General features: G+C 46.0%; 1 protein-coding gene across 1 annotated transcript; it reads left to right on the forward strand.

The window, feature by feature from the left end:
- Nucleotides 1-32,745: 32,745 nt before the first annotated feature.
- On the forward strand, nt 32,746-118,494 carry PRICKLE2 (prickle planar cell polarity protein 2). Its single transcript, XM_008703115.2, has 7 exons — nt 32,746-32,924; nt 63,215-63,328; nt 66,205-66,342; nt 69,000-69,203; nt 72,297-72,483; nt 77,886-78,761; nt 113,155-118,494. The coding sequence occupies exons 1-7, from the start codon at nt 32,781-32,783 to the stop codon at nt 114,027-114,029; spliced, it is 2,538 nt and encodes an 845-aa protein (XP_008701337.2). The 5' UTR covers nt 32,746-32,780; the 3' UTR covers nt 114,030-118,494.
- Nucleotides 118,495-144,179: the final 25,685 nt, after the last annotated feature.

Here is a 144,179-nt window from a genome sequence, read left to right on the forward strand (position 1 = left end):
AGATGCTTGGAACAGAACAGCATGCCAAAAAAGACACAGTCCCTGCCCTCAGAGAGCATGCGGTCCCTTTAGAGAGAGAGGTTTATCAGGTGATTCATTAACATTAGCCAAGGGTGGATCGTGGTCACTCAGCATGGGTGCCGATCTATGAAACACAACAAGAGTTCTAAAGAAAAGGAGTTACCTAAGAAAGCAATACTATGAGTTTTCTACAAAAGAATTGATCTAGGGGCACCTGGGTGGCTCAGTCAGTTGAGGAGGAGGAGGAGGGGAGGAGGGGAGGGAGGAGGGGAGGGGGGAGGGGGAAGCGGGAGGAAAATAATTAGAATTGATCTAATCTGGAGGGCCAGGGAACCTTCCATACTTTTGTTTTTAGTAATAAATGATTTCCAACATATCACATCCTGATTGAGACACACCTGGTTTTTGAGAGGATGTTTGAGAACCTCTGAACTCGAGGAAGAAATACAGGCTTTGTCCTCAAACCCAGGACCCAATCTCAGCTGTGGGTCCTGGTGCCATTCTTGATCCTCTTTGAAACTCACTGTCCTCATGTGTACAGTAGTAGATAGTAACAGCTACAGTTTGAGATGATGGGGAGGACTAAACAAGATAAAGCATATGAAACACCTGGCATGTAAGTCCTTCCCATTCCTTGAGAAAAACAATATGTCATTTCGTACATCTGTGACATTTTATCTTCCAAGATAATTTTCCCAAGACAGGTCTTTGCAGCAAGTTGGATGTTTTCTGAGGCAGAGAGTTTTTCAGCTTTTTTTCTGGGGTATCTTCCATTTTGCTGGCGTTCTCTCCCAAGAGAAGCGTGTGGAGCTCTAGTGCCCGCATTTAGGAAATGCTGGAAAACGGAAGCATCCCTGTGCATCTCTTGCTCATTCTTCTCGTCCTTTATACAGAGAAAATTCAGGTTTCTACTCAGCTGTTTAATGAAAATGACTACTTCCAAAAAGCTGCTGTAATAAAGTACAGCCTTCTTTCCCTAAAACAAAAGCGGTGTTCTCTGGCACATCATGTCAGTTTAACAATATTTTTGTGGAAATGTGCAGCGGTAAGCACGCTTAAGTCTTTGATGCAGTTTCTAGTCTTTTTTGGGGGAGGGAGGAAAATCTGTAACAGTCTTTCATTTTGATTTGCCCATGCTAGCCTGTCCACATTTCTCCTTTTAATTAATGTAATTAAAAAAGGATAAGAGGCTGTGGTAGAATTTTGTGCATTAGATTAACGGGATCAAGAATAATTAAAATGTCTGAGATGAGGCACATTCCTAAAATGGCGGAAAAGAGAAAGGAAGGCCTTTTTTGTTTGGATTTAAAGTGTGCCAGATTATCTTTCATAAGATTTAGGAATGTGTCCATGGTCTGAGAAACATTTATGATATGGAGTCTTAAAGAGGCAAGAAAGAAGGGGTGCTCGGGATGGGTCACTCCTTATGTCTGTCATGAACAATTTTATAACTTATGTTCGCACCTCTCATTCTTGCTCCCTTGTCTGCAAACCAAGTCGGGAGTAATATTCACACTAACTCTATGGTAGGCGCTCTTCAAAGTACTTTATATACTTCAGCTCAGCTCATCGTATTGGCACTCCTGGCAGATAGATGTCTCTCTCCATTTTATAGACGCGGAAACTGAGGCTTAGAAAAGATGAGTGGCTGTTCTTGCCAAGTCACGTAGGTAGGAGGTTAGAGAGCCAAACTGGAATTCAGGTCTTTCTGTTGCAGGAGACAGATGTTTTATCGTAAGTCCTAATTGGAAAAGTGGTTAGAAACTGTTGAGGGGAATCTCCTTGGAGCGTTTCTTTTTCATGAAGGCAGCCCCACTTTTGTGGGTGCCTTATTTGTCTTCACCTGCACTTGGCGAGCCCCACACGTATCTTACCTGCACTACAGAAGCCTCACAAGTTTGGTTATGTGGGTTGGCTGCTGTCGCTTGAGAGTTACTACAAATCTAGATTGTAGATTTGTTTGGTGTCGTTTTTCTTTTTGGAGCAAGGCAGATACACCCTTGATCTCTAGCATTCTTTTAGAACGGTCATCATTTTTGATGTTCGACATCCCTCTGTTGTGAGACATTATGGTTTGAGCATATTGTGCTAACGGATTTACATGGCAAAGTAAAAATTGACAGCTGTGGTAAGTATCAGGTTCCCCAGGACCTCTTCTTTCCTCTTCCTCCTGGGCTTGTACTTCCCAGCCCCCTTGCAGTTGGGTGAGGTCATGTGACAAGTTGGATCACTAGAAGTGACGTCATTGGCCCCCAGGCTAAAGCACCTAGGACAGCCTCTGGAGATTAGGTGTTGAGACCGCAGAAGCACAAGAAGGAAGCTGACTGGATCCTGAGTCACTGCCTGCAGAGCCTCTGCACCTCCAGCCAACTTTGCGTGAGCGGGAAATCGACACTTGTTGTTAAACCACTGAGATTACAATTGTTTGTTACTGCATCGGAGTCCAGCCGATCCCAGCTAGTAAAACAGTTCTTTATCAGCCTCCTCTGCCCCATTTTAAAAAATTTACTGCATTTTGAAATTTGAGGATCATTCAAAACTATATAAAACTATGCACATATATATGTGCACACACACATATATATATACACATATACATATATACACATACATATATATAAAGTTTTGAAGAATATTCTTTGAAATTATATAATACATATATAGTGTATGTAGACTATACATTATCCATACTATATATGTAATGATAAATTATAATTAAATTATAAACTATAAGTACGTATATAATATGTATATTCTATATACACGTACTTCTTTTTTAATAAAATAAACTTAAATGAACTTTCAACCTTTGTTAGATACATGCTTTGAAACTTTGGTAATATCCCTTATAGTAATTAGGATTTCACAGTGTCAGGGCCAGGGGGTACTAATCTAAATTAGCTAGGACTGGTGCTTTCTCTCTCTCTCTCTCTTTTTTTTTTTTTTTAGAGATAGAGTGGGCAGAGGGGCAGAGGGAGAGAGAGAATCCCAAGCAGGCTCCATGCCCAGCACGGAGCCTGACACGGGGCTCAATCTCCCAACCCCGAGATCATGACCTGAGCCAAAATCAACAGTCAGATGCGTAACCCTCCTGCACCACCAGGTGCCCCGTCTTTCTCTTTTTAAAGTGTTCCTGAGACCAAGTCCCAGCCGTTGCTCTGAATGACCAGTGCCAGTTCTTACCATCTCAGGATGCAAAAGTCTGCCTTGAGTCGGAGTGAAATCCCTCTTTAGTTCATCTCAAATCCATTCTGTCTTATTTTACACCTCCGGAAATGGAGATAAAAAGCTGTTCTTTAGGACTGTCCTCCACAGAGCCCTTCCTCTTGGGGGCCACAGTTCCCCTGTCATTTTCCCTGTCTCTTCTGTGAGCCAACCAGCAGTGATTCCCTGACCCTTCCCAGTGCTCCTCTAACAGGATTTTGACGGATGCCGGCTAGAATGTAAAGCTGGTTTGATTTTCCATAGTGTCAGGAGCACCCTCTTTGTCAGCCCCCCGCCCCGCCAGTGTCCCGTCAGTGTTGCTCCACTGCCTTGTGCCCTTGAAGACGAGTCTTTAATTCTGCAGGGCTGCTAACACTTTTCCTCCTGCCGGCAACACCTTCTCTAGCAGCTCACGTTTGACCTTGGCAATCATAGCAGACTTTTCATTTATGGCTTCTGGATATCGTGTCACGCTGGGTAAGGCCTTCCCCCCCTATAAAATTGTTTTCTCATTCCCCACCCCCAAAAAGATGATTTTTGACCTTCTCAAATCACACTTTTCCTGATTTCTGATCACCTCGGCCACGATGAGTCTAGTCTTCTGCCTCTCTCTTCCTGTACGTTGTATATAGTTCTGGCCACTTATGCGACTATCTTATTTTTTGTCTAAATAGTAAGTTCTGAAGGTCAGCAGTTGTGTCCTTGTCTCAGTGAGAGTGTCCTGAATTTCACAGATCCCCAATAAATACTTGATTGTCTCATATGTATTCCCTGTTCTCCCTGCCACCCCCTGCCAAGAAGTTTGCTGTCATAACTGTGGAATTTCACTCTGTTTTTGCAAAAAAAACAGCGTGAGGTTTGTCCCCATTTACCAGGTCTCTGAAATTTCCAAGCAGTTGGGGTCTCACCTTGTCTAATACCTAACAGTATATTTTTGAAAAATCCTGAGTAGGATGGTGTGCAGGATGAAAATACTTGTCATGAGGCATTACTGATCTGTGGGCTTTATTATTTCAATAATCTGTACAAGGATGATGCATAGATCTCCAGAGTCCCCATCACTAAGCTGTGCTCACGGAGCACATGCTGTCACAAGGACCTCAGCAACGTGCTTTTGCACCATCCCCCTCCTGACTGCAGTTAGACCTTCGAGAACCCTGCACGCGCCCTATCCTGACATGCATCACACTCGCTCTAATTGCTTGCTTAATTGTCTTCCCCTCTCATTTCTAAGCTCTTTTTAAGGCAGGACTTGTGTCTGTCTTGGTCACCATGATGTCCCTAAGGCCTAACAGAGTGCAAATAGTAGGAGCTCATTTAATGAGTGAAGGGATACATGAATGAATGAAGTGTCCATGCTTTCCAGAAATCTGGATGTCTTGCCCTCTTGTGCCGCTTCAGAGAGAGAGGCCCCTGGTGCCTCTTGGTCATTTTTACTGCTTTCTTCCCTAGTTTCGTAGCCCTTGCAGATATCCATTTCATGTGAAGGGCATGTCAGCAGCTTGCCCGTTTTAGGTGGAATTTTGAGTTATACCCTGGAAGTGGGGATGATTTTGCCATCTCCATTGACCCACCTCCTCCCGTCTTTTGAACTTTGTCTAGTCAGTTAACTAATCAGTGCCAAAGTGAACGGTGAAGTCATCATTACGTCCACTACCAAGAGCTCACATGTACTGAACATTTGCTGTGTGCTAGGCTCAGCGCTCAATGCTTCACGCTGAGGATCATTCGATTCTCTAAATAGCCCTGCAAAGGTAGGCATTGTTTTGGTCCCTCCTGTTACAGATGAAAACCTCTGGCCCCATATCAGACAGTTAGCAAATGTCAGGGCCAGGGTCCGTCCCCAGGCCATCCTTTCCAGACCCCGTGTTCTGTTGTTAACTCTCAGGAAGCTGGTAGTCCTGGGCCAGCTTTCCTCTTCGTTGCTGCACTGTTAATCACTTGTGAATGCTTCTGATAATTCTCATATGATCATAAGTCTGTCAGAGAGTAGTGGGCCCATCTTCAGGGGAAGAAACTGGGACAGGGGCATAGAAAGTCGAAGCGACTTCTCCATGGCCACACCAGCGCAGGATGCCTCCTTGCCATTGGTGGCCCCAAATGTTGTATTTGCTCATCTCCTCCTGGAAGGGGGGGGGGGGGCATCCACTTCCCCACATGTTCTGAGCTCTGTGTGATGGACACCTAAAGCGGAGTGTTACTCATTCGTTCGTATTCTGTTTCTGTTAGTGCCAAGTTAGACCAGGTCCCATGATTTTCACCATGAAAGGTCTTCTCTGAACCGAAGAGAAGCATTCTGAAAGAAGTTATAGGGCATTATTAATACAATTACCTATAACAAAAGACATAATTTAACTTCCCACATCTAACAAAGAAATTCATTTGAAGCTTCAGGAACTCCAGCTGGAAGGGCAGAGCTCATCAGAGTGGGTTCTCCAGGCGGGGGGAGTGCAGGCAGGGAGCCGTGCTGGCTGCTTTGTCCTGGGGGACGCCTCTGTGCATGATGGAATACACCTCCTTCCCCGCTTCCCCAGCCCATCCCTCAGCCTTCACCTAAGGAACCCACAGCACTTCCTTATCGCAAGCACAGGGGCGAGAATGTTGGCTTGCGCTGGCCCAGCATACTGCATAGGCGGCATTGAAATTACACTTGATTTTAACCAATAAGAAGAGGTGACCATGAAAATAGAGGATAGAAACAATGACCATCCTAGTGGAAAGCAGGCCTTGGTGATTTTTTTCTGACTTCATCCAAAATGTCAGAAGTCACTGTTATTTATGAGTGTGACAGTGTGTCAGTCCTCACTACAGGTGCATTCAACACTTTTTCTTGATTGCACTAGAGCATGCGCTAGGAGAGAGCAAGCCCCGTATCCACACCCAGTCCTTAGAATAGTGCATGGCACAGAGTAGGTTCTCAGCAGGTGTTTCTTGAATGAAGGGACAGATGAAGAAATTGAAGACCCCAGATATTAAGTTACTAGTCCAGGTCATATCACTTGCAGAAATTAAGGATTTGAACCCAGGACTGCCCAGCTCGGGGGAGTTCCATCTTCGGGATTGCTTGGATAGGCCTGTATTGGAGCAGTGAATGGGATATTAGAGACCCAAAAGTGTTTAACAAAACTGCAGTCTGAGATTCAGGAAATATGGGTTCTAGTCCCAGTGTGAAGTCCCAGTGTGACTGTGGAGGGAAACAAACAAACAAACCCTTCTCTACACAAAGCCTCAGTTTTGTAATCCATAGAATGGAGGAATGGAAGCAGTACTCTCTAAGGGTCTAGGGGCCCTCACATACCCCTGGGCTGATTTATGCTTTGTCATCTCTTATACTCAGGAGGAGCTGGGGTCAGGGCTTGAGGGAGGGAATGACTAATTCATCACCCAAGCACCTGAGGAAAGTCGTCTTGTGTTTTATTTCCGGCGTGCACAAAAATTCAAGGATGACGTAGTCTCCAGCCAGCAAACACGCAGAAATGAAAGTTAAAGAGAGAAAAGAAAGTACAGGCATTTGAAGACTCCACACAGTTTGGGGAGGGGGGTGGGGAGGAAAAAACGAGCTTGGATACCACTCCTGGGTTGATGCAGCATATAATCTAAAACAGGCGCTCAGGTTGATAACTGTGCCCAGATCCGATTCCCGGCACATTAAGAGCACAGCCTTTAAAAAGAAAAAGAAAAAAAAAAGGCGTATATCTTTAAAGCCTGTCTTCTTACGTGTGGTATTTTTGTACTCCTTTGGAGGTTGCAGAGCTAGGGCCTTTGCACCCCGCGAAGGCTTTCTTCCCCCTCTCCCTGGCTTGGGGATTATTGATTTGGAAGGCGAGGCTAATTTACATGTAAATAAATCTCGGTGCTGGGCAGCGGGACGGGACGTCCAGATGCCGCGACTGACTTGCTGACGTCACGGCTTCATTAGCATGCGGAGGATGCGGGCACTGCAACAGCGACTTCTCCGGCACCACCAACCTCTCCAACGACAGTTATTATTATTTTTTTTTTTTTTGGCCGAGCTGCACATTTCCTGGTTCGGTGTCTTGGGCCCTGCGACCAGCTGACTGGTCGTCCAGGGTCTGGCTCGGGATCAGTTGGTGACGCTGAAGCTGGGGTCTGTGACTTCCTGCAGATTGAGAAGCTGGGTTCTCAGGGAGGCTGTCGGATCCAAAGGAAGGGTAGAAGTCACACTTTTTTTTTTTTTTACCTTGCTCGGTGGGTGCCCAGCAGGGTCTCCATCCAGCAGTGCTGTTTTCCATGAGTGCATGCAGGGCAGCTCCGCCTTGAGCCTGCTTCTGGCTTCGGGAAGGGTCTAGATTTTGAGAAGGGTTTCCAGAAGAAGATGCTTTGGCTGCCTGCGGTCCTACTTGCGTTCTTAGAAGCCAGACCTGGGGAGAAAGTGAACTGTGGCAACTGACAAGCTCAGAGAGTCTGGTGGAAGCTTTCCCCCCACCTGAAACTGGGCATTTTATCCTCCCTGGAGGTAGGTAAGAAATTTGTTCTAATTCACATATTAAACAACTGTGTATTTTTCTAGGGAGGGTGAGAAAGCTGGATGTGAATGCTTTGCATGAGAACAGGTTATTACAGCTCCATTATCTCCGTCAAGCGACATTTTTAGTGGTCCTGTGGCACCTTTTACCTTTTCTATGCTGATTAGAAAGCTCGCTTGCCAAGTGACATGTCACAGCTGTAGGGAGTCCTGAAGAAACACTGCCTTCTTCGTGCTTTAGAAGCAGCTGTTCTGTAAAAGAAGTGCAGCTATCTTTAAAAAATAATCATAAAGGGGAGAGGGTTTAAAGACCAAACACCTGGTAGTGTTCATGCACAGTAGTCCTTTCCGCTCGGGATGTCAGAAACCATTAGAGGGTCTGGGGGATGAGGACTTCGCTGAGACTTCCAGGTAAAGAAATGGTGCTCGGATAATTTAGGTTTAATTTTAGCCAGTGCTTTCATATTAGAAATGGTGACAGAGCTCGCGACGACGACTGCCCTCGCGTATGTTCTCTACTTGGGTTTTTGGAGGAGTGCTCCTAGTTAGGGCTCCTCACTCTTGGTGTCCCCAAAACCAATCATAGCATTACTAATTTGCCGTGGAGGTCTTGCGATGAAATCCAGGTCTTTAATCCCATGATTCTTTGTTGTATGGTCTTAGACTATGCCAGGGTCCGACGGGACTTTTATGAACCATAAATAAGCCGGCTGGGCCAAATCACACCAGGGTAAGTGATCTGTACCAGATGCGATGCCATCCGCTGGTCCAAGCACAGCTCTTGTGTAATTTAGGCACATATATTATTTCCCCAGCGAGAGAGAGCTCTGCTTCCAGGCAGTGCGTCCACGACCACAGTCAGGGGAGGGCTCCAGTGTGCCGTGAATGTATCGGCACGGACTGCCGTGTACCAGAGCTGCAGCTTGCAAGGCTGCAATTCGCTTTGAACATCTCTTTCCAGAGACTGCTTTAAACCATCTCGCTGAGACTTACACTAAAGGAAGCAGCCTGGCCTCCTTGCTGGAGGCCGAATTGGCGGCTCTAATCCCGCTCCCCAGAAGGTTTATTGGCTGCTGATGGCTTTCACAGATGGGTCAGGATGAGTATCCCCCTGGGCTCCAGAGTAAGTCACAACTTTGACAGAATTACCATATTTTGGAAATTTGGATTTTAATGGCTCCTTGAGTGCTTGTAAAGGTTTTGCCTTTCCATCAGATGCTCTTTCCCCTCGGAAGTTCTTTTTTCTTTTTTTTAAATTAAAACATGTTGGCTCCACTGGGCATTTCAGCCTATAAATAGTCACGGGGAAGCCAGAAATAATAAAATCGCGTCGTTTGGAATGGCAGGTTTGTAAAGGTTCCCCATGCTACCTAGGGGAATAAATAGAAATGTAGGAAGGAAGATGCATTTATGGAAGCCTAAAGAATGAGAAGGGAACTTAGAGGTGAGGCACTATTTAATGATGTTGACCGAGGGCTCAGACTCCGGATTCGTGACAGCACTGAAGACACTTAGAGCCAGCACTCTCTCTGAGGATTGACCCCTGCGTGTGTAATAGGGAGACCGGTAGGACCTATAGGCAATGCAATAGGTACATGGATTTAATGAGATGGCATGAAAAGCATGGAGCACAGTGCCAGCCATGGGCCGCAAGCTCAGTAAATGCGAGCCGTTGTTACTGCTGTCCTTGTTTCCTTTTTATCACTATGGGTGTAAGCATTGCTGCTAAAAACAAGACGGTCTACTGGAAAGGCAATATGTTTACGTCCATTTGTCTGCAAAGAGGTGTTACTGGTGGCAAAGGTGCCATCTGCAGTGACTGTAATGTCCGCATCCATTCCCACTCAAGGGAACTTTCCACCCTATTGATCGAGTTGACAGAATCAAGTGCTTCATCCAGGGCTACTGTGTTTTGGAGAACTCAGAGTGACCGGATGGTATCACGAAAATCATTTAGCGCTAGCTGCGGCTCATGCCTGCTGAAAGAAGCTCTCCTGTTTTGGCAGCTGACGAGTCACATGCAGAAAGCTGTGGGATCCAAATTGGAATTGACGCATTTCTGGATTTCTGTTCACATTTCTCTTCAGTTCCAACTTTGCATGTGAGAGGCGGTCCTTTTCTTTCTTCTGCTCAGTGCAGACACTTCGCATTTTTTTTTTCTCCATCCGGAGAGGCCTTTGGATGTGGGCTTCAGCTGCTGGTTGGGTCCCCAGAAGTCCCAGGGCTGCATATATGTCGCGGTGTGGGTGACTCCAGTGTGGAGACGCGCTGTGGAGAAAGGAAGAGGCCGTGTTTGGTCTCCACTGACATGATGGGTCTTTTCCAGACTTGTGAGTGCACGGCTCATGCCAGTTGAGTGTACATTAGTCACTCAGTTTAACAGCTCTTTCTCCCTTTCTTCTCGACATCTTTCTTTGAAATTTAGGTGAAGTGGAGCTCCGACGTAGGGGTTTGAAGGACAAATGAAAAGTGACCAGAGGAGTCTTGCAGAAAATTTTTTCTCAGGAGACTCAGAATTGGGAGTTGGTCATTCTTGGTTTCTGTGGGTTTGCAGTAAAGTTGTGTTTTGCATAGACAATTGTATTTCTGCCTTGACAGCAGCCCGCCTCCACTCTCCCTGCTGGTGTATGTGATCTTGAGAGAGTTGCCTAACCTCTCTGAACTTTGGTTTCCTTATGTGAAAATTGGAAATCAGTTCCCCTGGATGCATAGCATGGCTGTGAAATGGTGGCTGTGATGTCCTTGACCGATTCTTGGTACCTCCTGGGTGTGGGACTTTCTTTCTTTCTGGTGCCGATAACGTTCATATTTCCCATTTAGGCCCAACCTATGCACAACAGGAGGTAGGAGTTTAAATACTCATTTGACGGGGGAATGAAGGCCACAGAGGGATAAGCGCTTACCTTAAATGACACGCTGGTGATGAAGCTTGGGACCTAGCAGAATGTCGCTTCTGCTACACAACAGTTCCAAAGGCTCGGAGTTGGAACAGAGCTTTTAACCACCACACCGCACTGCCAGCCTTGAATCAGCAGCAGTGTCTGCCTTCAGAAGCCTCAAGACATGGTCCTCTTTCGTCTCTGTTGTTTTCAGACATATCCCAGTGAAAATGTTCTGTCCCTCAGACAGGACTGTGGCTTTCCTTTGGCCGAGGACTTTTCTTTTGTGTCTGAAGGCCCATGAAAAGCATTCTCTCTTCCCTCTTTCCCTGACTTTGTACTTACAAATCAGGTAATTGCTGGTGACCGTGAACTGTGGCAACCTGAGAAGCTTTGGGGCTAGGCACTGGGAAAATCTGGGTCCCTCACTGATGTTCATGACTGACACTTGCCACTTTGCTCTGGTCCCAACCTGTAAAGATTTTTAATGACATGTTCTTGTTTCTATACCTTGTCCGTGTGTGTGTGTGTGTGTGTGTGTGCGTGCGTGCACACGCATGCATGTTTGGATGTTGCAGGAAAGAAAATGTTGGATAAGATCACACTGAGTTTCCAGCAACCTAAGTCCTCCAAAATCTCACTGGGGGCTTGGCCAGTTGAGTTTGGAGACTAGGTTTTCTTTTTCCTTTGGCCTGTTGTTTGAGCAGCTCTTTTGTTTGGAGTCTGAAGCCCGGAGGCTTGCTCGTTTTGTTATTTCCCTGGGGACAAGGCAGAGGGAGAAAGCAAGGAAAGAGAAAGGGGGGGGGGCTAGATTGAGGAGTTAGGAGGAGGGGAGGAGGGAGCCAGAATGCGGAAGCAGCTGGGAGAATATCAGAGCAATCTCTAATCCACCATGAAAGTGTAAAGCTGAAGGTTCCCTGTGGGTGAAGTTGCAACTCAAAGACAGGAGCCTCTGTTCTCCTTCAGCTAGAAATTCCTCTCCCCATCTGTCCTACAGAATTCATAGTGCAGCCATTTTAAATCCTAAAACCTTACTGGTGGCTAAACACAGTGTGTGTTTTCCACCAGAGCACCATGGACCATTTTGAAAAATGCATTAACTAAAAAGAGCATGTTTTCAAGTATGATATGAACCTGCCTTTCCTTGGTGGGTATAGATGATAAACTTCCAATACATGTTTGGCCATAAAGTCTGGAAAAATCAGGTTGGCTGAACCAAAGACTCAAATTTTCTGAGCACTGACATAGAAGAGGAGATACGACACTAAAAGGGGCACAGAATCCAGAATCATCCCTGGTTGGAAGCGGGGACCTCAAGGAAGTCAGGGCTGGCCTCGAATGGGAAAGTGTTAACCCAAATGGCAGGGCCTCAGAACAGCAGAGTGAACCTGGAGGAGGCAGGAAGAATGTGATTTCCGATATCCCCCTTCTTCCTGGTCCTAGCATTTGAGCTGTCATATAGAAACCATCCTGAGGCTCTGGAGGGGTCACAGGCATCGTTTACTACTTGGAATATGGCACAGAGATGGAGCCCAGGTTGGTACCTTTGACAGTCTGGCACTCTGCGTGCCTCATGATAGATGGCTGACTTGCATTGCCTCCATTCCTCTCACACAGGGAGCACTACTGGCCTCAGAGCCCCCCCTCCCCCGGGCTCCTTAAAATCAAACCTGGCAAATGTTATCCAGCCCCATCCAGGGTTAAAAGTAACTAGGACAGGAATTCTTAGCATTTCAATTCAACTGGGCAGGATGCCATTTTTCCAGCCCTTTTCTTGGCATCCATTCGTCAGTTGTGAGTCCTCAGAGATGCTTGTTCAAGAAAGTTCCAGAACTCAGCTAAGAAAAACCGTACTTTCTGTGGTCACAGGGTCAGATAGGTTTTCAGAGTAGCTGTTAGTGTACGTGTAAGTATGTTGTAGGTGTCTGTGTATCTGTTTATGGTCTTTGTGTTAGTGTTTGTGTGAATGTATAGAAAAAGTCATAACTCTCAGAGATAGAGCACCTACTGTGTGCTAGCTGGCATGTGATGGGCTTTACATACCTTGCCTTATTAATTCTTGCAGCAGGTAAGCAGCTAGGGATTACTAGCTCTATTTCAGAGTCAAGAAACCAAGACTTCTAGAAGTTCAGTGACCTGCCCAAGGTTACACAGACGATAAAGAGTAAAATTGGGATTCAAATCCAGGATAATCATCATCCAAAGCCTCAGTAATGTCTAACATTCTTACCAAAACGTCCACTGTAAACGTTTTTTCTTTACCTCCTAGATCGTTTCTGTGGATCTCTCATTTGAGAAGCATCTCATTATTCAGCCCTCAAAATCCTTTCAGTTAATCTTTTGATAAGATTAGAAGGAACATGGAAGAGAATTTGTCAGGCCTCAAACAGAACACAGTGGCGTCTTCAACTCCGGTTTTGAGTGTGGCTTTTCGAATGGAAGGGAGGTTGGTTGGAAAGTCAGTTAAGACACACTGAGGTGAGGAGTAAAAGCTAAAAGCCAGTGGAAGCAGCCCTTGGGTGGAAGTTCCGCTGTGCTAAAATCGTAGGCGCCCCGGGGCACACCAGTCGGAGTGTAGAGAGGGGCCATGCTTGTGCGTTTTTGACCCCTAGTTCATGTACATCGGGTTCTAACTAGAAGGTCTGTGTTTCCCCTTCTGAGCTTCTGTTTTTTCATCCCTAAAATGAAGGTTCTGAATCAACTCATCTGTAAGTTCTCTCCCAGCGCTGACCTTGATGAGCGTGAACTTTGAGAACGAACTCAGCCTTGTCGGTGGTGTGCGATTTGCACTGTCAGCCGCCGTGGCGCAGAGAGCTGAAAGGTCAGGTTTTCTATCAGGACCCGACCACTCTGGGTTGTGAATATGGCCTGCAAGATGAGAAGCAGTAGCTCTCCAGAGAATGACTTGGAGTTTCCTGGAGAAACATCTGACCTTTGGATGTTTCACACTAGTGAAGAGGGGGTGCCTGCATCTCGCCCTGTGTTGCTGTTGCTCATTCAGTCCCAGAAGCCCTCCGGGGCTCTTACGTATGTAGGCATCCCGCAGAGTGCCGGAGAGGAAGGTTGCCCCGGTTGGATGTGTAGACACGTTGGGGTGTTGCTAAAATTCAGACTCAGCATTTTTAACACGCTCCCTGGTGATGCCAGTGCTGCTCCTTCTTACCCACCTTTCTAATGGGCATCGAGTGCTGCACGGGAAGGAAAATGTAACTAAGTTCAGAAGTCCCCGGTTCTAATCCCAATTATATCACTCCTTGTTTGAGTAAACCTCAAAGAAATCACTTAGCTCTTACAGAGTTTCTCCTACAGAGTTATAAAAATAATTAATAACCAGCATTGAAGGCCAGGCATTGTGCTCACTGTTGTGTGTGGCTGAATCTTATTTCATACTCATGGTAACCTTATGAGGGAGGGTCTCTTATCATCTGTATTCTATAGAAGCTAAGCACAGAGAGGTTATATAACTTGCCCAAGGTCCACAGCTCATAAATCGTCAGGCTGGGATTTGAGTTGATGTCATCGGAGTCTGGAGCCTTCACAATAGATGGGAAAGATCTTGGAACTTTGTGTGTGTGTGTGTGTGTGTGTGTGTGTGTGTTATACACACATACTATAAAAAAATACATTCATTTCTCTGGTATGCTCACCTAAACATTTAGGACACCTAAAATTAGAAGAGGTAGAGGAGGTGTTTTCCAGATGAGGTCGTATTTGTCTTAAGTAAAAAATGTTCCAGTTTATGTAAATTAAAGCCAAATGCTCTGTGAAGTTTTGAAGAGCACAGGTGTTTGCCATGTTGTCTTGGGTAGTTCAGTTAGCCCCCCAAAAAGGTGTTCCCTAAGAGGAATGTTCAGAGGAATGGGAGGTTCTGGTTAACTGAGGTTTTGGTTGTTTGGAATGAAATCCAAGTTAGTTTCCTGTCTTATTTTTGCCAATTTGGAAAATACACCCAATCACTTTTCTGCCTTAATAGGAAGAGCAGGGTTACCCAACTGCGTGTGATTTAGGACATGGCAGCCGTGTAAATTATTATCCTGAACATGAATTCCCAGTGAACTTGTTCTTCGGTGGGAGTCATAAAAGGCTGATTGCAAACATCCTCTGAATTTTTTATCTGTCACCTCACTGGACACCAGGCTGCGATCTGGCAGAGTAAGCAGATGTCTGCTTTCTCCTCTCACTCCTCCCTATTATTCCCCAGAAGCTACTATTTGATTGAGACCGGCAGTCTTCTTCAGGTGGGAAACTTATTCTTATGTGAATGTGTGTGTCCCCATGTATGAACTCCATTCTTAGAAGCATCCCGACTATCGAGTTAGCAGGGTGAGTACCTAGCATCTGCCTCACCAGGCCCCAGTCTCACTGATGAAACCCTACAGTCTGTTCCTCACATCCCAACAAGGTCTCCAAATCGTTCTCAGCCCAGCACGCCATGCAGCCTGTACCCAGCCGTTGCACTTGGCCCAAGAGATTTAACCTGCACGCAATGTTAACCCTTAAAAACTCCCTGAAGGTTGATTCTCTTTTCAGTTTGGTAAATATGTATTAAACACCTAATTGCTTAGACGTGCGAAGAAGAAATTCTGTTTTCCACTTGCTCTACGTTTTCTTTGTCCCTCCCCAAAGTGGACAATGTGCAGGCCTATTGAAAGTCTGAGTTCATTGAATTTTTAGTTAATTAAAGTTTTAATAGTTTTTCTTCTTTCTCTGGGATATGCATCCTGTAGTTGTGATTATATTTGGTGAGTGTGGTTAAGGTTCCTGTCACTTTTCACCACCAGTGAATGTAGAGTCTTTCTCCAGCTTTCCTGCTGCAATGTTCCGGGAGGAATACCCACGTTACAATGACCTGCTCTCTGTAGACATCCCCTGGGCAGTTTAGCCATCAGGTGGGTGACCCTGCATAGGAAATGGCTGCTTTGGGCTCAGCAACTGCACAGTGCTTGGCTAAAGCCCTCCCCCTGACAGCTTAGCCATCAAGAATCAGGAGTCAGTTTAAATGACTGCTTAAATTTACTCCTCGCCTGTGGGTTCATCATGTCAGAAGTCACCTGGAAAGCCTGTCTAGACTAGACGCTTGCCACCAGCTGGAACAGTGAGTCCCCCACCCGTCTCTCATGCTTTCTGTGCAGGTTAGGACACTCTGAAACACCTGCCTCATTAGGAAGCGGGGTGAAAATGCAAAGCAAAGAATTCACATATTCCTCTCCCAACAACGGGAGCTCGGGTTCCTGCTAGAATGGCTTCTGAAAGATGAGTAGGTGGAAAGCAACCTAAGCACTGGACTCGACTGATCAGACTGACTTAAACTGCCTTCCCTTCCCTTTGGTCAGTTCGGCTGCCTGACCTGCTGCCTAAACACCACCATGGTTTTGCCCTAGCCATGCTTAAAAGTTGTTTTTAAATTCTGTACCATTGAATTGCTAAGGTTCGGCTTCCTAAGTGGTAACTATGATATCATTTGCTATTTTGAATTTTTAAAAGAGAGTGAGAACTAGAACATCTGCGCCATGCAAGGCGCTGTCTCTGTCCTGTGGGGAGTGGCAGAGAAGGCCTTTTCCACTCAGCCAGTTCTCAAAACCACAGGTGTTTTAAACTTGGAATCCAGGAGTACCAAAGGCCCAGCAAAGATTGATGACCTTTTTGAAATTAAATGCGAAATTTCTGTGAATGTATATATGTAGGGTTTGGAGGGGGGAGTTGTGTTTTGTTTTTTTTTTAAAGGGAGAGGATCTCAGCCTTCATCAGATCCCGAAAGACATACAGTAACCCGAAAGATAAGAATGGCTAGATCTACTGAACTGCCATCTACTAGAGGGTAGATTGTTGTGAGCTCATCCAGGAAAATCTCTCAAGGTTACTAAGTGCCTGGAAAAAACGCCCCTCCTGCTCTACGGAAGGGGGCACAGCACTTTTCTGCCTGGCTACCCAGGAGCTAACGTTACCCTCTGTGGCACTAGAAGGAGAAGTACCTGGATCTCTTTCCTTTTACAGATGGGCAAATTGAGGTCTGCGGTCTCAGGTGCCAAGGCCATGGCAGTCTTTGTTTCTTCTGTGTTTCAGAGACTTTTTGGTATTCTGTTTAACACTTTCATAATTTTTTGAACATTTGCTTTGGGTTAGGTCAGGAGTTTTCAGTCTCTCAGCATATTCAAGGCGTTCTTTCAAAAACTTGACATTTTGCAACACACTTAACAGAATTAAATTACACTCTAGCTATGGTTCGATTCTCAGTCATTCTCAACAATAAGTACTTTCTTCTGTGCCCTTACCTTACTCTTTGCCTACTTTGATTTAATCCAGGAAAAAGGCAGTCTTTCTTTGGTATGATTTTGATGACATCCTACTGATCATGTATGTAGTAGACTCACACTCTGCATTTCTGGCATCGTTGTAACAATACACATTCTCAGGGGCACCTGGGTGGCACAGCGGTGAAGCGTCTGCCTTCGGCTCAGGGCGTGATCCCGGCGTTATGGGATCGAGCCCCACATCAGACTCCTCCGCTATGAGCCTGCTTCTTCCTCTCCCACTCCCCTATATATATATATATATATATATATACACACATACATACACATTTTCAGTTATTGCAGAAAATAAGTATAAAGAAAAGAGAATTTTACACAGCGATCATGATCTTGTTTGCCTGGCCGTGAAGGGTTCGGAGACTTCTGGTTGAGAACTGCCAAGCTAGATTCTGAACTGGGCATTAAAGATTCCACATTTTAAAGAACTATAACTATTGAATGCTTGTTGTTCTAGATACACGATAAGCTCCTTGAATTTGTAGAGTTTACATTATAGTAGGAAAAGCATAATGGACATATCGACAAGTAAGACAGTTTCTGAGCGTGACAAATGTTAAAAAAAATTGAAGGATAAGAGAAGAGCGAGCAAATGAGAAGGGGAAGTGGGCTACTTTCTGGAGGGTCCTTGGTGGAGGTGACTCTGAATGACATGAATGGTAAAGAGTAGGCCAGCTCGTAAAGAGCACAGGGAAGGATGTTCCAGGCACAGGAAGAGCCACTGTAAAGATCCAAAGAGAAAGATGGCCTTGGCAAGGTCAGAGGACACATTAAAGGTCAGTGTGGCTGAAACACAGTAGACTGTGTGGAGAGTGGGACAAAATAAAGTGGGAGAGAGAGGAAGGGGGCAGATTACATTGGATCTTGTGGCCAGGGCTAAGGAGAGTATACTTCATTCTGACTGCATTGGGAACCAGCAGTTTAAGCAGGAGTCTTGAGTGTTGTCTCCCTTGTTTTAAAAACAAACAGCTTGTGGAAAATAGATTCTAGAAGGGCAAAGATGGAAGCAGGGAATTAGAAAAGTAGGCTGTTACAGTAGCCAAGGCAGGAGGTCGTGGTTAATTGGACTAGGAGAACAAAGGCAGGAGTAGTGAGAAGAGCTAATGAAGCAATGACGAGACTCATCCATGCTCCGAGGAAGTCCATGGTCTGGACCATTGTTCAGTGTGACAACTGTGCCAAAAGTGTGTGGGTGTGGGTGTTTCCAATAGGCTTGGGGGGTGGGGGTACATCCAGGGGCATACATTCTTCAACCATCACCTTGTCAAAATCTGAATACAACAAATTCTTAAGTATTTTCCAACCCTTACTCCTGTAGACCATGTGAATTCAATTCATCAGGGGCTTCTTTCCAATAAAATATGAAACTCGGAAATATTATTTTCTTTCCGTGTACTTCCCCCTGTCCGCTTGCTGCTGCAGAATGAGGAAACTAGTTGTGGCTCAGAACAAAACCACAAAAACCGTTCCATACACCCAGCTTCCATGGAAGGGAAGTCAGCGTCTTGCCTTTTTTGCCTAGCCCCTCGCTGTGGGAAACCCTGAGAAATTTGTTTTGTTTTGTTTTTTTCCCCTGGACTTGACGGAAGCCAGGTCTCTCCTGAAAATAACGTCTTTCCCTATTGTGTCTGACTCAATCTGAATCGAGGGGCTTTACTTCCAGCTTCGGTATTTGGTAAACACCCAATTTCTTGATGTTCTTGTTCCCCAAATCTGCTGGGGTTGTCTTGAGCCTTTGGCCTCATTCACTGAGGAACATGGATTTCTGGGAAGTTTCTGCCTCAAGCCCTTCAGCACGGATATTAAAGGGCCCCTGTCAAGTTTTGAAGGGTGTGACCATTGCCAGAATCCCCACAAGCCAAGCCCCTGAGGGATGCTGTTGCCAGCTGGCCCGTCGCCATACCAGAAATGGCTGGATTTCAGTGGTTCTCTGTGTATGGAGCTGGCTGAGTTCCCCTGGATGAAAGGCAGCCTAATATCAACTGAAAATGTTATTAATAAGCAGCCACTTAAGAATTTCCTATGACTTGCCAGTGATGTGGGGGCCTCTGTGTGAGCAGGGAGAAAAGCACAACTTGTTTTACATGGATTAGGGGACCGGTGCCGTCAGTCTGAAAGGGCATCAGAAAGGCATTCAGGTGTTTGGTGAAGGGCTCTGGAGCCCAACGGGTCTCGGTTTGCATTCGCATTTCATCACCTCCTGACCGTGGGAGCTGGGGTGAATTCCAGACACGCTCTGAGCCTTGGTTTTCCCATCTGTAAAATGAGAAGAATAAGGATAATTTCCATCTCATACTGTGCTTTGAAGATTGAATAAGGAAATGTAGAAAGTGCTTAGCATAGAGCCCAGCATACAATCAGAAAATATTTTCTTAAACAGAAAAGTTGGGGGGCGTCTGGGGGGGCGCAGTCGAGCATCTGACTCTTGATTTCAGCTCAGGTCATGGTCTCAGGGTCATGAGATTGAGCACCCCGTCAGGCTCCAAGTTCAGTGGGGAATCTGCTGGAGATTTTCTCCTTCTCCCTCTGCCCCTCCCCCCACATATGTGTGCTTGCGCTCTCTCGCTCTCTCTCTCTCTCAAATCAATTAACTAAAGAAAAAAAAGAAAAGAAAAGTTGGGGAAATCATACCCTAGAATTGGAACCAAATGGACTTTACTTATACTGCTCAGGGGAAAAAAAAAAGTATTGGGGTTCTAGACACTCCCAAAGATAGGACTTGGTGTCTCTGAGCTTCACTTTATCTCTGTAAGGGTATTATTGCAATAATAGCCTTGCTATTCTTATTAACCTTGTAGAGGCTCAAAAAGATAATTCAAAGGGTTACCTGAAGTGAAAATGCTTCTGAGGTACGTGATTAGTCCCAGGGGTCAATAATTAATATGTAACCTGTTCTACCTTATTGTATTTTGGTAAGAAAAGAAGGTCATTTGTGTGACCTTGAAATATTAAAAGCTTGCTAAAGACAAGTATTTCTTTAGTAAGGATAGTAATCAAGTTACTTGCTCAGTCCAGCACACCTTTAAGTATATAGTAAGTGCTTAATAAAAACTTACAGAAAGGACTTAATTTGCTCCCTATTTTCCATTGATGTATTTTCTATCCTAACTGGAATACATTAGTATGATCTAGATTAACTTCAGAGAACAGGAACCATGACTGCTTTTGCTTGTTTTATTTTCCATCCTTCCACGTAGCACAGGGCATGACATGCTGGCACATAGTCAGGGTTCACTTTCTGAAGCATGCTGTATGTATCCACTGTCTAATCCTAGCAGCAAGTCAATGGGGGTGGTGGAGTTAGGATTTGAACCCAAGTCAGTGTGCCTCCAGAATCAAAGATCTTCATCCATTGCATGATATACTGCCTTTAAGTACTTAGGCAATATTTAATTCCTCAGATCTTGTCTTCCTGAGATTAGCCAACTTCTTCTACTAGGGAGGTAGAGTCTAAACAAGTAATTCAGCAGATGGCATGGAAGAAGGAGGCAAATGAAGAGGTATTTTGTGGAGTCTTCTAGTCCTTGCCATGAAGTTTGGAGGCGAGTGTTAGAATTCAATTTGCAGTTACTTCCTCAGAAACTACTCTCCTAAAGGACTCATCTGGAAAGGAAGTGCTATTGGAACTTACCGTGCTCAGTGACCAACCAAGCAAAACATATGTGTCATAAAATCACAGTTAGCATGTGGACAAAGTGAAGTTGAAGGATTCTTCCAGAAAGAATAACCATTCGTCTACCTTGGTTTATCCTTCGTAGAGCAGTGGGTCTGACAGGGAGCTAAGGAAATCAGCGCTTCTCTAGATACCCATAGCCTTTCCTGGGGATGCAGTGATGCAGGTAGCCGTGTTGCTGTGGAGACACCATCCGTGGCCAAGCTCTTCTCCTCTGAGGGCTCACTGTGTGTACTCATTATGATGCTGAATTTGCTAGCTGTGCGTTTGGTAGGCAGATTCCTCACTGGCCAGGGAACATTTTTACAATGCAGTCGACACTCCTTCACATGGACTGTTATGTGTAATTCTCCACCTGCCTTCTTGCCGCCATCTTTGACTCCTCTCCATATCTTTATGACACCTTGTTCTTTCCCACCTCCATGTCTTTTATTCACCTATTGGGAATATTCCTTTCTTCTCTTTTTGCTTAGTATCCTCCTAGCTGGCAACCTTTAGGTCCAGCTTCCTCAAGGGGGCCCTCCCTGACTCCTTGGTGACCAGGAACTCTCTGTAGCACAGTGCCTGGCACATGGTAGCTTTTCTGTTAATAACTCTCCTCACAGCAAAGTCACAGAAAGTGACTTTCTGTTTGGTTTGTTTTAAAACTTATTATTTTGAAAAACTGCAGTGTTACATAGTTGTTTCCAGAACAGTGCAGTGAACCTCCATACATTCTTCTAGATTTCTCTGTTGTTGACATTCTGCCACATTTGCCACATGTTGTCTCTCTCTCTCCCCACACATTAATAATAATATATATTATTAATATTCTAGCTTAAGCATATGAAAATAAATGACAAACATCATCCTTCACCTGATCATATCTCAGCATGTATCTTTTCGAAACAAGGACATTCTCCTCAGTATCCCCCCCAAGAACTCTTCGCTTTGAAATCTATGTTTCAGTTCTTTGTGACTGTATCTTGGTGTCCAAGTCAGACAGGGACTCTTGTTTTTTGTTGTTGTTGTTTTGTTTTGTTTTAATCCCTCACAATACCTCCTGGGATGTATAATACATAGATGTTCAGTGAATTATTTTTAATAAATGAAGCTGCCTGCAGCAAACATTTTTGGTATTCCCTTTTTCCCCCTTGGCACTCACCAGCCCAGTTTACTGTGACCCGTGGGTCCCACTGTAGTAGGAAGCACAGCCTGCCCGTCTTGCCTGTGGGTAAGCCGAAGGGCCCCATGTACGGTCCTCGCCCAGTTGGTAATTGGTGGATAACCACCTCCGCCTCTTGGACTCTCCAGTGACACATTTCTGAGGCGTGCTTCAAACCATCTTCCATAGCTCCTCAACTGAAATGGGTCACAGTTGTCCAACGCTGCCGCCTGCTCATTACCTCACGTTATGTTGGCATCCTTCCCTTTGCCCAATTCCCTTTTCGATTTCCCTGTCAGGACGTTTTGGGGATAAACCACTATGATTCTTTACACTCAGACACCTCCTGAGGATCTGATTGTGGGGACAGCCAATCCAAGGCGTTGTCCCTTAGTTACTGTGACATCATACTCCTAAATCGAAGTATGGTAAGAGAGGTTCAAGAGAAGTTTTTCTAAGAGAGGTCACGCCGGAGGCTTATTTTTCAAAGGGAATGTTTTCTACTGCTCAGAAATTCCCAGATAAATTTAGAGTAGGGAGCTGTGTATATTTGCTCATGGAAATATGAATTGACATATTATGAGAGGAAACCACTGCCACTGAAAATTACCCTCTACCAACTTTGGCGGCGCCTGGGGGAGAGAAGCTCCTCTCGGTGCAGATGGCCGGAGCCGCTGGAGCCCGGGCAGAGGGCAAGGAGTCGGATGGAGCCAGGCAGCGTGGTCTTGGCTCTCAGCACACACCAGCCTCCTACCCAGCTGGCCCTGTCACGGTCTCGCCCTTTAGCTTCTGTGTTTATTAGGAAACTATTTTTCCTTTCTCACAGAGATAGGAATCTTGCTTCCAGACATGGCGAGTGTCAAGGGTCATGCCTGGGTCCCTCATTCAGACTGAGTGTTTGCCAGAAAAGGGGGGAAACAAAGTATTGTGGCTGGCGGGGAGGGAGTAAAGGAGCCAGTTAGGCTGTAAATAACAGGATATGCTGATATCTGGGTATCAAGACAGAGAGACAGGAATTTCAGGGAGAAGGGCCCAAGGGAGAACAGAGAAACTTGAGGCACACACTTAGATGTTGCTGTCCCCTGAATTTCACATCTGTGCTTGAGCATTGGGACAGGCAGTGGCTGATCCGACGTGGTCACTGTCATGGAGGCCAGCAGTGATGGGGGAGGGGAGGCCACACACCACCTCCTGTGAATGCCTCATGCCACACTCTTCCCCACCTCAGGGCCTTTGTGCTTGCTTTCCTCTGCCTGGAGAACTCTCGCCCTGGGTTCTCTCAGAGTTGCCTCATATTCAGTATTCTGATCACAGCTCAGATGTCACTGGTGCAGGGAGGCCTGTCGTGACCCATCCTCAGTCCCTCTCTTCCTCATCTGCTTGTTTATTTCCATCATGACACTTACCACAATCTACAAATGGCAAGTTTACCTATTTGTTTACCTGCCTTTTGTCTGCCTTCCCCCCTGCAGCCTAAGCTCCATGAGATTAAAGCAGGGGTATGTCTCTGTCACTGCTCTCTGCCCAGCATCTTAGTACTGCACTTTGCATACCGTAAGTGCCTATTCACTGTCGTCTGCTTAGATGGGGGGTAGGTTGCATGGGTGGATGGATATGGAAGAATGGACAGATGGACGGACAGATGGATGGCAGGATGGAAGGATGCATGGAAAAAAAGAAGGAAGGAAGACTTGGCCACTCCGCTTACCACAAGGTGGTAGAAAGATCCCTTGTCTGGGAGTCAGACAACATAGGTTCTCGTCTATACAACTTCAGTGAGGTCACATACGAGTTGACAGCCTTAATTTTTGTATCTGTGCAGTGGATTCGAACGCTAACTCAACAGGACTGCTGATAATGAATAAATGAGATAAACTGTGTAAAGGTCATGCAAATGCTAATCCTCCGTAAATGTGGGAAATTACCCTAGTAGCAGGAACGTAGCCACCGTGTTCAGCCACCGCCACTCAGAAAGCACGTGTGGGAGTGGAGAGGCAGGAGCCCCCCCCCCCGGAGGTCAGAACTGTCATGTTGAGCCCTTGCTCCTTTGGGGACAGTGTCACCAACTGGAACATCCTCACGTCATTTCAGGCCAGCCCCCACCCATGTGTCTCCTGCCTGCCTGCCTGCCATTCTGATGATCCTCCCCGTGTGTTTGGTGAGGGATGCAGAAGGTGCTAGCAGAAGCCCCATGCGCAGGCCATAGAATTATGGGACCTGTGCAGTTTTGGAGGGAAGCAGCTGGTGCTCTGTGTCAGAGCTCCATTTTGAACAGCTTTGCCGCCTTCACGACAGGATCATGTCAGCCGTCTCTTAGGGCCGGCAGACCCCACTTGCAGCCCTTGCCGGCTTACTTGAAACACAGCACAGCAATGCCTTTTTCCAATAACAACAGCCACTGTCTCTTCATTTGTTGACTTTGGGGCAGCCTGCAGCCCCATTAATGCTCTTCTCACCCACACACTTTACCCCCTAGGAACACCCAGGGCAGGTATCCCCACAGGACAGCGAACTCAGAACAACGTTCACCTCATTTTAGGCTGGCGCTTTGCATGCATGTGAAAAGTTGATGCTCTCATTGGAAACTTAAGGAAATTGGGCAACAGAGGAGACTGCGAAAGTCGAGCTCCTGCCCAGCTCCTCCCGAGTCCATCCAGCCCAGGGTGGATCTTCCAGGTGGTTTGAGGTGATGTCAGTTGCCGCAGCATTGAGAGTATGTGACTGATGTACAAAGACCCCATTCACAGCCAAGGCTTAGTGGTTTTAAATTATCCATGCCCCATCTCTCCCCACTTGCACAGAAAATTGAAAGTCGATAGCTGTTGAAATCTGGTTTTCAGATGTGTTTTTATCTGACGGACCTAACTTAACTCTGTGATACCCGTAAATATATATGCAATTCCCACATTGCTGGCATCTTCCTTGCTACGTAAGTAAGTTCTCTAATCCTGTTACAGGGCACTGGATCAGAACAAACTCACTTATCTGGATTGAATAATGCCCTTCTCTTTGCCGAGAGTGTTGTGTGTACGTGTGTGGGTGTTCTGGCTCATGCCTTGTCATTCCAGGCCAGCCTTGTCTCTTGGTACTTGCTGATGGGGAACACATAGAATGAAATCTGGTCTCCAGTTTCTTAACACGAAGGAAAAAAGAGGACCAGCAGCTGTTTCTGTTTAACAGTGATTATCCCTGGGATTGTGAGTGTTTTGAAATATTTCTCTTCTTGCTTATCTGCGATTCCCGATTCTCATGTACATTAACTGTGTGCTCCTTTTTTTTTTTTTTAAGAGTAAGGAAGCAGTAACTTTATAATAAGGAGAAAATGTCTCCCCTTTTCTTCTTATTAAGAATAAAAGAAGTTTTTGTTTTGTTTTGTTTTGTTTTGTTTTTGCCTTCCGTGAGCTGCAGTCACGGAAGAATTCAAATACAGAGGACACATCCGTTACATAGCAAAAAGCTAGGGAAGACTTTGGATTATTTTATCCCTTGCGTTTTAACAAAAGTGTATTTTCCCACTCTGAGCTCAGCAGCCTGAGGTCCTGCCACGTGGCCATGTGTCCTGTGTTGCCCATTCCTCATCAGTCACTTAGTGTGTGTTGTGGCTGGGTTGCCTTTTAAGCAGTCTGCCCTTTGACCCTTTGCATAAAAGTGGCCTGAACCTGATCTGGCCATGAACTTGGGACAGAGAAGCCCACGGCACAGGGGAGGTGGAAGGCAGGAGGCCAGATGGCAGGGCTGGCACTGAGACACCCCTCTGGTGGCGAATGTGATACTGCCTCTCTCCAGCACCTTTTTACACCCGTGCCCTGACGGGTACCCAGCTGAGTGACAGGTGGGCTTCGTGATGTCGGAGTCTAAGACATGACAGTCAGGAGGGATCACCATAGGTTCCCTGGAACAGTCTTAAAATGTATGTTGCCCAGGGTTCCTGAGACCATCAGGTGTGTTGGTAGAACACACACATTTTCATATCATTCCCTGACTCTGCTGTTCCCTTCCAACTGGAAGGCCAGCAACAGAAGAGGGTCCAAGGCTGCGTCGGGGATGCTGGGAGAAATGCACTTCCTGGGCCCTGTCTCAGATCTAATGAATCTGAGTCTCCGGGTTACCCCACTCCTCCCCCAAGCATCTCCATGTAATGTCTTGGCAACCCGATATATCATTTCCCACGACTAGAGTCATTAGTCATATGAAGAGTTTCATGATTAGGAATTGTCTTTTGAAAGGCATTGATAACCCCTTTTGGGGGGGGGGGTCTTTCCATCATCTCTCAGAATATTAAGCATCTAATTCACATGTTGCTAAGCGCTAGGAATGACCTTGAGCTGTCAAGGGAAGTACGCTGGTTTCTGAACTCATGTTCTTGGGATCTTAGGGCCATGAAAATGCCCGAGTTTGGAAAGCAGGTTGAGCTTGAGAGAAGTCGGGCCTCCTTCCTTCACATAAACTTGGGTAGTTCTGTTTTATATATTGAGTGTTCACATAGGAGTTCTTTCACAAAAGATGTTTTCCTCTAATTAAAAGAAGGGAGCAGGAGGGTGAAAGAGAGAAAGCCATATTTTTAAAAAGGACTTAATGGGGGTGCCTGGGTGGCGCAGTCGTTAAGCGTCTGCCTTCGGCTCAGGGCGTGATCCCGGTGTTCTGGGATCGAGCCCCACATCGGGCTCCTCCACTATGAGCCTGCTTCTTCCTCTCCCACTCCCCTGCTGTGTTCCCTCTCTCGCTGGCTCTCTCTCTCTCTCTCTCTCTCTCTCTGTCGAATAAATAAATAAATCTTTAAAAAAATAAAATAAAAAGGACTTACTGATGTTTACAGTGCCGTCCGAATCTAGCATCCTGCAGTTTAGGACACGAGCTTGTCAGAATCGTATTATAAAGGAGGGGGATTCCTTTTTTGCCTTCATCCTGTCACTTCTCACACAAAACAAGACATTGTGGTTCCCAAATCAGTGTTGTAAATGACCTGTCAACATTTGCAAGACGAGACCCCGCCCCCCGCACAGGCACCCCGTCTGTTTATAATGAGCCCTTCCGCAGCACGGTAGGTAAGTTAATGAGCATAAATTAGCAGTTCTCCAAATGGCGTGGCCATGGGCACAGATGACCAGAGTACTCCGAGATGGTTAAAAGGAGAGCCTCCACCTGCCCCCCGGTATTGTGTATCCCATGAAGAGCGGATCATGGCTTCCAGATATGGAAGCAAATACATTCATAGCTGCGACTTTGGGATGGGGGTGCAGGAGCGGTTGCCCGGCAGAGGGAGGAAAGGAAGGGGAATGTGGGATCGTTGCTCTCGGAATCCTGCCTTCTTCCCTGGAAACCTGTCATTCACAAACCCAATTACGTGCAGGTAACATGTCACCTCTGACAGAATGAAACCAATGCACGCTTTATGTGGTTAGTTTTGTGTTTTTTTTTTTAATGAAATCCTGCTATACTAGCAGGTTCTATTTTCATAAATGTCTTTTTTTTTTTAAGCCAAATCATATATTTCCCCACACACTCCTGAAAAGCTTTAATCCGTGTGTCGAAAGAGAGAGCTGTTGGGTGTTGCTGTGTACATGTTGCCAAGAGGGGGAGAGAGACATGAGGATCAAGAGAAATCGTCTTGGCCTATCTCTGACCCTCTGCTCCTTTCTGAGCATTTGGGCCTTGGGTTCCCCATTTGTAAACAGGGGTTATTAAATTAGTCTTTCCAAAGGCTGTCATGGAATCACTCAGAGATTGAAAATTCTTTGCACATAAAAATGCCTTGCCACGGGAGTGCCTGTTAATTATGAATGAGAAGCGGAAGGCAGGCAGCTAGCAGGGAAAACAACACATGAGGTCCTCATGGTTTTGATTTGCCATTTTGTTTTCTTTTTTCTTCGTTTTCTCTTTGATTTTGATTTTTCTGGATGTGTTTGTTGTTCAGGAGCAAAAGGGTATTCTGTGGTTGGGATCAGGTATGCCTTCTGCAGTTAATTGTTGGAGTTCAGGGGTCAGGTAAATCCTACTTTGAGTCTCTGTTCTGCTCACCATGTACGATTTACTCCGAATATGGTGTTTGATCTCTCTGGGCCTTCGTTTTCGTCTCTGGAAAGTGGAGATGATATTTTCTTTCTTGGAGGACTGGTGTGCAAATCTGGGCTCATAGATATAAGGTATATGTAAACCAAATTCTGTGTTCTGCCCCTGTATGCACGCTCCCCTGTTCGGATCACCGTCATCCTGCTTCCCCTTTCTTGTATTCCCAGTGATCAGCATCTTTAATACGCTATTTGATCAAATTATTTGTTAGGGGGGTTGCTCATGTTCCAGGAAGGCAGAGGTCCTTGTTTGTTTGGGTTGCATTTTCTGAGTGCAAGAGCAGTGCCTGGCCCGTGGGAGGTGCTGGATGGGTGTTGGGCGACGAAATCGGCCCTTAGCCCTGTTGCCTTTCTCTATTCTTTTCATAGTTCTACTCAGTGAGATTCTATAATTCTGTATTTTGCTTTTCTCTTGTCTTTTTTCTTCTCCTGGGGCTTCAGTTCATTAGATCATGTCCGTCAAACACTAAAGATTATGTTATTACACTACTTCCCTGCACTGCCGAATACATGAGTTGCACAGATGAATTTCTGGAGACTGAATTTGGTAAAAATTCTTCTACATTTCGTTTGGAAAGTATTGCTTTCTAGTATAAGCCATTAGTCACCAAAGAGCTTCCTAAATTTGCTTAAACACACTGAGGTGTTTTGTTTTTTTTTTCCCTAAGTCATTAACTGGTATAAAAATAACGAGGGAAAAAATCTCTGACCACGTCCTAACACCCTTGACTTCTTTACAGTAGCTGGTTAATTAAAGAGTTACTGTTAAAATGGGCTCTGACTATTTTTAAAAGCAGCAGCCAGGGTTTGGAAGAAACCTCTTTGAGTTTGGAGATGCAAACCAGATCCCAGTGTGCATTCTGTCTGTGTATATTTTCAATCTGATGAAAAGCAGGAAGTGGGAGAATCTGACAAGCCTGAGTTGGCTGAACTAAACTGATTTTGTTTCTTGAGTACATTTTGGTGTCAAAATTTAGGCACAAGACATTAATAGAGTGAGGACAAAAACCAACTGATCATCTTAATAGATGGAAAAAAGCGTTTATATAAACCCAACACCCTTTTGTGATAAAAATAACACTCAACTAACTAGTGTAGAAGGAATCTTCTTCAACTTTATAAAAGGCATCTACAAAAAGCCCACAGCTGAATAATACTTGATGGTCTTAAGATCAAGAACAAGACAAAAATGTCTGCCACCGACACTTCTGTTGACCATTGCGCTAGAGGTTCTAGCCAGGGCAGTAAGGCAAGACGAAGACATAAAAGGTATCAAACTGGAAAAGAAAGAATAAAACTGTCTCTCTTTGCAGATAATATGATCTTGTATATAGGAAATCCTAAGGACTACACACACACACACACACACACACACACACACCCATGCTCTTAAAACTGAAAAGACAAGTTCAACAAGATTGTATGATGTAGGATCAATGTACCTGTACTATTGGTGTTTCTATACAGTAACAATCTGAAAATGAAATTAAGCAAACAATTCGATTTACAAAAGCATCAAAAAGAATAAAATACTTGGGAATAAACTTAACAAAAAATGTGCAAGACTTCTGACGAAAAACACAAAATAGCATTGAAAGAAATTAAAGTAGACCACAATAAATGGAAAGACATCTTTTGTTAATAGATTGGACTGTCTAATGTTAAGATAGCACTATTCTCCAAATTGATCTCTAGATTCAGTGCAATTCCTATCGAAATCCCAGCTAGGTTTTTTGTAGAAAATGGCAGGCTAATCCTAAAATTCGTATTTCATGATGTAAATGCCAGGGACCCAAGAGAGCTAGCACAGTTTTTTGTGAAGGACAAAGTTGGAGGACTCACATTCACAATTTCAAAACCTGCAAAACTACAGTGATCAAGACAGAGTGGTATTGGCATAACATAGATAACTCAATGGAAGAGAACTGCAAATTCGGGAATAAGTGCTTACATTTATGATCAACTGATTTTTGACAAGGATGCCAAGACAATCCAATGGAGAAAGAACAGACTTTTTAACAAATGGTGCTAAGACAGTTGAGTAACTACAGAATTATGAAGTTGGACTCCCACCTTACACCATGGGTGAAAACTAACTCAAAATGGAACATAGACCCAAATATAAGAGCTAAAGCCATAAACATCTTAGATGAAAACATAGGAGTAAATCTTTATGACTTTGAGTTAGACGGTGGTTTCTCAGATAGGATACCAAAAGCACAAGCGACAGCAGAAGAAAAATAAATGAGACTTTGTCAAAATAAGAATCTTTTGTGCTTCAGTAGTCTTCATCAAGAAAGTGAAAACCAGAGGCACCTGAGTGGCTCAGTCAGTTAAGCATCTGACTCTTGATTTCAGCTCAGGTTATGATCCCAGGGTTGTGAGATTAAGCCCTGCATCAGGCTTTGTGTTGGCATGGAGCCTGCTTAAGATTCTCTCTCTTTCTCTCTGCCCATCTCCAATAAAATTAATTAATTAGCTAATTAATTAATTAAAATCCCAAAGTGCTATGTTAAAAACAAAACAAACAAAAAAAAAGAACAGACTTGGAAGTGTTCATACAATTAAAAAAAAAAAAAAACTAGAGACAACCCACAGAATGGGAGAATATTTTTACAAATTCTATTTCTGATAAAGGACTTGTATTCAGAAATATATATAAAGAATGCTTATAATTCAACAATAAAAAGACAAATGACAATCTTAAAAGTGGACTAAGAGTTCGAACAGACATTTCTCCAATGAGGATATATAATCACGTAGAAAGATGCCCAATATCATTAGCTATTAAAGAAGTACAAATCAGGGACGCCTGGGTGGCACAACGGTTAAGCATCTGCCTTCGGCTCAGGGCGTGATCCTGGCGTTATGGGATCGAGCCCCACATCAGGCTCCTCCGCTAGGAGCCTGCTTCTTCCTCTCCCACTCCCCCTGCTTGTGTTACTTCTCTTGCTGGTTGTCTCTCTCTCTGTCAAATAAATAAATAAAATTTAAAAAAAAAAGTACAAATCAAAACCACAATAAGATACCACACCATACCCACTAGGATGGAAACAATGGAAAGATTTATTAAAAAGTTTGGCAAGGATGTAGAGAAAATAAAACACTCATGCATTAATGGTGGGAATGTAAAATGGCGCAGCTATTTCTGAAAAACTGTTTGACAGTTCCTCAAAATGTTAAACATATAGTTACCATGTCACCTAACAATTCTACTCCTGGGTATATAGCCAAGAGAATTGAAAACCTATGTTCACACAAAAATACTTGTATGTAAATATTTAGAGCAATAGTCTTCACAAAAGTAATCGTAGTGGAAACAATCCAAATGTCCACCTGATGAATGGATGGACAAAATGTAACTTATGCATACTCCAGAATATTATAATGCAATAAAAGGGAAGGAAAGTTTGTCACATGCTACAACATGGATTAATCTTGAAAACATCCTACTGTATAAAAGAAGCCAGTTTCAAAAAGCTATGTATTGGGGGCGCCTGGGTAGCGCAGTCGTTAAGCGTCTGCCTTCGGCTCAGGGCGTGATCCCGGCGTTCCGGGATCGAGCCCCACATTGAGCCCCACATCGGGCTCCTCCGCTATGAGCCTGCTTCTTCCTCTCCCACTCCCCCTGCTGTGTTCCCTCTCTCGCTGGCTGTCTCTCTGTCACATAAGTAAATAAAATCTTTAAAAAACAAAAAACAAAAAACTATGTATTGCACGGTTCCATACATATGGAGTTTAGAACAGGCAAAGCCATAGAGACAGAAAATAGATTAGTGGTTGTCAGGGCCTGGGGAGAAGGAGAATGTGGAAAGTCACTGCTGATGTGCCCTGGGTTTCTTTTGGGGTGATTAAAATGTTCTAGCATCAAATAGTGGTGATGGTTTCACAACTGTGTGAATGTACTAGAAGCCAGTGATTTGTACACTCTAAAATGGTGCCCTTTATGGTACGGGAATTCTATCTTAACAAAGCTGTTGTCAAAAAAATTAGGCACATGTGGGGATTAGGATTCTGGGCCCTCTCATTGCCTGGATAAAGTGCTATTGAAACTAATTATAAAGATCTGAGTACCACATAGAACAGCTCATTTGCTAAAAATTTTCCTCCTTGATTTCTTTTTCTTCTCTTTTTTATTGGTAGAAGCTAGAAATGCTTTTGTGCTGCTGACATCAACCTTTTTACTGCTTCATCATTTTTGTAGCCATGGAAAAGCGAACAGATGGTAACCTTAAAAGAGAAATGTTCAACTTTGGGGAGAGATTTTATCTTTGGCTGCTACCTTTTGAAATAATTCACATGCATGATCCTCTTGTACTGTATATTAAAAAAAAAACCAATGTAGGAAAGATTTGGGTTTCTGATTAGAATTTCAAACCTATGGAGACATTTAGTAGAGGTGGAAATGTCTTTCCCATGAGATCTTGGGGCTGGATTTGTTTGGTGAGAAAACATATTCTTGCTCTTTTGCTTAAAGAAAATCTCACCTGCAGTTCTCTTTAAAACCACTTTCATTTCCTAAGCTTCTGGGAAGCTTTTATGAAAATGGTTATGTTGTCAGTGTTTGTTAAATCCATTGGTAATATTTCTGGTCAGCATATGTATTTTGTCTATTTAATTACTATTACAGTCGAGAAAATCGCAGTCATGGTCCATATCCAGTGCTCTATCTAGTAAAAGATCTTTTGACATTGCTGTTGGGATATTCGAACATTCGAACGTTCTCATGTTCGAACGTTCTCATGAGGCTTACCTGGTGGCCTCTGACCTCTCGTGACTTTTCCACACGTGCAGCACCACACCTTCCAAGAAGACAGGCGTGCTGTGGGGTGCCACACTAGGTACTCTTGCCAAAAGGTAGTTGCCAAGGTTTGGAAACCAAGGGCAGATGACTGCAGCCAGTTGAAAAATGGCTTCTTTTGCCTGTCTTCTCACCTTCCGCCTTTGCTGCTTGCAGGAAGATCTGTCTGCACTGCAAGTGCCCTCAGGAGGAGCACATGGTGACAGTGATGCCCTTAGAGATGGAGAAGACTGTCAGCAAACTCATGTTTGACTTCCAGAGGAACTCCACGTCAGACGACGACTCGGGCTGTGCCCTGGAGGAGTACGCCTGGATCCCACCGGGGCTGAAGCCTGAGCAGGTACCATTCTTGATGAGGAGGGCAGCTGTGGTTTGGGTGCTGCCCATCCTTCCTCACTCCAGTTCAGAAGGAAGAGTTCACTTTGCTGATTCAGAGAAGTGGTTGGGGCCCCACGGGTTGACAACGTCTGGGGCACCAGTGGGCGCCGAGGAAGAGCAATGAAACCGCGTCCTGCGTGGGCCATTGCTAATTCATTCTGGACTGCCATTGTTAACTGCCAACAGAAGATTGACTAGAAACTTCTCAGAAACATGGGCTTTGAAACATTGGAGAGGGAAACTTGATTTTTGGAAGGGGGAAGGGAGCTGTACATTGGCCATGAATCTTTAAGATTCTTTGTTAAAGGAGAGCAAGGACATAAGGGTTTGTCTTATTTTTCCCAGTGATATATGCTGTGTTTAAATACTAAGTTTGGCCTTGCTTTACAAAGAAAGACATTGGCATTTCCTGAAATATTTGGCGCTACCTACAGGCTGCAAATATTGTTGGCTCGCTCAGATGAACTCGGTTTCTTTCTGTTTCACTGCATTTTTCTCAGTGATGTACAGCCTCTGCGTTGCATTTCTGTACCTGGAGTTTTCTCCTCCACCAGCCTCATGTTGGTTTAGAAGCCCCTTCTTTAAGCTGGACACTCTCATCATCTCTGAGAGGTACACCCCTAGTTTTGCCTTCTGACACAGAGAATGGCTGTCTCTAGTGATCTTCCCTATGTCAGATGTGTGACATTCCAACAGAATGTTTGGAAGCTTAAAATACCCTGAAATTTTAAAGTCAGGGACTTTTGGTGTGATAATGCTTCCAGAAAAAATTCTTTATGATTAGAGAAGACCCAAGAATTTGCAAACAAGTCAAGAGCAGACCTCTAATAACATCTCTTTGATTAGCCGTTTCTCATTTTCTTCTTCCAATATTTGAGGTTGCAAATTGGCACCTGAAATCAGGCACACAGGTAGGATTTGTTTAGCTAGCAAAGTTATTATTTAAAATTTGAATTAGTGACTAATCCTTAAAAATTAGGAGTTATGTAAAAGTTCGTATTTATGTCTTGAAGAAGACCTTCCTAAGCCCTGCAGGCACTTCATTGTCGTGATCTCTGTTCTCATTCTTATGAGGAAAAAAATGTTTTAGAACAGAAACATTCACAGAAAATAATCTCCATGAGGATTTGAGATAGCAGCAGGAAGAAATAAGAACATTTTCTCTCGGTTTGCAGGTTAAGGTTATATCTTTATTTCCGTCTGTTTCGGTGAAGATTGTATTATTAAAGAGTTAGCTTCAGAAGAATGAGAGTATTTGATTGAGTTTGTCTGAACACTCAGACGAGGTGGTGGGTGACTGAATATCTTTGTTTGACATGACCATTCTCCTGCCAGTGTTTGAGCAGGGAGTTTTCACACCTAGATACATCTGTGAGCTTGTTTCATTTTCTTGCTAATCTCATTTCCAGCAGCTTCTAAGAGACCCATCTTTCTTTTGTTCACCTTGCTTTCTGCTAAATTGGGCCCTGAAATTCTAAAGTTAAGTTATTTGGGGTTCCCTGCTTAGGTAGACTCTTCTCTAAGACCATGAAACACCATCATGATTTTTCAGACGCAGAGAAAATTTTCTGTTGGCCCAAGAGAACAGACAATTGCAGAAGCTGGGGCCTTGGCTCAGGTCACCAATTCCAAAAGTGAGTGCTGTTGATAGTATTTTTGGAGGCCGCTTGACTCATCCAAAATGAACATTTTTGGGAAACATAAAACAATTTTTTTTTAATTTGTTTTGACAGAAAACAATTAATGCTATCAAACAAGTGGTTTGAATTATGTCCAATGAATGGATATTCCCATCTCTTACAATTCTGCTATTCTTTGGATGGTTTTCTCTATTCCCTGAATTTCTTCAAACCTATGTGACACAGATGGTTAGGAAGGGCAGTTCTCCAGAGAGACGCTCTCTTCAAGCTGTTTGAAGGGCTGTATGTTTGCCTAATAAAATGGGAGTCTGTATTTAAAGGTGTTTGAAGGGATCATGCTGCATGAAAGAAATGGAATTCCAATTTTAAAATTAGAAGATCTTTTAAAATCTATTACTTATAGAACTATTTCTATGTTTAAAGGTTTTTTAAAAGCTGTGTAGAATGTTCTAAGATTAGACAAATTTGAGACCCTGAATGCTTTTCACTAAAAATGCTGAGGTTTAATATCATCGAGTTGTGTCCGATCTAAGAAAATTCATTTTTCTATCAAGAGAAATTACAGTGGAAGTTACATGCTTTGTGCTACAGGCGAAATACCAAAGACCAGTTAGGGTTGAGAGTCATGTGCTCTCATTTCTGTTAGAAACCTTTCATTTGACTCCCTGATCATGGGGTTGGTAATATACCTTCAGGTGATACTCTTTATTATTCTATTTCTTCTGAGAAATGCCTTCAATTAAAAATAATGCACACGGAAGTCACCTCCCATTGAGGGAGGTGTTTTTGAATAGGGCATTTAATTTCATAAAAAGCTACTAGCTGCAAAACCCAGCCTTCCTAAAGCAGGGCGAAAAGTGATAAATATAATAGGTGATGCCAGAAAGGAGGAGCATTTATGTCGTGATTTTTAACGACCGGACTGAAAAGTCATCAGTGAGGTTGCTCCGATCCTTCCCCTCTGTTCACCTCAAACAAGGTGTGTCGTGTCATCCAGAGAGCCCTCCGGTCCCTGAGCTGCCGTGACTGACCGTCTGTAGTCTTCTTTCAAGCTCCAGTTTGTCTTCAAATCAGTTAATAATACGTGCCCTGTCTTCTAGAGACGTTCTAGTGATCAATTTACAGTAGATGATACTTCAGGAAGAATTTGGAGGATATTTAACAGGCCTTAAGAAAGGCAAGTGGTGAGCAGGGTTTCTGTACCTGAACACTATTGGAATTCTGAGCTGGATAATTCTTTGCTGTCGGGGCTGTCCTGTGCAGGGTAGGATGATAAGCAGCTTCCTTGGCTTCTGCCCACTGGATCCCAGTAGCACACACCACCCACTCCCCCAGACCTTGGGGTGACCACACCTGTCTCCAGGGAGTGCCCAGTGACCCGGAGGGATGGGTTGGGCACCCCCGTTGAGAACCACTGAATCGACGTGATGTTAAAACCTAAAGGATCTGTCAGCAAAATTCTGGCCCAGTCAAGACATAAAAGGCTGACTCACATCAGCAGAAATTTGTTCAAGTGCCTACCATGTTCTAGGTCCAGTTCCATAGCTGCTCCCTTGTAACAAGGTCAGGTACTTGGCGGAGTGAAAACATGGTGATCCCTCGCTGCTTGAACAGAGGCCAGTGCTCTGCGAACAGACCCCGCTGTGCCTAATGTCAAAGGAGGGATGGGAGGGGTGTGAGGAGCAGGCAGTGGTGGGTGCCTCACCTCTGTTCTCCAAAACAGAAGTCGCTTTCTCCTTTTGTGTAGGGAAAACGGGCTCATTGAAAAAACAGAGAAAGAAAAAAAAATATGAGACACCTAAGGAAGTATGGATCAAAATCACCCATAATTTCACCAATCAAGAAGTATTGTTCTGCAACCTTTATTGTATATGTGCAGCAAGCATCTTTATAATAGGAGAACTTTCCGTTTTGTTTCGGGCAAAGATGCGATGGTGCCGTCCACTTACCCTGATCTTTGTTCCCCTCATGTATTGTGAACAGATTTGGTATCTGTGTTTCTAGATCCAGGTTATCCTTTGGAATGGTTGTCTGGTCCTCATTGGTGGTTGCTTACCTGCAGTTGTCCCACCCACCACTAGGGAGCATTTGGAAATGTATGTTTAGAAGGAGGTAGTTAGTGTCAAAACAGTTCCACAAGCATTAAAATGGGTAGAGGCTTGAGATGCTTAACATCCTGAAGATTACCAGATGATTCTGCACAAAGAAAAAGCCATCCCTCCCGAAGGCCACGAGTAGCTCCATCGAGCACCCCTGGGCTGAAGGGTTATTTTTGACCGTGTGCCTTATTGGCAGCTTTCCTCTGCATTAAATAAGGGGCAGCGGCCATCCGTCTTGTACATTTGCCTGTTCCTCCTTCACAACAATTCTCAGAGGTGGGGTGGTCTCATGTAAACCTTTCTGAGGCTTTTGATTTATTGTGACAAACTGCTGTCCAGAAAGGGTGTAACTGGTGAGTCTTCTGGATGGATCGTCTTCATTGGGTACATATGGATGTGTTTTTTCTATTAATTCTCATTGCTCCGTGCAAACCCGAAGAGACCAACCGATTGCATCTCCTGAGTGAATTCCTTTCCATCAGTGTTTTGGATACGCTGAGTATCTGTAGAGGGTTCTCGAGTATGAATGCCCGAATCCTTGGTCTCCAAACATTAGTAATACTACCTTGTCCTTAACTGTGGTTTTGCGCATAAAGAGTGGCAATTCAGTTACTGGTCTGGAAGTCTCAACTTGCACATCAACCCCTCACAGGAAGGATGAAGAAATCAGGAGCAACCGTCCAGTGTTTGGCTTTCCAGTACTCTCTACAGGAGAGGGGGAATTAGTTGGTTCTGAGCCCTGTGAAAGTCTAGAACGATTTCTCTTGGAGGTACATACAATTCTTGGTTTGGCTTTTAATTCAGTGACGGTTGCTCATCCGTCAGGTATCAGATGAGATGTGTTTCCTCAAGGAGCTTCTGTGACCACCTCCTAGTCCCAGTACAAGATTAGGTCCCCAGGTATATGCTTTGTAGCAATCCCTGCTACTTTCCTTATTAACACTTTTCAAACATAATTAGATACTTACTGGTGTAATTACCTGTTGGATATGTATCTCCTCCACTTTGCTCTAAGATCCAAGAGGGCAGCCATCTTGTCTGCTGTGCTCTTCAGGAATCCCCCAGCCCCTCGCACAGAGCCTGACCCCTGGCAGCCACCCAACTAATGGTTGTTACAAGTCAGGCAGAGGACGTCATGCAGAAGCAGACAGGCTCAGGATTGCACCACACGGAAAGAGAAAAGTCTTCAAAATGTTTTTTCTGCATAAAGGATGATTCAGTATCGATTTTTCCTCCTCCTTGTGCTTCTCTCAAAGGCACGTGTTCGAAGCAGATTCCCCAACCATCTCGAGTGCCTCAGGGCCCCCGACAAGGGGCAGGAGACAAGTGGCATGTCCCGAGGACCGTGCCCTGGCACATGCCTACAGCAGCGCTGCTGGCTCCAAGACTGTGGGCTGGAGCCGGGGGTGGGAGCCAAGGGCCTGGCCGGGAAGCATTTGTGTCCCCATCCAAATGCGCGGAGCCTCTTGGGACCCACGGTGTGAGGAGGAAGCAGCGTGGTCCGGGGGAGGAACCAACCTCGCCTCTGCGGTCAGGCAGGTCTGGCTGCTGCTCTATCCCTTCCTGACCTCAGCAAAGATGTGCAGTTTTCTCATCGTCATGATGATGATGACAGTGGAGAAAATTATTAACACTTGTCACGTGCCCCCCAGCTTTTCACTTTGCTCACAGGATTCCTTTTCCATTCTCAAAGCAACCTTATTTGGAAATTCTTATTCCTGTCTCTGTTTCAGAGGTGAATAAAGCAAGGCTCAGAGAAATTCAAAAAACATGCCCCTGGTCACACAGCTGATCAACAGAGACCATCTCAGCCAAGCTGACCTGGGAGCTGGTCCTCTCAGACCTGTAGGCCACAGACACTGCCCTGGGCCCCAAATGAGGGCATGTGTGCACACGGAAGGTGCTCCGTAAAGTGGTTGTCACCTCCCTGCCCTTCTGTGAAGCTGTAGTGACACTGATGACCACTGTCCCGAGTGGGCAGGAAGAGGGTGAAAGGAACGTAGGGCCGACCAGGACAGAGGAAGGTTAGGTGGGCATGGAGGAGGTGAGTGAAGCATGGGCTGAACGGGAGTCCTGGGTTCCTTCTTGGCCTTCTCAGAGGCTCGCAGTGAAGTCATTTTGAATTCTGCCGGTCCAGAGGCCTTTCTGTTGCCCAGGTTGTCTGCTGTGTGCATTGCAAAGGTGCCACATCTTTCTGACGCACTTCCAGTTCCGCTGAGCCAGAGCAGCTTGGACGGGGGCCCATGCGGAGCCACCTGACTGAATTCTCTCGCAACCCAGTCAGGTTTCTGGGCTGAGCTTGGCCACCCACCTCCCTCAGTGCCTGAGGGCTCCTGCCACTTCACAGCCACCAGGGCTGGGAGGAGTGAGTCCCTGGGGCATTTTCTGTGGGCTGCTCAGAGTGCAAAGAGGGCCTTCCCACAAAGAAGAATATCCCACAAACTGCCCCCCGGGGATCAGCGGGTCAGCGGCAGGTATCACTCCTGGCTCTGGCCTCTCTTGGCCACTTAGAGCCTCTTTAGCACCTGTCTCTAATGGGTGGGCTTCTTGGCAGTGCTCCACGGGATTGCGTTCCCCCTAAAAGTGTACAGAGTGAATCAGAGAGAACGCTGGAGATTTGGGGGAAGAGGGAATAGCAATGGGCTTTTCTTCATGCATTCATTCACTTACTCGGGAGACACGCGTGTGTATCTACTATGCTTCAGGCACTGTTCTAGGCACTGAGGCTAAAACAGTAAACAAGATAAGGTTTCTGCTAGATTGTATTTGTAAGGGGGTGGGTGTTAGAAACATAAATTAGAAAACAAATAGATGTTCAAGATCATTCAAGATGGTGATACATGAAAAAAGAACAATAATGTTAATAACGGTGATGTAAACATTTAGGGAACTCTTCCAGTGTCAGACATGATCCTGGGTGCTTTACAAGTGCTGTCCCATTTAATCCATGCCACAAAGAAAATACAGCAGCTTCTGTGACAATGGAGGTTAGCCAGAGTGTTGGAGGGACCGGCTAATCTAGACCGATTGGTCAGGGACAGCCTCTCTGGGGAGGTGGTATTTGAACTGCTGCTGAAGGACGTACAGAAGGCGGCCATGCAAAGATCTGGCTTGTTGCAGATGTTACAGGACCCATTTGTGTGAAGCTCAGAAGTGAAATAAAATCAGTATCAACTTTGCATTTGCATGAAGAATTTGGGCAGGGGTTGGCGAGTGCTTTGGGGAGAGATGAATGGAGCCCATGCAGTGTCCAGCTCTGGCCAAGGCATCCGTGGATGTGAAGCCTGGAAAACCCCACTGTCTTTTTAGCCCCGGGAAATCGAAGGAGGCTTCACACCCATCACCTCGATGTTTCTGTCTGCAGGTGAGGACAAGGCAACAGAGAGCCCCTCATACGGATACTCCCTGTAGGTTTCTGTCTGTGCGTTTTGTCTGATGCCCTACCTTCTTAAATGTCAGCCTGTCAGAGGGAGTCACATGTTGTCTTGTTCACAGAGTGTGCTTGGTCCCTAAAAGAACGTCTGATACTTATTACCCATCCGATAAACAGATGTTACCTGAATAAACAATAGCTGATTTCATCCTTGTACAAAATCCCTCCCTCTTCCCGTGAATCCCTTGCCACTCAGAGAGGATCAGAAACTCGACCAGGTTGCCACGGATAGGAAGGGGCGGAGTCACGGCTCACCCGGGCTGTCTTCTCCACTCCACTGCCAGTTTGGGCTCTTCCCCCTCCACCCCTCTTTCTTCTGCGGCGATCCACCCAGGATATCACAGCCAAGGACGCCGATGTGGCGTGTGTTGGAAGAGCCGGCGGCATGTGTCACACAAGGCTCTTTCATTCTCAGGGTAGGGAAGGTTCCCCTAATCTCAGGTTGATCCTGGTGACTAAGGGATTCCTCTTTTCTCCACCTCCTGTTTCCCCATCAACGGCAGAAAGCAGGAAACTTCAAAGGCTGATTTTCCCCCATCAACAATCCCTGTTTCTCTCTGGCTCTCCTCACTCTCTCATCCTGGCTGACAGCCCACACAGTGAGAGCCACATGTCCTCTTCCTCCTGCACTGGCCCTCCTGCCTGTGCAGCGTCACGGACCCGGGCACTCAACCCTGATGCTCATTCATTCAGCAGATATTCAGCTCTGTGCCGGGCACTGAGGGACGGGCGTGAGCAAACAAGTCTCCTTGCCCTTCTGGAGCTGACATCGTAGGAGAGGCTACAGACAAATTAGCCGTTTGTCTATACAAGTGAACAAGATATGTGCAAAAAATTATGTCTGTTGGAAAAGCAATAAAAACGGGAGATAAGATTTAGAGCCAGAGCAGACATACTTTTTCTGTGAAGAGCCGTGTAGTAAATATTTTAAGCTTTGGAGGATATATAACCTCTGTCCCAAATACCGATGTTGTAGTGGGAAGGCAGTCATAGACAGTATGTAGACGAATGGGCATGGCCAGGTGACAAGAAAACTTTATTTACAAAAATAGTCAGTGGGCCTGATTTGACCCAAAGGCCGTAGTTTGCTGGTCCCTGATTTAGAGAAGCTACTTTAGATGGGGTGGCCAGGGAAAGCCTCTCCAAGGAGATGACATTCGAGCTGAGTTGTTCTGTAGAATGATGGTTAGATTACCCACATTTTGTCAGCCAAGGCCAGTGGTTTTCAAAGTATGGGTCCCCTACCAGCAGCATGAGGTACTTTGCCACCTGGGAACTTACTGGAAAAGGCAGATTTCCAGGCTCTGTTCCTTTGAAGGTGGGCCCAACATTCTTTTTGGACAGAGACTTCAGGTGTTTCTGATACATGTCCAAGTTTGAAAACTGCTGCTCTAGGGTAACGGAAAAACCAATGTTAGAAATATATGGCTCTCCCAGTTAGTAGCTGTGTGACCTGGGCTGCCCTGAGCTTCACTCATTTCGTCTGTAAATGAAGAGCTCGCGCCCAGGTGTGAAGAAGCTGTGAGGACTAACTGGATTTGTCTCCAAAGAGCCTGGGAGATGCTGACCCCTAGGTGGTCCTCATGAATGGTGGCTGCTGTCATCACCCCAGTCATTATTGGGTCTTCAAGACACTGCAGCAGAGTTGCCTGTGGGTCATCACTGGGGATGAACCCCAGAAGCTGCCCCCTTCCTTCGGCATCCTGCCCCTGGCTGACGTCTCCTGAATATGGCCTGAATAGAAGGTTGTTTGTTAAAGGAGAATTCAGGATGCTTTCGTAGTCCTTTCACTGGTCCTATTCCTCAGCCCTCTCCTTGGCCTGCTCACTCAGAAAATGCTCTGGTCCCTGTTATTGTAGAAGCATGAGTTTTACAGCTGTGACTCACCCCTGGGCTGGGTCCACAGTGCCAGCAACCAGCTTTGCCATTCACTTTCGGGCTATTGACAGTTTGTTCTTTTTAATGTGTGAAGCTGTTTACGCCAAGAGGGACAGAGGCTGCAGATCTGGGGGAAGGGAGAGAAGAATGACAAAATGGTTCATCTCTCTAGGCCTGCTGGGGGTTCTGGTTCTTAAGAAGGGAACGTACAATCAAATCATGCCTCTAAAAACCCCACAAACACCATCATTAGACTCACCAGCCGTTTGCACTACCACCTTCATTTCATTATTCCATCAGTACACGCTGAGCTCAAAATGGAATTTCATGGCTGCAGTGAGACGCATGGCTCCCCAGCTGGATTGGATTACATTTTCTAAGCGGCCTCTCCTGTGTTCACCTTCCCTGTCACTCATCCCAGGGCTGTCGGTGCGGTGTGAGAGGTGAGTGGGGAAGGAAGGTAGAAGGAGGCCCCACAACAATCTCAGGAAATCAGTCACATGAATGATGGATGCCGTGTTGATCTTGGCTCCAGAAATGCTCTGACATCATCACATGGCAATGGGAAATATGCCTGTGTGCACTCTTCAATAAAACTGCCTGTTAATGAACTTATTTTCAACGGAGCTGTCAGAGATGGGACTAGAAGCTGGGTTCAGGCTTCAGGGCCTCTGCTGGATTACATCAGCAGCCCTGTGGCCAGGGTCCCCGAGCAGGGCCTTGTCAAGGCTTGTGTGCAGAGTGTGATGCCTAGAGAAACCAAGATTCATCTGCAAACACAGGAAAGGAGAGCTGCCATGGAGGTTTCTAGCTTTCAAGATGGATGGCCCCCGCCTTTATAGTAGATGCTTTCCGGGATGCTCAGGATGGCGAGCGGGCCTCAGGCCGTGGACATCCTGCCTGAGTGCGTGGCTACCCGCCTTTTCTGTGGACTGAGCGGCCTACGCTGTGAGCTGCTGTGACAGCTGATTTACTCTCAGGTTGATCTCTGCCTTATGACTCATGAGCTATTTTGAGTAATTTCATAGGATGGTTGGATGAGTCTACTATCAAGTCGATTAATAACTAATCTCCACCTATCCATCTGTTTCTCTGTACACTCATTCATTCACTTTGCACTCAGCCATTTATTCATTTGACCGTTATTTATTAAGTCATCGTTACCTGCAGACCCTTAGTCCAGGTGGGATTCCAGTGTAGCTGTTTCCCGAGTCCAGTATCAAACAGGTGCTTCCCAGCCCGTCTGGAGATTTTGCTTTGCGTGACGCGGACTCATTCACAGGCAGATGGAGACAGCCCTCTTTGTGGAAGATCCACTCGCAGACTTGAGGCTCTGTGCTGCTCTCCCATGCCTTCTGTCTTTGAAGTCCCTATTCCTCCCAGCTCACAGTGTTCCAGAGCATGAGCTTGGACCCTCGCTCGCTCTGTGTTCAAATCCTAGCAGTGTTGCTCCCAGACATTGACCAAGTTCATCTGCCTTCATGAGCTTTCTGTTCATCTGAAAAATGGGAACATCATTATCTGACGATAGCATGGTTGTAAGGATTAAATGAGACAACACCTTAAACGTGGGGCTTTCTTTTTAATAGTGGAAAATCGGAAGTAAACCCCATGTCCGTCAATGGATGAGTAGATAACAAAGTGTGTCGTACCTGTAGAGTAGAATATTATTCTGCAATAAAAAGGAATGGACTCTTGAGACGGGCAACAACATGAAGGAATCAAAAAATCATTATTCTGAGTGAAAGAAGCCAGACCAAAAAATTCCATACTGTATGATTCCATTTATATAACACTCTAGAAAATTTAATCTATAGTGACAGGAAGCAGATCAGTGGTTACTTGGGGATAGGAGGGGTGGGGAGAGTGGGAAGGAGGAATGGCAAAAAGGAAGAGAACCCTTTTGAGGGTAATAGCGTTTTTTTTCTCTATCTTGATTATGCTGATGGTTTTATGGTGAGATATATATATGTATATATGGCAAACTTTATCAAGTTATATACTTTGAGTATGTGCAGTTTATTGTATCTCAGTTATTTCAGTCTAGTGACTGAATGAATGAACTTGCTCTTTAGCAGAAAGGAAGGAAAACATCTTCTCATACCAATAGTGGGTTCTGCCTAGGGTTCTGTGGTTGCCTCAGGATTTCATGGGGCCTTTTGGCCAAGTGCTGTCAGAAGGAATTTGTTTAGTATTAATTATGCACAATAAAAAGGAGATTGGGGACAGAACTCATCAACATCCAGATGAAGGGCACTGAAAAATCAGTTCCACAGACTGGCTCATTTCATCATCTCTGCAAATTCTCTAGGACAGTGCTTAATATGTAGTTGACCCTCAATAAATAGTGGTGGCAATTGTTATTGCTCTGGCTGATTAAAACTCAGTGATCAGATCTTGCTAAAAGAAACTAATTACTTAGGCAATTTCTGAACCTGAATTTCCTGCACCAAATGGATAAATTCATAAGCTCTCACTTGAGAGGGGATCAGGGCCACTGCATACAGTTGTACAGTTTGTGCACTGCACAAAGGCTCCCAGCCAAGGGGGTGATTGGGGGCTGATAGTCACCTGTGCTCTGATGATTCCCAAAAGGAGTACCTTTTATTTAGCATAAGGCACCTTGCATCTTACCTTGCTGTGTTTCTTAAGAGATTGGGGGCTTTTTCTAATTTGTAGGTGGGAGGGTATCTGTGTAATTTCCATAAAGGTACCAAAAAGTCTAGCAGCAACATAGAAGGGACTGTAAACATTAACTAGCCTAGCTTATTGATGACTTTATTTCTTATTTCCCTGCAATCCTGAGGTTTTGGGAAATCTATTGTCTGACCCTTGCCAAAGAATATTAGAGAAAGTGGTATTCCAGTCCTCGGTGGCATTGAGTAATTAGTAGTAGAAAGGAGGGAGATTTTTTTTCCTTCCAGTTTTGATGGTCAAGATCATGAATACTTCATGTCCCTTTCTATTTTCTCCTTCCTCTTTCACATTGAACAAATCATTGCAAACATAATAGCCTTGGACAGAGAGGTAGGCAGGGGAAGGTGCTGAAATACCAACCAACCAATTTTGCTAAGCACTTGGCACCTCTTTTCATGTTTGAGGGAGAGGTTCAGATCAGTGTGGATAAATTCGACATTGAGCTTGTGCATGATTTTGAAGTATCCATCTTCTCCTGAACCCCATTGCTATGTGGATAATCAAGTATTCATCTGGATGATGACTATTACATGAGAAACAGCTCTGCTAAAATCAGGTCTGTGGGTAGTCCTTCCCAAGCATAGGGATTAAAAGCCCTAAATGTGGTGTCAGACACACCAGGAACCCGATCCACGTCTGCCACTCTCTGTCTGTATTTATGATTAGAGCAAGTTATTTTACCTTGGTGAAGTCATTTTTCCTCATTTGTGAAATGAGGTTGTAATGGTTCCTAGTGTTAGATAGACTTACCGGTTGGAAAGTCCAATTGGTGTGAAAACACTTTTCTTGGAAAGGCCTATCTGTGATAACAAAACTGAGATCTAAGTCTGAAGTGGTAGTCCAGAGAATGGGGGGAGAGCGTGGGCAGATACAAGAACGACAGAAATGAGACCACAGGAATTATTGAACCTAAACCGTGCATTTGATGCTTAAGAACACAATCTGAGACAAAGCGTACGATTCTCATGTTGTCACATAGGGCCAGAATTTGATCTACTTGACCACTCTTCCCCGTACAACATCAGGGAAAGTACTTAAGGACGGTAGATCAGACAGATAGAAAAAGGGGGCATTCAAGTCCAGAAAAAGTTGTGAATCAGAAAATTCAGTTTCAGACAGTAGTATTTCTAAGTGATCTTGACCAAGTTTCCTAGCACTGTATAGCTTCCATTTCTCGTTTAGAAAATAAGGATATTAAATCTTTCCTCCCAATATAAAGTAAGAATAAAGAAGGTAATGTTTCCAAGTTATTAGAAAAAAACATGATAGCGTTAGTGAGCAATAATTACTATTGATGTAATATCCTCTATTGCCTTCATAATTTTTTGCCTTTTTGATCTTTCGGTGGCTGAGAACGGCATCTAAAAATGCCTCATTGTATTTATGGGTTTGTTTATCCTTGTATTTCTGTTTTTGCTTTATATGTTTTGAGGCTATATTTTGGGTACCTACAAGTTTATAGTTACACTATATTTTTCTAGATGTTTCCTTTTATTATTTTGTAGCACCCCTTTTTAGTGTTTTTTGCATTTGATTTATTTTAAAATGAAAATCATTTTTATAGCTTTTAAAAAGCTTATGAATGCTGCATTAATAATATTTTCCTGAAACATAAAAAGTGAACCAGTGGCTATTACAAAGTGATCAACAAATTGTATCACTACCAATTTTGAAATGACCAAGGATCAGTTAATCGTTACTCAATTGTACCATCCCTTTTCATCACTACTAATTATATTGATTCAAATCCTGGTTTGTATAGTGTTAACATTGCACACTAGCTTCCTTTTGGTGAATAATTGCAAGACTGTGCTTCTTCATTCCTTTACTTCAACCTTTTCTTATGGGTTTGTCTTGAGTAAGTAGCATATGATGGATAATGTGTTTTTCTTTTTAATCCAAACTGATCATCTATCTTTTAATTGATGGATATGATATATTTACATTTGTTATGGTAACTCAGATAATTATTACTACCATTTTTTGTTGTTTTGTGTTTGCCATCTTTCTTCCTCTACTTTTTTCTATTTTCTTGACTTCTATTTTTTAATAGAAGTTTCCTTCATTTTCCTTTATTTTTGGAAAGCTGTGAAATATGTTCCTATTTTTGTAGGGGTGGCTCACCATTTCCCAACATCCAGCCATGCTGGACCCCTTGCCACTCTTCACGTACCCTGAGCTCCCTTCAACCTCAGGGTGTTCACATGTCGTTCATTTTAAACAAGTATCAATGTTTCCATCCTCCTCCTAACTATGACAGGGAACTTCTGTGATGTCCTTTTAGTACCATGTCTTAGATTACTTGTGAAAGAGTTTTCCCTCCCATCTTAAAAAGCCTGCATGTCAGTATGCTTTCCAGCCACCTCACTTGAGTTCATATTTGCTCAAGTGTAAGAAGACAATTTAAAATCAAAATTGTATCAGTACTAATGATTTTGACGATTTTGAGATCATTTCATGTCTTTTTTACATCTTTATTCCCCTTTCTTAACATAGATAAGGACTTGGAAACTCCCCATTTTTATAGGTCTGCTTTCTAAAAAATATATAGTAAAATTAAGGTTTTGCTTTTCTTTTCATCTATTTTCTGCTGATTTCCAAAAAGGTTTTAGAGGAATGTTCAGTACACTAAAACAAGAGTAAAGATTGCTATAGGCAACAAGGGAAAATATTGTAATTATGACAGAAGACCAAGACTACAGGGTACTACTACAACTGGACACTGTTGTTGGCTAAGCACATAACGATATCTACTGTTTTTAGCATGAGATTGTGGTTACAACATGTGGATGACCATTGTTTTACACTAGACCGTCAGGAATGTCAGGATGCTGGAGTGCCTGCCGGAACCACCTATGTGGGTCTGAGCCTAGTTGATATTGAATTCTCTTTTCTCACAATTATTGGCCAACACTTTTGATTCTTCTCATGCCACTTCTAAAATAATAAGGAGACTATCTTGAGTGAGGAAGAGGTGCTGTATAATGGAAATTCTGTGATCTGTGAAATGTTAAGTTATCGCCCTGAGGCTGAAAAGTCAGAAGAAATAACTTGCCCAGTTACCAGTGGTGATTTATCTCTTCGGTCTTCTCTGTGAACGGCTGAGTTTCACATCCTCTCATTTGTTACAGATACTGATGGCTGGGGCCAGTGTCTCCTCTGGAATCTTTAATTGTCTTATTAAAAACAGAAGGAAAGTTGCTTATAAAATGACTTAAACATAAGCCTGGATATATTGTCTGACTCATTTTTCCCCCCACTGATTTTCACCAGATTTCAGAGAAGTGTTAGTGGAGAAGAACATTTGGTCCCAACATGTAATAAAAATTACTCTCAAGTAGTCAAGTTCATAGAGACAGAAAAGAGAATGATGGTTGAGCCGGGGAGGGGAAGCAGGAGTTGGGGAGTTAGTATTTAATAGCTATGGAATTTTAGTTTAGAAAGATGAAAAAGTTCTAGAGATGGATGGTGGTGATGCTTGCCCAACAATGTACTTAATGCCACTTTAAAATGGTTAAAGTGGTAAGTTTTATATTATATGTTTTTTACCACAAAATAAATATATAAAATAATAAACTAATAAAATTTTAAAATGTACTGTTAGGAATTGGAGCAGTCGTTTCAAAGACCACATGGTCTTTTTTGGGGATAAACTCGAGCACATTATCTTCTCTTGCATAGACCTCAAAGAAAAAAGTTCATCAAGCCTGAGTCAGTTCACACGATCCTTACCCCGTAACATTCAAAGCATGCACGTTACCAAATAATTCTGTGGATTTCCACCTTCTTTGGCGTTCCATTTGGTCCATGTGGTTTTCATGATTAAGCAGCCACTCTAGACTGTTCATTATTCAAGGCTTTAGCAGGAATCTCAAGCTTGATGAATGAACTGTGACTGCATTGGCCATTTATTCGTCAAATACTTAGGGCAGAGTGTAATCCTGTGCCTGGTTTATGAAGACAGTGTAGTGAAGTGGAAAGAGAATGAGCTTTGAAGTCAGACCTAAATTGGAATCCTGGGTAAGCCCCTTACTCCTGAGCAGGTCAAATAGATTAGAATCGAGCTGATTCTCATTATTCACAGAGTATTTGCAAATTCGCCTGTTCATCATCAAAATTTGTTTGTGACCCCCAAATCAATACCCATAGGACTTTTGCAGTTATTCCCTGACTTGTGTGGAGGGGTGAAAAAACCGAATCATCCAGCATGCACACAGCCAGTTGTGGTTGGACAAGGCAATGCTTTGCCTTTGTTTCAGCTTGCATAAAATAAAGAAGCATGCTTTTTGTTGTCTGCTTAGTGCTACGTGTTTTGCGTTTGGTGATTTCACTGTTTAAGTTGCCTCTCAAGCTCGGTGCTAGAGGGCTGTCTGATGTTCCTGAGGGCAAGAACCCTGTGAGATCTCTCATGGAGAATATATGTTCAATAGATAATAATAGATCTTTACACAGTATGAGTTATAGTGCTGCCAACCATGAGTTCAATGTCAATGAGTCAACTATATATATGTAGTTAGAACAAGGTCTTGTATTGATCCACTGACAAAAATGTGACCAGAGGTTGGCAGGAACTTAGTCCTGTATTTCCCCTAGGAGCAGCAGTTTCCTTGCCAGTACTTTATAGACTAGAACTACCATGAATAACAAGAAGTAACTGCACTGTCCTTTCCAAAAGGTAGTGTATTGTTCACACACCACGCCATTCTTTCTCTGCTATAGTGGGTATTAGGGCTGTCCGCAAATGATTGACTCCTGCTTCTTCCAGGCACATGCAAATTAGGCAGGACCACGTGACTTGCTTTAACCAATGAAATATATGCAGAAGTTGCAGGCTTCACATCCAGATAAAAGCATTTAATTGCCAGTGTTCAGCTCCAGTCTTTGTTTTTTCTGCTGCCATCATCGTGGAGGCACATAGTAATACTGAGCCTCGACTACCTGGGTCTCTGCCTACTCATATCAGAGATATAGTGTAAGTGAGAAATAAAACTGGTATGGATAAGGCTTTTGTATACAGAATATATAAAGAACTCCTATAACTCAACAACAAAATAAAAAACAATTAAGAAATAGGCAAAGAACTTGAATAGAGACTTTTTTTTTAAAGATTTTATTTTTTTTATTTAAGAGAAAGAGAGAAAGCATGAGCAGGGAGAGGGGCAGAGGGAAAAGCAGACTCCCCGCTGAGCGGGGAGCCGACACAGGGCTCAACCCCAGGGCGCTGGGAGCATGACCTGAGCTGAAGGCAGACACTTAACCAACTGAGCCACCCAGGCACCCAAACAGAGACTTTTCCAAAGATCAACAAATGGCTAATAAGGACTTGAAAAGACGCTCAAGGTCATTATTCATTAGGGAAATGCAAATCAAAACCCCAGAGAGATACCATTTCACACCTACTAGGATGGCTATAATTTTTGAAGTGGGAAATAACCAGTGTGGGTGAGGATGTGAAGAAGTTGGAGGCCTCGTTCATGTGCACTGCCAGCGGAAATGGCAAACACTGCAGGCACTGTGGAAAACAGTTTGAAGTCCTCAAAAAAATTAAACATATGATCTGACAATTCCACTCATAGGTATCTACCCAAACAACTGGAAGCAGAAATTTGAGCAGATATTTGTACACCGTGCCAGTACAGAGTGAAGCGTTGTTCACAGTAGTCAAAAAGGGAAAACAACCCAAGTTTTATCAACAGGTGAATAGATAAACAAAATGTGGTATATTCATCCAATGAAATAGTATTCAGCCGTAAAAAGAAGATGTTCTGATAGACGCTATGACTAGAAAGAACCTTGGGGGAAACTATGCTAAGTAAAATAAGCCAGAAAAGAAAAATATTGTATGATTGCCCTTAGATGAAATACCTACACTGGATAAAGTCATAGAGGCAGAAAGTAGATTAGAGGCTAGGGGAAGGGAAGAAGAAGGAATTCTTGCTTAAGGTAAGATAGAGAGTTTCTGTTTGGTATGATGAAAATGTTTTGGTAAAGGACTGTGGTGGTGGTGATTGTAATTAATGCCACTGAATTGTGCACTTTAAAATAAAATGGGGGCACCTGGGTGGCTCAATCAGTTAAGCATCTGACTCTTGATCTCCACTCAGGTCTTGATCTCAGGGTCATGAATTCAACCCCTGCTTTGGGCTCCACAGTGGGCACGGAGCCTACTTAAAAACAACAAAAAATAAAATAAAATAGAATAAAATAGAATAAATTAAAATATAGAATAAAAAAATAGCAAATCTTATATAGGTTTACCACAATAAGAACATCAGACATTTTTATTTTAATTAAAAAATGACTGTGGTGCAAAGCCAGTGACATTTTGTTGTTTGTGACAGTGGCATAATCTGGCTCATCCTCACCAAACCTTCCTTCTCGTCTGTTTCTCCACAGTAGCACAGTATAGGACATTCAGAGTTTTATGGCCATATCTAACCTTGAACTGCAGGCCAGGGTATTACCTTCCCTGACCTTTTGGCCTCTTAGAGCAGGGAAGACTCCGTTCTTGCCATTGTATCCGTGATACATTCGCAACTTAATGGGGCGGCCATGGAACTCAGGCTGAAGGTAGCCATGGTGGTCAGAAATATTTATTCGGTAATATATACGCAGCCCCTTAGTTCTCATACTTTTTCATGGGTTCACAACCATCATTTAATGGGCAGAAATGAAACTGCCTTAAATGAACTGATTCCAAATAAAGATCACCCCTTATATTTTTTTGAGAGAGAGAAAGTGCATGCATGAACAAGAGCGTGCACGTGTGGTGTGTGTGTAGTGGGGAGGGGACTCACCCTCGCCTTGCAGGGCTCATCCCTGACATCGTGACCTGAGCTGAAATCAAGAGCCCGATGCTCAACTGGGTAAACCACCCAGGCACCCCAACCAACTTGTAATTTAAAACAGATTTCCCACAGCATCCTGTCATCACCAGTCTCCTGTCTATTTAAGGAAGAATTCTTATTAGAATTATAGCTTGTGTCCTTACACATCACTTTGAGTAGTTAAAAAGTTGAATTTGTTCTAGGATTTTTCCTGTTGCTCCTTTCTAAATTTTCTTCAAAATGGTTTTACATGACATTGTATATCTGTTCTTTCTAATAATAGAGGAGGAAAATGGACTAATTATGTGACATGTAGAATCAGAAACAATAACTTAACACAAAGAAAAGATGCCATATAGGAAACTCCTAAGGAATCCACCTAGGGGAGAGGTAACCCAAACTGATGTATTTATTGGGACACAATTGCTACATGTCCATCCCATATAAGTGTCTCCTCCTTTCTCACTAACAAAACCTGATTTTATTCTGAACAGCGATTATTAAACTAAGGGTTACATTTCCTAGCTTCTCTTGGAGCTGGGTCTAGACAAAAGGTTATAAATAGAAGTTGGATAATACTTCTAGGAAATCTCTAAATGTTATTGATCCAACTGGGAGATGGGTAATTTTCCACTTGACCTTCCCTATCTTCCTGCCTGGAATGTGAATATGATGGCTGGAGCTCCAGCAGCCATTTTGTGATTTGGAGCATAGATGCCATTAACAGTTAGGATGGTGGTATAGAAAGATAGAATCTAGATGCTTGATGGTTTTTACAAAATGTGCCATATTGGCCCTAGCCCACTATAGTTAGGTTGTTATTACTAGCTGCCCAATTCTAATGCAATGCAATTCTTACCTCCACTGTTTTTATTTTCAGTAATAATACTCACCTGACAATTATATATGGCCTTATGGTTAACCGTGTATTTTCGTTCTGTCAACACCTTTAATCCTCACAATGCTGAGAGATGAGTACAGTTATCCTAGTCTTAAAAATGAAGACACGGAAGCCCAGAGAATTTAGATAATTTGGTCACAGTTGCAGACTGAGCATCTGTCATAGTCAAGACTCAAACATTAAATATCAAATGCAGCTTCTCTCTTCCACACTGTAGACAAATACTAACATGGTTGATGTTTGAGTGGCTATCCCAGAAGTGGAAAATCTTTTTTCATTTTTTTTTTTTTAAGTAGGAATCAATGACCTAAAATACCGTTGGCCATTCCCAGGATAGCTTAAAAAAAGTAGAGTTTTATTAAGGTTTCAGGTGGGGTTTTTGTTATTTTCTTTTTTGTAGATACCTACAATATGTTTGACTCACATCCTTTTTAACATTAGAAGAGAAAATCAGACACCTGCCAGTACATAAATGACTATTTTAACATGTTCTTCACTTCTGGATTATGCCCAGGGATTTAAGAAGGAAACAAGAAGGGAGCAAAGGAAAAGATGTATAAAGAAAGAGCAAAGTTTTTGGCACACAGATGGAGAGAACATGGAAAGGACTAGCAGAGTGAGACCTGTAAATATTTTGAAGAATGTATCCGTGAAAGTAGATGACTTGACGCAATGTGCTGTTTGCCAGAACCATCAAAGACAGAGCTAGAGCTGGATGGATTGTCTTCATGCCCTTTGAAGTAGTCTTTAGGTATTTACAGACCTCCTACCGTTTTTACCTTTTAAAGAGAGTTTGCCAAAGAAACTGACAATATAAGTTTAAGACAGTGGTATGCTGGAATTGGCTGACCTCACAAGATCCAGTTGGTCAGTTTTCAGGAATTCTGTAAGCCAGTTGTTAAATTCAGCCATTTGGCCGGCGGGGGGGGGAGGGGGGGGCGTTGCAACTTTCTTTTTTTTTTTTTTTAATTCAATTAGCCAACATATAGTACATCATTAGTTTTTGATATAATGTTCAATGATTCATTAGTTTCATATAACACCCAGTGCTCATTCAGCCATTTTTAAAGCTTAATTGTATAAACTTATATTAAAAACAAAGGTGATAGGTACTCAGAACTCATCCCTTCCTAATGACTTTCCTCTGTTGCGCTGCTATCTGTGCTCTTGGGTTTATTTCATCGGTTACCTCCGTGCAGTGACAGTACCATATAATGGATGCAACTTTGCGCCCTTCCCAGTCCCTCATCCAATGACATCACACAGTAGCTAGAAATCATCCACAGTGGGATTGTTTCCACATGGAAATGGGCAAACGTACACATTTAGGGATTTGATTCATTGTTCTTTGAAACTCTGTAGCATTTTTGTCCGCGTCAGCTGGCTCTTGCTGTATTTTAACTTTGCATTACGGCCACTTGCGTGCTTGTCTTATATATTGTACTCAAATAGAACCTCCTTCGTCTGGGGATCATTTCTTATTTGTATGCGTGTCCTTTGCCCGCGAGTCCTGAACTGTTCCTTGCGTATAGGAGACTGTCTTGTCCAGTCTGCTCAGGCTGCCTTAATAGAATTCTGCAGACTGGGTGGCGTCAACAGCAGATTTTATTCCTTCATAGTCCTGGAGGCAAGAAGTCCCAGATCTGGCTCCCAGCAGGGTTGGCCTGCAGACAACTGCCCTCTGCGTGTGTCTTCACATAGCTCTTTCTCTATGCACGCACGCTCCTGGTGTCTCCTCCTCTCCTTACACGGACATCAGTTCTTTCTCATTACAGCCCCACCCTTCTGGCCTCATTTAAATGTAATCCTCTCTTTAAAGGCTCTGTCTCCAAATACAATCACTTTGGGGGTTAGTGCTTCAGCACGTGGACAGGTGAGTACAATTCAGTCCATGACACAGACATGTATGACTTACGCATTCGATGGCTTCAAAACTAAAAAAAAAAAAAAAAAAAAAATAGAACCTTCGCTGTGTGCCTGCCTCTGTCCTGGTGGCACTACACCCTTTGAGCCTCATGGCAATACTTTAAGGTGACTGTTATTGTCCCCATTTTACAGATGAAGATATTGACTTTATAAGAGATATAGAGTAACTTGCCCAACTGTGTACAGATGGTAAGTGTTCAATCCGGTATTCAGACCCAAACAATGTGATTCCAGAGTCCAAACACTTAACCATTAGAGGAAACTACCATCCTGCTCTTTCCATACATATGTATGTGTATGTTTTGTCTAAAGGAAATATTGAAACTGTTACCAAAAAAAGTAAGCAACTGTTGAGGAATTTTTAGCAGGGCATGTATGCAAATGTGTAGACATTCTGCAAGGAGTGTTTTGGTAAAATTGGGGAAGGGGAGTCTTTATGTAATTGTAGTTTGAAGGGGAAGTGTTGAAACTCCAAGTTCTTTGAATTCTGGAACCTCTTCTTTAAGACGGAATACAATAACGGCCAGGTAATGCTCCAGACTAAATGGGAGGTATTTTCTAATGAAACATTGAAGTTTAATATTCTAATATTCTAAATAAAAAATTTTTAAAGCCTAAAGGTTTGGAGAGAGTGCGTATGTGGAGTAGGAGGCGTATAAGAACAATTCACATGATTTGTGATTACAGGAACTACTCAGGACATAATGTGATTATTTTCTGTAGTTTCAACAAAGTCGACTCAAAGAAATTCTCTAGCTTCAAATACAAGTGGGAGTTGCTTTGCCCCTTCCTCTTAAAGAAACAGTTCCTTGTCAGTTATTCCCTTCATCTTTCTAACTGCTCCTCCAACCTCCCCCCCCCGGCCCCGCCCCCCGCACATAGGAATCTTCAGTGACAACACAGGTGCTTTGATGGGATGAAAGGGAAGCTCTGTGAGTTTTACCCTGGTTCCTCCGGAAATCTCACCTGTGTATTCTCTTGCTCCGTGTATCTGTCCAAATCCTTCCATAAACCAGAGAGGCAGAAAGGTGAGATTTGAATACAACATGCATTCACTCAGCAAACACGTGTTGAACACCTGCTAGGTATAAGACACTCATGGTGGGGGGGGGGGCAGTATATAGCCAACGAAATCCCAGGTATTCACACTCTAGAGGAAACAGAGACAGTGAATGAGCAGATTATGCATTGGCACGTGGTAAGTTCGTTGAAGAAAAGCAGGTTAAGTGTTTACCAGTTTCAATATTATTGACATTTTGAGCAGGCTGGTCTTTACTGTGGAAGCTCTCTTATACACGGTAGGAGACCCAGCAGCATCCCTGCCCTCAACCCACTATATGCCAATAGCATGCACGTTTGCACGTACAGACACACTCACCCCAGGTGGGACAACCAAAGATGTCTCCAGACATTCCTAAATAACCCCTGGGGGTCAACAGTAGCCCCGTTTGAGAAGCACCAGTCTCATGAACAAGAGGTGAAGGTGCTGATTGGTTAAGGTCGTCCTCTCTGATAAGGATTGATTAGGGTCGTCCTCTCTGATAAGGATCGATTAAGGTCGTCCTCTCTGATAAGGATCGATTAGGGTCGTCCTCTCTGAGGAGGAAGACCTCTCTGATGAGGTGACCTTTGAGCAAAGACTGGAGGAAGTGAGAATGGGCATCACATAAATATCTGGGGGAAAGGATGTGCCTGGCGAAGAGAATGGCTACTACAAAGGCCCTGAGGTGAGAGGAAGAACGGGGAGAGCACTGGGAGCAGAACTGAGCCACAGGAATATCATAAGTGATAGAATCAGCCAAGTGTTCAGGAGGCATGATCTGTAGTGAAGACTTTGGCTTTGAATCAGAGGGGAGTGGGAAGTCATGAAAGATTTTGAGAAAAACAGTGACCTGACCTGGTTAGTATTCAAGTAGGGTGGTTCTTGCTGCTGAATAGAGAATCACCTGCAGGGGAACAAAGGTGAAAGCCAGGGTCCAGAAGCAGCCGTGGCAGTCATTCCTGTGAGCACTTAGTCGTGGCTAGTTGGTCCTACGGGGTGGAGGGGAGTGACTGGATTCTGGGTATGTTTTGAATCTACGTCTGACGTGGTTTAATGTTGAATCAGACATTGCGTGCGAGAAGAAAAGAAAGAAAGAAAGAAAGAAAGAAAGAGAGAGAGAGGAAGGAAGGAAGGAAGGAAGGAAGGAAGGAAGGAAGAGAGAGAAAGGGAGGGAGGGAGGGAGGGAGGGAAGAAAGGAAGGAAGGAAGGAAGAGAGAAAGGGAGGGAGGGAGGAAGGAAGGAAGGAAGGAAGAAAAAAAGGAGAAAAGCCTTTGAAATACTCTTCTTTAAAAATACCCTGCATATGAGCTTTCATTTCTGATTTTTGATCCTACTCCTGTGGGAGTTGAAGCATGATGGAGGCATTGTTTAGACATTAGGTATTGGACTGTTATTTCCTACATTACTTCCTGAGTAAACCAATTACAATTATAATGTGGGTCTCCAGGAGAAAAGGAAAAGAGCCAAACTTGGTACAATTTTATCTCTTAGATGCCACTTAACACCACTTTTCTCCTCTTGCTTGGGTAATGAAATTCTGGCAAGTGGGGGCACAGTGAACAAATGGGCCCTTAAAAGCAGCCCATCACCACTTGCTTGTAGCTGTAATGCTTCCCGATTGTTCTCCAGGTCTCCATTTCAGAGCTAGTGTGCACTTTTCATAAAAACCACTACATGCCGCAAATTCAGGCAGCATCTTTCCCTTCTCTGTAGCACCTGCCTTCTGAGACCTCAGGCATATTCTAGATAGTGCCTCCCTGAATTGAGGTAGATTAACCGAGGTTCCAAGCTTCTCAAACTGCAGGAGAGGGAGAGTGTGAAATAAAGGTCTAATCTTCTAGTTAGTCTCTGGGTTAAGATGGGCTTTTATAAAGCCTTTCAGATGTGTCAGCCCACATCAGAGATTATACCTCAGGAGTTTTCCCTCACTTTGTCTGGTCCTGTTTGCGTTCCTCTTAAACCAGTGTTTCTCCTGGTGTGGTATGAAGTGTTTATTAAGAATATAGAATTCTGGGAGCACCTGGATGGCTCCGTCAGTTAAGCATCTGCCTTTGGCTCAGGTCATGATCCCAGGGTCCTGGGATAGAGCCCAGCATCAGGCTCCCTGCTTGCGGGGAGCCTGCTTCTCCCTCTCCTCCCCACTCATGGTCTCTCTCATTATCTGTCCCTCACTTGCTCACTCTCAAATAAATAAATAAAATCTTTAGAATAAAAAAATACAGAATTCTGGGCTTTTTTTTTTTTTCAGACCCAGAAGAATGAAAATGGGGATAATGTTTAATGAAGACCTCAAATGATTCTGCAGTATGCTAGCATTTGAGAACCATTGCTATATCATTTGGAATTACAGTCTAGTACCTGAGACTATAAATAAAGAAATCATTTCTTTCTCTCATTGGTAAAAGAAGTTCAGAGATAGGCGATCCAGAGCTGGTTTGGTGTTCCATGGTATAATAAAGAACTTCATGGTACAAGATGGCTACTAGAGCTCCAGCCATTATTTTTACATTCCACACAGGAAACAGTAAGAAAGGGGGATGGGGGGGGGGAGAGGCCTTTGCCAACTGTTCAGCCTCCTTTAAAAGCTCTCAGGAGTCACATGCTACTTGTCATTGGCCAGAATTTAATTGCAGGGCTACTCATAGCTACTAGGGAGGTGTAAAAATATTATTCTAAGAGGGGCATATTGATGCTTTAAGTAAGATTTTGGTATTCTTATTAAGGGGAAAAAGGAAAATGGATGTGGGGGGGCCCCCGTGTCTGCCACAACTCCCTTATACCATCATTCCATGGAGTTGTGGAAAGACAGTTTCATTTGGAGTACCCCTTTTACCTCCTGCCAGTTCATTTTGGACCATATGTCGGTTATTTTATGGAGAACACCAAAGGAAAACATGTTCACCATGTATGTGGTCAGTCATACATATTAGGAATCTACTATATCTGGTTTTTTAGTTCCTTCCCATCCATCTGCCAGTGTCTTGTTTTCTTGATAAAGAAGGCCAAGCATCCATGAAAAACACAGGAGAGGATAAGGAAGACAGCTCCAAAACTGGCTCTCCCCTTTTATAGCTGTGTGTCTAGTGAGGACAATGTACCAGCCTCTAGGGTGCGTGGGGGGCTGACAAGGTACTGTATACAAACACACTTCCGGCATAAGAACCACTCCCTAAAAAATATGTTCATTTAGAGGGTAAAGGACAGTTGCATCTGAGATCAGCCAAGAAAGTCTGACTTCTTTGTTGGCTTCCACTCTTAAAAACACCGGATGCTTTTGATATGGAAAATGTCCCACCCAATAACAGGAGCACTTTGCCCTCAGAATGTCTTATCCCTGCCAGAGCTGGTAGAATCCCCCTTTTCAGCATGTATATCGGTGTGGCAAGAGACAGCTGCAAAATTAAGATTCCACAAGCTCCCTCCCCTCTTCGGGGCCGCCTGGATCTCCTGGAGAGCCTAGGAAGACCATCATTGGCCTGGCAACCTCATGGCATTGGCTGCTGAGGGAAAACAGTGAGATGGCCCTGCAGCTCTTGAAACATGCTCTCTGGACCACCAGCAGGGGCATCGCAGGAGAAAGCGGTACCAATGCGAACCATCAGGCGCCACCCCAGTCCTGTGGAGTTAGAAATGTGTTTTAAGAAGCTGTCCCTGTGGTTCTGGTGCAAACTAAAATTTGAGAACCACCGCTCTACATGAAGCACTTTGCACTTCTTCTTTTTTTTTTTTTTTAGCACACTCTTCTCTCCAACAGGGTGTCCCTTGACTCCCTCCCTTCCGTCTCTGCCCAGGCAGAAATGCTGTCAAATGTGCAGTTCCTTCTAACAAACCCAGTCTCTCAAACTGGGCGAGGCCTTACTTTGTAGATTTTATTTGCACACTGACTAAAGCTCTTACAATCCATCTGACACAGACTGAAGTTCTTGCCAAACCTCGCTGTGGGGAGTGACACCGTAAATAAAGGCCTTCAGCTATCTCCTTTTCCTGAGCCAGTTGACTGTGTGCACAATGCTTCTGTTTGGGGGAAGTGTACCTCATACAGCTCAACCCAGGGTGCAGTATCACAGGGCACCTCTCCCTGAGTAATGAGTAAATGGAATGGAGTTTCTAGCACATTCCGTAGTCCTGCTTTTGGAGAGTGATACTCAGTATACACAGGAGGAAAAAGTGACCACCATACCAGATATTACTCGGTAATGGTCATCATTGACAAAATTCTATTGGATTTGATTATTTGCTTGTGAAAATTAACGAGAGAAACATGGTTGGACCAGAATGAGCAATCTGCAGGGTTTTCAGGGGTGGTGCCAAATTTAATTTCCATAGTGCCAGAAAATACACTAAATATTTTCCCCTTACCGTTGGTTTGCTTAGTGTTTGTTTTGGGCCACACAGTAGTTTTATTTTGGAGGATGCCAGAGACTACAGGCAGCAGTTCTGTGTTGAGCCAGAGCCAGACTGGGAATTCAGGAGGGGAGTTTCTCCATCATTCCCATCCCTTTGCTCAAGGAAGGGCTTGGACTTCCCTTGCTCTTAAACAGCAGGAGGAGGAACAGAAGTCAAATGGTGGAAGGACCAAGGGAAGTGGTGAAGGACCACCTCATTCCCCATCCTCGGAGCAAGCCGGATCACCTACCCTGTAACATGGGGACGATTTGGGAGGTCGTTAGTTAATATTAGCTGATTTGGTTTCATAATGGTGCATTTCACTTGGTAAGTTTTTAAGTCATTCACCAAACTGTTGGCTGCCTTCTGAGGAATTATTTTTAGTACATTCTTTTTTCAAGGAATTATCGAATGCTGGTAGAAAGGACGTATTTTCTGCAGTGGTGATCAGTAGGCTTGAATTACAAAAGGCAACTCAAGACGCCCAGCCAGGAAAGCCAGAGCTGTGTTCTTAACGAGTAGTCAGTGCCTCTGTTGACATAAGACTTCCAAGTCTTCAGGATGGACCTCTGCGTGCCAGGGTATTTATTTAGCTCCTGGTCCTTGGAGGTCTCCAGTCACGGCCGCCTCTGCTTTGCCCAGCCCTGACGTGTTGGGACGCCTTTATCTCCAGTCTCAAAACAGGGTGGAACTTCTCTAATCCAGTCTGCAGGTGTGGACCTTGCCCAAGACGGGGTAAGCAGGGTCCTTCTCTGGTGACTTCGGAACAGAGCCAAGTGAGTCAGTCTAGGATGGCCACGAAGGGAGATTGTGTAAGTTTAGGTGCTGTGGGAAACCTTAAACTTTGAGAAGCTAAGGAACAGATCCACAGAGGAAGAAGACGAGGGTCCAGGACACTGAGCATAGAGAGATGAGAATCCCTTACCAGTTCCCTTCCAGTAGCCAGTCCCGTCTCCTCCTGAAACCCAAAGATTCTGTTGGGTTTCTGGAGAGAATGGCACATCTTTGTAAGAATCTGCCTTTTTTTCCCCCTCTGAGATCAAACTAGCTTCAATAACATTTTTCCCCCTTGCCACCTTCTTTCTTAGACTAAAGTAGTTGGGGGCCTCCAGGTTTGGCCTCACTCTGACAGCTCATAGTGTGACTCTGCCTCTCACAAGGGAAGAGAGGCCAGGAAAGTTTGCATTGTTCCCTTGGGAGCCTGCGGGCCAGATGATAGACTCACCCCTATGTATTCGTGTTACTGATTGTTATTGAGGGCCAAGGGCTTAGCCTTCGCTCTCGTTTAATTGCCACAGTCCTGTGATGAGGATTCTCAGAGGTTCTGGAACTCACTCAGGAACACAGAGCTGGGAAGTGACAAACCCATGAATGGGGGTTCAGGAACAGCTGGCCAGGCTACAGAAGAGGCAAGGAAGATTCCAGCCAGGCTCGGCCTTGGCCCATGTCAGCGAAGGCTGGACTCAAGGTGCCAAGTCACAGGGGTTCTTGGGGATGCCCGTGCTCTGGGCGGTGAAGAGGGGTGTGTGAGGAATGAGGGGCAATTCGGGGGAGGGTTCATGGCACTCAAATCGGACTCTCCTGTCAAGCATCTCTAGTGACTTCCTTTCTTATTAGCATCTGTCCCTGAAGTTCTGTCACTAGAGTGGGAATGACAAAGGGACCTTGCAGCAAGGCTGTGCTACAAGCAGTCTCTCAACTTGGGGGGCGAGGCCCATTCCCCAAGACACAACCTCTGCCTTCTGCCTGCTCTTTTTTTTTTTTTTTTAAGATTTTATTTATTTGACAGAGATAGAGACAGCCAGCGAGAGAGGGAACACAAGTAGGGGGAGTGGGAGAGGAAGAAGCAGGCTCCCAGCGGAAGAGCCTGATGTGGGGCTCGATCCCAGAACGCCGGGATCGCGCCCCTGCCTTCTGCCTGCTCTTAACCTGCTACAGCGTGTGACACACGGGTTCCTCCGAGCACAAACTGGAGTGCCGGTCTCCGGTGGGCCCATGACCAGCTCCTCATCCCGAACTAACTCATGGTCTGCGCTTCCATTTCTTCTCAGAGAGACTGCTGGTAACCTGTGGGCTGCTTTCAAAACCCGGAGCCCTTCCTTCCCATCCCCAGACGTGGCTCCCTGCCAGGTGCCTCTAGGGAGGAGTTGCAAGGCCCTGTCTTGAGAAAGCCAGCTGGTCTCTGAGCAGTCTGTTTATGGTCGCCTTTGGCCTTTGCTTAAGACAGTAATACGCAGACGATGGAGAATGGTTGCAATCATGTGTTATGAAAATAAAGGTGGCCTTCTCATTGTTTTAAGGCCTTGTCATTGCAAAGCCTTCCCCCCCCCACCTTTTAAAAGTTATTATTTCGTTTCTGGAGATCAAAGTAGATAGAGCTTTTGTAGCTCTGTGCCCCAGCATTCCCAAAACATGTATTCATGTCGAGGGCTCCCTAAACTCAAGGGAATTAGACCAAGCTTGTGAAGTGGAATAAATATGATGAATTTAGAGCCTCAAGTCTTCTGTCTTCTGTGTCTTGTTGAATGAATGCCTTGTTTCGCAAGAGCTGGTCATGATGCTAAGAGATAGTTGAAAAGAATTTTCCATGATGTCATCTGAGCTTGTGGGATTTTTTTTTTTTTTCTCTCTCCCCTGTATAATAGCATACCTTCTGTTTTCTGTTTTCTCTTTTGGCCAGTTTTTCTTGACCCTAGTTTTGCATACAGCTGGATAGTAGAATGTCTGTTTTCTTTTCCCAAGCAAAATTAGATGCCTTCCCAAGTCTTTGTTAGAGTTGAATGAGCCCCAGAAAGTGCAAGAATATGTCCTAACAGCCGTAAACAGGAACATTCTAGGATGTGCAAAAATCCTCCCGTCAGTGACAATTTTTAATTACATACTCAGTATCCCAAATGTAGTGACTCTCTTTTCGGACAGATGGCAACTGCTACCTGCCCTTACAAAGCGCTCAAAACCTAGAGGGCTTTCAGTGTTGGTGGAGCCTGAGGGACCCAGGCGCTCAGCGAGCGCCAAAGCCTGGCTCTGACTCCAGTGTGAGGCAGGCACCAACACATCCCTTTGGCTAGGGAGGCACGGTGCACGCCGGAGACTCACGGAGAAAATGGTAAAGTTGCTCTCTGTCTCGGGGGGAGCCGACAAAGCTCTACCCTCTGGGTTCCTCCGCCTATTTGCCAAATTCTTTTTTTCTAGGAAAGTGTGCTGGCTTTATTTTTCCCTTGCAAGAGAGGGAAAGCCCCAAGATACGGGTGATTCGCCCCACTCTTTCTTCAAGGATGAATCTGTCTGCTTGCAAGGAGAAACGCAGATGCTGTTGAGTTGCAGAAGGGTGGAAACGACAGGAGGACGAACGTGTCCTGCTGCCGGGATCCTCTTCCCAGGGAGTGGGAGCGGGCGAGTGACCCATGTGCTTTCATCCTGCAGGTTCACCAGTACTATAGCTGCCTCCCAGAGGAGAAGGTTCCTTACGTCAACAGTCCCGGAGAGAAACTTCGAATCAAGCAGCTCCTACACCAGCTGCCGCCACATGACAATGAGGTAAGGGGCCCGCGCGGGGCCTTATGAAGACTTGGCTTAGAAGCTTCTGTGAGTTGTTACCTGCTTCATAATCAGAATGCTGTGATCAGTGAGGTCTCCGAAGGAAAACTCTGGCCCTTCATTTTAGGTTTTCACTTCCTTAATTAGAACCAAAGGAAAAGGCCTGACACTTTCTGGAGAGGGTTACCGAAGAGCAGATCTCATTATGGACTGGGTTCACGTCTGTGCCTGGTGCTACTAGCCGTTTGGGGCATCCAGGGAGCCCTAAAATTTAAAAGCTCAAGCCCAGGTTTTCCTAGTTGAAGAAGAATGTGCTGGTTGCCCGAGTCCCTTAGTCGATTGCAGTTCCCCCCGGGCCAGTTCAGGGTCAAGCCCTGCAAACACGTTGTGATTCTCTGGCATTTTCAGCATCGTTTCATGTGAAATAAGTAGGCAAGTTTTCCACGCGATGCTGCAGTAGAAGTCCCTTGTCCAGATACGCAGCTCGAACATCTGTGTTTTTAGCATCGAAAGGCCACCTCTGCAGGGGCACCATTGGTACATGTGGAAGGATGGCTTGCAGGCTGTCCTTTTTTCCTGAACCTCGATAGAAGGCACTGCCAGCAGGCATTTCTCATCTTTCAAGTCAAATTGCTCATAAAGGGAAATCCGTGGATACATTTTTAAAAGATCATCCCGCTTGAGGGCTTAGATTTGTAAACTAGAAATTAATTTTTAAGTATCCGGTTTTGAAAAATAGTCATCCTCTAGAACTGAATCGTCCCCTTAACTGGTTGCATTGGAAACAATTTTAAATTGAAAGGAGAAGTAACCCCTCTAGAGAGCTGGACCCCGGCTTTCTACCGACTGCCCCCGCCCACAAGCCGGATCTCCGGGGAAATTGAGTAGGTGCTATTTCGGTCTTTATTTTCCCATATTCAGATCAAAAGGGGTAATCCAAAAGCCTCAAAAATGAATTTGAGTAAGTGAAGCAAAAGCTTAGAAAACTAAAGCGAGTCCCTAGAAAGAGAGCCACGATTTCCTGTCGCCCATTTCCGACTTCGTAAAACAAATACAAACGGTGTTTTCTCCTTCAAAGCCGAGAGCAAGCACTGTAACCCGATGCCCAGTTAGCTAATTTGGAAGTGAAAATGCGGGTTTTTACAAGCAGGAGGGGAGTGCCTTTCTTTAAAAGCACATCCATAAAATGTCAGTGGTGCAATCGTATCTATTCCGGGCTAGTCAGGTCACAGCGGAGCCCAGGGCTCGCCGGGCCATCCGCAGGAGGACTTTCTTTTAATGCTTTTTTACTTTATAGAGCAAGGTATCTGTTCTTTGCTTTTAACAATTTATTCTGTTTACAGTTAACTGTGGTTTTATGAAAAGAGACCATTCAAATTCCTTCTTCCTGTTGGTGAGAATTCCTTCCATGTGACCCGGTGGGCACATTTCATCCACTTGACATGGCCCTTTTGAGGACAAAGAGTGATTCTAAAGTCAGTATCTGATCATTCGCTCTTTTGCGCAGAGGAAGCAGTTGAGACAAGGTCCAGCTGCGCTGGTTTTCCAGTTAGGATGCACCGGTCCTGGTCCAAAGATTTCCCACCAACCGTCCTATAACAAACCATCTGAGCATTTCACCTAACCTTTCCACTGTTACTCCAAAGAAAGACAGGAGGTGGGATGAGATCCATGTTTCCCAAAGCGTGGCAGGCACGGGACTTGGGGTGGTGCATAGACATGGTGGTAGGCGAAAGGGAGCCACATAGTAAGAGAATCACTCCCTTTTAAATTGTGCTTCATTCCTCCCGATGGAGTGGCTGAATCAGCCCCAGGGGGAGAGGGGTGGGCTTTCCGTTTGGGCTAGCAGTTTTCTCACACCTCTCCAGCTCATACCAGGCTCCACTTTCAGGTGACCGCATCAAGAATCTCCGTTTCAGGATCTCCCCTGAGCAGAAGTAGCTAGAATCTAACAACATGATTCCGATATCACATTGTTTCATTTTATGGTCACCTTCTGGTTTTTGTAGATGATACTAACTTTTAATTTATAGTCATAATATACTTGCTTTTTAAGTAGATGTATTCAAGTTTTAAAAAGTGAGACCATTTTAAAAACAGTATTCATAATAGTTCAAGACTATGGCCGAATTCCCACGGTATGTGTTAATAGGGGGAAAGACCAGGAAATGCTGGATTTGAGTGTCTGTAATGTCCCTCCCTTAATTCTGTGGGTTTTTATGTTTAACAAGAAGGCAAGTATCTTATGCAAGTGGATGGATTAGCCGAAGCCCAGGGGGCCGCCCTTTCCCTCCTTCACATAGATAAACATGCAAGGACTTCTGCGAAGCAGGGCATGTACCTCTGGACCGGCTCCTTTGCTTCGAGCCTTTGGTTCCCCATTGTCCCAAAATGAGGTGGGAGAGCAGAAGCTGGGAGCTTCTGACCGCGGTTCTGACTCGCTGGCCTGGAGCCATCCTTTGGTGTCAAGGATGGTGGATGAACACAGGGAGGTGAACGTCTCAGGGCCCCACGATCCAGTTGAAGATCCACATGGTTCTTTAAGTAGGAAAAAGTCCCAGATCTTGACTAGCACGAGAGCCCCCCACACGATGCGGATCTCAGTGGGGCAGTAGAGCAGGCAGTAAGGCCGACGGACAGTTAGACGACCTTGAGCCCGCTCCTGACTTGGGCTCTGGACTTCGGCGCCTTTACTAAGCTCTTTCTGCTGGGGTAGAGACTCACGTTCGCCAGCCCGAGCCCGCTGGCGGCCAGTGCTGGCCGGCACCACGAAGCTGAGTGGGAGCACGTTTAACAAGAAAACTCTAGGGCATGGGCTTCAGAAATCCCACCGAGCAAGGGCGACGTCCTCCATGGCACCCTCTGTGTCTGTGCAGGTTCGATATTGCAACTCCCTGGATGAGGAAGAGAAGAGGGAGCTGAAGCTCTTCAGCAACCAGAGGAAACGTGAAAACTTGGGTCGAGGGAATGTCAGGCCCTTCCCAGTCACGATGACAGGCGCTATCTGTGAACAGGTGAGCACGGGTTCCCGGGAGCGGGGAGGGATTCCGCTGCCATCCGTTCACGCATTCGTTCCTTCCACAGCTGTTTTCTGGAGTGCCTACCAGGCACCAGGCACAGTGCTAGCTCTTGGGGATACAGCGGTGAACAAGAGATTTGAAAGCTTTTGATTTTGCCCTTGTAAGGAGGTCCATCCTAGGGGAGGAAGTCAAACAATAAAATAAAGAAGATAGAAAAAAATGCAGCAGGGCAGGAGGCTGCAAGCACTGGGGGTGTGGGGAGTTTGCAATTTTCAGGAAAGTGGCTGGGCAAGGCCCCACTTAGAAGGTGGCCTCTGGGGGTGCCTGGGTGGCTCCATCAGTTATGTGTCTGCCTTCAGCTCAGGTCATGATCTCAAGGTCCTGGGATCAAGCCCCACATCAGGCTCAACCCTCAGTGGGAGTCTGCTTGAGTATTCTTTCTCCCTCTGCTTTGGTCTCTCTGCTGCCCACATACTCTCTCTCTAAAAATAAATAAATCTTTTTTAAAAATAGGAAACTTGGTGATGCAGTTGGTTAAGTGTCCAACTCTTGGTTTCAGCTCAAGTTGTGATCTCAGGGCTGGGAGATTGAGCCCTGCGTTGGGCTCCCTGCTCCGTGCAGAATCTGTTTAAGTTTCTCTCTCCCTTTGCCTCTGTCCCTTCCCCCCCCACACACACACACACTCTCTCTAAAATAAATAAATCTTTTAAAAAATGCTAACAGCAATTTAAAAAATAAATAAAAATGAAAGTAAACGATGTGAGATTCAGTGTCCTCATATCAGGAATTCTGCCTCTCTGAGATCCGTCTCCTGGAACCAGCCCAGCTGGGCTCTCTTAAGGAAAAAGGAAGGCTGGACATTTCGTGAGCAGGTATCAAAAGTTGTGTAGAATAGTGACAAGAGCATGGAGGCAGAGAAGTTTGACTCATGTTTCCGCCAGATGACCTTGCCCATGTTATTTTTCCTCCATTTTGTCATCTGCAAAATGTAGGTGACAAGTGCCTACATCATGGAATTAAGGTGAGGATTACCTGGGATTCTGTGCTATTGAAGCAAATAAACAAGGAGGTCATTACACTGAGATGACTCTGATACCTTCGTAACCTACATAAGCAAACCAAAACCCAAGCCCAAGGCAATGTCTTGGTATTGAGAAAATGACTCTTAAGACCAACCAATTGCCAATAGGCAACTCGGCTTTCTCAAATAAGGCAACCACTTCAGCTACAGCCAGTGCCATAAATTCCTTGCTTTGTATCCCCGTCTTCTCTGTAAGCACCCCCCTCCCGGCTCCGGGTAGGTGGAGCCGTCCTAACCACCTTCACTTTGGTGCTGCCCAATTTAAACCTGTATTTGCTCAAATAAACCCTTGAAATTTTTAATGTGCTTCAGTTTATCTGTTATCACGGTGCCTATCCCAGGTCTCCTCACATTATAAAAGGCAAGGGTAGTACTTTCTGCAATAGTGTCTTTCTTTTCTCTGGTCACTACCATGGAGGAGCTCCCAGACACTGTTCCATGAGACCTTTTTCAATTCCTGTGACACGTTGAATCCCATATGATGGTCGTGGTGTGGGGAAAGGTTTAGAGGTAGCTTTTCTACCCTTTAAACATCTTGCCTGAGCCAGTCACTCATGTAGGGCTGTGAAACTAGATCCTCAGCCCGTGAACGTCCTGGCCAAAGCCATAGTCAGCAGAGAGCCTTTCCCTGGACCCACCACCTTACACTTTACTCCTCCCTCGGAGGCCCAGCCGCAGCCATAACGTGGGTTATCAGGGAGAACCTTTCTGCATGTGGAGAGGAACTTTGGAACATGAGCCAGAAGACAGGAAAGGGGGAGAGAAGCCCCTTCCATAGTGTGGCCCTAGAAGTGATACCTTTTCAGTCAAGACTAGGTAAAAAGATATTAGAGAAAACAGACTGAAAACGTGCCTGAAAGGCTTTGGGGAAATTGTAAAGTACTTTTATGAACCCACTCCCTCTCCAGTCCTTTTTTTAAAAAAAAAAAAAATTTTATTTATTTATTTGACAGAGAGAGAGAGAGAGAGAGAGCGCACACAAGCAGGGGGAGCAGCAGGCAGAGGGAGAGGGTGAAGCAGACTCCCAGCTGAGCGGGGAGCCCAATGTGGGGCTAGATCCCGGGACCCTGGATCACGGCCTTTGCTGAAAACAGACACTTAACTGACTAAGCCACCCGCACGCCCCTCCCTCTCCCAATGTGCAGCGCCCCTCTTGCACCCCCGCGCCCTCACCCCCTACTCCTTGTGCTTTTGAACTGGGGCTGTGCCTCTGGATGGAGTTGGGAGCTTCTAGATACCGACACCTTCCCCATGTGTCAGTTTGCCCCCTGCCTGTAGAGCTCCTGTGTGTCATTATGCTAAAGGAGCTTTTCTGTCTTTCCCACCGTGTGAGCCCTGTTTTTCTCAGTGACTGTATCTTTGTCTTCCTTGGAAGGAAGAAGAGTGGGAGGGAGGGCAGGCGAAACCTGCCCTGCCACATATGTAAAGTAGGTAGCGCAGTGACCAGCTTGAAGACAGGTGCACAGCAACCCGCCCTTTGTGGTAGTGGTGGTCTTTCATCCCTTACGCGTGGCCCCGAAAGACCGAGACGGGGCTGGTGTTTGTACTTACGCGTCTGCTTGCCTCATAGTGCGGAGGCCAGATCAACGGCGGGGACATCGCGGTGTTTGCGTCACGCGCCGGCCATGGTGTGTGCTGGCACCCGCCCTGCTTCATCTGCACTGTCTGCAACGAGCTGCTGGTGGATCTGATCTACTTTTACCAAGATGGGAAGATATACTGTGGCCGGCACCACGCCGAGTGCCTGAAGCCGCGCTGCGCAGCCTGCGACGAGGTCAGAGCACGCTGCCTGGGGCCCCCAGCACTGCCCATCGCCCCTTAGTCCTGCCCTAGGCCACACTTTGTCCTGTGCCCTCCTGCACAGAAGAAAACCGTAGGCACTTCCACCTTCTTGTAGTAGGCCTCGCAGGAGAAGCGCCACCCTCCGGGGTGCTTACAGGTCCGAAAGTCGCAGTCTCCTGGGCATGCAGGTGGGAAGGCAGTTTCTGTAGCTGAGAATCGCTGGCACTAGGGCAGAGGGTTCTGAAACTCAAAGAAAGGCGTCATGCAGCTTTAGATTTCAGCCTGAGTCCCAGGGAGCAATCACCAGTAATGGTGTGGCACTTCAGTCTTAAAATAGTTGGGATTCCTGAGCTTCAGTGGGACAGACATTTCGTGGCACTATTTAGTTTCCCCATAATTTACAAAAGTTCTGATGGGGATTCAGGAGACAGATGCATACTCCCTTAGGAGAGCCCTGCCCCACGCTCTCAGAGGTCCTTGGATTTGCTGCCCCAGGTCAGAAAGCGGACTAGAACACCAGGCCTGTGCCCAGTGTTTTCTCCCACCAGGAGCACACCCAAATATGATCTGTAAGCTGCAAGAAGAGAAAACCTGCTTTGGCTTCAAAAGTTTGGAGCTTATATTTCTATAAAAAGTGTTGTTGTTTTTTTTTAATTTTGGAGGAGAAAAGAGAGTATTCTAAACCTGACCACCATTATTTTGAGAATAATTTGGGGAAGACCTTGGATAGGGGTTTCTTCCTGCACAGAGTGGATTTCTGGTTCCCTCTGACCCTGCAAACAGCAGTGTGGACTTCTGGAAGCAGCACTTGTCTTTTTAGCCACAGCGCACTCCTACCTGCCTAGGAGGGGTTCGCTTTTCTAGGAGGAAGTTGACCAGCCTTAACTAATTTGGATTCTCATGCTAGTGGTGATGTTCTGGAAAGACCCTCTAGATGGGTATTTGGGAAACTGAATTCCGTTCCACCTGAATTCAGGCACCCTCTTTACCTTCATACCTCAGTTTCCACTTCTGGAAATTAGTGCTCCTAATACTTTATTGTTATCTAATGGCAAATAGAATATGATGATTGAAGCATTTTGAAACTTTTGTTTTTTGAGATGTAATTCACCTAGCCTAAGGCTCACCCTTCTTAGGTGTCCAGTTTGGTGGGTTTTCATATATTCACAAAGTTGTGCAACTCTCCCTGCTGTCTAATCCCAGGACATTTTCATCACCCCAAAAGAAACTTTGTATCTAACAGCAGTCCCTTCCCTTCTGCCCCTTTCCCCCAGCCCTTGGCAGCCACTAATCTGTTCTCTGTCTCTATGCATTTACATATTCTGGACATTTCACAGAAGTGGAATCAGACAATGTGCCATCTTTTGCACAAGTGATTTTTCACTTAGTGTGATGTTTTCAGGGTTAGCCTATCGGTACGTTATTTCTTCGCAAGGCTGAATAATATTCTGTCGTGTGTATAGGTCGTATTGGGTAGAGCCATTTGTCAGCTGATGGACATTTCTCTCCACCTTTTGACTGTTGTGATCAAGGCTGCTATGCACGTTCATATGCAGGTTTTTGTGTGGACCTACATTTTTCATTGGCATCTTTGTATACTCTCTTGAGTATATGCGTGGGAATGGAATCGCTGGGTCGTAGGGTGATTCTGTGTCCAAGTGTTTGAGGGAATGCAGACTCTCTTTCAGAGAAGCTATGGCATTTCACATTCCTGCTCTCACGCAAGGAGGTTCTAGTTACTCCCCGTCCTCCACACTGTACTTTTCATCAGAGTCATCCCAGTCCGCGCAAAGTGATCTCACATGGTGGTTTTGATACATCTGTCCCTAATGGGTAGTAATGTTGAGCATCTTTCCATGTGTGTATTGGCTATTTGTGTATCTTCTTTTTTGGGGAACTGTGTATTCAAATCCTCTGCCTGTTCTGTTTTGTTTTGTTTTGTTTTAATCGGGTGATTTTTCTTTTTACTATGGAGTCGCTTGTATATTCTAGGTACTAGTTCCATATCGGACACATACTTTGCGACTATTTTCTCCCATTTTGTGGTTACATTTTCACTTTCTTGATGTCCTTTGAAACACAGAAATGTTTAATTGCGATGAAGTCCAATGGATCTGGGTTTTTTTTCTCCTGTTGCTTACACTTGCAATGCCATAGCTAAGAAACCATTGCCTAGTCCAGGTCCTGAAAATTTACACTTGTGTTTTCTTTTAAGCGTTTTATAGTATTTGGCTCCTTTGGTCTCTGATCTCTTCTGAATGAATTTTTGTATACAGCTCGGATTCATTCTTTTGCATGTAGTTATCCAGCTGTCCCTGCCACATTTGTTGAAAAGACCGTTCTTTCCCCATTGAATGTCCTTGGCATCTTTGTTGATAATCAGTTGGCCATAAATGTTTGGGTTTGTTTCTGGGCTTTCAGTTCTCTTCTATTGATCTATACGTCTGTTTTTATAGCAGTACCGCACCGCCTTGATTACTATGGTTTGTAGTCAGCTTTGAAGTCTGTGCTTTGAAATTTTAAGAAGTCTGTATTAGAGGTCAAAACACAAATGCTTCTGAGGGCAAGGCAGGTTTTGTACACGAAGGTGACTCATTTTAAGACAGCAGTGAGTGGTGAAAAATATGACCGAACTGGAGAACTCACAGTCATCTAGAAGCAGCAGCCCTCCTTCTCAAATACTATGTCTTCAACAAAGAAACCAGGAGTCTAGGTGTTAAAATGATATTTCCTATTTTTGAAAAGATGGTGTATCAGCCAAATAAGGCATGAATGTGTTGTCCAAAGTGCCCACAGGCCCTCAGTGTCTGGTCTTGCTTTATATTCTTCAGGGTAGAGCTTTATTTCTCTTATTAAAATGTGGTTCAGTTAATATCTGGCCAGGCCAAAAACTGTGGTTAATCGTGCTTTAGGCAAATCCCAGTGTGCTAACTGATAAAGATACAGAGTATGAGCACACAGATTTTTTTATTGAGTAATTTGTGGGAAAGACCTTCCGGTTCGGGGCCCCCACAGCCCCTCTCCGTGAAAGTGCATTCTCCTGGCTGGGTCTTAACCACTGCTCCTTTGGCTTCCCCATCTCTAGATCATCTTCGCAGACGAATGCACAGAAGCTGAGGGGCGGCACTGGCACATGAAACACTTTTGCTGCTTCGAGTGCGAGACGGTGCTCGGCGGCCAGCGCTACATCATGAAGGAGGGACGGCCCTACTGTTGCCACTGCTTCGAGTCCTTGTATGCGGAATACTGCGACACCTGTGCCCAACACATAGGTGAGGCAATTCTGGTGCTCAGCTCAGTCCTTCTGTGACTGGGTCTCCTTGCTGTCTGGGGTAGTTAGAAGCCTTTTCGCTCTCAACTCATACTGGCTTAAATGAAAAAAGGGAATTTCTTGGCTCACATTACCAGAATGGCCAAGGAGTGTGCTTGCTTCAGGTGGGGATGGCTCAAAGGTTCAAACAAGGTCTGGGTTTTTGCTTTTTTGGGTTTTTTTTTGTTTTTTTTTTTTGGGGTCTTTTGTGTCTCAGCTTTGCTGGCCTTCTGTTGGCATTGGTAAAAAGCAAGCTGCCTTCACATGCTGGCTAAGAGGACTCCCCAGTTATACATAATCTTAGCACTTGCATTCTCGAAAGGAGTGGGGCCACATCTGTCCTAGTATCCAAATCAGTTCCTCCGAACAGGAACCTTATCATCCCTGGTTCGGTGACGTGTTCCACCCTGGAAACAAGAGAAGAGGGTATTTCAGTTGGTCTGCCTGAGTCACAGGCCCACCCCCGAGATGGGGTTATGTGATGTACAGCCCCACGACCAAGGCGGGGGGGAGGTCCCAGAAGGGATCTCGGAGGGAAAATGTAAACAGATGTCTTCCACAGCCTCCTTGGAAAACTTGAGGGTCAGCAGAGGGAGGAACCCACATAGTCCTCTTGGTAGGAAGGGGCTGTCAAGAAAACCAAATGGTTTCTGGCAAGCATGTCTTCAAGAAAAAAAAAAAATCAGCAAAAGCTGACCCAGCCAAATACAAAGCGAGAGAACCTGAAACAGCTTCTAGGCTCTGAATTCCCCAAAGCACCAGCAGATCTGAGATCGGTGGAAATCATTTTCTCATCGCAAATAACCGATTGGTTTGACCCTTCAGCACTCTTCCAGATCAGGCTGCCTCTGTGGCTTCTGCCTTCAACTCGCCTGTTCTGGCACCTTGAGAACGAGCCACCCTTTAAGAAGGAAAAGGAAGAGTTGGCGGGGGAGGAATGTCTGGGAGACCAGCAGCCCGCCCTGCCTGTGGCATGTGCACTTCTAAGACGTCTGCTCAGAAGTTGCCGGCTTCTGACCTCTCGTGGGGAGATGTGCAGATAATCGGTCTGGGAGCCCTTTTGCCCCACTTCGAGGATTTTATCAGGAACCAAAAGAAGTGACCTTGCTTCTCTGCTTCGTCAGAAGTGATAGAGTCAAATGAAAACCTAGCTAGTAATTTGGAGAGCTTCGTGAGCCGGTAAACATCACAGCTCGGCAGACAAGGCACCTACTGTGTGCTCGGCGGTCCTTTGTTGTTGGGCAATCTGTCCCCCAGACTCAGGCCTGCTTCCATGAGGCCCTTTGGGGCTGGAGTCCCCACCGGGCCCGGGGTTCAGCATTGCCATGCAGCAGTATTATCCAGCAGTCTTCCCTGCTGGGGGCCTGGGTGACATGCCGGTCCACCTGCCCCCAACCCCGGACGGCCTCTCCTTCTCATGGCCTGAGGGACCCACCAGCTTTCATTTCTCACAAGATCAAAACAGGGAAACAGACTTGCTTTGATTGATGAGAAGAGTTAGGAAACGGGGAGCTCGATTCAGGCAGGTGGCTGGCCACGTGAGGAAGGACAGTGTGGGCTGTGTCGGGGGAGAATGGTGCAGCTCTCAGACCCCACGTGGCTCAGCATGGATTCTGGGTCTGCCAGTAGGCGGTGAGGGTACACACAGCTCACCTGCACCCATGACACCCCCTTCTCCCTAGTGTTGTGGTTTCCTCTGTCCCTTTCCAGTGAGGCTTAAAAGCCTCTCCAGAAACTGCCACTTAGAATTTTTGCTCAGCAACTTGGAAGAGAGAAAATCTGTCTGTCAGCACAGCAGGTCCACCTGAGAAGGCCCCTCTGTTTTCTTCTCTTTCTCTCTCCTTCTAGCTATTCACCACGGTGATTGGCGTTCCCTTCTCCTCCCTCTTAAATCCGTAAAAAGACATCAGTGTTTTAGCAGAGAGGGGGACCTCTGTGGCCTGCAGTATTAGCACTGCTGTAGTTAAAATGTGCTCCCTGATTTTTTTTTTCCTTCTTCTGCTCTTCTGCGAAACCTAATTTTCCTGCAACAGTGAAAGGGTATGCTCAGTATGTCATGCATACTACCATCTCCTGGTGCTTTGCTCTGACCATATTATACAAATATTCCATATTTATACAGCCGCTCAGAGTGGACCCTGCATCAGGCAGCCGTTGCTAGGGCAACGGTACTTTTGCCTGCACGCAGCAGAGTAAACAGTCCTATAAACAGACCGAGGCTAGAGCAGCAGTAGACACACACACCCTCTGAGAAGGGCTTACAGGGCTTAGAGGGGGGAATTAAAAAGGAACGCTTAGATGTGGAACAGCAGAGCCCTTTTCCAGATGTTTCGAGTTCAGGACCAGTTCAGAGGACCATCTGACATCAGGGATGTTTATCAGGGACCACATTGCACTGCCTGCTGGGTCGTTTTGTCACCCGCCTCCCCTCTGCTCGCCCCACCCCAGCCCAGCCTTCTGCAAGCCCAGCCGTCCCCAGAACTGGGCCCCTGCTGCCACATCGGAGCACGCTTCCTTGCAGAAGCTCAGAGAAGCAGCTGGTGGAGGACAAATACGGGAACCAGGCTTCCTGCGTGCCTCTGACAGGGAGCGGAGGAAGGCTGCCGCTGCTTGGGACGCAGGGCAGCCGGGGTGTGAGCATAGCCCTCTGCAGGGGAGGGCAGGGAGGACGGAGCCAGCCCCAGAGCTCTTGCTTGGACTGCGTCCAGGCAGTGGCCCTCAGAGCAGAGAGGGAGATAGAACACTACATCAAAAGCTAATGATGTACTGTATGGTGACTAACATAACATAATAAAATCAAAAAAAAAAAAAAGACATAATGAAAATAGGAGAAGAGCAATGGGAGTAGTTAGCAGATAAGGTCTAAGCTCCCTCTGCATATTAACTCCCAACAACCCTGTGAAGTCAGAACTATTATTATCCCTGTTTTACTGCAGAGGGGACCGGGGCACAGAGAGATGAAGCCACTGGCTTAGGGTCGCACAGCCGCAGAGCCGAGATGGGAACCTCAGCAGATGGGCTTCCGCAGCCGTATTATAACCAGCTGGAATGGGATGCAGCTGGGACGTGAACCTCCCTTCATCTGACTCCTCACTGACTCCTGAAGCCCCAGTCTGCACAACTCCAGAGTTCTGCCTCCCCGGGCTGCCTGCCCTGCTTCCTCCCGGGAGCCTGGGGACAAAGTGTGGACAGAGCCTCAGCTCTGGGTCCCGTCCCTAGCCCCGCCCCACCAGTTCTTACTCCTCCTAGAAGGGCCCTGTTGAGAGGGAGTGGATTTCCACAGTGGCCGCTTGGCCTTCGAGTGGCCTTTGTGGCTGCCGCTGTCGCTCTAAAACTCCCCTCTTAGTCCCTAGGGCCAGACTCCCGAAGAAACAGAGACCCCTTAATTTGGGGCGGAGCTCATAGGAGAGGAAGTGCCTTGTGCCTCTCTCTCCCTGGGCTGCAGGGACCAAAAGGTAGGCAGCAGAGAGCACGGGAGGCCGGGACCGCTGCTTTGCCTTTTGCCCTTTGTTCTTGCCCTTCTCATTTTCTGGGTAGAGATCGCTCTCCAGTTTCTTGTTTCCCACCTCTCCAGACACGGCTCTCAAAGTGATTCCTGGAAGGTCCAGGCTCCAGACTTTAGCCACTGAAGGTGGAGGTTCATACTAGTACTACATTTCTGGAAAGATTTTTATTAGCAGAAATCAGCAGTCTTGCAAAGGTCCCTTTCCATTCTACAGTACTTGCATGAGACTGCATACCCCACAGGCTCTCCCCACGGGAGGGGGACCCCAACCCATCCATACTTCCATCCTGCCAGCTTAGCAACTGCTGTCAAAAGAGAACTCCCTATGTCACTGTCTTAGCAACAGTCCCAGGTTACTCTCCCATCGGACTAGTGCAGGTCTTGTGCCCACTTCTGAAGCAGCCACTAGGGTGGGAGATACAGTTTTTTTCCTGGCCAGTACTGGGTCCAGGCAGGGCTTTAGCCTTGCCCAAAGCTCATGGCCAAAGGTGGCAAGAAGGTGGTGTCCCACAGGGAGATTAAGTCCTAGAACCAGCAGGGGGCAGAAGCGATGATGAGAAGCAGGGGCACTTGGGCCTCTGGGAGGTTCCTGCAGGGCAGGTGTGTTACAAGATTATGCAAACCAGGGACAGCCCTTGCATGGGGAGGAAATGTGTTTCTTCCTTCCCTGCTGACATTAAGCAAAGGGTGTGCGTGCCTACGGAGGATGTCTTTGATGAACCACACCCAAGTTTTTCCTTACCAAGTGTTGAAATCTGTTTTTTTCCTTTTCCACTGAACTGTTACAGTGATTTCTTCATCTGAATGGCCTGTGCTGGTGTGGAATTCAGGTCATCCATTCAACATATAAAGAGCCCCTCTGATGCATCAGGCCGTGTTCCTGGACATGCCACAGAAAATTAATGACCCTCTGGTCCTAGAACTTCACTTTTAGTGGAGGAGAGGATTAATAAGCAAATGTACAGGGGCTCCTGGGTAGCGCAGTCGTTAAAGCGTCTGCCTTCGACTCAGGGCGTGATCCCGGCGTTCCGGGATCGAGTCCCACATCAGGCTCCTCCGCTGGGAGCCTGCTTCTTCCTCTCCCACTCCCCCTGCTTGTGTTCCCTCTCTCGCTGGCTGTCTCTCTGTCACATAAATAAATAAAATCTTTAAAAAAAAAAAAATAAGCAAATGTACATATGCGGTAGTACTTTGTCAAGCAGTGTTCGTGCTGTGAAGAAAAATACAGCGGGTCAGGGTGAAGAATGGTGGAAGCACGCTATCAGGTGTACGGGAAGAATTCTCCAAGGAGCTAGCATTTGAGCAGCCCCCCAAGGAGAGTGAATGAGGAAGTGTCAATGTCTCGGTTAGGAGCAAGACTTCCGGGTACAGATCTCACCTGTGATTCCTGGTTGTATTGAGTGAGGCAAGTTATTTAACCCTCCTGTGCCTCTGTTTTCTCGTCTGAGAAATGGAAATAATACTAGAAACTTAACTCGTACAGTGGAGGGGTTAAATGACTTTATCGATGTGCAAAGCATTTAAAGCCGTTTTATATCATGTATTAGTAGCATTATTGTAATTTTGTCTGGGAGACTGTATCCCAGGCAGAAGGATTCATGGACAGGAAATCAGGCCAAAAACATCTAGTTTTTTTTCCTGCTCAGAGCAAATGAGTTAAGAAGCAGCTGACTGGTAGAACAGGGGCTCTCATAATGGGACATGAATACCATTTATGTGAGATCCTGATTATTGATTTATTGTTATTTTATTCTGTTGTATTTGGAACCCTGAGCCAAATCAGGATGCTGTGTGTTTCACCTCGTGGTACAGGGCTCCGAGCAGCTTGTCAGCCTCTTCCATTTCTTTTCCATCCCCAGGGATCGACCAAGGTCAGATGACGTACGACGGCCAGCACTGGCACGCCACCGAGACCTGTTTCTGCTGTGCTCACTGCAAGAAATCCCTCCTGGGGCGGCCATTCCTCCCCAAGCAGGGCCAGATATTCTGCTCACGGGCCTGCAGTGCCGGGGAGGACCCCAATGGCTCTGACTCATCCGATTCGGCTTTCCAGAACGCCAGGGCCAAGGAGTCCCGGCGCAGTGCCAAAATCGGCAAGAACAAGGGCAAGACAGAGGAGCCTGTGCTAAACCAGCACAGCCAGCTGCAGGTGAGTTCCAACCGGTTGTCAGCCGACGTGGACCCCCTGTCCCTGCAGATGGACCTGCTCAGCCTGTCCAGCCAGACGCCCAGCCTCAACCGGGACCCCATTTGGCGGAGCCGGGACGAGCCCTACCATTACGGGAACAAGATGGAGCAGAGCCAGTCCCAGAGCCCTCTGCAGCTTCTCAGCCAGTGCAACATCAGAACGGCCTACAGTCCAGGGGGGCAGGGGGCCGGGGCCCAGCCCGACGTGTGGGCCAAGCACTTCAGCAACCCCAAAAGGAGCTCATCCCTGGCCATGAAGGGGCACGGTGGCAGCTTCATGAAGGNNNNATGCCGAGAGGACTATTACCCGGGAAGGCTGAGATCCCAGGAGAGCTACAGCGATATGTCCAGTCAGAGCTTTAATGAAACCCGAGGCAACATCCCAGTCGCCAAATACGAGGAGGAGGAGGAGGAGGAAGGGGGCATATCCACTCAGCAGTGCCGGACCCGCCATCCAATCAGTTCCCTGAAATATACTGAGGACATGACGCCCACAGAGCAGACCCCTCCGGGTTCCATGGAATCACTGGCCCTGTCTAATGCAACAGGTAGGTTCTGGTCGCCTGGGAAACAGAAAGCAAGAGGTAATAATCTTTGGGTAACTCAATGCTGGTCTTCAGAACTTTCATGTTGTTCCTGCCATGTGCCTTCTTCCAACAGGTCGTCAGGGAGGGGATCCCCAGTTTCAGATGGCTTCTGTCTTTGATCGCATTCCCTACAAGCAGAGCCTGAGACGGGGATGAGGGTACCTGGGACATGGGGGGAGTGGGCTCCCAGGGAAGGGGAGTGAGAGAGACAGGCCGGTGTTGGGGGAGGAGCCAAGGGGAGAGTGCCATCTGGGCTGGAATCTAACTTCAGCCTGACCCCACTGGGGGCTCTGGAGGATGGGTTGCATCCTACAGTTGGTTCCCTCTTGTGACAAAGGGGCTGACGTTCTGCACAGCATGTCTGTCAGTCACCAGCTTTGGGCTGCTAGAGAGCCGCTCCAGGATGAGGTTGTGGATAGGGGCAGGGGGCGTGGCAGGTGCTGCTGGCCAAAGACAACATTCAGGAGAAGAGGCAGCTGTGAGCCAGAGGCAGTACTCACAACACTGGGTAATGCTTGAGATGCCACAGCACCCATGACCGCTTCCGAGGCTGCTCCAAACCCCAGTGTCTCATTAGGGAGCTCATTTTAACTTGTAGATAGAGACCAAAGAAATGTGGATAGACAGGGGAAGACAGGCAGGCTGAAAAGGAGCAAAGGGGAAAGAGAGAGAGAAACCATCCAATGCCTGCTTTCTCCAGCCCAGTGGTCCAGCTGGTTTGCCGGTGAGGCCTGATGTGGGTGTTCTCTAAGAGGGGCTACGCAACGTGTAGTCTGAGCATGGAAGCTAGCTGCAGTCTGCAGTGAGCCAAGTACTAAACATGACAGTGTTTCGAAACTCTGAACAATTTGACCTTGCCGCCACATCCAAGTGCGTGCTCGGCGGGCTCGCCTTCTCGGTCCAGGTACGGACCAGTCAGGACGTCAAGCAACCCACGAGGGACTTGTATGTGGCATGTGCTGCGTGTCAGTCATGCTCAGTCATGCTCAGGAGGGTCACATATCCATCCCCGGTGGATTGAAAATAAAAAAACAGGTCCATCACCATGGATAGCTGAGAAATGCTGTCCTGAGATGCACTTCCCTTATGGGTGGAGCCCCCAAGGAGGGAGACATAGGTCTACCCCTTACATCAGGGACCCCAGAGTCCAATGGCTCTTGGTGGAGCTGCTGATAAACTTGAGCATGTCGGCCCCGTCCGGAGGTGACAGCCCCAGCTCAGCTCCAGCTGGTCGTTGCCACGTGAAAGATATTTATTTATCCAGCCAGCAGCTATGTAGCTCTTACCCTGTGCCAAACTTCGTTCTAAGCGCTTTATAAATATTAACTCACTTCATTAAACCCTCCCAGCCCTACGAAATGGATATACTATTGAGAGTCTCATTTCAGAGTTGAAGCAACCGAAGCACAGAGAAGTTGAAGGGTTTGCCCAAAGTCACCCAGCTTTGAAAGGGTGGAATGGGGATTTGAACATATGCCTATGACCCCTAAGCAGTGTTCGTCTTCATACCAGCTTGCCAACAGTTCTGGTTCCTCCAGACAAGTTAAACGTGTGGATTTTTAAAATGTGAAATCTACTGAAACTCTGCTGGACAAGCAAAACATGTCTCTAAGTCATAGGGTGTCTCTACAGGGTGTTTTTAACCCTCATCCCTCCCAAACGCGGTCACATCTGTGTTCTCGTGTGTCCTAGAGGACAAATAGCAGGTATCTTTATCCTCATATTTTAGATGAAACAAAAATGAGGCCTTAGTGACTAAGCACCTTACCTCATGTCGTAGAAGCAAGCAATTAGTGCCGAGTGATGACTGCCTGGCTTTCAGCCCAGTTGGTGCTATTCTCGAAAAATGTATATGCTATAATTATTTAAGAGGCCAGGAGATAAATAGGTAATTCAGCCTCTGAAGCAGTGTTTCTCGAAGCTAGAGCACCTGCATTAGACCGTGGCTGCTTGATTCAAACATAGAATCCAGGATGTCCCCCCAAACCTTCTGCATCAGACCCTAAGGAGGGGGGACCCAGGAAACTGCATTTTAACCAGCTCCCTGCTAAAGCGGATGCAACCACTGTCTGAGAACAGCGGTTCCTGGGCTTGTCTATTTTGACTTTATTGTCCCCATGCAGTGACTTAGGAGAAAATCAGGAGATCTGGGTGTTGGGAAATATTGGAAAGGCCACGTGATTAAGTCTGAAGCATATACCACCTCAGATCCTAAAGAAGAGGCATGGGATTTATCCCCATGATTTTCTTTGGGCCCTTGGGCAAAGCACCGAATGCCGCTCTGTCTCTGAGATTTGGGGGAAGCATCCCTGAACTGTGTCTGATACCTGAGATCAGCACTGCCCAGTGAAGCCAGTAGCCACGTGTGACTATTGAAATTTCGATTCATGAAAATTAAATGAAATTAAAATTTCAGGCCGTCAGCTGCTCTAGCCACATTTCAAGCACTCAAGAGCACTGAGCAGAATCTGAAATTACATTTAATTTCAATAGCCACATGTAGCTAGAGGCCACCCTGTTGGACAGCACAGATGGCAGGAGGGAGCTGGTAGGATGGACACAATTTTAACCCCATTATTTGTCTCTTTAGAAATTCTCCCATGAGCCCCAATTTTTCAGATTGTCAGTTCATGGTTTGGAGTACCAGTTCAAATCCAGCCTTCATCATGTCAGAGCTGGGTGGCCTTGCACAGTTGCTTCCATTCTGTAAGGCTCAGTTACCCCATCTACGGTATTTAGTGAATAACTGTACTTCCTTCGTAGTGTTTTGGGGAGAAGTATATGATAATGCATTTAAACTCATTAATAGAGTCTTTGACGCAGAGGACCTTCTATAATGGTTACCTGATACTTTCTGCTATGATTGCATTTTTATCATTCTTATCCCAAGCATACGGGTGCACAGCTTTGGCCTCCAGGAATGTTTTGGCTACTGACATCTCCCAGCGTCCCCCAGCTATGCAGGTTTGCATTTTTAGGTTTGCAGATGTTCCCGTGGGATCCCTTTTTTTTTTTAACCAGCATGCGAAGAGCATGAGAAACAGAACTAAAGAAGTGCATTCTATGCCCCTGTGTTTCCATAGATCCGTCAGACACAGCTGTGTGGAAGAAAGATTGTAGCTCGTACTCTAAGCACTGCTTCATCCTTGGTCACTGAAGCAAACCTTGAATAGCCTTCCAGATCCTACGCTGTGTACACACACACACACACACACACACACACACACACACATTCACACATGCACCCCAAAGACGTGGTATTAACTAGACTTGGAAAGTCAGTCGTTTTGCCACCAACCCCCACTGTTGCATTTAAATTTTGCTAGAAAATTCCCTAGTCTTTTGAGAAGGCAGTGCTCAGAACTGTGTATCTTTAAATCCTGGAATCCCAGTCTGTGAATAACAAGTATGTGTCATAGAAGGCTTAGTCAAAACACCTTGATCCTTAGGTGAAAGCTGGTTTTCTAGATAATGGATTTTTTTTCTTCCATAGTCAATAACTCACATTATGGAATAAGTTTGTAGTGTTTAGTCTGACATAAAGCATGATCTTTTTGTAGGCAGCATTTTTCCTTTGAACAGATCTGGAGAAACAGCCCCAGTGACTTGCCAGCCTTAGATCTGGGCTTGGCCACCTCCTGATTTGTTGAGAACCGGGAGCGTACTGCCCATTCTCCCCGGAAAGCACCGTCCATCCTTTATGCTCGCGCAGAGTGAGTCAGGCGAGCACGTCACCAGTGACACCAGCACCGTGGGGAGCCTCACAGAAGCTCTTGAACCCTGCCATTGCCTACACGTGCCTGCGAAGCCCCTTGCAGCCTGGGTGACCACAGGATTGCAGGCAGTAGGAACAGCAGCAGCAACGGGGATTGTGGGGTGTCGGTCACGTACTCGGCACAGTTCTAAGGGCTTTGTGCGAACTGGCTCACCATATCCCTATGAGGTAGACACCGTTGTTACTCCCATCTTACGGATGACCTGAGTGAGACACTGAGAGGCTGTGTAACTCGAGACCGCACTGCTTGGCAGTGGAAGAGCAGGATTCAAACACGGGCATTCTAGCTCCAGGCGCGTGCCCTTAACCACCGTACCATGGCACACGTGGATGGTGATGATAGTCATAACAGGTGACAACCGTGAGACCACAGGCTATGGGCTGACATGATGGTGATGTCACAGGTAACATCTCTCTAAATCCTCATAACGGCCCTGTGAGAAAAGTCTGATTATTTTCCCCATTTTACAGATAAGTATGCTCGAGTCCACGGGAGGTATGACCTCCCCATGGTCACCACTGACAACCAGGACCCGAAGCTGGGTGTGATAGTCTGCAGGGCCCCTGCTCTCAGTCTCCGTGATAAAATCCCCACAGGAAGGGTCATGGTCACAGTCGGGATTTGCACAGTGACTCTGTCTGAAGGGACCAGGATTTCTTTTCCTGTCGCAGCCAGTCTGCTGATGTCCGTCTGGCCTTGGCACGGCAGAAGGCAAAGCTGGCAGTCCGAGGTGACATGCCTGGGTCAGGGGCACTTAAAGACAAAGAAGACAGGTGCAGACAGTCTAGAGGTGGGCACCTGGCAGGAGACACCCGCTGAGAGCAGAGGAAGGCTAGTCAGGGCCACGGTTCAAGTCACACTGGGGCCAGGTGAAGAGCAGAGTTCGAATCAGGACCAGTGGCTTCAGGCAGAGGCCGCCCCAAAGGACAGCTGGAGGTGGTCAGCTGGTCCCCAGCCAGGCGCCCTGGAGCACAGCAACGAGGCTAGGAACACGGCTCTTCCTGGAGGGTCAGCCACATGCCGTAAAGAGTGGCTGGGTCACAGAGAGCTGGGACCTGTAGGAAGGAAATGCAGGTGTGGATGGTTTCTGTGCATTCATTCACTCATTCATTCATTCATTCGGCCAGCCAGTGTGACTTGAGAGATTACCCTCTGTTACTGCAGAGTCAAAGACAGCATGGGCTATAGCCCAGTCTGCCAGAGCTGGAAATTGGACTTCGTGGTTTAATACCTCTGTGACCCTGGGCTTATCTTTTCTGTGCCTCCATGTCCTCATCTTTGAAATGAAATGACAGCAGTGCCTTCTAGGGTTGTTGTGGGAATTGAATTAGTTAATTCCTGTAAAGAACTTAGGACAGTGCCTGATGTCCTCTAAGTGCTCAGTGCTATTAGCTGATAATACTATTTAGTAGGTGCCCCTGCCTCTGCAAGGTGCTAGGGATACAATGCTGAGCTAAAGTGGACAAGGGGCCTACCTTCCTGCCCCTCACAGTCTAGTGGAGTTTAGTAGATAGCAAGCATCTAATTGTACAATCTGAAATTGAATCTGTGGGAAGTGCGGGCTAAGAGGGCATACAACGAAGGATATAGCTGAGTTAGGAAGGTTAGAGTATCCTGAAAAAAGCCATGTTTACGAGACAAGGGAAGGAGGATTCCAGGCAGCAAGAGCAGCATGTGCAAAGGCCCTGTGGTACGAATGTACAGCAAGTATAAACACATGAAAGAAGGCCCACAGTGTAAACAGCCTTGAAGACTGATATAAGAGGATGGGTAGGATGGTGATCTAGGAAAGAAAATGGGCAGGTTGACAGTGCCCTTGAGGGAAGGGTCCTGAGAGACAGAAGAGGATCCAATTGAAAACCTGGAAATGTCCACAAGTTTGCCAACTCTGTGATTCTTGACCCAGGCCAGCATCAGCTGAACGCACGTGTCATTGGCCTGGATATGTAGAGACCCAGCCGAAATAGAGTCGGAAAGGGCTTCCTACTGCCTTGGATGAGTGCTGCACGGTTGTGGCACCTCTACACCTTGACAAGGGCCACTTCGTTGTGCAACACCGAGATGCACTGATTGCTAGGGGGTCGCGGGGTAATTTTTCAGTCTTGCTGGCAAATGGGGAGAGAACGAGAGAATGACAGTGTGGGGATTTGGAGCAACAACTGGAACAACTCACTTGACCAAGAATGTCTGAAATGTTTTTTAATCCTTGTAATGCCAAACATTTCTATATTTAATTCTGGGCAGGAACATTGCTCCTTTTCTTCCGCACGGTTGGGATATGCATCCTCTACTCCAGTTTCTTGATTTAAACGGTTGGGTCAAACCTTCTAACCAGCTGGCACCCCTTCCTTGAGCGGCCACACCTCAGTTGTGCTCATGAATTTTACAGCCCAGATCCTTTGTTCCTCCCCTCGGCTGGGAAGGATGGGTGGCCCGGTCTGGAATTACAGATTAGAAAACCCAGAGTCCTGGCAGTTGGCCTCAGGGCCAGCCTGGAGAAGGCATTAAGATTGTCTTAATTCATGGGAACTGCAGAACTCTTGTTTGCAAGTGTCAGAATTCCAACTCAACTCTGGTGTAAACAGATAAGTTTGTTTTCTTTAAATCAAGTGTCTACAAAGTTCACAGGACTTTGGTTCTGGGAACAGCTGGGTCCAGGTGCCCACATGATGTCGTGGGGACCCACCTTCTTTCCCTGTCTCTCTGGGTTCTTGCTTCCTCCCATGGGCTGGCTTCGTTCTCAGACAGGCTCTTCCCAGTGGTAGCCGAGATGGCGGTGGGCAGCTCTAGGCTAACATTCACTCGCATCAGGTGAAGGGGAAGGGGAACTTACCTTTTGTAATAGTGTCACCAAAAGTTCCAGAATGGAGTCTCATTTGCCTGACTTGGGTCACCTGACAATTCTTAAACTAAGTCCTGTGGTGGGAGGAGCAGAGGAATGTCCACTCTGATTGGTCCGTCCTGAGTTACGTGCCTACCCTAATACATAGGCGGTGGGGTCCAGTGCATCTAAGCTGCAGGGACTGAGAGTGCAGGTGGGCTTCTCAAAGAGAGATCAAGGTAGTATTTTTCAAAGGAAGTGGGATTGTACTGCAAGGAAGTAAACAGCACAGGTTTCTGCTACTGAGCGCATCCCGGCTGGGGCATCCCAGACATCTGGGACTGACTTTGGATCTAGTTCCTTCCTCCAGAAGCCCCATCATATGAACTTGACATCCTATGTCCATTATGTGTGTTCGCCATGGATTTCTGGAGACAAGGGGGCGTGTCTCTGTGGTGATTTCAATGCAGGGAATTCAGGCCAGCAAGGACATGTTTTACAAGGGCAGATTGGACAGAGCCCAACCCTCTGCTCAGTGTTGAGGATGTGATGCAGGTTTCTGACTGGTCCCTTGGGGTGACTTTCTCTGTGTTCCTTATGGAAGCCGTGCCCTCTTCCTGGTATTTCATGGCTTTGAACCAGACTCACAGACCAAGGGCCAGATGAAAACCAGCAGAATGAAAGTCGTGGCAGAATCTGTCCATCTCGTGTTTCTCTTTTTGGGTCAATTTCGTGCTATGTGTGGAAGCCGAGGATATTCTCAGAGCCAGGTTGGGGGGGGGGGGCAGTGGACAGACCAATCTGGACAGAGCTCACCCCAGAGGGGCCAGTGCATGCCTGCTACAGGTCATGGTCTCACTGACATTTTCTGGGTTCAGAAAAATTTTTCCAGTGTCCTGGTTTTTAATAACCATTCAGGAGGCTTATTTATAACCTCCCTGGGCGTGAGCAGTCATCTCTACCCAGAGTAAGTAACCATGGTTGCTGACAGGAGAGAAAAGGTTGCTGATCTTATTCATTTTATTACTGAAAAGGCAACACTGGAAAATGGGTCCGGGGTGGAGGCAGGGGGCCGATGGGCTCTTCAGACTGGTACAAGATTTTACAGAGAAGATTTTTAAAGGACCTGTGTGCATTTCTCTTGGAGCTTTTGAATGTGGGAGTCTCACAAAGGGAAACACCATTGCTCCCATCTGCTTGATAATGGCTTTGAAACTCAGGTTTTTAGGATTTATTTTTTTTAAATATGGGCAACTAAGAAAAGGTACAAGAGAAAAATTAAGAGGGAAATAGGGAAAAATATATCCCAGCTCTTACCACTCGACTAGTGCTAATATTTTGCTGAATTTTCAAGTTTTTTCCCTTTATAGCAGTGTGTTATTTTTTCTGAACTGTAAACACACTGAGTTTTGTCACTTGCATTGTCATTAGCTTATTTTCATAGTTTTTGTCACCATCATATTTAATGACTGCGTTAATATTCAGTCGAATGGCTGTCCCCATGTCCCTGGAATGGGACATTTAGGAGGTTCCCAAACTGATTTGTATTGAAATCTTGATTTCTTTTGACTTGCATCAACAAAACGTACTTTTTTGACTCACTCTTTCCTTATAAACATAATCAAAACTTCTAAATAGTTTGGCGCAGCTTCTCACCAGATGCGTGACCTCCTCACTTGAGCATCTCCTCCACGGAGTGTTCTGGTGGGAATGGGAGGCCCATCAGCGATTCTGTGCCAACCATCCCTGGCCCAGCCACCCCTCCTCTGCCCAGACATGTAGTGCCTCCCGAGCAGTGGAAAATGAGTGTGATTAAAACCCCACTTCCTAGTACAAGCCACCTGGGGCAGCTTTGGGGAATCTATTTCTCCATGTAAACAGTCACCATCCCCTCCATCAATTACTTACCTGGGGACCACCTACATCTCATTCATCTGGGATGCTTGTCAACAGTGCACATTCTTGGGTCCATCCCAGTCCTGCAAACAGAATCTCTCAGGGCCCAGACCTGGGAACCAACATTTCTAATCAATGCCCCCAGAGAACTCTTAGGCCCACTAAGTTTGAGGAGCATGGAGCTAGAGAAACCCAGATCATGCCTGAGCCAGCACCCCTCCCTACCACCCTTCCCTACCACCTTGTCTGTGGTTAGAACTTTCTTCTTACCTGTGGTTCCCCTTTGTATCTTCTCTTATCCATGAGTCTCCTGTTTAGACAAAAGAAAAATTAGACTATGCTGCTTTTTTTTTTTAAAGATTTTATTTATTTGACAGAGAAGAGAGAGACAGAGCACGTGCGAGCAGCGGGAGTAGGAGAGGGAGAACCAGGCTCCCATACTGAGCAGGGAGCCCGATGCGGGGCTCAGTCCCAGGACCCTGGGATCATGACCTGAGCCAAAGGCAGTCACTTAACCAGTTGAGCCACCCAAGCAACCCTAGATTATGCTTCTTCTAAAAAGCTCTGAAAATGCCCCTGACATCTGACATCAAATAGCCCTTGGTACAGTAAATAGCACCTTAGGAAGCTAAGAGCACATTACCTGAAACACAGATGGTGTATTTCTTAAGTACCCAGTATGGACTATATGTGAAAGAGGGTAATACTTGCCAAGAGCATTTGGTGGTTTTGGTGTTGTCATTGAATGCAGCAGGAAAAGTGGACGATAAAATACTCTAACCTCCAAACAGGGCCTGTTTTGGCTGGAAATCCATACACAAGTAAAAAGGCCAGGAAACCAAAGTTTCCCATGAATTCAAGGAGGGTTGATTGGTTGGTTAACTTAGAATAATTTTCACAAGCATCACTGTGAACACCCAGGTAGCTGTGTGTGCGTCTGTGTGTGTTTTTCCCAGCCGTGTGGACCAGGCACCACCTCCCGCCTGCCCTTCCCAAATCAAAACCAGAGCACGACATGTTTCTGGGAGGCAGCTGTCACACATCAGGCTGAGTAAACAGGCGGGGCACTGTCTAGAAGATGAAGTCTGTGTCTTCCAACACAAAATTACTGAGAAAAAGCCTAGTGTTTTCTTTGGTACAAAAACTTTTAACAGCTTAAAAATGTCCTGCTGAATTCCCCTTCCACTTAACTAAAACAGACCTATTTCCCCCATTCCTTTCCTCGGTTCCAGAAAAGAGCCTTTCTCAACTCCTGGCTATGAGAGGGTTTGGTGTCCCAGTTTGCGAATGACCCAGCTCCTGTCTTCTCTTTTCTCTTCTATTCTTCCCATGTACAAGGAGTGGGGGCAAAAACTTGATCATTTTGCTCTTTGCAGAAAGCAATAGAAAACGTCCTTTGGTGTATTTCTGTTCTCTGGGCCTTTCGTTGAAACAGATCCTTGACTCTCAACTGCAAAGCGCAAGGGATCCCGGCTTCTTGGAGTCAGTCATCCCTCCCGGTCCTGTCTGCGCCCCCCCCCCCAGGGTGTTATCAGTCTAGGGCCACCTGTGAGGCCTTATTCTGATTCTGACGGCATACTCTCAGTGTGACTGTCCTGGCAGGGATTCTGTGCCCCCCCCCCCAAACTGAGCAGTCTGGACCTTGCCTGGGTATCTCAGTCCGCCCAGAGCCGACTACCTGATGGCTGCCTTTTAAGTTAGAGGTGCTGATTTTCAAAGGCAGAAAAATCCAGTTCAGGCTTTACTTGTGTCTTTTCCTTGGGAGCAGATTGAGCTCAGAGCTGGAAGGGAGAGGAGAGAACAGCCTAGAATAACTCAATTTTTTTTTTTCTTTCTTTCTTTATATCTGGATACTGGCTTTTAGGTAAAAAGACCAGAAGAGAAATTCCCTTTACCTGGGACACACATTCATACACAAAGGCCCTTGTGGTGTGAGCAGCGTGGTCTAGGTCAGGGGTTCTCAGCAGGGGTGAGTGGGGAGGGGGTGGGGATTTTGTCACCTAGGGGACATTTAGCAATGTTTGGAGACCTTTTTTTTAAAGATTTATTTATTTATTTGAGAGAAAGAGAGAGAGAGAACAAGGGAGAGGGACAGAGGAAGAGGGAGAGAGAATCTCAAGCCGACTCCATGCCGAGGGCAGAGCCTGACACAGGGTTGGATCCCACGACCCCAAAATCACAACCTGAGCTGAAACCAAGAATGAAACACTCAACTGGCCGTGCCACCCAGGCGCCCCGTTTGGAGACATGTTTGATTGTCACAACTTGGGGTGCAGGGTGCTAGTGGCTTCTAATGGGCAGAGGTCAGGGTACTGCTCCACATCGTACAAGGCACAGAACAGCACCTTCCCTCCAGCCAAGAGCCATCGGTCCCATGAGACCCTAGTGTCAAGGTGGAGAAAGCCTGGTCTAGACACAGGGTATTGTCTTGGAAATTATCACTTCCCACAGAAGCACTCAGAATCACATCTGAGGAGGGCCTGATGGCTTGTGAAGGGGCCTCCCGGGCCCGGCATTTCAAAAGCACCCCCTGCAGCAGAAAGAGCCCTTTGTGCGTCCTGCTCTGACCCCAGCTGCAGCTCACGCTGGGGTTTCGTGTTTAAGGGTCACACTGACCTGGTTGAAATCCCACTACCGCTGTAGCTATGTGACTTCAGGCTGTGGCTTAAATCTCTCAGCCCCTCAGCTTCCCGGAGTGTGAGTAGAAATGTCTGCCCCCCCGGGGCTGTTGTGAAGCATGAGGTAATATGCAGAAAGCACTTAATTGCATGCCTGGCACATGGCAAATTCAATATTTGAGAGTTATTATTATTCTTGTTATCGAGTGCCCCAGAGTGCCGACCTCCTGCCACCTTCTTTTTTAACTGTGTCTCAGCCCGTTGCTCCCTTACCAGGGAGAGGGAAGATTGAATGGAATTCAGAAAGCCTTCTAAGGTACAGGGATGGAAGGAGAGGCCGGAATCGACGGACAGGCGTGATGCTTGGCGGTTCTGTAGATGTCAGGAATCCAGACCCACTCGGACACCCACAGATGGGGAGCTCTGCTGCTTGGACCTTCAGGGATGATTGTAGCAAGAAAGATGAGCCCTTTCTCCCTGGATCTCAATCTCCAGCCTTATCGGAGCTGCAAGAGGCTACCACAATCTGTGGCCTAATTATGCCCATGTAACACCTTTTAGTGCTAAGGGAGTCTGCCCTCCTCAACGTGAGAAAGGCGACTGCCAGCTCCTGGACCTCAGCCTTTCCTTCACGGATTTCCCTTCCCTACCCCCCCCCCACCCCCAGCATCAATTAACTTCTCAGAGAATTCCCATTCGCCACAGCTTAGAGGAGTTAATTTGTTCTTAGAATCTGTGGATGAGAAACAGGCCCTGCTTTGAGCCCTGAGCTGGGAAGACAATGGGGACAGACAACAATGGAAGTTTTCCACGGAGATCATTATCAGCCCCAGGAGCAAGCCCAGCCAGGCCCTGTCTGCAGATGTGTTTCAGGCTCGGGCCCCTGTGCAGGGAGAGGAATTCCAGCCTGGCCCCAAGGTTCTCATGCCATTCTCAGTGCAGCCCCAATCTCACCATCCCTGAGGGAACAGTGACCTGTCAGTGGCTGGGCTTTCTATCACCTTGAGTGCTGTCCTTTCCTTTGTGGCTTTCTTTCCGCTCGGGATTCTGGCTGCCCGAGAAGCAGATGGCTTCCTCTGTCACTTTCCGCCCTCTGAATCTGTTTATTGTGGGGCCCTCGGGAGCCGGGGCACCTGGGCGCCACACCTTTATCTGGCAGTCATAGACAGAGCGCATCGGGTCGGAGGACGTGTTTTAGCCAGCTTTCCTCTGAGCCCCAAGACGACGGCAAAAAGAGAATGTTAAACACTCTTCCGTGGGTGCACACAAGTACCATCTTCTCCCCACCACCCCCGCCCCCATTGTCTTCCACCAGCTGACCCGAAGTCCCCCTGGGAGCCCTGAGATGTGAATACTCTCAGCCAAGCCCCTAATATCCGGTTTCTCCATTGTATACACAGAAGATGCCGCGTCCTCCTTCAGGGCATTCCCTCCAGATAGATCTCAACATGCTGGCTTTCTAGAGTTGCCATTCAAAACAGGACCATGCTTGTGTGTCTCCCCCACCCACCCAGAATCCCAGCAACCCTGTTTTATCTGTTTTCCATCCTCAAGTTTGATACAAGATTGTTTGGGAAACAGAACGGGGAAGAGGAAGACATTTTTAAAAATCTTGATTCTTCGTTCTTGTATTCACGTAGTCAACAAATATTTATTGAGCAGCTACCATGTGTCAGTTACACATTGGCAAATAAATCCGAGCCAGTCCCTGTGTCGGTCAGGGCCCCAGCAGGAAATAGGCGGCACCTTCAGAGAGTAATCAAAGAAAGGCCACTGAGTAGAAACTGAGGACTCAGGGAGAGAACTGCAGCCAACCTGCAGCCTGGGGGAGGGAACCAGGGCAACCCCTTGACCTCTCTCACTCTCTGCCCCTCTGATCTCCTCCCAGAAGTCAAGCCCCATCCACTAGAAGCCAGAGGGTAAGAGAGCCAGCCACTGGTGCAGCTTGCAGGGAAGGACAGGATGGAGATGGTTTACGATCTAGCAGGAGATACACACACACACACACACACACACACACACGGACAGATTGTAATATGTGCCATGAAGGAAATGAGCAGGGTCAAGAATAGAGAATGTTGAGGGTTGACCAACTAAAAAGGATGATCAGGAAGCCCTCTGGAGGGATATTGAAGCTAAGAATGAGATAAAAGGACTTGGTCCTGCACAGGAAGAGAAGAGGAGGGGAAGGAAGCTATTGGCCTTAGGAATGGCATGTGCAAAGGCCCTGAGGCAAGAGAGAATTTGTGCAGTTCCAGCAACTGAAAGCAGGCCAGCGTAGTTGTCAAGGGAGAGAGAGCTATATTTAGAGCTGTGAAGCAGTCACATTTTATTGCTGGCTCCAGTTCAACCTCCTGGAATCCCTCTGAGAACCCTGTCCTTGTCCCCTGTTTCAGTGAGGTGTCTTAAAGTAGAAAAAGTCAGCTGACTTGTGGAGTGAGTTGAGACAGCAAATGCAAATGTACAAAGAAGGATTAGGTCAAAAATGTCGTGTTGGGGAGTGTGAGGGGAGAACACGCCATTTAAGACAACAAGGTTTTGTTAAGAAAGTCTGTGAACTCTTTCTGTTGATCTTTCTATTGCTGTAGCTTACTTTTACTTTCAGTGCTTAGTCATATCCTGGGTTTCATATACGCAGTACATTTGAATTTTACCCCAAGTATCCAGGCTGAGCCAAGCAACTAATGCATAAATCTGATTAATGCAAAAGCCTTTCCTTAAGTAAACCATAATCTTTGAAAACATATGCTATGCAGAAGTAGGATTCACAAACCCCCTTCTTTTTTTATTGCACAAATTCCCAGGGCCAAACAGAATCCAGGGCTCTTTGGATATGTGTGTTGGTCTTTAAGAAGAAAGATTGAGCAGCTGTCATTTTTCCTGGGTGGATGTTGCCGAAATTACAGAAGGCTTTCCCTTAACCTTCAAAGCTCTGGACCCTTCCACTTCTCTTCAAAATCCCAGAAGTCCAGCAGGAGGATTTTGTATTGTTGGGAGGGGAAATTATCATGTGACATTGCCCTTCTAGAGTCTCGTCGCTGTGATAAGACCAGAGATGAGACCTTCACTAATTCACAGACCTTCACTAATTCACAGACCTTCACTATGTCACATTCATGGAGTGGTGACCAAGGCTTATCCTTAGCAAATCTCAAGAACCATCCCATGTTTGAGGCCCTTGGCTGCCATTAACATGAAAAAAGGAGCCAATATCTCATGGGATTTCCTCCCTCAAACTCAAAAGGTTTAGAGTGAATCCTTAACACTTACTCTAAAGAAAATGGCCATCAGGTCTTCTCAGTCTCGTTTAAGGGAAAGTGTGATTGGACACATATTGGTGAGCTGTAAGGTAGATGCTAAAATATTCAGACACTGCTTCTCAATCTTGGCCACACGTGGAGTCATCTGGGGAGTGGAAAGAATACCGATGCCTGCACCCCATGCCTAAGAGTCCAGTGTAACTGGTCTGGCATTTGGTTTCAGCAAGGGGATAGTTTCATGCTCCCCCATAATTCTATCAAGCAGACAAGATTGAGAAGCAAAGTATTAAGGCAAATCCAAATTCTTCATTAGGGGCATTTGTTTCTAGCTTCTGGGGTGATCTGTGAGGTGGTTCTGCTTTTATTGCCCTACTTTGGCCCTCTCTCCGTGAAGTGCCGCATCTTCAGGGAGAAGCTCCTTTGTGAGCGCACAGAAGTGTGCTTGGGTAACATCTGTGCTCTACCAGTGTGCTATTAAGGTGATAGTCTCAAGAGTCGGATAGACCCCTGTTAACTCTCAGCTCTGGCTGTTACCAGCTCTGTGACCTTGAGCAAATGATCTAAACTTCTTGAGCCCGTATTCCCCACCTATACCAACCCTGTCATAGGACGAAATGAGAAGACACTTAATACATTGCATAGATCACAGTAAACACTAAAAAATGTTTGTCCCCACATCAGTAGAGGTGGGGAGTATTCTCAGGACCCATGTATTTTGATACTGTTGTCGGTTAAGACTAAAGTGGAAAAGCCAAGTGGGCAATAACAACAACAAAAATTATAGCTGTTATCCCCTTCTTGGAGGTGAGAGAGCCAAGAGTCAAAGAATTTAAGGTCACATAGCTAGTGAATGGGTTAAGTAGGGTTTGCCGGTCTACACCTGTAACCACTACCCTGTATTTTCCTCCATCAAATAAAAGCTCTTGAAGAAGAAGAGGATTTCTTGGTGACATCACCCCTTAATTGTGCCTGAGGAAAGGGAGTTTACACAAAGCTTAGGTCTTTCTCTGGGGGGAAGGATTTTCCAGGGAGACATCGGCAGGTACAGCCAAAATGGACAGGGTCCGGGGACTGCCACAGGCCCCTCAAAAAATCATCTTCCCCACCTTTCATTGTTCGCATCCCTTCTTCACAGCAGCCAGCCTGGGCTCAGCCAAAACTACCTCACCAGCCGCCATTGCAGGATGAGAGCAACGCGCTAGGGCGGGGGAGTCCCACCTCTTCACCCTCCTGCTTGTTGCTTTGCCTTGTTCTAGCAGAACCAAGATCTTCTGCCACTCCGCCTCAAACAGCACTGATCCTGAGCTGCGTTTCCTAAGCTCTGTTGTGTTTTGAATAAGGCATGCCCTCTTTTTAACAAACTAAACCCAAGACTCTCACACCCCCACCCTGCCTGAGTTCCTCATTCTTTGCATTCCCACCCTCTCATTCAGAGACCACCGTCTGTCCATCCCCAAGGCAACGAAGATCTCCTGTCACAGAGCTGACAGCTGTGAAGCCTTGTGAGTGGGACACTGTGCTAACTCCTAATGTAGACTTTTCTTAGTTAATCTTTGTAATAACGCCTTGGAACATACGTATCATCTCATCTCCATTGCACAGATAGGAATCCAGGTTTTGGAGGTATTGAATAATGTGTTTGGGACCACAGCACAGCTGATGGCTTGAACCAGGGTCCTAGTGCTTCAGTCCTGTCCTTCTACATGTAACCCCGTGCTTCTCAGGGAGGGTGATTTTACTCTCCATGGGACATTCTGCATTGTCTGGGAACATTTTGATTTGTAGTGGGCTAAGTCTGAGTATGCCTTTTAAAGTGCGCCTAGGCCTCCCCAGCTATACACCTCTCCCCCCATCAGGGACATATAGCCACACCTCGCCCCACCTGGATGATCCCTGGTTTGACTTTGCCAAAATCCCTACCTCGCCTTAGCAACAGAAGTTGAATCTGTCTCCAGAAGGTTCTTTCTGCCCAAGGAGAAGTCCCATGTATGTGTCGTACCAGTGGCAGGGACTCCACTGCTCTCGGCGTGAGAAAGCAGGAGCAGTCCTTGCCCTGCTGTTTGGCTGTGGGCACTCTCGGACCACCCCAGCCTTCCTGCTTCCTTTCCCCTCTTTCTGCTCTTCCTCTTCTGCTACCAGCACCTCTTCTCTGTGAGACTGGAGGCTCTTTCCATGGGGGCAGCCCGAAATGCTGCAAACTCATAAAAAGAACAACGGGGAGCTTTTTAATTTTTTTTTAATATTTTATTTATTTTTTGGGGGGCGGGGAGAGAGCACAAGCAGGGGGAGCGGCAGGCAGAGGGAGAAGCAGACTCCCTGCTGAGCAAGGAGCCCAATGCAGGACTTGATCCCAGGACCCTGGGATCATGACCCGAGCCAAAGGCAGACGCTTAACCGACTGAGCCACCCAGGCATCCCAATGGGGAACTTTTTTAATCATATAAACTATGAGGAAATCATCTGGAAATCTGACCTCAACTGTTCGATTAATCTGCTCCCACTCAACGCCCCGTCTCTAGTTGAGGGTTTCAGTTTAATTGGTGCCTGCTGCCTGCTTCCTGAGTCTGTTTATTGGGAGACCCCAAATCACAAAATAAGACCCAGAGAGAGAAAGCAGGCCCGGAGTCCACATTTGCCTTCGTCTGTTGTCTTCAGCATCGTGGCCTGCCACGACTCACCAGGCAGGACATGGCTCCATAGGGCACGTGGGCACAGTCTCCAGGTTGTCAGGAAAGGCATTGCCTGCTCTGAGCTGGACAGGTAGGGTCTGTCTTTCTGGCCTGGGAGGTAGAAGAGCTCTGAATTCTGTCAGGCTAACTCAGATTTGCGCTCTCCCTGTGTGATCTGCACCCCCCCACCTACCCCCCGCCCCAACCTCCCTGAGCCTCCAACTCCTCTTAATTTTAAAAAAACGAGAGTATAAAAACCTACTCTTAGGGGATTCGTGAAAATCAGATGAGGTTGGATATGTAAAATTGTTTAGCTGTGTGCTTTGTCCATGGTAAATACTCAAATTTGAATTTTTAATATGTACCTCTTGTGAAATACCAATGGAGAAAAACTTACGAAGGGCAGGACTTGGCTGAGGGGGTGGAGGGGAGGAGCAGGGGACAGTGCTGGTGATAATGGTAGTCTTGGTAGTAATGGCCGTAGTTACTGACTAACTGCTGTGGATTGGGGCTAAGCCTAGAGCATAACATGCATTAGCTCATTCGGTAAGGGTGAGGTCTAGTCCTATTCCCTGATGCCGCCCCCCACAAAATGCTTCCCTTCCCTCTTCCCTGCCTTACATTCCTCTAAGCATGCAGCACTATTTGCCACTTCAGGCTTATTTTGTTGATTGTCTCCCTCCCCTACCTGGAGGAAACAGCTTGAGGGCAGAGACTGGCATCCGGTTTGCTTTCACTGCTGTTGCCCCAGCAGCTGGCACGTTGTCTGACGCATGTTGGGTATTTGGGAAATCTCACACATGGTAGGCAGTCATGAAGTACATGTTGGACAAATGAGCTTCCATTCTGCAGATGGGAAAACAGAGGCCGAGAGAGGTTAAGGGATTTGTCCAAGATCACACAGCTGAGGAGAGGCAGCCCGAGTCCAGAGCCTTTAAACACCGGGACACGGTTCCTCGTACAGCGTTGTTTGGCCATAGTGATGACCACCATAAATGTCCTTGTGGCTCATACTTAACACCAGCCCTAGAAACGGCACGTCCTTTGTCTGGGTTCAGAGCTTTGGGGTAAAGGTGTGGGTGGAGACGGGACAGTTTGAGATCTGGAACCACCGACCCTGATTTCCCGTGCTTCCCTGTGAACTCCAGATATATTCCATCACAAACAGTTCCGAATAACTTAGCACAAGATTTGGGGTAGAATTTGTTGTCTTTGCTGTGTCTCATAGCGTTCTGTCAAGGGTAGACTTTGTGCTCAATATCCTTGTCCTGGGCTCCGTTTCAGCCCCGGAGAAAGCGTCTTGCGTCTAGCTCTCCTGAGAGATGGGCCAAGGTAAAAAGGGACGGGCTCCCAACTTTTTCCATGTAATTTTATTGTCTTCTCTAAATTACAAACAAAAATCGTTTTTATAATATTACAAAATTACAGAAATATATACAGGTGACCCTTGAACAAAATGGGGTTGGGCGTACCAAACCCCTGTATAGTCGAAAATCTGCATGTAACTTTCAACTCCCCAAAAACTTAACTACTCAAAGCCTCCTGTTTCCTGGAAGCCTTACCAAAGACATAAACAGTCAGTTAACACGTTTTTTTATATTAAATATATTCTATACTATGTTTATACAATAAAGTAAACTAGGGAAAAGAAAATGTTAAGACACTCATAAAGAAGAGAAAATACATTTATAGCACTGCGCTGTATCAAAAAAGAAAAAATCCATGTATAAGTGGACCCACACAGTTGAAACCCATGCTGTTCAGGGGTCAACTGTACTATATAAATTGAAATCATCCCATAATTTGCATCCACCCACCATTAGGTGACTATTCCATTAGTATTTGTCTCTGGGCATACACTGACAGATAAATGATTATGAACAAAAAAGTCATCATACCATTTCGCAATGTTTTTTTTTTTACTTAACAGTAAATCTTGTTCCTCTTTCCCTGTTGGTGTGTGTAGCTCTAACTTATATGAAGCTACATGGTGTTTCATTGTATGGTGGCACCACCATGCTTCTAACACATCCCCTATTGCTGGACACTTGGATTTTCTCCAGTTTTTCACTGTTACAGTTTGTGTTTCGGCACACATTCTTTACTTGTATTTGCGTGCTTATTCATGTTTTTCCATAGCATTAATCCCTAGAAGTGGGACCCTCCAGACCAAGGGATATGCACATTGCAAGTTTCTGTAGATACTATCAAATTGCCTTCTTCGAGATAGTATAAATTTGTACTTTCATCGAAAGACGAACTCTGAGCTGGGCACTTGGTAGGACCAAAAATCCTGCTTGAAGACGGGGACTACAGAACATGCCCAGTGTGGTCCCCCACCTGCTCTGATATTTGGGGGTTTTATGTGCTCCCGGAGCAGAGAACAGCTCTGATGGCCCAAGAGTTGGAGTCAGACCAAGTAAAATCCCTCCCTGTCTACATTCTCCAGCAGCCTGATAGGTTTCTCGGGAGCTAGCCATCTGAACAGTTTCCAGGGGAGCTGGGTTGCCATCCACCCTGGCTGGGTTGGCACAGGGACCACACTTAGTGGCAGGGGCCGGGGAATTAAGTCATCAGTCTTCACCAGCCAAGATCTGGTGGGAAAGGTAACACAGACTGTCCTGGAAAGCCTGCGTCTGAGAGCAGCTCAGGGCTTGGCAGGTCACAGAATCCTCGCACCTTGCTTGGCACTGGCGAGGTAGAGTTATATAACAGGCGGCTTTTCAGACTCTGAATTCCAAGGTTGCCAGCTACTGAGGGGGGCTGACCTGTTTATTTATTCACAGTCCTCTGACTTCAAAGCAGTGGGTTTTTTTAATTTGAGAAAGGCATCAACATCAACCAAAACACTCGTTGAAAATGCAGTGTTGAGCTCCACTCCCGTAAGTCCTGATGCGGTAGGTCTGGGACAGGAACCTGGACACTGCATTTAAAGAAGCTGCCCAGGCGATTCTGAAACAGGTGCTGTCAGGACCCCACTCTGTTTTCAAGTGAGCCTTGGCCGTTCCGTTCTGACTTTCTGGGAACAAAGCCCAGGCTAACAGGGACTGCACGATCCACTCGGGACCTAGCAATAGGTTTGGCGCAATGAGCAGTGATGAAATACACAAATCTTGGGTTTAGGTCTCTCCTTTTCTCACTTTCTTTCTGTCAAGAGATGACACCCTTACATGTTCCCTGACTGTCTGGAAATCTCCTAAGTGTTTTCATTTCAGACAACACTCCAGTCCTTTTCCTTGCTCTCTCGTTTACCCCTTTGATCAGACACCGTTCCTTTGGGGATTAGGCTGCTGGTACCTATATGATAATCCATACTGATCTGATAATGGGAGGTGTCTTGGATCATAGAATCAAAATCACAAACTTTCACAGAAATGAGTGAAGGAGGGCACTGGATGGCTCAGTCGGTTAAGCGTCTGCCTTCAGCTCGGGTCATGATCCCAGGGTCCTGGGATCGAGTCCCACATCGGACTCCCTGCTCAGCAGGGAGCCTGCTTCTCCCTCTGCCTACCGCTCCCCCTTCGTTTGCTCTCTCTCTCTCTCTGTCTGTCTCTCTGACAAATTAATAAAATCTTAAAAAAAAAAAAATGAGTGAAGGGGGTCAAAAGGTACAAATGTCCAGTTATAAATAAATCCCAGGGGGTTGGTGCCTGGGTGGCTCAGTCAGTTAAGCATCCAACTCTTGATTTCAGTTCAGGTCATGATCTCAGGGTTGTGAGATCAAGCCCCACATGGGGCTCTGCACTCAGTGCAGAGTCAGCTTGGGATTCTCTCTCTTCTTCTGCCCCTCCCCCGTTCTCTCTCTCTCTCTCTCTCTCTCTGTGTCTCTCTCTCTCTCTAAAATAAATAAATCTTTTTAAAAAAAATTTTTAAAAAGAAGTGCCTGAGTCACTCAGTAGGTTGGGTGTCTGCCTTTGGCTCAGGTCATGATCCCAGAGTCCCAGGATCGAGCCCCACGTGAGGCTCCCTGCTCAGCAGGGAGTCTGCTTCTCCCTCTCCCTCTGCCCCTAGCCTCCACTTGTGTTGTCTCTCTCTCTCTCTCAAATAAATAAATAAAATCTTTAAAAATTTTCAATTTAAAAAAATAGTAAGTCCTGGTGATGTAATATACAACATGGTGACTGTAGTTAATAAGATGGTATTGTAGATTTGAAAGTTGCTGAGAGAAGAGATTTTAAAACTTCTCATCACAAAAAAATTAGAACTTCATATGGTGATGGATATTAACTAGACTTATTGTGGTGATCATTTTGCAATATATTCATATATCCAATCATTGTGTTGTACACCTGAAACTAATACAAGGTTATATGTCAAATATATCTCAATAGAAACAAAAGACAAAAAAGGCTTTTGAACCATCTTTAAAAAAAAAAAATCACAGAGTCACAGCTGGGAGAAGGTCAGAGAATCTCTAGTACAGCTTCAGAAGAGGAGCTGAGGTTCAGAGGGGAGAAGTGATGTATTCAGTCTTCCCGGAGTGTGCAGCGGAGCTGTGACTGGACTCCAGGTCCTTCCCTATCCAGACCAATTACTTTTTCACTACCCTAGTAAACACGGTTTACAGGAAATGTACATCCGTGGAATTTCACGAAGGAAATGAAAGGTTTGAATAAGGTAAAAGGGGAGTGGCATGTCTGGTGGGGTGTGGGCAGGGGGAGGCACATGAGGCATGTCCCGTGGATACGGAATTAAAAGGAGTGCCAAAAACTCAGTAATCAAGATAAGCAATAGTTCACTGCAGCATTTTGAAGAATCAAAATTCATGCAAAAATCCATGATTAACAAAACTTAAAAATTGTAAATAAAGACAGGATCGGTTTTACTGATTATTTCTTTTTTGCCCTATGCTTCAGTTTCCACTGCATATGGCACTCTTCTGGCGAAAGGGATAGAAATTGTAAGCAGATATGTTTGGATTTGAACAGGAAATCATTGTTAAGCCACTGTTTCCCAAAATGTGTCCTTTTGAGTGTAGGTGGAGCCAGGTGGGGAAGGGGCTCTATTGTCAAAGTATCTTCTTTATGGTAATTCCTACTGCACTTAAGCCAGTTAAAGGTTTTGGGAAGTGCTTCTGAAATTACCAAAGCTTGCTTGTGTACAGAATCCTTTCTCGCATCATCCAGAGAGGATACTTTGGAAAAGCTTCCTTAACTCCCAGACTGGGATATGTGTGCCATTGGCAAGTTAGAAGGAGAGAGGTTTGAGGGCTTTGGAGAACTCTGGATTCCCAGCGCGTCCTGGGCTAGCAGCTGCTTATTCCATCTGTGTGGATGGTGAGACCAGCCAAGCCCAGGCTGCCTCAGGAAGCCTGGTGAAGGGCACAGATCGAGAGCAGGAAGGGACGTTTGCATGCCCAGGTTCACGGTTTTTATGCTTTCTAAGAACTCAGTCCTGGCTTTGGTCTTGTCAGAAGCAGGGAAATGGGGGCACCTGGGTGGCTCAGTCAGTTAAGCATCTGCCTTGGGCTCCGGTCATGATCTCAGGATCCTGGGATCGAACCCCGCGTCCGGCTCCTTGATCGGTGGGGTGTCTGTTTCTCCCTTTCCCTCTGCCCCTTCCCTGGCTCGTGCTCTCTTGTGTGCAAGCATGCTCTCGCTCTTCTCTCTCCCTTTCTCAAATGAATAAATAAATTCTTTAAAAAAAAGAAAGAAAGAAAGCAGGGAAATGGGTTGGTGGCAGCTTCATTTATGTTGATAAGTGGAGAAGAAGGGAAGAGGGCAGAGCAAGGCTGTACTTTCTCTCCCTCTTTCTCAGAGTTCTTTGGTCCCCTGGCCAGAAACTTGGGGGCATGACATGCTCAGGAATAGCACTCTGGTTGATCTGCGATCAACACCTTCCTGGATGTATTATGAGAAACAAGGGAAACCAAGCTTTCTTTCCAAGTTCATGATAAAGGAAAGTACCCAGACCTTTGCTATTTCAAGTGTGGTCTGTGGACCAACAACATCAGCATGTCCTGGGGGCTTGTTAGAAATTCAGAATCGTGGACCCAGCCCCAGATGCAGTGAATCCAAATCATCATTTTAAGAAGATACCTGGTTGACTTGCACGTCGGCTCAAGTTTGAGAAGAAGCTGCCTTTGGAAGTCTGGAGAACTAATTCAGTCCCTGCCTTTGTCAGATTCCCATCATCATCCATGACCTTGGGCAAGTTGCTTGTCTCTTTTTTTTTCTCTTTTCAGTTCTTCACCTGTGGGTACCACACTTCCTTTCCCTCCAGACATGGAGGGAGACACCAATGAAGAGTATCTTAAGTGCGAATTAATAATAGAAGTAATAATGATTACTTGAAACTTAATTCTTACCCAAGAATTATATTCCGTAGCTTGAATTTATAAGATCTTGATGAAATCCCAAAACCATGTCTCTTTCTATACATGTATCATTTTGCATGCATTCATTAATTCATCCATTTTTCATTCCATCATCACCCTTTCAGCTCTTCATGCCATCCACCCATCCCTTTAAAGCCATGCCATCTACCTGTCCTTCATTGTATCTTTTCACCCATCAGTCAGCCCAGTCATTGGGTCTGTCATACATGATGTCATGAACTTTTATGCCAAAAACAGCACTTTGTCAGTTCCCAGCTGTGTGTAAGTAGGATCTTGAGAAGTAAGGGTCCCGAGCTTTAAAGAGGACATTGTATACTGCCCCTCAAATCTATTAAGCACTTTCATCCAAACTTTATCCTCTTATCAATCTGGCCGCCATGGGTGGGAAATGCATGTGCGTAAGTGGGGGAGAGAGGCTTGTGGACAGGTAGGTGGGATATATGTGTCAGTGTGCCCAGGAATGAGACCGTAGGTGGTGAATGTCCTTGTGCGTTCCAATTTAAAAAGGAAAGAAGGGAACGTAACCCTTCAGACCAAGCAAAGCCTAGCATATTTACTTCCGGTTGGACCCACAGGTCCCAGCCATACCTGTCTTGTGTACCAGAAGGGGGTTGCGTTATACATATTCACCTTTCAAGCTGTCGTGAGTACGTTCTTGCCTCTCTTTGTGATCATTTTTAATAAAGATTTTTATGGATGTGTAACAAGCAGAAATGTGCAGGAATCATGAGTTGCAGCTCAATGAATTATTGCACTCCTGCACTACTGCCCAGGTCAAGCACTAGACCACCCCCAGGCTGCAGCAACCCCCTCATGCCCCTCCCGCCCACTGCCCCTCCCTCATCTCCAAAGCAAGCGCTGTCCCTACTTCAAACAGTCCGGATTCGTTTGGGATGGTTTTTAAAGTTATATCAATGGAATTGTACTATGTGTGTTCTCTCGTGCCTGGCGCCTCTCACTTGAGTTTCGTCCAGACTGTTGCGTGTAGCAGTCATTCATATTTACGCAACAGGAAGTTATCCATTAATGAAAAGGACTTTGTGAATTGTGGCCCCTGGTTCAAAGCTCGAATGTGTGGATGGTTCTTCACTTCTCCCTTTGCCTCCCGTGTCTCAGATCTCTGACTAACGCCCGGTGGCCATATTCCTTGTGCTCTTTCTACTCACACAAATGAAAGGCAGGAAGTAGGAGTTCTGAAGTGGCTGCTGTGTGACCTCGGGCACGTTATTCCAGCTCTCTGTTCCCTACTTGAAAAACTTGCATCTCAATGCTTAGCGCTCTGACAACAGGCAGAAAAATACTTGCAAAGTGACAAATAGGAGGTGAAAGACGATGAGAACATTCCGGCCAATGGCGCTGCAGCAGCTGTTCTAAGTTGGTGTTTTCACCCACTTCATGCTCACTGTCACCGGAAGTGAGGTGGAGTCTACTCTTCCCATGTTACAGATGAGGGAACTGAGGCACCACGCAGGCCAGGGCCTTGCCTGCAGAGGCAGAGCTCTAGGAGACAGAGCGGCAAAGTGACCGTCGAAGCCAGTGCTCTCCGCCACTCCCTGTGCTGCCTCTCGGGGGCTTTAGTAATCCTGCAGACAAGCACGGGAGGGACACTTTCAAACCCCAGGTGGCCTGGCGGAACCTCCCTCTGGCTCCTGTTTGCCTCCCTGTCCTCACCCCGACTCACACTGTGCGCTGTGCTCCCGTGACACAGCCCTACTGTCCCTTCTTAGAGCACGCGTAACTTTCTCTGGTACAGAATGTTCTCGTTCCCTCTGCAAGGAACGCTTTGCCCACTCTTGGTGTGTACGGCTGGCTCCTTCACATCCTTTAGGTGTTAGGATAATTATCGCCCACCACCGCAGGGTTCTCTGCCAGTGCTCCATCTAGGTAGAGCTCATCTTTTATTCTGTCTCAGAGCATTGCGTTTCCTCCCTCCTGTGATTACAGTAACAGCTGTACTGATGTGCGGATTGAGTTGTCTGTCTTCCCTGTACTGTGTCAGATCCTTTTGAGGTGTCACCAGAAAGGGCCTGCTTCACAGAGCCTGGCAGGGGCAGGGCTTCGTCTAGAATCTTTGAAGAGACCAAACGGGTCTCCAAGGGCCTGGCTGCCCGTTCTCTGCCGCTGGAGAGCCGTTGAGCTTCTGTCCTGTGTCGTCAAGTGTTTTCCTAAACATAGACTCCAGTGTGGTCTGCTTGTTGACTTGGGTAAATGGATTCTGGAAAGCAGCATGGGGTCAGTGTGAGCCCAGAGCAAACCCTGGCAAACAATCTTCACCTGGTTTGAATTTTTTATGCATCCTTTCAATTAGCAATAGGCTCTGTGGCTAGGCAGCCACAGTCCCCCCACGGAGCCGGATAGGAGTTAAAATTCACCCCACATGTTTCTAGAACTGTCACTTCCTGGTCTCCCCCTTCACTACCTTACACGTCGATCTTTATTGGGGTAACTTTATGAGGAAGTTAATGAGCAATTCAGCAGATAGAAGGCAAGGGACCTCCAGTCTGAATCAGGGTTTCGATCTTGACCAGGCTGTCTCTGGTAACTGTCCTGGGTCTGCCAGAAAAGCGGTTTTAGTCCTATTGTGACACTTGTCACTTCCCAACCACTCTGGCTCAAAGGCAAGTCTCTGGAATGAATGCTGCTAAAACCAATGCCTCTGTTGGGGAAACCAGCATTGGTCATGGCCTCCTTGAGAACCAGCTGGTTGTGAAGCAGCTGTTCTTGATTTGGGGCCAGTCGCACGGAGTGGTCAGGGACGGGGAAAGGGCCCTTCCCCGGAGGGGCATCCGGCGTGCAGTGGGGTGGTGTGAAGTCAGAAGCATGCACCTTCTCCCCCCAGCCTGCCTCAGCCTCCCTCTCGGCAGCAGCTGCCCGAAGAAAATTGTGTCTTGCGTCTGCCAGCACTTTTCCTGGAACCCCAGGAGCAGATGGCGGACACGTGACTGTAAGCACTTATGACCAGCTCGTCGCTGGGGACCCACTAGACAGGCTGTGACCAGAGTTAAGGAAGAGAGCTGCGTCAGGGCTCGAGATTTCAAACGCTTCAGATGGAGGAGGAAAATGAGACAGTGAAGGCTTTAACCACAGGGAACTCTTGAAACCCACCGAGGGAGAGAGAGACTGTCAGGAGTGGGTGTGTTGAGGGGAGTTTAGAGAGGAGACAACTTTGCAGCTCCCTGATTTGGGAGACATTACCACCCCCAAACTCATCCTTCTCTAGAAAGAGAGGGTGTCCAGCCTGTCTGGTAGTCAGGCTCGCATTTGTGTGGTGGGGTGAAGCAGGATTGACCCAGCTTTGCTGGGAGGTCAGGAGCAGAGCCCTTCTGAGGCTGTGGTCCGCAGCAGCCCCAGCACTGGATCTATTCAAGCAGCAGTCCTCAGCTGGGGCCGTTTTACTCCCACAGGACATGTGGCGCTGTCTGGAGACATGGTGAGTTGTCACAAGTGGAGGGGTGTGCTGCCGGCCTCTCGTGCGTAGAGCCCAGGGACGGCGCTAACCATCCTGTGATGCACACAGAAGCCCCCACACAGTAAAACAAAAATCATCCTGCCCGACATGCTAATCGGACCCAAGTTGAGGAACCCTGAATCAGTCAGCGTCTGAGGGTGTGGGGTTTCCTGGAGTCAAAGCACCTTTAGCTGCAAAGAAGATTGTCCCTGAACTCTGTCACAAGTCCGGCACCGTGTTCCTCTAACCCTCAAGGGCATGTGAATGACCACAGGCTCGAATGCAAAGGCAGGTCGGGATTCCGCACGTCTGGGGAGGACGCCGTTGCCGCTAGCCACATGTCACACTCTTAGTAGCGAGGAATTTTGAGTGTATCCATAATTGCTCCCTTTCCTTTCCCCTTCTCCCTCTCTTTCCAGCCCCACCCCGCAGCCTTCCCTGTCCTGCTCTGTTCGAACATTCCGTGCTCTGTCACTGAAGAACATGTGGTGGTGGTTAAACTCCACTGCCCAGATGACAGCTTCTCTCCAGCTGTTGCCAATTTGAAATTCTGAGTGTTGATGAAATCAATTGACTTAGTTGAAAAAGAATCCTAAGGGACCTGATCAAACTACCCCCACACACACTTGAATCCGCGTGTCCCTCAAAGACATTTTTTGCAGGCTCTGAGACACTCAGACTGTGCAGAGTGCATGACTTTGGGGAAGCTTGGGCTTGATTCAGCTTCTCAACCAGAGGTTCTAAACCAGAGGTTGACGGTTTCTAGAAAGGACCAGATAATAAATATTTTAGGCTTCGTAGGTCATACAGTCTCTGTCGTGACTACTCATTCCTGCCATTGTAGTAGGAGAACAGCTCTAGACGGTGTGCACGTGAATAGGTGTGTCATGTTCTAATAAAACTTTATTTACAAAAACAAGTAGTGATCTGAATTTGGACCATGGGCTCTAGTTTGCAAACCCCTATCCCAGACAGTTCCTACTCATGTCTCTGCTTCAGGAGAAAAAAAAAAAAAAAGTCATAAAGGGAAAACCCTACAGCAAGAGAACTAAATCCTCATCATGAGTCGTAAATGTCTGGAGGGCTAAGATGAGTAGTTATTCTTTCTTTTACTGCACAGAAATGTAAAATGAGAGTGCACCGTTTAGGCTGGCAGAAACACAGCTATGTCTTTCTGTGCCAGTTTTTTTGGAGGGGAGGGACAGGACTAGAAAGCACAGTAAATAAGGAACAGAAAGGTGTAGCAAAGGGCTGTGTTACCTTGAAGTCCGCATTGCCTTCTCTCTGGACTTGAGTGCGTACCTTCTGCTCTTAGAATAAACGGAGGGACGAAACACCACAAAAAGTGCCTTTCTTCCATCAGACCCAGGGCATTCTTTGAAGGTATTGATTTTTCTCGCTGTCGCCGCTTCTATGAGACCTTGCACTTGCAGTGCGGGGCTGTTGCTGAGACTGACATGCTCGTGTTGCTTACAGCACCCCGGCTGTAGCTTTGTGCTGACAGTTTAACCACATAGGAGCACAGGCGAAATTCCATGCGGACCTCTCCTTGTGGGGGCAAGGCCTGCGGTGCTGACAGAAACCTGCAGCCCCTGGGCATTCGTGTCGCTCCCAGCCACACTGATCGCTGGGATAAGGATAGATGTAGGCCATTAGCTTCCCAGTCACCATGGAGCCCTGCTCATACATCCTGCAGTATTTGGGGAGGAAAAGACCCTCTCTGTCTATTAAAAACAAAGAGTTCCCCTGGAGAGGGAATGACTTTGCATCCGTGTCTCATGCGATCAGATGGGGTTCTTCAGCCAGCTTCTCCAGAATGTGTTGGGGTGCTGTGATCATGCCAGTGTCACATGTGGGGTCAGACTCTACGGGCTCCCCAGAGAATGGAGTTGGCAGTCTCCGCCTCCCCCACCACACCTGGCTTGCAGGCATGCACGTGCACACATCATAGCTTGGGCAGCAAGAAAATAAAGTGTGTCTATTGCAACAGGAGAGAGTGACATGTTAGAGCCCCATTTGGTTGGGCTCTATCAATATGCAGTGATTTGACACTGAGTCTCGTGCTGCACAGACAAATGGAATAAAGAGATGAATTTCCTCAGTGTAGAGAAGCATCCCCAGCTGCAGTTCGGAGGTGCAAATCATTTTAACAGCAGCTCCTCTTCAGTGAACATTGCCATGTGTCTAGCCTGGGTGGGTCGTCTTTCTCGGATTCGTTCATTCATAGGATCACACCTTGAAGCATTTGTTTGCCTTTACAGTTGGCTGGGTATAAAATTCTTGGGGCACGCCTTCTTTCACTGGCAGCTTGGGGTCTTGTTGACTACTTTCTTCCAGCATATAGAATACCACGATACCAGGCAGCGAGATGAGGGCTGGCAAACAGGAGTTAGTTCCTCTTGGAGGTTCTAGACTAGCCCAGGAGTTGAAGGTGAAAGAGAGACCACACGGAGGTACTGCAATTGTGATGAGTCTTAACGAGGAAAAGTACATTTCTCCTCATCTAATGTTGCTACAACTTCCAAACTCAGATACTGTTGTTATACCCATTTTAGAGATGTGTCTCTAGAGGCCCAAAGATTTCCCCAAGTCACTCAGCCAGGGAGTGGCTCTCCAGCTCAGCTCGCAGGGAGGGAGGGAGGGTTTCTCAAGTTGAGGTATAATTGGTGATAGTCTTGGGCGCATGGAAGCTGCTAATTTAAACGCATCTCCAGAGCTGTGATTAATAAGCCCATACACTTTGTGCAGATCGAGGAGCTAATTATAAACCACCCATTCTTCAACTTTAGAATTGGAGAAGCCCCAGATTGTAGGCCGCATAACGAATCATCACAGACAATGAGATTGACATGTGTGACCGTGAGTTTCTGTTCCTGACAGTTGGCATCCCCCATGTCTGAATTACAATTGGCTGTTCTTTAAGTCCTGGCCCACTCCAGGTCAGAGGGTAGCTGCTTTTTCCTCGCTGTGGCAGTGTGAGGCTTCATTGACCTTAATTCCGTACATATTTTGAGCACCAGGGGGGCACTCCTAGTTCTGGGGGAGTCCGATGAACAGGGGACATGATCCCTGCTCCCAGGGGACATCCATTCAACTGCAAACATATGAACTTAAGAAAGTAAGTCAGGATGGGGACATTAGAAGTCAAGGCTACAAAGTGACTGTTCTTGGGGGGATAACTTGATACTTAGAGCAATCAGGGCAGGCATCTCTGAAGAGGTGACATTAGTGATGAGTGGAAGTCAACAGTGGAGGGGAGGGTTTTTCAAAGAGGGCTGGAATGGGCTTGCTGGTAGTGAAGATACAGCTGAAGCCAAGTAAGCTGGGAAGAGCATTTTGTGGGTGATCTTGGAGGTCCCTGAGGGTCTTGAGGTCTGCATAAGGACTCTGGACTTTGCCAATAATGAAATTAACCACAGAGATACCTGTTGAGGGGCAAATGCATGATTGATGCTCATCAGTGGGCAACGTCGGCCATTTCTGTTCATGTTCTGCGTGCGGGAAGACCCGGGAGAAAAATCTGAGTTAATCAATAAGGTTTATTCATAAGTAAATTAATGTATTAATAATGTCTTCAGTGAGCAGGTAGCATTTCCAATCCCATCCCCATGTCCCCGAGGGAATAGCCTATGTTTGGGATAAGCAATCAGTCGTAGGCCGTGGGCTGGGCAACGGGTCCCTCCTGTTCTTGACAGAGCATTTTTCTCTTCTGGGGAGGGTTGAGGTGGTTAAGGTTATCCTGAGATTGCCCAGAACACAGAAGTACAGCACGAGAGGGCAAGATCACCTCCCAGGGGGACTGAAGCTGCCCTTCTTCCTGTTAACCTCCTCATTGAAATAAGAATCTGTTCACATACAGAAACGCTTGACTTGGGGGCTTAGAAAAGACAGGGTCAGGAAAACAGCTTGTTTGGGAATTTATGGTCTTCACTCGCTTGTGGATACTGACCCTGATTCCACTCCAGGCCTTGAGGAGAGAGCCCAGCAAAGATCACTGCACCCACCTATAGCTTTTACTTTTCCCGGTGATTTTGAAGAATTTTTTTCCTTCCCTACTGGATGGAGTTCATCTGCTCCGACGACTCATTCATCATCCTTGGTTGCTGTCCTGTCCTCTCCGCCCGCAGGTTGGAGAGGTTCTGGAAGTGATTAGGCTGTCGTAAATCAGCTTTTATGATGTGCGTGTCAGAGATAAGCAGCAGGGAAAGTGGGAGTTAAAGAACTCATCCCCTCGTGCCCTGACAATTACCCCAGTAATGGAATTAAAAAATCTATATGAAAGTGTCGTGGTTGGCAGAATAGTTTCTCCACAGGCATATCCAGCATTTAAATTTGGCTCTTTAATGAGAACACTGCTTTATTTTTATGCCATGTTATTGAGGTATAACTTATAGAAGGTAAAAAAACAAAATATTAAAACTGCACCTCGAGGATTTTTTTTTGTGTATCTTTTTATAACCATTACCGAGATCTAGATACAAAACATCTCCAGCACCCTCGAAGTTTCCCTTACGTCCCTTCCCGCTGACCTGACCGTAGACAGTCTCAGGCTGCTCTTGAACTTCATATAAATGGGCTCACACAGCACATACTCTTTTGTGTCTGCCAGCATTTTCTGCGACATTCATCCCCGTTGCTGGGTGTCGTCGTTCATTCTCGTCGTTGTGTGGAATTCCCCCATATGATGGTTCCTCAGCTGTGGCATGACTGACCTCTGGGGCTGGATAATTTTTTGTTGTGGAAACTGTCCTGTGTGTGCACTGTACGGCATTCAGCAACATCTCTCTGCCCTCCGCCCATTAGATGCCAGTTGCATACACGGCCACCCCCTAGCCCCAGTAACTTCCTTGTGCATGGAAAACCAAACCATTATATATGCATACACTACAATTTTTAGGAAACTTTTTATTTCACAATAATTTCAAGCTTACTGAAAAGTTGCAAAAATGGAACAAACAATACCCAGAATGTACTCTTTACCTAGATTCACCTCTGGTTAACAGTTTACCCTGTTACATACAGTGCTATTTGAAGGGAGAGCAAGATATTTGCATGGTGTTGTGTTTAGTTTATCGTTGGTTCTCTCTTGTGCGTGCATGCACACACACACACACACACACACACACACACACACACAATGTATTCCTGAACCATTTGAGAGGAAGTCACATCCGGCTCAGCCATGTACTACCATATTCTTCCCCGTGTATTTCCCAAGAGGAGGGATCTTCTCCAACATTATCATAATTAACCACCATTATCAAAATTACCACAGTAGATTTAGCATAATATGGTTATTAATTGCCCATGTCCCAATTTTTGTCAGTCGTTCCACAGTTGTGCTCTATAACATTCTCACTAGAGAATAGGTTCCAGAGGGATCGGGTATTCTATATTGCTGCCATGGTTCCTTTGTGTTCTTCAGCATAGAACATTCCCTCAGACTTTTATGATAGTGGGGAAAAAATGATTTAAGGCTATAGTCCCTTTTCTTTTCTTAATAGAATTTTCTTCATTTGGGAGTTTATCTGATGTTTCCTTCTGAATCCAGTCAGGAAATGTTCCTGACTGGAACACTGCATGAGCGACGTAGGTCCTCAGGACCTACGTCGGGAGACACGTGATGTCCAATTCCACGTCATCAATGATTTTTCCTTACAAACTAATAAATACATGGAGAAACACTTAACACCATGCAAATATCCTGCTCTCCCATCAGATTTTACCCCCCTGACTTGAGCATGATTTGACTCTTGCGTGAAGCAGTCTTTACGTACAGGGGTTACAAAATGGTGGTCTTCCAAATCCAGCACCCCTTCTATGCGTACTCATTCTGCTCAACATTCTACTGTATACAAGAGCCTAGTCTTCTCCCCCATTTGTTTATTGGTGTATTTATCTGCTATCAGTAGGGACTCATGATTTCCTCTTTTTTCAGTGGTTTATGAATCATTACTATTTTTAATGTTTCGATGTTCAAGTGCTCAGCTTTGGCGAGTGAGAGCCCCTCACGTTTCATTTCCTTCGGTTCTGGCAGAGCAAGATGTTCCAGGCTCATCTCTTACCTTCCCTCCTCCTCTCCCGGAATCAGCCACCTCTCCAGACTCCTAACTCCTTTTAAGGAGGAACGGTATAAAAGACAATTTATTGATCCTTTTTCCTATTAATTGACATCTGAGTTCTTTATAGTTCCAACTTACTATAAAGAAAGCTTCTCTGAATACCCCTGTACATTTTTGGGACCTATAAACTGATTTCTGTTTGGTGTATAATCAAGAGTAGCAATGGAAAATCATAGAATCTCCACTCTAATTTTACACCCAACAGAAATAACACATAAGTCCACATACACAAAGGGACACAGATATTCAAAGCAGCTTCATTGATAATGTGTGTGTGTGTGTGTGTGTGTGTGTGTGTGTGTGTGTGTATTTAGCTTAAACAAATATTGCTAGGTAGTTTTTCAAAGTGTTCATAGCATTAGTTTTGTCAGGGGAGTGGAGTTGTTGGCCCCAGCAGGTAGGGAAGAAAGACCACTGGCAGGGGTCATTATGGGCCATTGCAATCCAAAGACATGTTTCCTGCAACCAGCAATGGCAAAGTTGCTCATCTTCCAATAGATAATGAGTGAAAATGCCGAGATTTCACCACCTGGGCCGTTCTTAAGCTTCTCTTTCGAGAGTGCTGTTTTAGGGTGCGCAAAATGGAAGTTACTCGAGTCAGGAATCTCCCGCTACCTGCAAAATGGTTTTCATTTCAGTAATGCCGGTGACAGCACTCAGGGACTATGGGTCCATTGTTAGAGATACCCGCTGGTCATGGTGTTGTTTTAAAAAGTGCCTCCCCTGGGGAAGGAGTATCCCAGAGTCCCACTCACATCTTCTGGCTGTTAGGGGCCCATTTAAAACCCTGGAGCAGTCATTTACTAAAGATCCTGAGAGAGTAAATATCCCTCTGTGTACATGCAGGGAGTCACTTAGTGTTCCAGACATTTGAGCTGTGGGGCTTGGGGACTGCAGGCACAGGGCGAAGCTGCTGGAGACTAACAGGAAAGTGAGTTGGTCTGGTATCATGGGATTAGATGCGAGGCTCAGTGTTGGTAGAAAGTGCTTGGGCATGGCCCAGCATCTGTCACTGAAAACTTCCACATCCAAAGTATCTGTTCTACGTATTTACAGTGCAGCATGAGATCAAAGAAGTAATTGAAGCATTTTGTAAAGTGAAATTCTAAACAGAGGAAGCATGCATAAGAAGTACTATGCGCTCCTAGTGACTTCGATGAGCCTTTGGAGGAATTAGTAACTAATAAAATGTCCCTCTGTGGATGCATTTTAACCAGGCGCCCTCTCTAGGTGGGCACTACCCCCCTGTGGAGTGGGGAGAGCTCTCCCACACATTCCGAGAGAGCCTTTGTGCAGTGTACCACTGCACAACCGTATGCAGCGATCCTGGATAGCCGGTGGTTCCGATGAACAAGACTGACCATCTGTATTAACCTCCGTGGACCTCTCTTCCCTCTCTCCCCCCAGGCCTGTCCGCAGATGGTGGCGCCAAGCGCCAGGAGCACCTCTCGCGGTTTTCCATGCCTGACCTCAGCAAAGACTCTGGAATGAATGTCTCTGAGAAGCTGAGCAACATGGGCACCCTTAACTCGTCCATGCAGTTCCGGAGCGCAGAGTCGGTTCGCAGCCTGCTGTCCGCCCAGCAGTACCAGGAGATGGAGGGAAACCTCCACCAGCTCGGCAACCCCATCGGGTACAGAGACCTGCAGTCCCACGGCAGGCTGCATCAGAGCTTCGATTTTGATGGGGGGATGGCAGGCAGCAAGCTGCCGGGGCAGGAGGGCATGAGGATCCAGCCCATGAGCGAGCGCACGCGGAGGAGAAGTACCTCCCGCGACGACGGTCGCCGCTTCCGGCCTCACCGCTCCAGGCGTTCCCGGCGCTCTCGCTCGGACAACGCCCTCCACCTGGCCAGCGAGCGCGAGGCCATCTCCCGGTTAAAAGAAAGGCCCCCCCTCAGAGCCAGGGAGGACTACGACCAGTTCCTGCGCCAGCGCAGCTTCCAGGAGAGCCTGGGCCAAGGGTCCCGGAGGGACCTGTACGGCCAGTGCCCGAGAACGGTGTCGGACCTGGCTCTGCAGAACGCCTTTGGGGAGCGGTGGGGACCCTACTTCGCCGAGTATGATTGGTGTTCCACCTGCTCCTCCTCTTCGGAGTCCGACAACGAGGGCTATTTCCTAGGAGAACCCATCCCCCAGCCCGCGCGCCTGCGATACGTCACAAGCGACGAGCTGTTGCACAAATACAGCTCGTATGGCCTCCCCAAGTCTTCCACGTTAGGGGGCAGGGGACAGTTGCACAGCCGGAAGAGACAAAAGAGCAAAAACTGTATCATTTCTTAATAGGATCGGGGTCAGGGAATGGGGGAAGATGGGAGCTAAGAATGTACATTCAGAAACTTGCACTGTTTTAAATTTTAAAGCGCTTTCGGGGTGGTTGCTGGAGGAGAAGAGGGAAATGCTGGCCGTCGTGGAGGCAAGGCTAGAGCCTGACTCAATAGGTAGACACAGTTCTCGGCATGTCGACTCTTATTTGCACATTTCACTTTGGAAACGCTGTAGACTCTGGAGGCCAGGGTCGGTCCCCTCCTTCCCGTCAGTCTGTGTTGAGTCGCCTTTCGCAAGATGGCAAACTGTTTCCCGCTCGCTTATATCCTCTCTGGTTCTCTTACTTTTAGGACCCTTTTTCCAGTGAAGTAATTTGTTTATTAGCCAGGACCCAAGACTAAGTTATTTACATGTCCATTGTAAATGCAATGTAAATGAGAGTTCTGATAAAATATTTTTGTATTTTGTAATATCAAAGGAATTTCTATATCGTAGGACTCAGTGGAACTTGCATGCACACCCCGCTTTGTCTTTGAGTAGTATTCAGGGGTGGTCCAGGACCACCTTTTTTTTTTTTTTTTCTTTTTTCTATACAAATTTGTTACATGTCAGTGAGACCTTTTTTCAAAGGAGTTTATTCAATTTGACTTTCTGTGGCTGAAAAAAAAAATTAACTCTTACACCCAAAGTATTTTATGCTCCATTCCATCTTAAGGAGACATCCTTAAATCTGCTCCCACCCTCGGTAGAATTCCTTCTCTACAAAGTGATAGTAATTTTTTTTTAATTGCAAACGTAACTTTTGCCAATTAGAGAAACCAACCAGTGTCCGTCAAGTCCCGTGAGCAACGCCATCCCTGCTGGGAACATTGAAGTTGCTTGCTATTGATCTGTCCCTTGGGGGAAATGAAAGTGACTGTGAGTGGTACCCGTCGTGTGATGTCAGCATGACGTTGTTTTGAATGTGGCATTATTTTCTGGTGCTCATGTGTCCTGGATTATATTATCTGCTTCCCTTTACCAAGGCAGACGGAACAGCTGCCTTCGCCTGACAACCGGTTGTCCTCAGTGCAAATGAACTTAAGCAGTAGACATTTAGGGGCAAAATGTTCGGCGGGGCTCTGGGAGTGACGGGGTGTTCTAGATCGTACGTCATGCGTGAAGAAGGAACAAGGGAATTCGAAAGCAGAAAGCAGGTCAAGGGTAGAGACTGAAGGGGACTATGAAGGAAGGTCAGAGCAAAGAAGAGCTTCTGGAAATGAAGTAGAGTAGAGGTGACCACTGCCTTGAATAACCCCCCCAGTGCTTGTGGAAAGAATCCAGTTTAACACACCCCGTAACCAGAGTGTCTGGGTTTACCCAGGAAAGGGAGCTGCTCGGGAGATTTCAGGGTAATGACCTTGAAAAACAAATGCAGTTCAGAGGGGGATTTCCATGTTGAACTTTGGGGACTGTTGGTCAGACAGAAAATGGGCTCAAAAGTGAGTTTGCTTGAAGAAGACATTTAACGGTTGTGTTGTTTATAGTAAAATAAAACTTCCTACCTTGCTTCAGTTCAAAATGAAGCGCTTGCTGTTTCTTCCATTCTCCTCCTCCCTTTAATGGATTGTGGCAGTTGAAATAATCCATCGGAGGACCCACCTTTAGTGAGATGTACTGTTGATGTAGTTACACGGTGTATCTCAGTGGCCATCTGCCATGGTGAGGTGAGCGTGCTCTCTTTTCAGTATAGTAGTTAATATTTTCTAGTATATTTTTATGGAGAGAATGTGAAAAGTGGCTTTTCAGACACCATCCCAAATGGTGGGTCTGGGGAAAAGAAGGCTGTAAAGGACGTGGAAATGGCACTCCATTCAGGATGTATTAAAATAATTTGCTTTTCAGGTATTAATATGACATTTGTCATTGTCACTGATTTTTTAAAAAAGCAATGCAAATGTTGGTTGTGGCTGTTTTCCGCATGCTATCTTCATATCTAAATGCTTCATTAATTATCCAAGCCTCCGGAGAATTAACTCTATTACGTTTGTATAGTAAGTTTGTAAACTGCTTGGCAAAACTGATTAAGAAATAATGTGCAACGCCATGCTACTGAAGTGGCAGGTTTCTGGTAGAAATCGGGCGAGTCCAATTTGGAGTTTTGAGTTCCTCGATTGATGAGACTAAAAAGGCATTTTGGAAAAAGAAAAGAGAGACAAAAGTAGATCACTTAACATAGCAAACAGCTGAAAATAATGTCTGTCCTCTGTGGCCTGGAATCCAATGAAAGAAATTCTCCTGGTAAAAACTGCTTTCTAACTCCATCCTTTCCAAAAGTACCTCTTGCTTTCCCCAGATGAGGCTTGAGCCACCATCGGCAGAAAGAAGAGGGTGGCCAGAAACCGACCCGTAGCCACATCCCATGAAGGGGTGAGAGGAATAAGTGATTTCAGAGCTCGCTGCCCAGGAAGCATCCGGCAGCTCAACTGGCCAGAGCGTGAAATATTTTGAGATGCAAGCCTCAGGGTCACGCTGTCTATAACCAAGGTCACCTCCATGTGCTCCATCGCGGCTTCTCCCCACCCCCCATGCAGTCAGGCACCTTACAGACGATGCCCGTGAGGCTGGTCAAATCATCACAAAGGTGATGGGACCTCCAAGTGAATGCCCTGGAAAGAGCAGGATATCATTGTTGTAGGAATTTCCACCATGTGTGATAAGTTACACCTAACATCACAGAATCCCGTTCCCAAAAACATTGATCAACGTGTTCTCTTCTGAGGCAGGAACTTAGGGTCCTCACCGGCTCCCTCCATCATAACCACGAGCTCTTCCTGGTCAAGTTTTGCCAGTGAGTGGGGCTTACCGTCACCTCTTCCTAGATCATCATTTCAGCTTCGATAGACTGTTCTAGAAAAGTAATCTTTTCCTAGTTTCCTCTCATCTCTAATGCCTTGGGTTTGCTTTTTCTACCTCTCTTCATAATTGGTCTTCTTGTCTTTCGGTTAAAACCACTGCTTTGGACTTCAGGTCATTTCTTATCACTGCTCAATTCAGTGGCAACAGAACTGACTCTTCCCCAGGAAGAAGTAGCCATTGACGCTTTCCTGAATGGCCCTGCCGATACATACAGCCCTTGATACTGTGAACAGCTCTCTTAGCAGCCTGGTGGCATGGACTGTGGCATTCAGGTGCCCTTCCTTCTGTCCTGTAGTTCGGGATCTCTATCAAGTGTGAAGGCGAATGAGGTGAGGGAAAGCACCGTGCTCCCTGGTCCTGCGCAGGTTCAAGGCGGGTAGCGTTCCTAGTGTTGGTTGTTTGATGCCTTCTTTCTCCATTCACCTTCTCATCTCTAGTCCTTCCTTTCTGCCCTCAGCCCAGTGAACAAGCAATTGGGTCTTTCCAGTAGGGGACCAGGAGACAACTCTTGCTCATCTACTTTTCCCATTCTGTAGGATGCTTTTGCCCTGCAACAAACTCTATTTCCTTCTCCGACAGTGGCTTTCCACTTCTTGGGTACCCCTCACCATTGCTGGGTTCAGGTCCAGCCAGCGAAGACATGGATGTAGCATGTGCTTTGCCATCACTGCGACCCGGCTGATAAAACCAGTGGATTGCTCTACGCTTTCCCAGGGAGCATGGATGCAGCCTCAGAAATCTCTGTGACACTCCAAGCAGCCAGGATCAGTTGATTAGAACTAAGGTCATTTGATAACAAATCTCATTTGTGAACTGATTTTTATTTGCCTTTCCATCATTTGCCATGGGCCCAAAAGAGTACACCAACCTTTTAGAAAGCATCCTCCATAAATGGCTGTGAGAGCCCAGTTCCTTTGTGGATGCCCAAAGTGGAGGCTGACTTCTTTAAGCAGAACAAAGACAAATCTCTTTGGCCTCCTTTTGCATTCCCGTGTTCTTGGCCAGTTATGACAGGCAACCTTCTGTCCATCCTTTTGCAGAGGTCAGATAAGAGGCCATCTTACTCTTTGTCCAATACCACCTTCTAACAAGAAATAACACAAATCTTTACATTCCAAGGAGAAGAGCTCTTTGTGTATTTCTGTCTAACAGAAACAAGATGCTAATGTCTGGGAAGGAGGATCTCTCTATGACCAAAGGAAAGTGGGAAATGAAACCAGTTATCGGAATATTTCGTGCGAGAAGAGTTGCTATTAGCAACTGTTTAGCAGCTTCAAGGCTTTGGAATGGGCTCTACGGCCAGCCTTCCACTGCAGGACTCCTGAAGCCTCCTTTCCTGATTTTGAAGGCAGTTTCAGATTGCCGCCTTTTGAGGTACATCTCTCGAAGCACAAAGGAAGTAGAAATGAAGACAGCTTTGCCTTGCCTCCGGTGCTTGGTCCCTTGGGGGCGTCAGCAGACACCAGAGCTTGTCTGTCTGACCACTTGGAAGCAGTTGTCAGGGTTAGGACCAAGAAAGGACTGGATTCCTTTTCCGTTTTCTCATAACAGTAGCCCAGTCAACACAAGACTGCCATAAACCATGACTGCTGACAAAACTAGCTTTCCCCAAGGGGAATAAAAAAAGGAGGGAGTAAAGTCACGTCATGTAGGAAAACATTTCTGGTGATTTAGATGCGATGAATTTGTAGGATGGAGAAAAAATGTTCTATCCTAAGCGTTTTCGGAGACATCCCTTCACCCTACTGGGCATTTGGCCATTCGTGTTCAATAGGTCACTGACCCACCTTTCTAAAATTTCTTGGAGAGAGTTACCCACTAATAAGGTCTGTTCTCCAACCTCTCTAGTTGATATTCCTGTGTTTCCATAAAGCATTTTGGTTCAATGATGGACCCTGACTTAACATTCTAAGGTCTACGAGTCCTTCCTTTTCCTTAGCAAATTAGGACTTTGGCACTTTTCCCTCTCCTAAACACATTCTTTCCTGTACAGGATTGCTTTGCCCATCTCCTGCTTTAACTCCAAGTGCATAAACAAAACCTCAGAGGGTCTGAGAAGGTGAGGCAGGCCAGACTCTGTGTTGTGTGTCGAGTGTCAAGCTATTTGTAAAGAAGGTCTTCAACAGGCCTTTGGTGTGGGCTCTGCCAGAGACTGTTGTGAACACTTTGCTTGAGATCCGTGCCCTGTAAAATGGATATGTTTTACTGATGTCTGTAATACATTTGTAAACTTCCAATAAAATTTGAATAAAAGAAATGTTGCCAATCTTCTCAGTCCTCCCTCCCTTTCCAGATTTCTTGAAATCTTTGCTTTTGAGCATCTCAACGAAGAAGACAGAGGCTACACGTGTCCGGGGGTGAGGTTTGCTATGAAGGATGAATTCGATTGTGTCAATTGGGATTTTTCAACCTCAGCACTTTTGACGTTTGGGACCAGTTCATTGTTGGCGGCGGAGGACCGTCCTGGGCCTTGTACGATGTTTGGGTGAGCAACAATGCTGACGTCTCCATGCACTAGATACCAGTAGCTCCCCTCCGCCTGAGTTGTGACAACCAAAGCTCTCTCCAGGCATCATGCCCATTAGGATGGCTACTATCAAAAAAATAAAACATAACTAGGGTGGGTGAGGAAGCTAAGAAATTGGAACCCTTGTGTGCTGTGGGTGAGAATGTAAAATGGTGTGTCCTCTGTGGAAAAGAGCACAGCAATTTCTCAAAAAATGTACACATAGGGATGCCTGGGTGGCTCAGTCAGTTAAGCAGTTGCCTTCGGCTCAGGTCATGATCCCAGGGTCCTGGGATCAAGTCCCGCATCGGGCTCTCCATGCAGCAGGGAGCCTGCTTCTCCCTCTGCCTGCCGCTCCCCCTGCTTGTGCTCTGTATCTCTCTCTGACAAATAAATAAATAAAATCTTTTTTTTTAAATGTACACATAGAACTACCATATAATCCAGCACTTCTACTTTTGGGCTTATACCCAAAAGTATTGAAAGCAGGGCCCCAGCAAGGCCTCAGAAAGATCTGAGCACACCCATGTTCATAGCAGCATTAGTCTCAATAGCTAAGAGGTGGACGCAACCCAAATGTCCATCAGTGGATGGATGGATAGGCGAGATGTGGTGTGTACGTACAGTGGAATATCATTCACTTTTAAAAAGAAGAAAATTCTGTTACCTTCTACGACATAGATGAATCTAGAGGACATCGTGACAAATGAAATAAACCAGTCACAAAAAGACAAACATCGTATAACTCCACTTCACGTGAGATACCTAGCATAGTCAAGCTCAGAGAGATAGAAAATAGAATAGTAGTTTCCAGAGGCTGGAGGTGGGGGAGGAGACTAGAAAGTTATTGAATGGATATAGAATTCTAGTTTTTCAAGATGAAAAATCTGGAAATTGTTTGCACAACAATGGAAATATACTTAATACTACTGAACTCAGCACCTAAAAATGGTAAATTGTATGTTATCTTTATTTTCACACACTTTTAAAGAAAAGAAAGAAAATGCCTCCACACATTGCTGAATGTCCCTTGGGGATAAAAATCACTCCTGGTTGAGAACCACCAAAGCAAAAGCTTTGCTTTCTTAGCATCTTTGTTCATTAAGGATCCTAGAAACTGACTCCTACCCAAGCCACACAGTTAATTTTCCATTATTAGCAGGAATTAAAACAAGAAACCCCAAAATATTTGTGTTAATGTTTAAGCAAATAATAGGTGGGCTGTCTAGAGAGTTATGTCCATGGCTGTGTTCTGGTTAGGATGGCATTAATGTCAAGGCGCTGGGGCACTGGGGTGGCTCCGTCGGTTAAGTGTCTGCCTTCAGCTCAGGTCATGATCCTGGGGTCCTGGGATTGAGCCCTGCGTCAGGCTCCCTGCTCAGTGGGGAGTCTGCTTCTCCCTCTGCCCCTCCCCCCTACTCATGTATGTGCTCTCTCTCGCTCTCTCAAGTAAATAAAATCTCTTTAAAAAAAAAAATACTGTCAAGGAGCCAGGACCAAAGCAGTGTGTAGATTAGATTTTCCTGAGTCTGATCCACAACATTTGGGAGTTGCTGGATAGTGCAATAACATTCTGCAAATATTTATTGAGAATTTGCTCTGTGCTGGGCCCTGTTCTAGGTGCTTGGAATACAGCAATGCAGAAAACAAAACTTCCTACCCAAAAGGAGCTTACAAACTCGACTCTCCACCAGGCATAAAATCTGAAATAGTAAATATTCTCACCCAACCATGAGGACTTGGGAGTTGCAGATGAGTCTTATTTCATTCTAAGGCCTTCTGAGAGCCTTGGATGAAGGCTTGAGTTGTGTCGGAAATGACAATTAGCAGACCTGTTCTGCTTGCAGACCTTCCTAGGGAGCATGGCCTTCAGGCAACCATGGTTTTACTCTATGACCCCCACCGCTTCTTCCTCTTCAGCCAAAATGATTGGACTCAAGTACGGCACATAGCCAGCAATCTGTAAGTGACGTAGGAGATGCGGCATGGTAAACTGGACCAATCAGATTCCTTCTCTCAAGAATATAAACTCAGGGATTCTGAGAAACTGAGGCAGTTGGCAGTGTAGGCTGAAGCCAGGAAGATGTGTAGGGAGAGCAGCCGGGAGGTGGAGCTGGGCCTGGTTGAAGGGCAGGATGAAAGGTGAGGGAAGAGAAGCTCAGGCTGAGAACAGGACCAAGAACATAGATATATGTGCGCCCAGAGAGATCTGAAGTGACCCACAGAAGCTGGGCCCTGGGACATCTCGCCCCAAACAGATTCCAGTTATAATTAAAGCATATGAAGGAGGAACCCTGAATGGCAGCTTCCGTATTTCTTCTGCCCTGCTGCCCTTTAGAAATTTTTCTCAAGATTTTATTTATTTACTTAAGAGAGGCAGAGAGAAAGAGAGCACAAGCAGAAGAGGGATGGGAGGGAGAAGCAGACGCCCCCCCTCAGCACACTGGGTTCGATCCCAGGACCCTGGGATCATAACCTGAGCCAAAGGTAGATGCTTAACCAACTGAGCCACCCAGGGGCCCCCAAGCATTTAGCAATTTAATCCCCTCTTAGCCACTTGTTTGTTGTACCATCTCGGGAAATGTGCATGTCTTCTCTGAGCCTCAGTTTTTATCTAACTAATGGGAGAGTAATGGCGTCCTGTGGGCTTACTGAACTAGCACATGGAAATCTCTTAGTGCTATGTCTGCCCCCGTAAAAGCTCAAAACATAGTATCTGTTGCTGCGATTACTATCATCATCTCAAAGAGAAAGAGTAGCCGAAAGATGCCATTGGTATCTGGTCTAACAGTGCTCGTTTATTTTCACTGAATGTAAGCATTAAACTGGAGTTGGAGACATCCCAGGAAGGCCTGAATCTTTACTATACGTAAGAAATGCCTGCAGATTTATTAAACAAAACAAATCTCCTGGTCCTACCCACAGACGTTCTGGTTCAGTGGATCCGGGGTCAAACCCCAGAATCTGCTTTTTTAAAAAGGTTTTCCGTGTCATTCCGATCTGGCAGGTTTGAGGGCCACACTTCTGGAGACTCTGCCTTAGCGTTTGTTTGTTTGTTTTCTTCCAAAACAGATCAACAACATGTCTGCCGGTCCCACCAACTCCAGGAGACGCTGACAACAAGTCCACTGGTCAGGTGGGAAAGATCTGAGGCTGGGGTTTACAATACACTTTTGGAGGATCTGAGGTATATTCACTTTTTCCCAGGAGTGACAGTCTTCACAAATAGAAGTGTAGTTTAACTGATTATAATTTCTATGAGATATACATAGATGATATAGATATAGATATGTAGATATCCAGTTCATGCCCGCATTGAAGAGGGTGAGCTTATTGTGAAATTCCGTCTAATAATTATGTTTGGATCTGAGAATTGCTACTCTTGGCTCATAACCAGTGGCTTTCACACATCAAAATTACCTGGGTAGATTATTTTAAATCCACTGTCTCTGGCCCCATCTCTAGAAAATCTGATTCAGCAGGTCTCCAGCAGGACTAAGAAAACCGCATTTTTCATAAGCATTCAGGGATCTGAGAGCAGCCTTGGGAGAAACTGCTCTGAGCGCCTCTCACCACAGGAAGTCCATGACCTGAGAGCCCTTTGTGCTGCATGCAGTCCAGCCTGCGTAACAGAGCTTCGCTCCTGAAGGATCATCTTCTCGAATGTTCGTCTACCATAAGTGTAGACACTGGTTTGCTTTCAGCCCACAGTGAGAAACAGCAGCCCCTTTGGAAAACCCACACCAGTGTAACTTCTAAATACAACTGATGTTGTCTGAGAGAGATGTCAAGACAAGAGCCCGAAAGGGAAGACTTCTCACAAGATGCAGTAGATAAATAATCAAAAACACAGTCTGAAGTGTGAGGGGGGCGAGGATTAAGCCGTTAAAGGACACAATCCTACCCAGCAGGAGAGGAGATGCTTTAAGAGCTTTCTCAGCAAAACACTAGCAGGTCCTCGTTCCCCTGCTAGGCTGGTGATTCTAGAGACAAAACAGATCATCAAGGTTGATGCGCAGCTTTGGGCCGTGAACACACAACAAGTTAGCAAACAGACGAGACCAGAAGTACCAGAAAGTAAACCCAACAACTAGAGGAATTGGGGCAGCTGTCTTAGGCCAGGTTCTTTGGATTTTAAGTATTGTCAAAAGTTACTTCAAAATAACTAGAGCAAAAGGGAAACAGAGGGAAAGAGAATTGATTGGCAGGATACTGTGTGTCTTACAAGAACCTTAGGGCAGCCCCTTCGTGAGAGCCTGGAACCAGGAAGAGGAAAGCCACTAAGAGCTGAGAAGGACTCTATCCCAATTTTTGCATCTGTTTCCCACCCATTGTCTGCTTAGTCTTGTTGCCTTTGCTTTTGCTTTGAGCAGCTCATGGACATACGTGGCTCTTCGCAGCTCCTGAGTTGCCTTCCTCCACACTGAACCCCTTATTCTCAGGAAAAAAGTCTGATTGGCTCAACTTGGATCAGGTATTCCTTCCTGGTCAAATCACCTATTGGAGGAAAGGGGGTGACTCCTCATGCTAGCATGCTGACAGAGGGCTGGATTTTGCAGGTCAGGAAACAGTTTTCAGACAGAGACCATCATGGGCTGAGCAGATACCCCAAAATGTATCTCCTGTAAGAACTATCCTAGTAACATCCCAAGGGAAGAACCAAGTCGATTACCTGTTGGATGTATTTCTAAACAGTCACGTGTACTCCACTTCTTGAATTGGAGGTACCTCTCAAGGGGAAGTTTCTATAGCCCCCAAACCCCACAACCCCAGTGGGGTTTGTATTCATTCAAAGAAACACAACGCAGGAACCAAAAAGTACTGTGGTTTTATACTTAGTCTGTCAAATCTGTACTGTCTCTCAAGGAGCTATTAAAGGAGAAGGTGGATTCTTCATGCAGAGTGACATCCGAACATTCACTCTCTCCATTGTTCCCCCGTCCACTCTCCTATACGTGGTTGCTATCTTTTCCCCCAGATGCTCTTCCCTAACTCTCAACTTGCACCCCCAAAGACACCTAGTGCTCAAATCTTCTCTGCCCCACCTTCCCTTCTCCCTCACCTACTCTTTATTCTAGAAATCAAATTAGCCACTATCTGGCGCTTCTTAGTTTTTACTGGCTCACTACTCAGACTCCCTCCAGACAATGCTATTTCTGACCCTGGACGAATTTTTTTTTTCTCCCAAGCTGCAGGGACCAAGTGTTTTCCTCTGGCTTCATAGCTTGTGTGAATTCCATCCAGCTGGTGGCCTCATGCCTGGTAAGAGGGGGGTTCTGGGAAAGTCGTTGTATCTGTTCTCATGGTCAAGGCCCATAGCCTAGGACACCTTTGTGGTAGACAAGAGCTCAGGTTTGGCCCTTTCTCTCTGTCTTCAGCTTGCTTTGTCTCACGGAGAAGTCAAGACATGACCGTGAACATACAAGCCACAGCTGCTGGATAGCCCTCTATGATGGGCCTATGACAGATAAATGGCACGAAAGCCCAACCAAATTCATCTTCCTGTTAACCATCATAGTCTCTCCCTCACGCCTAGATCTTTGGACTTGTTGCTACATCTGCTTTAAACACTCACGCTTCTCTATCTTCCATTCCAACTGTTCTTCATGTGACTGCTTCTCGTTCTTCAGTTCTCAGCGGACACAGGTTTCCTTCATGATGAAAAAGTTGCTCCCAGAAAGCTGGAAATAGGTACCTCTGCCTTGGGCTCCCGGGGTCCCCGCATGTTCCCCTATCACTGTCCTGTAAGTGTGAGTTCACTCTTCTCCCCTTTACAGCCTCATGAGGGGCGGGGTCCTGGCCATCTTTTCAACATTGTTTTCCTGGGGCCTAAAATACAATAGAGGCTCAAAAAATATTTTGAAGGGAAGTCAAAAGGAAGATTCCTAAGAATCTTGGTTCAGTAAATTAAAAGGTCCAAGAGAGGTCGTGGACTTAGTCTTTTACACCTTTGAGTGTCCGGGTTCCCACTGAAGCTCTAGCTTTCCTTCCAAGGTGAAGGCTTTTTTCCTCTGGATGGTGCGTTGCTGCAAGGCAAAACTTCGCCCCCAGCCCCCTATGATCAGGTTGGCATTACTGAAGTTCCCCAAAATTGGTATATATTTTTTAACTCCAGCTAAGCATAGTGTTTTCCAGTTTCTAGGTAATAGTGCCCTTGGACTCCATAATGAAGCGACCAACATTTCAAGTACTATCAACTATAAATGCAAAAACTAAAGTCAAGGGCTCATGCCACTGAATTATAATCAGATGATTTATGATATAATGAAAGAACCATCACTAGGAAGTGAAGGTTTAAGAATAATCGAATCCATATTGATCTGGAAGAATGCTACCCAGGAATAAGCTTCTATCAGCAAATGGAATAAATTACCATATTTCAACATACTTCTTTCATGGATCTAGTGCTAATTACACCACCATTGTTTATTGGAAAATGTGCCTGAGCAAGCCAGGACAGAATCAGGGCACACTTAGTAGATAATAGAAATCTACAGCTGAATTAGAAATAAATGAGATGGTACAACACTTAATAAAAGCCCCAATGGCAGAAGAAACATAAAGAAAGACGTTGATGCTTTCTATCCAGTAAAGAAAAGTGAGCCTATATTATAACTATAATATAGTGATTTCCTATATTCCTTTCATTTCAAAGTTATTCCCAGAGAAAGAACCCAGAAAAGAAATTGGCCCATTTATTTGCAAAATCTATCCTCTAAATCTCATCTACCAACTGTGTCAAAGTTTTTTCTCAATTCTGCACAATAATGATTCAGGGGGATTTTTGTGTAAAGAACAGGCGTGTCTGAGACATTTAATGCCCACTGAATGCCCATGTGTTCCCTTCCACTCCCAACCCCCTTACAGCTGGGTGGGGTCACGCAGATGGTGTTGGCGGAAACACTGAGGTCAAGGAAGGTGTCACTTCCGGACTAAGGCGGTGAACCACCACTATGTATTTTTTTGCCTTCCATTTCTCCTTCCAAACCGCGGTGATCTGGATGCCTCAGAGTGAAATGCTGAGTCATTGGACAGAAGCAGATTCCCTGAGTCACGATGTGGAAGAAGCCATCTGTAACAAGCTTTGTGTAAACAAGATACACACCTCCGTCGTATTCAATGGTAGAGATTTCAAGGTTAATTTGTTGCTACAGCGTGACCCAGCCTATTGTGACTAATACGTGGGGGCAAAGCTAAAATGACCTCTCAAGGTTCTTTCCAGTCTGGGTGAGCTGGTCACGCAAGGCACGTAATGGCCCTGGGAAGTTCTGAAGGCCAAAAGAGTCAGTGCTTTGGATGTAGTTTCTTTGTGTGTTGGCTTGGTTGGTTTGGTTGGCTGGTTGCTTTGGTTTGGTTAAATGATTCCGTTATTTAAGCCTCCAGCCATGAAAAGGGGCTTAGAGAACTACATTCGGCAAGACTGTAACCTCCCAGCAGGTGCGTATCTACACATTGCATTTACACGTGTTAAGCTCAATCAGTGCCTGCAGAGAGTAGGTTTTTGATAAATATTTGTTAAACAAAAGGAATAAAAGAATTAAATCATCAAAATGACCCATGCAAAGAGAATCCAGATGGCATGGAGCCCTCCGTCAACCCGAGCATTGCCCCAGAAAGACTGGGGAAGACTTCGTCCTCCGTACAAAAGCAGAGGTTCCAGAGGGAAACTGCTAAGCTCAGGTCGCTGCATAGCATATTCGTTCCTCAGATATTTATTGAGCACCTACTGTGTGCCTTATTCTAGGGGTCAGGATAAAATAGTGAATAAAGTAGACAAATTTCCTGTTCTCATGGAGCTCTCCTTTGCTTTTCCCTCGTCTTTTTTTTTTTAAGCCAAAATCTGACTTGCAGAAAGACAAGTTTTCAATTATCTAGTTATCTGAGTTCTCCAGTACAAAAAACAAGGCATGGCAGAAGGTCCAAGTATCCCCCAAATGCTAGCTCCATAAACCCTATTTCCCTGGAGCTCCTGATTAATAATCAGCCTGCTCGGCTTCACCAGTCACTTCTGCTGCTCCCCCTTGGAGATTCCCACCTCCCTGTTTCTGACTTGAACTGAGCAGATGACCCCTACCCTCTTCCCTGGCCAACTTCACCCTTAGGAGAAGCCGTGTCCTTCCAGGGGCTTCTCTTAATCTACTCGTGAGTCAGTTGCCTGCAGTTTTTTCCTGTCAGTGGTTCTAGAGATGGCTCGCTAGGCTGCCCTGTGTTAAACATCCCCAGCCAGAGGCTCAGAGCTATGAGCATCTTCAAAGGGGTCACTGCCTCTACAGAGAAATGCTCCCCCGCAGTCCTAACTGAAGTCTGCACTGAACTGGCCCAGGGACTCCAGAGAGAAGTTTGCTTCTTCCATCCGATCCCCAGAGTATCGCCTGAGCCCATGCAGGGTGGTGTCTAAGGGGTGCACGGTGCTCCAAGGGGCGGCAGCATAGGGGCACAGCTGCTGATCACCCCTCCCCTGCCAGTGCTCTCCTCCCCTACCCGCCCCACCTCAGGGGCCCCAAGCAGCTGTCAATACATAGCTCACCGCTCCCGGGGAGCTGGGATGCAGGGTACTTCTCCATCATCCAGTCCTGCTTTTGTGCCTCCTGCAGCCCCTCGACTGCTTGGCCGGTTTTGAGTGGACCCCAGTTTACCCCAAGGTACATGTCACTCAGAAGCACGTTTTCCCCTGAAAGGAGTCTTCTGAGAACCTCAGGGCAGTTCTCTTCCTTCCTCCTCTTTTCAGCTCTGTGTTTTGGAAATGAATGCCATCCACACAGTCCTGTAAATAAAACTTTTTTTTTTTTTTTGAAAAGACAGAGGCCAAGAGCTCAGCACACAATTCCCAGGCACACCAACCAGGGCACAGACAAGTTTTCAACCTTGTGTGGCAGCTGAAAATAAAATACTTAGTGTGGACAGTAACACGGCCTGCAAAGAACTAGCTACATAGGAGCCCGGAATGGAATAGGACCCCAGAGGGCAGGCACACAGGAGGTGTCCAAGTCTTCATTTGCTCCCTCGGAGGGTCCCTTGCTTCTGTTTTCTCCCCTGCCCTGAAGATGGGCCAGTGACCCATGAGGGGGTAGCAAGGAGTCGTTTCTATTAGTTGGGCCACCCAGGTAAATAACAGGTATAATAACAAATGAAATAACAAGTCCAAAATGTCAAAGAAGCCCTGGAGAAGGAGCCTTTGTGCTACCTTCACCAAGGCAAGAGTGTGCCTCCCCGCGGAACCCCGCGAACCTAGATTTCTGCTGAGAACGTGAGTCCACTGGACCAACAGGGAGGGGGGAAGGACAAGGAGGGCATGGCCACTTCCAGGCCCCAGCACTAATGGTTCCACAAGTCTGAAATCCGAACAGGATGTATCTCCCTGCATCCTCTGAACGGATCTTTGTCAAAAATGATGAGAGTTTCAAGGGAGAAACTTCTCGCTAGATTGAGCCAAGTACAATCTTTCATCTTCTCAGTTGACTGCGCTAATGAGCAAACTTCTAAGTAGTAGACATTGTTAATTTTTGTATGAGCCACGCTCCATGGAATGAAATTAAGGGAATTATCATGTCCCATGCATGCTTACCAGTTCTATTTTCGTATTTCAATTGGATACATGATTTTTCTCTTGTCACTCCCTTCTCTGAGACGACGCCATGAGAAAGAAACCTGCATTGTAAGTACACCTTCTCTGCCTTGCGTCTATCACCTGCCATCACAAAAGACAGAAGTTCAGTGGTTAAGGGGTTAAGCGGTGAGAGATAATACCTGCGTGTTCAAGGTTCTGCTTTCAGTCGCACAGGATCCTGGGACCGTGATTGGACCCAGGGCCTGCCCCACTGTGCAGTGGAGGAACTGATAATACGCCCACATGTATGTGCCTGTGTCATGATCTGTTTTTTCAGGAGTTGTATACATCTGTCAAGGCAGAAAGATCTGTTGCACTGGGATCAAGCCACCAAAGATATTTATTTAAGGACTTGTTATACGGAAGTTTAATAAAAATACCACTCTTCAGCATAACATAGAGAAGTTGAATCACTACATTGTACACCTGAAATGAATGTAACACTGTCTATCGACTATACTCAAGTTTTTAAAAATTGTTGTAAATACCACTTTCCTATTTTTTCGAAATAAGCTTTTTGCTCAAATGAGACCATAAAAGAACATGTAGGTCCTATTAACCCGTGTTACAAATCTTAGGTATTGCAAGTGAATTTCTTTTTTTTTTTTTCCGATTTATTTATTTGAGAGAGAGAGAGGAAAAAAACTTGCACATGCTCCCATGCATGTGAGTGGGGAAGGTACAGAGGAAGAGGGAGAGAGAGAATCTCAAACAGACTGCACAACTGAGCCTGACGCAGGGCTCGATCTCACAACTCTGAGATCATGACCTGAGCTGAAATCAAGACTCGGACACTCAACCAGCAGAGTCACCCAGGTGCCCCGCAAGTGAGTTTAGAAGAAGTAAGGGCCCTGTGATATGAAAGAGCACATTCACCGTTCAGCCCCAGAAAGCATCCCAAGACTTTCTGTTATTAAATCTTTATATTTTTAGGGCCCACTTAGCAGAGGGTCTGGCCCATACTAAATGCTCAACAAAACATCCTTTCCCAAAATCACATTAAGAACATCCCCTGTCCAGCCATTGTCCTTGGCACCAGATATATATAAAAGGATATTGCTTCTGACCTTGAGGAGTTCAAGGTCAGAGGTTGCCCAAGAGGAATAGACATTAAGGTTTCTCCGGGGAACTATCTGAGTTTGATTTGGAAGGATGTGCAGGCGTTCAGCAGGTGATGATGTTGTGGAAAGGTAGAGGAAACCACAAAGTCAGAGCTCGGCAGCACAGAACAGCACGCGGTGTTCCGGGAGTGCTGGGCCGCCAGTGTGCCTAGGAGGCTTGGAGCCGGGAGACGACGCTGGGGAGACAGATGGGGTGGGCAGTGAGAGGTTGTGGGTGCCAGGCCAAAGAGTGAGCTTCATTTTCCGGCCAGTGAGGAGCCTTTTAAGGTTCTTAAGTAAGAACATGAAGTGATTTCATTTGTTTCGTGGAACGCTCACTCTGGTAGCAGAATGCAGGATAATTTTGGAGTGGAAGGAAAATTGGGATCCAGGGCAGAGAGGTGGTTGCATCAATCCCCGCAAGGAAGTGAGGGTCCTGAACTGTCCAGTTTGACCCAAACCGTGGGCATCCAAAGGGAGGAATTGGGAAGAAAAGCTGGAAAGTTTGGTAAGAAGAGTCGGTGTGGTGAAGCCATTGCAAACAGGCAGTAGGAACCAGCCAGGAGATAGAGAGCTTTCCTGGGATTGGGTTGTTGCTTTCACTCGCTGTGGCTTTCTGGGGACCTGGGATCCCTTGAACGGGAACTGCACGTGGATTCAGACTGCCCACATTCTACATCTTGGCTCTGTCCTTTGCCGACCCTGTGCCCTTGGGCACATTTGTGGCTTTCTCTATGCCCCAGATAGAAGAAAAAAAAAAAAAAAGACACAAGATGTGAGAGCCAAAGATATTCTCATTCACTAAGAGAAGAGTGAGTACAGATGAAACCCAGGTAGGCTGAGCTGAGGAAAGAAATGCAGTAGGTCCGCTGGTTGGCTCCGGTGACTTCTCCCTCCTGGCCTCACTCCTACGGGGCTTCTTTGTTTTCAGGTGAAAATCATCATTACCAGCTTCCCAGCCTGGGAGCTGGCTCTGCGGGGGGAGGTACGGCAGGTGTAGAGGGAGAGAGGCGGTCCCTTCAGAGAAGCTGGTTGAACCGCAGATGGGACAGTCCCCTGTTTAACTTCCCAGTGGAACACCACGTGGTTTCCACTCAGTCTCTTCCACCCGGGATGATCAACGAAAGAACGAAGAGCAAGGAAGAAATCAAGCCTTCGGATCCGATCTGCACGGCATCCCATCTGTGAGTCTCAGGGACGCGCGAAGTTAGCCAGGGCTGCTTGATGGGAATGCCAACTGGTGCAGCCAGTCTGGAGAACAGTATGAAGTTTCTTCAAAAAGTTAAAAACAGAACTACCCTATGATCCAGCAATGACACTACTGGGTATTTACCCAGAGAATACAAAAACACGAATTCAGAGGGATACCTGCACCCCTATGTTTATAGTAGCATTATCTGCAATAGCCAAGCTATAGAAGCAGCCCAAGTGTCCATCAACTGATAAATGGATAAAGAAGATGTGGTAGCTATATACAATGGGATATGACTCAGCCACCAAAAAGAATGAAATCTTGCCATTTGCAACAACACAGAGGGAGCTAGAGTATTATGTTAAGCAAAATAAGTCAAAGACAATAACATATGATTTCACTCCTATGTGGAGTTTAAGAAACAAAACAAATGAGCAAAGAGGGAGAAAGAGAGAGAGAGGAAAACCAAGAAATGACTCTTAGTATAGAGAGCACATTGTTGCTTAGCAGAGGGAAGGTGGGTAACATAGGGGAAGGGGATTAAGGAGGGCGCTGGTGATGAGTACGGGTGATGTAAGGAAGTGCTGAATCACTGTATTGTACACATAAAGCTAATATTACACTGCATGTTAACTAACTGGAATTTAAGTAGAAACAGAAAAAAAACCACACAACATTGGCCAGGGCTAGAGGCCAGTTCATATTTATGCCATTTCCAGACAGCACCTTTTGATTGACACTTGGCAATTGACACATGAGAGAGTTTACTTTCCTTTCTTAAAAACTCTTTTGGTTTCCAACATCGTGATGTCTAATGCCTACAAATGTTTTTCAATAATTATACTTGTAACAAGGAGAGCATGGATAACATTGAACTCACATTTAGTTTGGGACCTGTTAGAATGTCAGAACTTTTGGAATTTGTCTTCCTGGGCCATGTGGCTACACTATATTTCCTAGAGTGAGGCAAGGGTGACGCTTCCCGTGAAGGCGATGGAACTCCCACTGCCAATCACCTTGGGCATAAGTCACTTTGGGGGAAGGGATAATTTCCTTTATAGTCAAGACGGAGGTAAGTCAGGCCAAGATTCTGAGGCACGGATAGATCCCAAATGTGGGATCTCTGGCCATGCCAGGGTGGGCAGGCATGGCCCACAAGAGCACAATTCTCAGGGAATAGAACACGAATGGTCTCCTTGGAGTTATGTATCAAGATTGCCCTTCGCCACTCAGACGAAGAACTGACTCATTTGGAGAACCTGGGACAGGTTTGGGCTTGTGCATAAGTTGAGAGGGCATATTGCCAGAGAAGAAGCCATATTTCCCCCACTGCTATAATCAGAGAGCAGGGCATTGGAGCCAGGAGCATCAGTGGCCCCTGGGACACAAGGTCAGCACACAACTCATGCTCGCTTTGGGGCACAGGTGGCTGGTTACCAGGGCAGCGAGTGTTTGAAGTAGTAATTGCATCCTTCAGCTTCATGGGACAAGTATCACCTGTGAGCAGCCAGGCATTTGGATGTGATTAATGACTACGCTTCCTGGACATGTGGGGTGAAGGAGGGAGACAGGCTCATTTGAACAGCCGTGGACATGGAGTCTTGGTACTTCAGAACATCAATGTAGGGTGATAACACTTGCTCTCCACGCCGGAGCGTTAACAACCCAGGTATCTGTGTTCCTTATAGCCTGAGGAGGGGAACACGGTAACTAAATGACTGGATTTTAGTTTTGCTTATCTGTGAAAAAACAGAACGAAACAAAAACTGGGGCGTTTTAGGAAGATTTGGGGTCTAGTATCCTAGACATTGTAGTTGGTTGAATTTTAACCTTCCAAAGGGTAAATCCAAGTCTTAACTCCAGGACGTGTGAACGTGACCATAATTAGGGTCTTTGCTCTGTAATTAAGTGAAGGATTTCCAGCTGAGGTCTCGCGAGATTTAGGGCGGGCACTACAGCCAATGACTGGTGTTCATAGAAGAGAAAGGGAGAGAGGGGTACTCGGGCCGACTCACGCAGGAGAGTCTGTGAAGGCGAGGTGGAGATTTCAACGGTGGCTCCAAGCCCAGGCACACCGAGGGCCACCAGAAGCTGGAAGAGGCCAGGCAGGATTCTCCTTGAGAGCCTTTGGAGGGAGCCTGGCCCTGCCAACACCTTCCCTATGGACATCTGGTCTCCAGAACCGTGAGCGAGAACATTTCTGTTGTTTTAAGCCACGAGGTTTGTGGTAATTTGGTTTGGGTTTTGTTTTGTTTGGGGGTTTTGGGGGGGTTCTTGTTTTTAATTTTAATTCCAGTTTAGTTAACACGGTGTTATATTGGTTTCAGGTGCACAACATAGTGATTCAACAGTTCTAGCAGTTACTCGGTGCTTACTGGTTTGGGGTAACTTGTGACAGCAGCCCGCAAACAGCGAATGCAGGCCTATTCAGTGTTTGCTGGGATTAAGTAAAAACCGAGTCAACATGTCACGCCTCGTGCTCGACCAGGGGTGTCTGAAAACCTGGTTGAGAGCATGTGACTGATGAAGTGTTCTCAGGCAGCCCTTCTCAAACTGAGAGTGCACCAGAATCACCTGGAAGTCTCCTTAAAACAGATTGCTGAGCCCTCCCCCCCTTCCCCTCACCCCGAGTTTCTGATCCTGGAAATCTCGGGGGGGCCTAAGGATCTGATTCCTGACAAGCTTCTAGGTGATGATGATGATGGTACTAGTTTGAACCACGCTTTGAGAACCCCTGAGCCGCCGTTTACAGCTCTCCCCTCCGCAAGAAGGAAATGGGGCTTCTGGTTTTAGACACTAGTGGAAATGTGGGGAAAAGAATCCCACTTGGGATGAGCGAATGATGGAAAGAATACATGTTTTTTATTTGAGATTTACAGGGGTTCCAACTTACAAATCGAACAACTGGGAGCAGTATTCTCTCTTTTCCTAGTCGACCCCCTGCCGTTTTCCTCTGGGTGTGGACAAGTCTATGCGTTCCTGTGCTGCTTTGTAGAGAACCCTTCTGTCGTCCTTTCGAGATGGTGGCTCCATGCAGGAATTGCAAACTTGGTTAGAACTGCAGGATCATTTCTTAGCACCTGACCTCTCTTGTACACAACTGCGCCCCCTCCCAGGCCAGCCTCTTACTGCACCTGCTGCCCTGCCAATGGGGCCCTCCGGGCTTCAAACAGCTCCCTGCTGACACCACCTGATAATGCCTCCCTTTGGGTCTTGGCCTGAGGCCACTTGCCTCTTGCTTTCTGCCCTCTTCCCTGACTTTTCACCCCCTCAACCCATAGTGTGTAACGAGAGAAGTTCATGCCCATGAGGCCAGTCTGGACATTAAGGAACGGAGCAGAAGTGTGACTATTTCCCCTTTTCACTTTCTAGGTGGACAGTTCTGGCTTCTGGGTCGTAAGACTTCTCAAAATGTCCTGTGGGATTTTTTATGGTTCCTAGAGTCCTCCAACTAAATGATTCTTAGAACAGACTCACTCCTTCCTTCTAATCCCTCCCTCCCTCGCTCCGCCCTGGGATCACTTCCTAAAGAAGACCTACCTGCACCCCAGCCTTTGTCTCAGACTTTGCTATGCAGAACCATGCGTAGACCTGGACTGCAGTCCCCTTCCTCCTGTCCCAGCTCCTGGAGATGGGTGCAAGTGCAGAGACAGAGGTGGGGGCTTGTAGGCTTCTGGTGGTGAACCCTGACCCTGAGAAATGAAGTTCCCCATAAGTGGATCACAGAAGGGGCAACAGGAGCTGAAATACCCCCAGTCTGCTACCCTCCCTGGGAAAGACCTTACACTTCAGTGTTATCATCAGAGGGAGGCCCTTTACTGGTGCAGACAGACACCAAAAAAGACCTGGAGTTCATCTGTGCTCACAAGTTCCTATATTCCAAAGGGGGGCCCTATGGTCTGCTTTAACTTAATGCCCTGCGAACGCTTTGGCCTTTTTAATAAGCCTTTCATACTCTTAAAGTGGTATGATCGTCTAGTCCAGTGGTTCTCCAAAACCGCTCTGTGGACTGCTTCGAAATCAGCTGGGGAGCTGGGGGTTGTGTTTTTGTTTTTGTTTTATTTTTGTCGTAGAATATACATAACATAAAATTTACCATTTTAGGAGTACCTGGGTGGCTCAGTTGGTTAAGTATTCGACTCTTGATTTCAGCTCGCCGGTCATGATCTCAGGGTCATGAGATCAAGCCCAGCATCGGGCTCGGGGCTCAGCAGGGGAGTCTGCTTGAGATATTCTCTCCATGTCCTCCTCATGCTTATGTGCGCTCTCTCTCTCTCTCTCACAAATAAATCTTTTTTTAAAAAATAAAATTTACCGTTTTATCCATTTTTAAGTGCAAAATTCAGTGGCATTAAATATATTCACACTGTTGTACAACCATCCCCACCAGCCCTTTCCGAACCTCTTTCTTTACTCCAAACAGAAACTCTATAACTATTAAGCAATAATTCTCCATTCCCTTTCCCCTCAGCCCCTGGGAAGCTCCAGTCTGCTTTCTGTTGCCTAGTCTTTTCTAGGTGCTTCATATAAGTGGAATCGTGCAATATTTGTACTTTTCTGTCTGGCTTATTTTACTTATCACGTCTTCAGAGTTCATTCATGGTGTGGTGTGTATCAGAACTGCATTCCTTTTGTGGTGGGAAAACATGTCCTTGAATATGTGTACCATATTTTGTTTATCCATTCATCTGTCGTTGGACATTTGGGTTGTTTCTACCTTGGCTACTGTGAATAACACTGTTGTGAACATAGGTGTACACATGTCTGCTTGCTTTCAGTTCCTTTGGGTATATACCTAAAGGTAGAATTGCTGGATCATATGATAATTGTATGTTTAACTACCGAGGAACCACCGCACGGTTTCCCACATCAGCTGTGCTGTTTTCCCTACCAGGAATATACAAGGCTTCCAATGCTTTGGCGGGGAGGGGGTTGAGGGGGAGAGAGTGGGAAGGAAGGGCAGAGAGAGAGGGAGAGTCTCAAGCATGTTCCATGCCGAGTGCAGAGCCCAACGGGGGACTCCGTCTCGTGACCTCAAGATCATGACCTGAGCCAAAATCAAGAGTCATACACTTAACGAACTGAGCCACACAGGCACCCCCAAGGCTTCCAATATTTCTTCATCCTTGCCATCATTTGTGTTCCTTTATATGTGTGTGTGTATATGTATATATATGTATATATATGTATATGTATATATGTGTGTGTGTATATATATATGTATATGTATATATGTGTGTGTGTATATATATATATATATGTATATATATATATATATATATATGTATATAATGAGCCATCCTAATAGGTATGCAAAGCCAATGGGAGTGAAATTGTTTTCATACTGTGGTTTTGATTTGCCTAATGACTGATAGTGGAGCTTTTAGGTGAAAACCCTTTCCTGAACTCTACTTTTGAACATTGGGTTGGGTCTGGAGTTGGGGCCATAGACCCAGTATAGCATCCCACCTACTATAGAAACCTTTTTAAATTTTTTTTTCAATTTTTCTCTTTTTTTTAAGATTTTATTTGAGGCAGAGTGAGAGATCAAGAGCAGGGGGAGCAGCAGAGGGAGTGGGAGAAGCAGGCTCCCCGCGGAGCAGGGACCCAGACACGGGATCATGACCTGAGCCACCCAGGCACCCCATTTTTATTCAATTTAAACAAACAAAAAACCAGCCTATCCAACTTTGTGCCCATCCCCTGCCTCTAGCAACCACCAGTCTGTTCTGTGTACCTGTCAGCTTGCGATTTATTGAAGATTTTACATACAAAAAAAAAGATCATAAGGTATTTGTCTTTCTCTGTCTGATTGATTTCACTTAGTTTCATGCCCTCAGGGTTGATCCATGTTGTCACAAAAGGCAAGACTTCATTCTTTTCTATGGTTGAATAATATTCCACTGTATATATACCCCACCATTTCTTTATTCATATATTGATGGACACTTAGGTTGTTTCCATAGCTCGGCTGTAGTAAATAACGCTGCCCTGAACATTGGGGTGTGTATATCTTGTTGAGTTAGTGGTTTTGTTTTCCTTGGATAAATACCGAGAGCTAGAATTGCTGGATCATATGATAGTTCTATTTTTAATTTTTTTGAGGAAGCTCTGTACTGTTTGCCATAGTGGCTTCACCAATTTACATTTCCACCAACCATGCACGAAGGTTCTCTTTTCTCCACATCCTTGCCAACACTTACCGTCTTTTTATACTAGTCCTTCTGACTGCTGTGAGGTGAGAGCTCATTGTGGTTCTGATGCACATTTCCCTGGTTACTGATGTCGAGCACATTTTCATGTACCTGCAAACCACCTGTACGACTTCTTCAGAAAAATGTCTGTTCAGATCCTCTGCCCGTTTTTTAAATCAGGTTTTTCGGGATTTTGAGGGGGGTTGCTGTTGAGTTGTGTGAATTCTTCGTATGTTTCAGTTATGAGCCCCTTCTCAGAAACAATTTGCAATTATTTTCTCCCGTTTAATAGGTTGTCTTTTCATTTGGTTGATGGTTTCCTTTTTAGTTTGATGGAGTTCTGCTGGTTGACTTTCACATCAGTTTCCCTTGCTTTGGGTGAGAAATTTATTTTTAGAATTCCCCAAAATGTTAATGCAGTCTCTGCACACTTGTAATAAATAGAACTTGCTGGTTTCTGGGGAAGCTCATTCCGCTTGGACATAGTTTTAGTTATTATCTCCTAATGGAAATTGGCGTAAATTACAGCCACTGACCCCATGCATGGCACCCAGGTTTCCTTCGCCTGAAGTATACCATTCTCTCCCCTCTACTTACCTGGCTCCTTCACACTCTACTTCTTCCTCCGGTGGGCTGGCTCACACATCCCTCTCCCCAGGCTGAATCTAGTGAACCCCTTCTCTGCTCCCATAAGCCTCTTAATCTGACTCCGTCACAGTGTTTCCACATGTGTGGTAATTTCCTGTTGACTTGTCTCTCTGCTCCTATACTGTTTGTTAGTGTGTGTGTGTGTGTGTGTGTGTGTGTGTGTGTGTTTTTAAAGCTCACAGCTGTCTAGACACAGTTCACTGATGTCTCACCCCCCCGGCCCACTGCTCTGTGCACCACAGAGCACCACACCAAGTGGAGGCTGAGGCATTGGTGGAAAAACACACGTTCTGCCTTGGCTGCACAAGGAACCATTCTGGGGGTTCTGCAGTAGGAAATAAGCATGCTTGCTAACATGAAGAGCCCCTCAACCAGCAAGAAGGAAAGATGATGGATCAAAACTTGCACTGTCTTCAAATCAGGCGGTGGAATCCTAAAGCAATGAGAGCTACCATCTGCAGGGACAGGGAGCTGGGGAAGCTGCCGAATGTCTTTCTCCACTGTTTTCCCTCAAGCCCACTTCTTGCAAGCACATGCATTTGCTTGAGCTGGACTTTGTGCTAAAGAAAAATAAAGCACCTTAGGGTGTATTCAAACAACCACAGTGATATTTTTACTTGTGCATTTTACCTACAGCATTGGTAAAAGTAATTTTGCCCCGATTAGGGTAGGTCTTTTCAACTGCTGACACATGTTTATGGGGCATCTGGATATAATCGGATTAGCATCTGGTGTAAGGCTGTGAGATACTATCTCCCGAGGTCTCCCATGGAGAAGGAGAGGCATAAACTTGCGCTCATTTGGGCCATCCTGGTGTTGACATCTGCTGTTGGGTCAAGGCATCTGGGCCTCCCGTCCTCCACCGCCGTGCCAAAGTTCATGCGGGCAGAGCGTCGCCCTCAACTCTCCAGGTCCCGCGTTAATTGGAGCAGAAAACCAATGTCAGCACTCTCGCTGGTACAAGAATTCTAACATTCTTTTTCCTCTGCGTATGTTAGGCCCAGCATGGACTGGATCACACCCATGGAGGGAAGGAGAAGTATCGATAACTGATGGGCCTCTCCCTGCCCCAGCTGGAGACGTTGCCAGCTGTGTGGTTTATGTGTTCCCCGATCACGTTCGAGCTGCTTCCTCAGATAAGGGTGTATGATCCATCCCTTGAGAATTCCCTGCCCGGTTTTTGTTTTAATTTTTTTTTCTCATTTTCAAGGCAGAGGTTTAAAGGCAAATAGTTACATGAAGTTGTGTTTGTTTTGTTTTTAGTGTTCTGTGTTTTAGGTTGAAGCAAACAGAAAAAAGAGGGGGGCATCCTCTCCTTTCAAATGCTTAATTATTGAGGTTTGATTAATACATTTAACTGATTTCAGGATGTGGGAGCAGCCACTTGGTGTTAATCCCCCAGCCCAGAACAGCTGCGCTGGGAAAGGTGAGAAAGGCTATTCTGTATAAGGAGGAGGGGGAAGGTGCTCTTAGGTGTTGGTAAGTGGCTAGTCGAGCAGGATCTGATCTAATCCTAGATTCGTAACTTTGTGTGATGGATTTGTAGAGAGAGGGTAGCTTGTAAATGATGGGCTGAGTCTCACCTATCTTTTACTAATTAAGCCCAGAAGGGCCAAACAAACACACTGATTTATGATAGAGAGTCAGGCAATAGATACTTAGTGTCCCCCATCTATCAGGCACAGGAACGCATGCAGACGGGAACAGGTCCGACATGTTCCCTTGTCCTTACAACACAGTCTAGCGGGGAAGACTGCTCATGAGTGACGGTTACGCACATCAACACGGTGTCCCCAGCTGTGGAAAGTCGGGGGAGCATGTAGTCCAAGAAGGGAGATGGGGAAGTGTTCACCTGAGGCGATGAGGACGGCCTCCCTGAGGATGCGGCCCTTCACCTGGCGCTTGGAGCCATCAGTCGGCTGGCGGAGAGTTCAAGGTGGGGAACAGCCTGCACAAGGTGGGAAAGCACCCAACCATTCAAGGAGCTGACATAATGCCAGTGCAAGTGGAACAGAGAACAAGAAGTGGAGGATGAGTATAGGGGGGTGAGGGGGAGGAAAGCAGTGGGGTCAAGTCACAAGGCATTTTAGCCTTGCATGGTTATGGTCTTGTCCAAAGGATAGTGGAGGCTGTTAAAGGTATTTAAATTGGAGAGGACATGTAGTCCAATTTAGAAACAATGGTTGTTTGGAGAATGAATTGTATGAACAATAATAGAAGCTGGAAAACAAGTTTGTAAGTATGGAAGAGTGCTAATGGCCCATTTAATAAGTTCCCCCCCCCTTCTATAACAGAACTCTGATTTTATTCTAGTTAGTGATGTAATTATATCTCCCTAACCCATTGGAGCTAGGATTGAACAATGAGATGTGAGTAAAGCAAGTGAAGTTTTTGGTTAAGGTTTCTGAAAGTTCTTTGAGAGAAACTGACTTAGCTAGGAGGAGACTTTTTTTTTTCTTTTTTCTTTTTTTTTTTTCTTTTGCATTTCACCTCCTTCCCCTATCCTGCTGCCTGAAATGCAGATATGATGGCTAGAGTTTCAGCAGCCATTATGGAGCATGGAATGATCAGCTTTGATGAAGACTCAGACTAAGGAAGTAGAAGAGGGGATGGAATGATGGGGGAGTGGGAGGAGGAGGACATGCCTAGCCAAGCTTCCCATAAGAGGTGATGCTTGCATAGCATTTTGAAGGACCAGAATGATCTGATCAAGAAACATCGGGGCAGCCGTTAACAACATTTCTTGTTGTTTTTAGAAGTTCAGTTTTGTGTTCATTTCAACTACATGAAGGATAAGGCCAGGGGTTGAAAATGATTGCTCATGGTCATGTCCAACCCTGTGATATATTCTATTTGGACAACATTTGGTTTAAGAACTTTTTTAATACCTTGTCAAGATTTAAAAATTAGGAGAGTTCATATAAAAACCTGGCTTGGAAGGGATCCTCTGGAAGATCTGCTCACAGCCCCGTTTGTGCAAGGCAAGAGAATTAGCTAAGAAGTGACTGTTCTACTCGTTCACCTATATTCCCCCCTGGCCCACTCACCCTGACCTTCCCTACCTGGCCCTGTGTGCAACCCTAAACCAAGGTACCCTGCGATCATGTGCAGTGGGAGACCCCCTATGCTGACCCTCTCTGACAGCAAGGAGGTGGGGACCAAGTGTTAACTGCATTTGGAGAATGCAATGCAGATCAGCTAGGATTGTCACCCCATGTATGCAGTCTTAGACTGGTGGCTGATGAGGCCAGGATACACAGAAGCCAGACTGGGGAGGTTGTGTAGGCTAAGCTGTGGAGGTTTGAACAATTTCTGGAAAATGATGGAGAGCCATGGAGCATTTAGACATGAATGCCCCTTAAACAGGTTAAGTTTTCAAATTTTCATGTTGAAAGCTGAATGCAGAGTGGATTGGATGAAACTGTTGGGTTGTAAATGAGTGTAATTTTCAGTTCATGTATAGTTAACTAGCTGCACATTTATTTGACTTTCATAACACTTCAGGAGTCAGGTATTCTGTATATTTATTTTAAATATCAGAAAACTGAGGCTCAGGGAGAAGCAAAAATTGCCCAAAGTCCTATACTAAGTGATAGAACCATAATTTCCAAGACCAAAGCGCAGGTGATTTTTTTTTTTTTTGGTCCCAGGACCTAGTTAGTAAGACAAAAGATGAAAATCTGATGTATTTCAGTAATGAATTAGTAATCAAAAAGAAATACTGTAAAAATTGAAATGATGAAATAGGCCTATTTCATGATCTTGAAACCTCTTTCTTCCTTTCCGTTCTATTAAATCAAAATGTCACCATAATAGTCTTGGTGGCCTTTAATTTGTCCTTTGTCCATATGTCATTTTTTTTTTAAGATTTTATTTAAGAGAGAGTGCGCAAGCAGGGGGAGCAGCAAAGGGAGAGGGAGAAGCAGGCTCGCCCCTGAGCAGGGACCCTGAGATCATGACCTGAGCCAAAAGCAGACGCTTAAATGACTGAGCCACCCAGGTGCCCCTGTATGTCACTTTCTAAAGACCCTCCTACGCACTTTAGTTCCCTTGGCTTCCCACTCTCCTTCTCTGCTTCTCCTTCTTTCTCTGTGTTCTTCTAGCTGGCTCTGATGCACACTGAAATATAGAAGTTTCTCTGGGGTTCCTCTCTGCTTATTGCAGCTACCAACCTTCCAGGCTCTATGTTACTGACCCCATGCCTCACTGCTCATGCTGCCCACCCCCAGAGCCCACCCAGATCTAGGACTCTGTGAGCTGGGAGACACACCTTGAGAGGTCACTCCGGTTGTCTGGGCTGGGTGAGCCCAGCAGGAAAGTCAGAACCACCCAGGTGGCCCTGACCTCCAGGAAAGGGCATTCCACAGCTGCCCGGGGCACCTGTGGTGGGATTTGTCCTCACTGGCCTTCAGGAAGCTTTCTCAATCATTCACCTAAGTCATACCATGCATATTTGGCAAGGACAGTGGCCATTCATGCTGGCCTCTCCCTGTCTTCACTTCTTTTCCAGAAATGAAAAGCTTGGCCTTCCCCAGCCATACACACCCTCCACTCTGCTCCTCCAGGGAATGAGAAATTTGGCTCAGGAATCTACTCAGGGCTCCCAGCTTGAGCTGGCCATCTGGCATGACTGCTGCTTCCAAATTATGTTCACATCCATGGATAACCAAGTGGATGATCTCCAAGAATCATCTCAGTGAGAAGAGAGGAGGCGGCGAAAATATCACGTTCATTTGCTTGCTCAGAAAAGACCGCGGACATCAGCTCTTTGCCCTTGCTGGCAATAACCCTCCGTTGCTGCTCTGTAATGCACAGCCTAAATCAGGCTTATTAGTGTGGAACTAAAAGGCCCTGGAGGGCAGCCAGCGTTTCCAGAACTGGCATTCACTGTAGTCTGGCATAGCCATGGACCTGACAGGCCCCAGCTTGGGAAAGGTCAGTAAGGGCTTAGGGCTCCCCAAATGCTCACTGACCCATTAACCACCACAGGTATAATGAAGATATGTGTCCTTCCATTGCTAGATGTCATCTGCTTATTGACAAGTGGTTCAGAGAACGGAGGGTAATGTTTAATAATTAGCCCAAGCAAAATATTGTCAGGGAGGCAAATCTGGGAGGACAATGGCTAGGTGGCCTCCCTTACACAAGGAACAGATCAATGTCAAGGCCTACTTAAGAATCTCTACTCATAAACTGAAAAAACAACAGGCTTCCTTACTTTCCCTTAAATCACAGGTTCTCAGGTGCAATCCACCCCCCCCTCCCGGGACCATTGGCAATGTGTGACATTTGATCATCAAAACTAGGGACAGGGAAAGGATGCTACTGGTGTTTAGTGGGTAGAGGTCAAGAATGCTGCTAGACATCCCACAACGCATGGGACAGACATCACAGCAAAAAAAAAAAAAAAAAAAAAAAAAATCACCCAGCTCAAAGTATCCATAGTGCTGATGTCAAGAAACCTTGCCATAAATCAACGTAATTTCTACTCCGAGTCTCCTATTCTTCTGGCAAGATGATTAATGTCAGTTCTGACGGGGTTTTAACCCAGGGCTGGACCATAGTTCTGGGGGCCTGCACTGAGCCAAGCTTGGGTAAGGGGTGCTATGCTTGGAAGGGGGCATCATGGGTGAGGCAACTGAAGTTCCCACCATCCAGCCCCTGTTCCTTGAGGGCTTCCTTCCTTGGCTAGATAGTTGAATGGCTCCAGAATCTACAGATGTTTCTCCTCTTCTGCCCCTAGCTTAGAATAACCCTTGATCTAGCCTCTTCCCCCTGCGTGTTCTATCACTCTGTCTCCTCTTGGAACTCTTGCTTCCTCCTGGCACTGCAGAAATTTCCCATATTCTGTACAGGACAAGAAACTTCCCAGGCCCCTTTGACTGTTGTCTTTGGCATCTAGTTTCTGTATGCTCTTTGTTTGAATAAAGGGAAGGGAAAGACTAGGACAGAACAGGAGGGGGAAAAATTAACATCTCAAAGCCTTATCCAGTAGTCAGAAAGGTAACCTTGAAGTCAAA

This window comes from Ursus maritimus, unplaced genomic scaffold (genome assembly GCF_017311325.1).
Source record: "Ursus maritimus isolate PB19 unplaced genomic scaffold, ASM1731132v1 scaffold_14, whole genome shotgun sequence".
NCBI classification, from domain to species: domain Eukaryota; kingdom Metazoa; phylum Chordata; class Mammalia; order Carnivora; family Ursidae; genus Ursus; species Ursus maritimus.